At 46.1% G+C, this 144,179-nt stretch overlaps 1 protein-coding gene across 1 annotated transcript; it reads right to left on the bottom strand.

The window, feature by feature from the left end:
• Positions 1–36,425: 36,425 nt before the first annotated feature.
• On the bottom strand, positions 36,426–135,429 carry LOC137429873 (PEX5-related protein). The gene is made up of 14 exons (XM_068120211.2): positions 135,330–135,429; positions 134,282–134,380; positions 128,881–129,019; positions 118,212–118,371; positions 85,213–85,303; positions 82,309–82,390; positions 57,828–58,019; positions 57,294–57,407; positions 56,420–56,545; positions 56,061–56,131; positions 55,748–55,921; positions 41,492–41,666; positions 37,617–37,774; positions 36,426–37,246 (listed from the first exon to the last, which is right to left on the bottom strand). Exons 1-14 carry the CDS (start codon positions 135,338–135,340, stop codon positions 37,048–37,050), a joined length of 1,791 nt encoding a protein of 596 aa, XP_067976312.1. The 5' UTR covers positions 135,341–135,429; the 3' UTR covers positions 36,426–37,047.
• Between the last annotated feature and the right edge of the window lie 8,750 nt (positions 135,430–144,179).

The raw sequence follows: 144,179 nt of genomic DNA, 5'->3' as shown, positions 1-144,179 counted from the left end.
GGCTACCCGGGTCCATCCTCCGGATCCTCGGGCCCCATCCACAACAACTCTACCGGCTCCCAGAGCCCACCTGCAGCCTCACCTGGCCGACATCCTCACAGTGGTGGAGTGCCCATCCGACTACACGCACTAACAGGCTACACGCCCAGCCATTTCCACAACACTAATGCACCCATTCAACGATCATTCTTCCACCACGCACCACAGATGCCAATATCCAACCACAATTTACCTGTACCCTCTACCTAACTCTTACACTACCCTCCCCGGGTATTCATGATGGGGTCCATCCTCATTCCCCCCATCCACATCTTCGCACCATCCACTCCACTCCACAGTTTCCACGATACTCACTCCACGACCATCCATTCCATACTCCACATATTCCACACTCCATGTATTCCACACAACCATTCTCCATACACCTGCAGTTGCACACCTGTGCAATCTTACCTGGTGCCACCTGCACCCTCCTTCCTTCCTGGACCATTTGGGTCAACACAACACACATCACCATCACTCCCTCATACACTGCTCCATACACCTGTTCAGTTGCACACCTGTGCAATCTCAATACAACTCACAATCACAATCATTTACTCCTACCCTGCTCAATACACTTTCAATCCTCACACACAGCATCATCTCATCTAACTACTCCCCTCTGGAACTTGCGCTTCCCAGTCGCCCCTTTAAACTATTGCGCTCCCTCGTCATTATAATCCAACTACTCTACCTGCGTCCCCACTACAGGTAGCATTGTCACTACCTAACCTTAGCGTTACCTATGGTCAATCTCTAGGTCCCTACACACGATATCCTAACCCTCCCGGGCTAGTTTTCACTGCCAACCCCATAACTAGTGCTCCTTTGCCCCCGTTGTGAGGGATGGCAGAGTTGCCATCCCATCACATCGGGTATCTTCCACTATCAATTTTGCTCTCCAAATTCCAACCAATCAAAAATTTTCTATTCCAAAATTTCGAATCCAAAAACACTATTGCCATCATCACAGTCTGCTATATCCTAGCCTCGGTGCATCATGACATCATTAAACTCGGCTTCGTAAAGCCGAGCAATGAATGCGGGGATCTTGGTGCCGGCGGCTGGATCCGTCCGGCACTCGGTGCAGGGAAGGAGGTTTACCCGGGCCGAGATCCCACGCACCATCTTGGCACGGAGCCGTCCAATGGCCCAATCTCGCCCTGCCGGAACGCCGCAACAAAAAGGGGTCGCCATGACGACCCTTCCTACTGGGCCGCCCGCTCTGCTTAGTGGAGCACGCACGCGGCCGGTCAGAGCGCGGCCCGGCGTGGATCCCGCACGGCGGTTCTTTCGGAACCGCCACGGTCACGATCCCCGCAGATTCCCGCGGCACGCAAAGCTGCCCGGCACGCACCGAGGGCCCGCTTCGGCTAAACGTCGTTCTAACCGCTAACCCGGTTAGCGTCGATGCTCCACTTGCATGCTTACACCCCGCAAGCCCGTTCCTTGCTCACACATTCAGCTGTTCCCATGCTCTTCGTCATTGCACCTTCTCTTACACACCCAGGTACACTCATCCCGCTTACAGACTTGGTCACACACCTGACCACCGCACACCTTTGCACACACTCGTCGTTCGCACACCTCACCAACACACCTCTTCGCGCCCCCTCCTCGGTCACCTCCTCTGTGACAACCACGGGTGTGCACTCACTTGCACACCCAATCACGTGCCTCACTACCAACTCCAGTGTGCATTCCCATACGCGCTCTACCATTGCAGGTGTGCATCCTTCCATTCCAGGTGTACATTCTCTCTCACCTGCCACAACCAACTCACGCTCCGTGTCACTTACTACTTTCACCACCACTCTCGGTCGCGCATTCACCCTTACTCTCGACAGCGCACTCTTTCCTCATGCACCCGTCCTTTACACACCTTTCTCGCGCATCCTCTTGCGCACACTCCCGTTACACCCTTCGTAACACTCACCACAGGTGTGCATGCTTCCGTTACATCCCCTGTAACACTCCCCATCCCGCGCTTCCATGTGCCCCCTCGCACACGCGCTACAACCAACTCACTCTCGACAGCACACTCACTCCTCGGTGCGCACTTTTTCCTCACACACCCCATAGTCGGACATTCTCGCACACCTCCTCTGTCGCACTCCGTACCTGTCGCACACTTCACCAGCGGCCTCTCACGAACACCCGGGTCCAAACCAACCCCCAAGCCGACTGAAGCTCCCCTCACACCATAGACATTTCCGCGTATATCGCCGCTCACCTCGGCACCTCGTCTCCGCTCCTCCTTCGCCACCTGCAAACTCTTTATTTGGTTAGTGAGCACACCATCACGATTTGAGCACCGACCTTGAACATATTCCATCACCTCCTCCTTTATCTCCCTCTTAGTTTCCCTCTGTCTCTTCTTAATTTCACTCACCCCCTCTTCCACCTCCTCTAATTTCTGCTTCACCTCTTTTATTTCCCGGTGCGTCTCCTCTATCTCTTCCTCTAACGCCACCTTAACCGTTTCTATATGTGTCCTCACCTCCCGGTCCTTTGTCTCCATTGCCTCCGTCACCTCGTCCAACCTCGTTGTCAGTCCCTCACGTACTATCTGACATTCCCTCTTCGTCACTATCAAGTCATTTTTTAGTTCTTTTTGTGTCGCCTTTAACCCTCCTAGTACCGCAGTGTTCTTTTCCACTTGGTCCACGAGTTCCTTTTGTCCCACTGTCAGCTGTTCTACTCCCCTCGTCAGACCCTCTATTCCCCCCTGTAACCTAGCCGTATTATTCCTCACCTCCTTCTCCATACGCTTCTCACCTTGCTTTACCTCCTCGCATACCCCCGAGACCTCTTCGCTTACACCTCGTCTGATCTCCTCTCCCATTTCTCCCATCTCTTTGGTAGATGCCACCCTCATCTGTTCCAATTCATTCCTCTGAGCATCCAATTTAGCATCTAACCCGATTTTCACCTCCTCTATCTGCTCTCCCATTTGTTTAATTTCCCGGGCGGATTGCTCCCCTATTGCCCACAATTTGTCGTCCATCCTAGCTTCTAGCCCTGTTAACCCATTCTTTACCTCTTTTATCCCGTTGTCTAACCCCTCAAATTTATTGTCCAACCCCTTAAAATTATTGTCTAACCCCTTAAAATTATTGTCTAGCCCCTCAAATTTCTTGTCTAAACCCTCAAATTTATTTCCCATATTGTTTAACCCGTCTCTTAATTGCTCACTAGTACCCCTCGCTTCGTCCCTCATTTGGCCCCCCAATCGCCCACTATCAGCCCTCGCTTCGTCCCTCATTCGCTCACCCATTTTTTCCATAAGGGTCCTCATTTGTAGCAAAAAAAGGTTCGAATCCACCAGTGCTGCGGGCATGTCTGCCGCAACCTCGTGTGAGGCGCCATTTTGCGCCTCTCCAGCCACATGCGCGAGGGCGCCATTTTGCGCGCCTGAAACTCCCTCAACCACCTCACCATTGCTCTCCTCCATTTCCTCCCTCTGGTTCTGGGTTACCCCTAACCCCTCTTCTAGTTCCCCCACCTGCATCCGATCACCATGACCAGCCATGGCACGATTTCCAAATTCAAGATTTTTAAATCGAACAAAATTTTGGGCCACCCGTAATTTCGAGCACGCTATTCGCACTTCAGGTCCGAATCCCACTCCTGACACCAATTGTTACGGACCGTGGATAAGATGTTGATTTGCCGAGCGGATGGCGTCCGCGGCCCAAACTATTAACAATGACTAAGACCCGATTCCTTAAACGTGGGCCAAATCGTGCCACAGATATTCAATGGGGAAAAGACAAAGGCGACACGGATGTGAAGAAGAGGAAGACAGAAGTAGGAAATACGAATATAATTTATTTGCTATTTACAACCAAAAGAAACCAAGGAGAAGGAAGGATAATAAAATAATTTACAGAAGAAATCAAGGAGACACAGTGAAAATTCTAGCTTACCTATTCAGTCTTACTTAGAAACCCAAGGACAAGACAAACAAAGACGGACTCACACGAATGGGGAATTTGCAGGCAGGAATGATCGGAAGGAGGAATAGCTTGGCGGGGGAGGAAGGAAGGTTCAGCGGGGATCGGTCGGGCTGGAAGCGGACAGCCGCCGTCAATACTCGAGCTGGGATCGCCAAAACCGCCGCGGTTCCAAACTGCACGGCGAAGCTCCTCCGGTGCACCGTGCGCTCTCCAAAGCTGCTCCTTCGGACTCTTTCTTGGCACCTCTGTGCAACTCTCTCTTGGCGCTTCTCACTTGGCACTTGGCACTGCACACTTGGCACTTGTTCTACTTGGCACTTCGCACTTCTGCCGTATCTCTCACTCTTTTCGGAACCTTCTTGCACTTGTCAAAGGCTTCCGCGCGCGTTTTTTATAACGCCGCGGGCAATCAAGCCGCCGGCCTCTAGGACACGCCCATCGGTGAGCTTGCCTCGGCCCTGATTGGTCGGCACGGGCCCTCTGGCTCCACCCTTGATGACGATGGGCGGCACGCCCAGGATTCGGCAGCTCCCCCCCCTTCTTCTCCAAGCCTACCTCGTGGCTAATGGAATCGCGGTGAAAACCGCCCAATAGCTGCGGCGAATGCAGTTGGCAATTGAGGCTTTATTAAATGAAAATGAAAGGGGATCTATCTATTTGAATTCGGTGCATTGAAGTGTCAATTAATGGAAGACACGGCCTTAACCTACATAGAATAAGGAAATAAACTACCAACAAGGAGGAAATCTATGATTGGGTAAACGTGATTGTTTATGACCTAATTACGGGACGCACTTTGACCTTTATACACAACTGGAGGAAGGAGGGCGATATTTTTACAACAATTTACACAACAATAAAAAAAACACAATCCTCATTTCCACAACAATATGATGAAAAGAACATGTATATTTTAGAGCAATATCACAGTACATTGTCTACATGACGTTTTGTCAATTTTCAATTTCTCAAAACCTCTTGGTATACAACATTTCTGGTTAACTTTGGGGTTTCCTGGGAAAGGGATTCCTGCGACAGAGTTGTTATCGCTGTGACAGATAAAGCTGCGTGACAGGTTTTGCGGTTGATTCCGAAGAGAATCATTTGAGTGCCCTTACGTCTCGAGAACGGACCGTTGGCCGTTTTGTCTCGCGCCTGATTTCGCATCGCTCCAGGTTCTTCACCTCGCTTCAACCATTTTCACAACCATCCAGACGTTAATCTGGTGTGTGTGTGTAACGTGGATTTTGAGTGGGAATTTGCGGTTCGTCGATTGGGAGCCGTTGGACGTCCATACCCGAAGGTGTGATTTCCCAGCCGCCTCTTGAGGACACTTTTGCCTATCTTTGGCAGTGTGACTGTCAACCGAGTGGGATTCTGGTCTCGATACAACATCGTTCTGACGATCGCTTCAACATCACCCGTCCCACAGTACCCGACCCGTCCCACAACACCCGACCAGTCCCACAACACCCGACCAGTCCCACAACACCCGACCCGTCCCACAACACCCGACCCGTCCCACAACACCCGACCCGTCCCACAACACCCGACCCGTCCCACAACACCCGACCCGTCCCACAACACCCGGCCCGTCCCACAACACCCGACCCGTCCCACAACACCCGTCCCACAGTACCCGACCCGTCCCACAGTACCCGACCCATCCCACAACGATTGAAATGGCAGACTTTGCAGCACCGAGTCAGCTCTGACTGGAGCTAAAAAGCTTTGGACTCTCACAATCGGCAAAGCCAGAGGAGCCCAGGGCCTGGAAGCAGGATGAGGGGAGGTCGGAGGGTACGTTAGTCATTACCGTGTCTGGGAGAGAAGGACTTGCACGGATATGGGTTTGGGAGATTGTGGCTTGGGTCAGCTTCCCAGAAGGAATTCGTAGCAATGCCGTTAACCACGATGCCGTTAACCACGATGCCGTCCATGGGCATTTCCACTGTGAACACCAACGTGCATTTCCTGGGTTTCACCTGCGCTCCTGCAGCGCCGCACTCTTCCGCATTTGGGGAAGGTCGAGATTAAATCGACCGTCGTTGGTTAACCAAAAAAATATTTCCAACAGTTGAAATAATTATTGTTTCCAACAGTTGAAATTTAATGGAATTCGAATTCGAATAAAATCTCAACTAAAAAAAACAACCGTTTATTCGTTCTTGGCGCGAAAAAATGGCACGCATTTTGTCATTATGTGCGACTTTACGTCACTCCTACGGATGTGAAAACATTTGTTTTCCTTAAAAATATATTTAAAATAGTACATAAATTAACAATAAAAGAAGCTAAAAAACAATTTAAAATACAATAAAAAGCACACTAAAAATATATAAATATGTACGTACAGTATACTGTACGTATGCGCAACTGCCGATTCTCATTCAAAACAGAGGCGACGTACAGTATTCCTTTACTGTCTGTGTTAGCCATCGGTCCGAAGAAGGATAATGCGAGTGTTTCCAAGCGTGATGTGGTTACGATGGACGATAAGGTTAATCTGATTAAAAGATATGGAAAAGGTGGAAAAGTGTTGGTGATAGCGCATAGACCTTATCGCGAATCGGAACCGCAATGCGTCATGGGATCGGAAAGGGGCAATAGTGCCGCCACAAACTACACCATGGAATTGCAGCTGGCGCGGTTTTTTAAACCATTGATATTAAAATAAAAAGTAGCCCATAACCACCGGAATTTTATGCTGATTCCGAATCTGTGTCTAAACCTTTTCTCCGGTGTAGTTCTTGAGTTATAAGCGGACATCCAGACAGACAGACACACTCCTCCTTTATATATAGAGATATATATACATATATATAATTATATATACATATAATTATATATATATATACATATACATATATATATATATATATATATATATATATATATATATATATATATATATATATATATATATATATATATATATATATATAATATATATGTATTGTTGCGGATTCGGGGTCGGCGCTCCCCTGACCAAGGGGGGGGAGGAGGGGGTTAATCCCCTTGTCTTTTAAGCTGGCCGTCCCCCGATCCTGGTAATTATAACGCTCCTTTCCGGTCGAGATTGGCCAGGGTGATTGGTCAATGGAATCCCAAATACCTGAGTGCCAATCTGACCGCAAAGCAGGGAGATAACTCCCGCTCGGACCGCGGACAAGATGGAAATTGCCGAGCGGTTTATCAATCCGAAGCCCGAGCCATTAACAAAGGACTAAACCCGATCCTGAGCGGTTTCCCAAATTGTGCCACAGGTACTCAATCGAGAGAATGGACGAAGACGATCGAATGGAGAGGAAACCAAAAGGTAAGGAAGAACAAAGGATTTATTACAACAACCAAAGAAGAGGAAACGAAAGGGAAGAATGTACAAGAAGAAGAAGAAGCAGGACACAGAGCAAGCTTATCTATACAGTCTTACTTAACCCCAGGACAAACAAACAGACAGACTTACACGGGAGGGTATTGGTAGGAGGAGAAGGTCCAGGCAGATGGTCGGGGAGGAAGGTCCAGGTAGATGGCAGGGCGTTGTCCAGGCTGAAGAATGGGAGGCAGCTTGCGTGTTGCTGGCGCGCGATCGGACCTTACATATTGCGGGGGGGGGGGGGGGGGGGGTAGTCCTTCACAAGTCCGTATGCGCAGTTCTCTGCTCGTGACTTCCTTACTCAGCTTCTCAGGTGTTCAGCGCCGCTTAATGATTCCTCGCGCATCTGGTACAAACGAGCTCAACAACCGGCAACAATAGAGGTCTCGAGGGCCTCAGCCAATTGCAGCAATGCGAGCACCCCCACGTCTCTCTCTTCTCTCTCTGAGCACCTCCTCTCAGCACTTCTCCATGTAAAGGCGCCGCGCTTGCGCTTATATAGTGCGCTTTGAAATCAAGCCGCGTACTCTCGCACTCCGCCCACCGGTGAGCTCACCTCAGCCCTGGTTGGTTAGCGAGGGCTCACCGGCTCCGCCCCTAACAGGCCACGCCTCGTTCTGGGCTCTCCGCCCCCTTCTCCAAGCTTGACCGCGTGCGTAATGGCGGCGCTTGGGCGGAAGCTCAGCGAGGCAGCGAACGCTGCAAACAAAAGGCGCGTAATATAATTTTGAGAGAGTCAAGCCGCAAAATGAATTGAATTGAAAAGGACCTATCTTATTTAATTAACACCGCAGATTCAACTATTGGGAACACAGCCTTATCTGAAACACATATTAAGGAAATCACTAAAGTCCTATGGTGTCCTACGTGTTGCTTGTGGACTAACTATGGGTGCGACCTTATTAAATGAAGAGAATTATTTACAAGTATTTACAAGTGAGGGGTTCGAAAACCGCAACACTGCACCCTTAGTCAGGTTCACTATGTCAATAAATTATATTTCGTTCAAAATCATGGTAGATTAGCAAACCTATACATTTTTGGAAAGGTTATAGCATAAGGAAACTAAAAATCAATGTTTACATTTGGAGAGATACCTGTATGGCGGCCATTTTGGATTTTCAAAATGGCCACTAAAATACATATTTTGTTCTATTTCTGCCTCTAATTACCCCAAAAACTTTTTAAAATATACTAAACCTATATTTTCAGGGACAAGGAATCCAATGAAAGTATCAAATTAGTGCTATGGGGAATGGTAAGACACGAATCAAAGGTTTTGAATTGCAAAATACTGTCTTTATATTCACGATAAGTCGCATAATCAAATACATGTTATCATTTTGTACAGGCAGTTAATAACATCAAAATGTGTCACAATAATTCATATCACCAAACATACACAGGCAGTCAGCAAAATCATATATACACATGCAGTCAGTATAACTTCACATCTCCACAGGCAGTCAATGACAAAATATATACAGGCAGTCAATGGCATCAAACATACACGATTACAGAATATGCCATTTAGAGTTCGTCATCACTGTCCTGTGTGTCGTATCCGACAATATAGTCCGCATCGTTTTCACAGTCCGTTCCACACAAGCAAAGGTCGGTCAAATTGATTGGCAAATCGAATTGGGCGAATGGTCGATCGAATTGGTCGAATGGTCGATCGAAGCGATTGGTCGAATTGGTCGAATCGAATTGGTCGGAATTGGCAAATGTAAACATTGATTTTCAGATTTTCCATGTAATAACGTTTTCAAAAATGTATAGGTTTGCTAATCTACCATGATTTTGAACGAAAAAACATAGTGAACCTGACTACCTCCTTTCCTCCAGGCACACCCCGTGCCAACAAAATTTTAACTTAATGTGACACTCAGGTGTAGTAACCCTCTACTTTTAACCTCACCCTGAGTGCGACAGTTTTAACAATTAAGTATGTCCTGCCTGTTGCGTTGCATTCTCCCGAACAGACTCATGCCCACAGACTAACCGAATTGCGGAATTATTCTCAAAACTACACCAAGCTGGTGGGGAGCATTATTTACAAGACTACTATTTTGATTATTTACAACCTGAACCCAGGACCTGTCTTTTGGGAGACAAAAGCAGAACTTTTGAAAAGAGGAAACTCATTTCCACACTGCACTGCACTGATACACCATACCACAAGCACCCACATGCATCAATCATAAAAATGCACCAAAAGCACCATAAAGCACCATCACAAAAAAATGCACAAAACACATATTTTAAAATAATAAGCAATGATGATGGGATGTCTTCTCTGCTGGGCCGCTGGTTCTGGTTGATCTTGATCTTCATGCTTGCTGCCTATTTATAATAAGAGTGCACCGATCGTGTCCGCTCTTTATTTATGGCCAGCAGGCCCAACTCCGATGGTCCACCTGCATGGCATGGATGCCCCTTTGAGAACAGTGGTCCGCTGGCCACAGTGGCCAGTCTCCAGCAGAGGTGCCAGGCCCCAAAACGTGGGGTCCATATGTGATGCTATGCCACAGAACGTGTGGTCCATAAGTGGTGTACCAGTGCAGGCCGGAGGCAGCGGAGGTGCGGGCACACAACTGCAGTCACCTGCGCACTCCCCCCGGGCCCAAAAAAACAAGTCCATGAGTAGGGGAAGGCGGACAAGCAAGGCAGCGGGCAAGAGCGCAAGGGTACACATTAATACAAGATAATGCAACATGGAGAGCGCGGGAGAGCGAGCTGAGAAAGTTCATCCCTACCGTTCGTCACTCCCCATGTCACCTACACTACCCCTTGCTCCTCCCCGTATTTACACCATTTACAAATTCGTCTCTACTGTCTCGTCCCCCATATCTCCCTCTAGTTCCAAATTCATCATCAATCCCTCCTAAGGAGGAAGAGATGGAATCACAAACACAATGTCACCCCCACGTCATGATGCGTCTTACCATTCCCAAACATCTGCAAAAACATGGTGTGGAGTACTGTCACCTTGGGTGAGTGGATGCGGATGGTGCGAAGAGATGTTCTCCTAACTACCTTCTAAATGACATTAACACACTTTACACTACCCGGGGTCTTTCCCTTCCAAACCATTGGCCACTTTACACTATGCGGTTCTAAAAACCAATTCCCATTGAACATACTGTAGCGCTCACCAAATTTGGGGTCTCACTCCCCCGATTCTTTCCCCCTGTGCCCTCGCACAATTTCGGGGCTGGGTCGTGTGGCTCACCAGCAGGTCCGCTCACCTGTACACCTCCGCCACTGTACGTCGCCACCCGAGCTTACCTGCTCCTCACCCTAACCTGGGGAAGACCCTCTGGCTCCCTTAACCCACTACCGCCCTCTCTGGCGTCGGGCTACCTGGGTCCTCCTCTAGAACCTCAGGCCCCATTGAACAACTCACTAACTGGCTCCCAGAGCCTACCTGCGGCCTCACCTGGCCGACAGACTAACAGTGGCGGAGTGCCCATTTAACCATTCTCACTAACAGGCCACACGCCCAGCCATTCCACTTTACTCATGCACCAATCACAGCAGTACTCTGCTACTCTCGCACCACAGATGTCAATATCCAACCACAATTTACCTACTCCCTCTACCTACTTTTAAACTACCCTCCCCGGGTACTCGTGGGCCCCATCAACTCTTTCGCACCATATACTCCACTCCACATATTCCACACTACTCACTCCACACCATCCATTCCATACTATTTATTCCATACCATCTATTCCACACAACCATTCTCCATACACCTGTACTTCTCCACTTGCACACCTTCCAAGTCAGTCCTCTCAACGCAATGCCATTCATCATGCTCACCACAAATACTCTCGTTCAATTCCTCATTTCATCACTCTCACTACAAACACATAGCATCATCTAATCTAACTACTGCCCTTCTATTACTCACGCTTCCCAGTCATCCCTTGCACTATGCACATCCCACGTCGTTATTATCCATCTAATCTACCTATGGCCCCACTACAGGTATAATGTCGCTACTTAAATCTACAGTTACCTATGGTCATTTCCTAGATCCCTAATCATTATCCTAACCCTCCCAGGCTAGTTTGTACAGCCAAAACCCCATAAACTATAGCTCATGTGCCCAACAATACGATGTGAGGGATGGTAGATCTACCATCCCTCTACATCATATACCATTTGCCATCAATTTCCCTATCACTACCATCCGTCCACGACTCTGAGCCTCTCGGTACGTCATTACATTATCAAAGCCGAGTAATGAATTCGGGTGGTTTGTTTCCTACAGGTTGGGTCCGTCTGGCATTCGGAATCAGGGGAAGAGGTTTTGTCGGGCCAAGACTCCAGGCACCATCTCAGCGCGAGGCCTTGCGCTCCCAAGCACGATTGCCCGGCCGGAGCGCCGCCACCGCAAGGGGGCGCTGCTCCGACCCCTCCTACCTCCCCTCGAACTGGGCCGGTCGCCTTGCCTAGCAAAGCGCGGAATCGACCGTACAGGGTGGAGCCCGGCCCAAATCGTGCAGGAGCGACGCGGCCACGACCCCGACCGGCCCCCGCAGCACACAAAGCCCGTCACGGACCGAGAGCTCGCGTCGGCTAAACGTCGGCCTAACCGCTGTCCCGGTCAAAGTCGATGCTCCACTTGCATGCTCACACCACGCATTCCTTTTCTCTCTCGCAAAACCCGGCGCTCCAACGCCTCTCATACACCTCACACATTCTTTTACCGCACTCTCTCTCCGTGCACTCTCTTCTCTCGCACACCCCATTATCACACACTCCTCTCTTCCACACCTTTCTCGCGCACACCCGGGCGCACTCTCTCCCGGTACGTACTCCGTACCACTCGTGGGTGTGCACTCTTGCACATACCCACTCAGCGCACACCTACCCACGGGTGTGCAATCCCCTATCGCACACCCAACCACGTGCTCCACAACCAAGTCAGGTGTGCATCCTCGCACACACTCCTCAACCAACTCACTCTCTGTATCACAATCACTCCCACTATCACACTCTGTTGTGCATTCATTCTCACTCTCTACAACACACTCGCGCTCCAGCGCCATTCGCACACGCGCGCCATTTCTACTCACACAGCGCACCACGGACCTCCCACAAATGCCCGGGTTACGCTGGAATCCCAAGCGCGCGAAAATTCTTTTTGCACCATATACATTTCTGTTATATACACTCCTGCTCACCTTGGCGCTTCTTCTTCCTCGCTCCAACACCTGCAAACTTTCATTGGGGTTAAGCAAGGCATCACAATGCAAATATAGACTTTGCATGCATTCCATTTCTTCACCCCGCGAGTGCTCTTCTAAGTCTGTCTCTTCCGCCCCAATTTCCACTATTTCTTTTTCCATTATAATTAATTCTTTCTCTTTATTAAGCTCGACGACCGCTGGTGCCAATAAAATAAAATCTTTTAATTCGGCGGTCGTCGGCTTCTCTATACCCCGGGTCGCGATTTCTACCCCCGTCCACGTGACTTCGCTCTGCTCAACGTCGCTCAACCCACGCTCCTCTAGCCGCGTTACCTCATCGCGTACCCCTACGACCTCTTCGCTCAATCTGCGGTCCACCTCTTTCTCAAATTCCATTATTTCGTACCTGGCTTGCCCCCTCGCCAGCCACTCGTTAATTTATTGGGCTTGACCACCCATGTCCTCCAATTGGCCCCCTAATTTGCCCTCTAATCCTCCCAATATATATATATATTTTTTTGGGGGATAATGAATCGAGGCTCGTGAAAGAGCTAACATTTATTTCACAAACAAATCAACCAGACAAACAAAATATACAAAAAGAGGGAGCGGAAGACAAGATGGGGAGAGAAGGGGAAGCACACAACCACAACATTTGAGAGCAGGGAGAAGTGTGGGAGGGAGAGGGCTTGGGGGCAGGAAGCGTGGGAAGGGGAGGGGGGGGGGGGGGAGAGGTATAAAACACAAGGGGACCAAAATTAGCGGGGGTAGAAAAGATCAAGGTTTTGGATGGGGGAGGATAAGAGATGGTGGTGAACAGCTGTTTTAAAGACCTGGAGGGTGGAGTGGGATTGAAGAGAGTGAGGGAGTTTGTTCCAGAGGCGGGAGAAAAGAGGAATGAAGGAGTGAAGGTGAGCAGAAAGTCTTGATTTTGGCAGTTTAACCATAAGAGGGTTGCAGGCAGATCTTGTGCGACCTGTAGGAATATTTGGGGGACAGAGCCCAGAGAGGGCTGGGGGGGCAAGGCCAGAGAGGAGTCGTTAGAATACGGAAAGACCACCAACCTGCCTGCGGTGAGTGAGTGAAAGGCCCTTGGAGTTAGCTTCATCGTGGGAGATTCCAATGATTCTGAACGCTTTGGTTTCAACAGCGTGAAGACAGGCTAGGTGTGAGGCAGGAGCACCAGACCAGAGGGGAGAGCAGTATTCCATAGAGCTGCGGATGAAAGCCTTGTATGTGGTGAGGAGCTCAGGTGTGCCAAGGAAGGACTTCGCACGACGGAGGATGCCCAGTCAGCGACTGGCTTTGGAGGCCAGATTTGAAATGTGGTTTTCCCAGGAAAGATCATGGCAAATAGTGAGACCCAAAAGCTTGAGTGACAGAACTTCTTGGAGAGGATTATTCAGAAAGTGGATGGGAGGGTTTTCCAGTCGGTCTTTTCGGAGAGACATCGTAAGAGTGTGAGATTTATCAGGATTGAAAGACATGTTCCATTTGTTTGCCCAGTCTGTGATTTTGTCCAGGTCTGCAGAGAGTGAGGAGGCTGCAGACTGCCGATCTGAGGGATGAGGAATGGAGCGACAGAGAGTAGAGTCGTCAGCAAAGAGATAGAGAGGATTTTCAAGAGAGTCAGAGAGATCATTGATGAAGACCAGAAAAAGCACAGGGCCCAGAACACTGCCTTGGGGAACTCCAGCCTGAACAGGAAGAGGAGATGAGAGAAACCCATTCAGGGCCACACGTTGACTACGACCAGAGAGGAAGTCCGCCAGCCATGCGTGGAGATTTCCATGGATACCAAAGGAGGAGAGTTTGGTGAGCAGAGCTGGGTGCCAGACCGTATCGAAGGCACGTGAAATGTCAAGGGAGACAGCTCTAATTTCCTGTTTGGCGTTGAGGACCTCCATCCATTGTTGAGAAAGCAGAAGCAGCATGTCCAGAGTAGAGTGACCAGGTCTGAAACCAAATTGATGATCAGAGATCAAGCCATTGGAGAAGAGGAAAGATTTCATATCTGAAGCAATGATGGATTCCATGACTTTGCTGATAATTGGGAGAAGGCTGATTGGTCTGTAGTTGCTGGGATCTGTTTTTGCACCTTTTTTGTGCAAAGCGGTGATGTTGGCTGATTTCCAAGCAGATGGCAGATGACCTTGAGCAAAAGAGAGGGTGAAGAGAACAGAAAGAGGGAGTGAAAGAGCGGAAGAACATGATTTTAGGACCCGTGGGCTGATGCCGTCAGGACCAGTTGCAGAATCAGAGTCGAGGGTTGACAGAAACTTTTCCACCTTGTCAGGAGGAAAGGACACAGTCCAGGAGCAGCTGGGTACGACTGGGTACGGTGGGTACAGAGAGGGATGGGTTTGGGACACAAGATTTAGAGGCAAACACAGAGTTGAGGCATTCAGCTTTTTCACGTGCAGAGTCAGCCGTTAAGCCGTTTGAGGTGAGGGAGGGGATGGAGGGGGAACAAACACCAGAAACTGATTTGACCAGATGCCACCAGGATTTGGAAGAGGGAGACAGATAAGAGAGTTCGGTCTTGAGAACGGTGAGATATTGTTTCCTGGCTCTCCTGAGGGTGGACACACACTTGTTTCGGGCTTTGTGAAAGGAAATGAGATTTCCTTCCGTTGGATTTGCTTTCCAGGAGACGAAAGCAAGTTGTTTCAGGGCAACAGCCTCACCACAAGATTCCATGTACCATGGACGGGAGGAAGGGTATGACAACTGAAGACGAGATGGGATAAATCTGTGCATGAGAGAGCAATTTACTTTGAAAGAATTCCCAGGATGAGTTGATGTCAGAGGCGGTAGAGATGGGAGACCAGTCCAGATGATTGATGGCTGCTTGAAGACCGTGCCAGTTGGCCTGAGTGAAATGCCAGACTTGTCGACGCTGAGGAGGCTCTCTGAGAATGGTCAGAGAGATGTCCACTTTGACAAGCACATGATCAGATGAGCCGATTGGAGCAGAAGAAGAGCAGCAGACATTTTCAGGGAAGTTTGTCATAACCAAATCCAGAAGAGAAGATGCTCCGTTGACTGAGATCCGGGTCGGAAAATTGACAGATTGTGTCAGTCCCAGTGAGTCGCAAAAGTCCTTTGCTGAAGAGCCATGGCTGGTGAGAGAGGTACCCACACCCAGCCAACTGGAATGGTGACAATTGAAATCACCACATATGAGGAAGAGAGAGTTGGGATGGATAGATAGAAGTTGGTCCATATTATCAGACAGCAAGATGTAGATGGAGTCATCGCTGTTTGGTGGACGGTACAACACACATATGAACAAAAGGTGGGAGCGAAGGGGAAGCCGTAGCCAAAGGTATTCCTGGGGGTGAGGAGGAGAGAGGGCAGTGGAGGGCGAGTGAGGAAGATAGTTTTTTATAAAGATAGCAACCCCACCTCCAGGACGAGGCTCAGGTCTATCATACCAGAGGAGGGAGTAACCTGGGAGAGATACCAAGGCATCAGAGACATCATGAAGGAGGAAAGTTTCTGTTAAGCAGATCACATCTGGTTTGTCAGAAGCAACCTGTATGGAGAGATCAGTCAAGTTTGAGCGAAGGCTCCGGATGTTTGAGGTCCATACCGTTAATGAAGAGGAAGGGGGAGCATCGGGTCCAGAACAGGGGGGGGAGGGGTAGGGTAAGATGTGGAAGAGGAGGAAGAGGTAGGGAGAGCTGTTGAAGGTGTGTCAGAGATTTCAGAATAGCTTGGAGAAAGGGAAGAATGCGGCGGACAAAAGGTTTGATGGAGATTGGGTGAGGCACAGTGAGGTGTTATTTGAGGAGGGGGAAGAGCGAGGCAGAAGGTTGGGGGAGATGAAGGTGAAAGTTGGAAGGGGGAAGAAGCAGGGAGGATGCTTTGAGGAGGAGGGGTGAGAGGGGAGTCTAGGAGGGGAGGAGCGAGGGAGAGGGGAGGAGTGTGGGGGGAGTTTAGGAGGGAGGGGAGGGAAGGGGCAAGGGGGGAGATTTGAAAGGGATGGGTGATGGGGAGGATTTGGAGGGGAGGGGTGAGATTGGATTTTTAAAAGTGTACGATTCATGGGAAACGAACATTTTTTGCAAAATGAGTTTGAGACCTTCGAGTCAAAAATACGTTTGAGGACACTGAAGGAGGGGTGGAGTTCTGGATAGTTTAGGGAATGTAGAAAGGAGGAACTGTAAGAGATGGTATTATATATATTTTTTGGAATGAATAGATTTGGTGAGCAAGACGAAAGCATCCTTTTGTCGGAAAAGAAGAAAAGGGTGTTATAATATATGAGAGAAAATAGTTGTTCAGGGGAGAGATTATACATTTCTAACCACGTGATCGCGTGATCGCGAACGAAGAATGAATGAACGAACAAATAATAACAACAAATAAACGAATAAGACCTGGGAAGGAAAAAAAAATTTTGGGTTTTTTTTTTTTTGGAGTAGAGATATTAAACAAGGAGGTCGGGGTGAATGACTGGGACGAAACAGACAACGAAAATAATTGCAGCGCATTCGATGAATCGCTGAGAGAAAAACAAAACCACAAGGTCGGAGACGGTACGATAGCCTAAGCCCTAAGCCTACGAGTACTAGGCCTCAGAATACTCGATACGCATTAACCGACGATTGTGTATACATGTACGAAAAATTAGCACCGAAAATTTTCCAAAAGATACGCTATAGGTACATACACCGAAAGATAGATACAGTCTCGACAAAAACACAATTGAGAAAGATCACTTAGCTTCGAAAGCGTGAGCGCATGGAACAGCTTCGAAAAGATGTGACCTCGCCGTAATCTCGCGAGATTCAAGATTCAATTTTGAGATTTGCTGTCTTCAAGACAGCAATTCAAGAGCAATTCGAGATTCAATTCACTCACTTTGCTGTCTAACCCCTCAAATTTGCTGTCTAACCCCTCAATTTGACCTCCCAATTGCTCCCCCAGTCTATTTCCCATTTGTTAATTATCGGCCCTCATTTCTCCCATCTCTCTACTTAACCCCCCAATTTGGTTTCCCATTTCCATTTGTATGACTGCCTGTAGCTGCGCCATGAGGGCCTGCATATCTATCCCTCCCGCTTGCGCAGCGGGCGCGGCCCTCGTCGCCAAGTTGCGAGGCGCCGCCATTTTGTGTGCCTGCAACCCCCTCTACCGCACCTTCATTGTTATCCTCCTCCATCTCTCCCACTTCCTCCCTGGGGTCCTGGGTTGCCTCTAATCCCTCTTCATCTACCCCCACCGGCATTCGATCGCCTTGGGTATCGATGGCACGACTCAATTTGGATCTTAAATAAAAATTTTGGCCGCTCGTAATTTTGACCAAATTTTTTAGATGTATTAAAATTTGGTTCGGGTCCAATCACACTTCCAGACACCAATTGTTGCGGATTCGGGGTTGGCGCTCCCCTTACCAAGGGGGGGTTAATCCCCTTGTCTTTTAAGCTGGCCGTCCCCCGATCTTGGAAATTATAATGCTCCTTTCCGGTCGAGATTGGCCAACCTGATTGGTCGATAGAGTCCCAAATACCTGAGTGCCAATCCGACCGCAAAGCAGGGAGATAACTCCCGCTCGGACCGCGGACAAGATGGAAATTGCCGAGCGGTTTAGCAATCCGAAGCCCGAGCCATTAACAAAGGACTAAACCCGATCCTGAGTGGTTTCCCAAATCGTGCCACAGGTACTCAATGGAGAGAAAGGACGAAGACGATCGAATGGAGAGGAAACCAAAAGGTAAGGAAGAACAATGGATTTATCACAACCAAAGAAGAGGAAAGGGAAGAATGTACAAGAAGCAGGACACAGAGCAAGCTTATCTATACAGTCTTACTTAACCCCAGGACAAACAGACAGACTTACACGGGAGGGTATTGGTAGGAGAAGAAGGTCCAGGCAGATGTTAGGGGAGGAAGGTCCAGGCAGATGGTAGGGTGTTGAGGTCCGGCTCCAGTCCAGGCTGAAGAATGGGAGGCAGCTTGCGTGTTGCTGGTGCGAGATCGGACCTTACATATGGCGGGGGGTGGGGGGGGGGGGGGGTAGTCCTTCGCAAGTCCGTATGTGCAGTTCTCCGCTCGTGACCTCCTTACTCAGCTTCTCAGGTGTTCAGCGCCGCTTAATGATTCCTCGCGCATCTGGTACAAACGAGCTCAACAACCGGCAACAATTGGGGTCTAGAGGGCCTCAGCCTATTGCAGCAATGCAAGCACCCCCACTTCTCTCTCTTAGCACCTCCTCCTCTCAGCACTTCTCCATGTAAAGGCGCTGCGCTTGCGCTTATATAGTGCGCTTTGAAATCAAGCCGCATACTCTCGCACTCTGCCCACCGGTGAGCTCACCTCAGCCCTGGTTGGTTAGCGAGGGCTCACCGGCTCCGCCCCTAACAGGGCCACGCCTCGTTCTGGGCGCTCCGCCCCCTTCTTCTCCAAGCTTGACCACGTGCGTAATGGCGGTGCTTGGGCGGAAGCTCAGCGAGGCAGCGAACGCTGCTAACAAAAGGCGCGTAATCGAATTTGGGGAGAGTGAAGCCGCAAAATGAATGGAATTGAAAAGGACCTATCTTATTTAATGAATACAACGCAGATTCAACTATTGGGAACACAGCCTTATCTGAAACACATATTAAGGAAATAACTAAAAGTCCTATGGTGTCCTCCGTGTAGCTTGTGGATTAACTATGGGTGCGACCTTATTAAATGAAGAGAATTATTTACAAGTGAGGGGTTCTAAAACCGCAACACTATATATATATTTAAATGATGTTTGATGTTAAAAAAAAAAGAAAAAGAATATATATATATATATATATATATATATACACACACACAACACAACCTCCTTGAAGAGAGGACCCAGTACCCTGCTCCTCATTTTGCCGACCTCTGAAGGATGAACAGGCTGAGCTAACCCCACCTGGCATTAATTCAACGGGATTCAAACTCAGGACCTTTGGATCCAAAGCCCGCCACCCTAACCATTCAGCCAACACCGGGTATAATGGTCCACCAAAATATTGGTTCACGAGTTATCAAACAGAGTGACCACTATATTCGTCGTGTGTGTGTGTGTGTGTGTGTGTGTGTGTGTGTGTGTGTGTGTGTGTGTGTGTGTGTGTGTGTGTGTGTGTGTGTGTGTCTGTGTCCGTCCGCAGTATAACTACCCGATGATATCATCCGATCCTGATGAAACTTGGGTGGGAGGTTGATATCATGATCTCGTTGTGTCCTGCCTAGAGTGGGCGTATTGCGCCCATTGTGGGCGAAGCCACGCCCGAAAAAGATCTTTTTCAAAATATATAAATAGGAATGTATTATCTGTTATGAGACGAGTTTGCTGCACAAGCACAATACCGAAAATTCGGTTCGATTCCGACAACTTTGAAAATTTGACCTTGAAATGTCAAAACGAAAGATCTTTTTCGGGGGTAATCGAGTTCAAGCGACATCTTCTCCGAGGGAGTTGGTGGAAACTCACAGGGGTTTCAGTATTTGGTTAGGCTAATGTCATGTGTCTAGCCCCACGGAGCTCGATTTTTCATTTTCGCGTCAAGGTCACAAGGTCACGAAATTGAGAAAATTCGATTTTTAATGGTTTTATTACATTGTTCGCTTCCTGATAGGGTGAAATGTCGTACATGATCTAATATTATCACATACATCATGAAATACAAGTTTTCCAACAAATTTCAGTCTTTGACCTTTCAAGGTCACAAAGGTCAAATTTTCAAAGTTGTCGGAATCGAACCGAATTTTCGGTATTGTGTAGCAAACTAGTCTCATAACAGATAATACATTCCTATTTATATATTTTCAATGTCGGCTCATTTCGGTTGTAGCTCATTAATTTGCCCCCCTCCCCAAGGGGGTTTTCTCCCCCGAGCGGCTTTTCCCCGTCATTCCTGTCAATGGCGTTGCGTTTTGAGGTGTATATCAATGTTAAATTAGCTTTATCGTGGCGTTCTTCCAAAGACGCTTTTAATAACAAAATTAATGATAATCGCATATTGTTAATGTTATTACAAAACAATATTAATACTAATAATTTCCCCAAGGCGTTTTTCCTGCAGTGATAACGTGTATAAATAGCTTATAGTTATAATGCCGTTTCCGTGAGAGCAGCGGCTTCTACAGGAAGTAAAAATACAATAAACCACAAATACGTATGCTTAGCTTTTTTAACAGTCGCTAATGCTCTTTATAACACGAAATAAAGAAATTTGGAGGAATCCCGACATCCGTGAAGTAACGTTTATTACAGAACTGAGCGAAGTTCTACTGTACTCTATATAACCCAAATATGTTGGGTTAATAACATGGCCCTTTCTGCCGGTACCGTGGCATTTTTCGTAGCGAACTTTTCAAACTCGCTCCTGCTGTTTGATACGAAACTGAAAGGAAGAAGCTCGGGTCGTGCTCCTTTACCAGCAGCTAGCTAGCGCTTGCCAAGCCAGCCGTTCCTTAACGGTTTTGAATGGAGTGCTTGCTCAAATGCTTAAACCACATGGCGATCTCTCCACAAGAAACTTGGTAAATGAACACACCCAATGTTATTGAGTCCGACCATAGATCGACTGTAATCTACAAACCCCAAAGAGGAATGACCCTTTTTCCGCTCCCATAGTGAGCGGGTGTCCTCGTTGCTTAACCCTGCCTTCCACCATCGTTTTTCATTAGGGCATATGGTGAATAACTTCTGTTTGATAAAATGTTTGCATTTGGGTCGTTTTGATTTTCTGTATGTAGTAAAAGATTACTGTTGTTGGGCTAGTACTCTAGTGACACAAATTATTCCCCATCCGCCTCTTTCCCCCTCCTCGCCCCCTTCATAAAGCTTCTGCTTTTTCAGCTTTAATCACAGTACACCTACACCAATCTTTAACAAACTGTATCAATTTTTTTTATCCAACTCTTAGGAGCAGAACATATTGACCAGTTCGTCCGGATACCTGGTTCAAATCTGACGGTCCCAGGCCGGATTATTGTCCCCCATCGCACAGCGGAGCGAAAGGGGACTGAAGCGCGGTGCTACGCGCGCGACTTGCTACCAAGGAGGAAGCGGAAAACGCGGTTAAACAAAAGTGTCTTTATTGACAAGAGGTCACTGTAGCACTGGCGCGCTCCGGGCTGCGCGCCCAGTGTATATCCTGAGGCCACGCCTACCCCTCGGGCGTGGCCGCCGCCCACTTAGTGCGTGGAATGATGTCACCACGCCAGTGGGCTTTCGTATCCGCCACACACGCCCCCCCAGAATTCCCGCGCACTTGGAGGGCCAGTTTGCAGGGCAAACGGATGACCCGGCCGAAGCGCCCTCTGGCGACCGGCGGCGTCCGGGGTGCAGGGATGCCAGCTGGGATGCCCCCGGCTGTACCCGGGATGGGTGCCGGACCGGGGGGCGGCGTGCCGGCGGTGCTGGGCGGTGCCGGGGGTCCGCCCGCCGGGGTGCGGCCCCGACGCGGGGGCCGAGCCACCGGCGGTGGGTGGTCCACGTCGAAGTGGGCCGACTTGAGTCGATTCACCGAGACGCGGTCGGGAGTACCGCCGATGTCCAAGGTGAAGTATTTCACCCCGGTCTCCAGCACGCAGAAAGGCCCGTCGTACGGGGGCCGCAGTGGTGTCTGGTGGGCGTCGTGCCGGATGAAGACATACTCCGCGGTGCGAAGCTCCGGGGCGACGTGCGTGGGTGGGAGCCCGTGGTGCACCGTCGGCACCGGGGCGAACCTCCGGGCGGTCTCCTGCAGCACGGAGCGCTCCTGCGCCGCGGACCAAGGTGCCGTGGGGTCGAGGAGGAACTCGCCCGGCACCCGCAGCGGTTGTCCAAAGACCAACTCCGCCGCGGATGCGCGCAGGTCCTCCTTGGGCGCCGTCCGGAGGCCCAGCAGGACTCAGGGGAGCCTGTCGACCCAGCCGCCGTCGCGGAGGGTGGCCCGGAGCGCGGCCTTCAACGAGCGGTGGAACCGCTCGCACAGGCCGTTAGCCTGGGGGTGGTAGGCCGTGGTGCGGTGCAGCTGGACCCCGAGCCCCCGCGCGACCGCCCCCCAGAGCTCCGAGGTGAACTGGGGGCCGCGGTCGGACGAGATGTCTGAGGGGGGGCCGAACCGGGTGACCCAGGTGCCGATGAACGCCTGCGCGACGTCCGCCGCCGTCATTGACGCCAAAGGCACGGCCTCCGGCCACCGGGTGGTGCGGTCCATCATGGTCAGGACGTGCGTGAAACCCCGCGAGGGGGGCAGAGGTCCCACCAGGTCCACGTGAACGTGGTCAAACCGACGTTCCGGCACCGCAAACGGGGCCAATGGGGCCTGGGTGTGTCGGTGAACCTTCGCGCGCTGGCACGCGAGGCACGTCCTGGCCCAGCTGCGGACGGCCTTCCGGAGGCCATGCCAGACAAACTTGTCGGCGATCAACCTCTGGGAGGCCCTCGTGCCCGGGTGGGACAGGCCGTGGATGGAGTCGAAAATCCGGCGCTGCCAGCCCGCGGGCACGATGGGGCGAGGCCTCCCGAGGGAGACGTCACACCAGAGGGCCGTGCCCACGCCGTTGAACGGCACCTCGGTGACGCGGAGGCCCGTAACGGCGGTCCGCAAGGCCTGGACGTCGGGGTCGGCGGCCTGATCCGCCGCCATCCAGGCATAGTCGATGCCGAGGTGCACCACGTGGGCAACGGACCGGGAAAGGCAATCTGCCACCGGGTTGTCCTTCCCCGCGACGTGCCGGATGTCCGTCGTGTATTCGGACACGGCCGAGAGGTGACGCTGCTGCCGGGCCGACCATGGCTCGGCGACCTTGCCCATCGCGAACACCAGTGGCTTGTGGTCGACGAAGGCCGTGAACGCACGGCCCTCGAGCAGATGGCGGAAGTGCCTGACCGCCAGGTGGAGCCCGAGCAACTCGCGGTCGAAGGTACTGTACCGGCGTTCGGGCGGGCAAAGCTGCCGGCTGAAGAACGCCAGCGGTTGCCAAGCTCCACGCACCCATTGCTCGTGCACCGCGCCCACCGCGTAGTCCGAGGCGTCGGTGGTGAGGGCGATCGGTGCATCGGGCGCCGGGTGCGCGAGCATGTTGGCGTTAGCCAAGGCGAGCTTCGCGCCCACGAACGCCGCGTCCATCTGCTCGGTCCAGGTGACATTACCTTTGCCCGGCTTCCCCCGGGGGGCCTCGTGCAAGGGGCGCAGGAGCTGGGCGATGCGGGGCAGGAAACGGTGGTAAAAGTTTACCGTGCCCAGGAACTCCTGGAGCCCCCTGATCGTGCGGGGGCACGGAAACCCCTTCACCGCCTCCACCTTGGCCGGTAGGGGGGTGGCCCCGTGCCTGGTGATGCGGTGCCCCAAAAAGTCGATTTCGGCGACACCGAACCGGCACTTGGCGGGGTTCACGATCAGGCCGTGCTGGCCCAGACGTTCGAAGAGCGTGCGGAGATGGTGTAGGTGCTCTTCGCGGGACGCGCTTGCGACGAGGATGTCATCCAGATAGACGTAGACGAAATCCAAGTCGTGCAAGACGCTGTCCATGTGGCGCTGGAATGCCTGTGGCTCGCATGTGGCGAGCCGCATTCTTCAAACCGAAGGGCATCCGAAGAAATTCGAAAAGACCGAACGGCGTGATGACAGCCGTCTTCGGGATGTCCTCCGGCCTGACGGGGACCTGATGGTAACCGCGTATGAGGTCCACCTTCGAGAAGAAGGACATATTCGCCAAGCGGGCGGATAAGTCCTGAATATGGGGGATGGGGTAGCGGTCGGGGGTGGTGGCGTCGTTGAGACGGCGGTAGTCCCCGCACGGTCGCCATCCCCTGCCGGGCTTGGGCACGATGTGGAGCGGCGACGCCCAAGCACTCTCGGAGTGCCGCACGATGCCGAGCCGCTCCAGCATAGCAAACTCCGCTTTAGCTACCGCGAGCTTCGTCGGCTCGAGGCGGCGTGCCCGGGCGTAGACCGGTGGCCCGGCGGTGGGGATGTGATGTTCCACCCCGTGCTTGACGGTCCCCGCCGAGAAGGTGGGCCTCGTGAGGGCCGGGAAACAGGTGAGGAGGCGGGTGAATTCGTCCGCTGCCGGAAGCGTGCAGATGAACCTGGCCGGAACCGAGCCGCTCAGCAAGCCGTTCGGCGAGCCGCTCCGTGAGCTGCTCAACGAGGCGGGCAACGCGCAAGCGAGCGAGCTGAACGTCTCAGCCTGGACAAGCCTTCTGTGCTTGACGTCGACCAATAGGCCATTGGCACAGAAGAAGTCCGTGCCGAGCAGTGCCATAGGCACGTCGGCACTGACGAACGACCATCGGAAAACCTGCCCTCCGAACCGCAGAGAAAGGCAGCGTTTTCCGTACGTGCGAATGGGCGTACCGTTGGCAGCAAACAGCGCGGGGCCCCGGCCCGCGGACTGCTTGTCGGACATACCGGCGGGAACGACACTCACCTGCGCTCCCGTGTCGCATAGGTAACGGCACCCGGATAAGGTGTCCGTTATGTATAGGAGGCTGTTTAATCGGCCGGCGCTCAGTGCCACTACCGAGGGCCGGCCCGGGCGTTTCCCGACCTGCCGAATGAGCACGACGGGCGACATTGCCGAGCCTCGTGGCCGAACCTAGCGTGGAAATGGCACCAGGTTTGCAGCGAAGCCGGAGGCCGCGGTTTCTGCGGTGGTGGTGGACAGGGCGTGGCGGCCGCCACGAGGCACCCCTCGGAGCAGGGGTGGGCACCCTCAGGAGGTTCGGGCTCGGGAGCCGCTACGGCCGCACCGAAACTCGCCTGCGTGTCCAAAGCCGCGTAGAACTTGTCGGCCCCGGCCGCGAACGCACGGGGTTCCGTTGTCGCGGAACCGGCCAACGCGAGGCGGACTCGTGCCGGCAGCTGGCGTCGAAATAACGCCCGGAATAGAGCGTTCGGGGTTTCGTCGCCCATGGGCGACAGCATATGGTCCATTCGGACCGACGGTCGCGTGTCACCGAGCTCGGGGAGGTCCAAGAGGCGATCAGCCCGTGCGTCCACCATGAGGCCGAACGTGGCGAGGAGGAGACGCTTGATCGCCTCGTACCTGTCGTGGGCTGGTGGGTTCCTCAGGACCGACACGATGCGGGCGGCCGCGCCGGCCCCGAGGGAGGCGACCACGTGGCAGTAGCGTGTCTCGTCTGCCGTGATGCGTCGAAGCCTGAACTGGGCTTCGGCCTGTAGGAACCAGATCTCCGCCTGAGCTTCCCAGAACTCGGGGAGCTTTATCGCTACCGCGTTGGTTGCCATGGCTGTGGCGGGTTCGGGTGGTCAGTGACGGCTGACCAAAACGTCGGAGTCACCAATGAAGCGCGGTGCTACGCGCACGACTTGCTACCAAGGAGGAAGCTTACAACCCGGTTAAAAAAAAGTGTCTTTATTGACAAGAGGTCACTGTAGCACTGGCGCCCTCCGGGCTGCGCGCCCAGTGTATATCCTGAGGCCACGCCTACCCCTCGGGCGTGGCCACCGCCCACTTGGTGCGCGGAATGATGTCACCACGCCAGTGGGCTTTCGTGTCCGCCACAGGACTATGGTTTTCCCGTGTGTCTGTCCGTCCATCCGTCTGTGCATGCGTGAGAGCGTGCGTGCGGGCATGCGTGCGTGCGTAAGCGAAGGACCGCATTCGAATTTGGTGTGTGGGTGCAACCCACGTCAAAATCCAAGATGGCCGCCGCCATGTATGTCTGAACCATGTGAGATGAATATCTTGAAAAATAAGCGAAGTACCAACTTATAATCTGGTGTGTGGGTGCACCGAGGCATAAGGAAGAACGCTATTGAAAATTGGGTCGCCACGTCAAAATCCAAGATGGCCGCCACCACATATATGTCTGAACCTTGTGAGCGGAATACCTTGAAAAATAAGCAAAGTACCAACTTCTAATCTGGTGTGTGGGTGCATCTAGGCATAAGGAAGAACGCTATTGAAAAATGGGTCGCCACGTCAAAATCCAAGATGGCCGCCGCCATGTATGTCTGAACCTTGTGAGCGGAATATCTTGAAAAATAAGCGAAGTACCAACTTCTAATCTGGTGTGTGGGTGCATCTAGGCATAAGGAAGGACGCTGTTTAAAATTGCGTCGCCACGTCAAAATCCAAGATGGCCGCCTCCATGTATGTCTGAACCTTGTGAGTGAAATATCATATCATAGCATGTTTTCTGCATCCTCCACTTTGTCAACTCACATCACTTCACCGACGGGGGACCTAGGCGTAACGCTTGTTCATAATTATGACGTCATAGGTCACGTAGTACAGGCGCCATCTTGGAAAAATCTTTTTTTTTAAATTGTACCTCTATTACTCCGAAACCGCTCCATGGAAAAAAATTAAACATGGCTCATTGTGAAGTACTCCCTTTCGGGAATAAGATATGTTCATTATGTCAGTGGTACCTTAATTATGACGTCATAATTCGACAAGTACAACGCTTTATTCAATCAGTATGAGTTTTCCTCTGCAATTCTTGCTCCGATTGACACGAAATTTTCACCATAGGAGCGCCTCCTCCTTTAGAATATTTTAATGATATTTATGATGTCATAGGTCACGTGCTACAGGCGCCATCTTGGAAAAACTTCGCACCTCTATATCTCTGAAACCACTCCATGGAAAAAATGAGACCTGGCTCATTGTCAACTACTCCCCATGGGGAATAAGATGTTGATGTCATCGGTGCCTTCGTTATGACATCATAATTCGACAAGTACAACACTTATCCGATCATTATGAAAAAAAAATTCTCACTAACTTTGTCTGATGGACACAAAATTTTCACCATAGGAGCACCTCCTCCTGTAGAATATTTTAATGATAATCATGACGTTATAGGTCATGTGGTACAGTCGCCATCTTGGAAAAACCAAAAAACTTTGCACCTCTATCTTCAAAACCGCTCTTTGGAAAAAAAATTGAAACGTGGCTCATTGTAAATAACTCCATATGGGGAATAGGTGTTGTTAACGATGATTTCATTGGTGCCATAATCATGACGTCGTAATTCGACAGGGACAACGCTTAGTCTGATCAGTTACGTAACAACTAATGGCCCTTCATATTTTCTTCACTCAATATAATAATTGTTGGAACAGTAGAAAAGTTAAGTTGAATGCTTTAGCAATGTGGAGAAGGGGGAAGGACAGCCTTGCTGAAAGCTCAGTAAAAGATATGCACTTAGTTATAAGAATTGCTAATGTGTTAAATTTTCAGATATCACTGCAGATTTCTACTTATTTAGTGGACAGAATCCAATCCTCAAATCCGAATCCACATTTTGATTATATGTTTTAATTATTTCATGAAAGTAGATCGTGTTTGCAAGGCAAGGCAGGTTTCAATAGGACGAAACAAAATGGCGGCTTAAGAACCCAACGATGTGACAGTGGACTGACCAATATGGTGGACCACCGTTTTGGTAAGGCTTTTTGGGGTTTTTGGTTATGAGTTTTTTTTGTTTGTTTATGTTGGTTTTAACACACCCAAACACCTAGTTTTCAATCATGCAATCCATTGGAGGTCGATAAGTATGCATGCAAAGTTTGGGACTGTTAGGTTTCATGGTTTTGGAGTTATGAAGGAGAGAGACACACTGCCTTTTATTATTATTATTATTATTATTATTATTATTATTATAAGAAAAATATAAGGAAAGGTTGCAGCCAATAGTCATCACGGGCCTTGAGAGAAGGCCATAGCACGTATGGGCCTTCTGTGTTTGGCCTTCAGGCCTCAAAGCTTTTTTCTCCGAAGCGGTCGTGTTGTTGGTGTTGTTTTGAAGGTAATATTTATTTTTCCGAACTAATCATGTTATTGGTGTTGTTGTGAAGGTAATATCTATTTCTCCGAAGCGATTGTGTTGTTGGTCTGAAGGTAATATGTCTTTTTCAGAAGCGCTCGTGTTGTTGTTGTTGTTGTCGAGGTAATGTTGAGGTATTTTTTTTTCCCCCGAGGCAATCGGTTTGTTATTGTCACCTAACCAACTCGTCCCCCAAGTTTAGTCATAACTTGTCCATAACTTTTCAAATATCATGTATTTTTCGCTTTTCGCCCTATCTCTCAATTCGTTGGGTGGATATGTGAAAAAGATGTTCACCTCTGGCAGGAAGCATAAAATTGGTATATAAGGGTTTTAAGGTATGCTGAATTGAAATAGACTAGGGCATGCCCGTACTATATATATATCTAAAAGTATATATCCCCCCCCCCCCCCCCCTCTATTTACATGCAATGGTTTGGTCCAAAGCGAACGGCTTGCGAGTACGGTGACAATCCCCCCCCTCTATTTACATGAAATGGTTTGGTCCAAAGCGAACGGCTTGCGAGTACGGTGACAATCCCCCCCCCTCTATTTACATGAAATGGTTTGGTCCAAAGCGAACGGCTTGCGAGTACGGTGACAATCCCCCCCCCCCCCCCCCCCTCTATTTACATGAAATGGTTTGGTCCAAAGCTAACGGCTTGCGGAGTTTGGTAAAGAAATCGCCATCGCGTGCACAAATGCGCAGGAAAGCGAATGAATCGCAAATTAGTTTAAAAACATAGTTTAACGCCCGAGCGAGTTTAACGCAATCGCAAATCGCATCGCAAAGCGAAAGAATCGCAAATTAGTTTTAATTAGTTTTAAAACATAGTTTAACGCCAACATAGCGCCAACATAGTTTGCCGACGGGAAATAAATGAATACGCTCTCAAATGTGCCATCCGAGGCAGAGTCCGTTCGCCACGTTCGGCACACGTGATAGCTCGCTGCTCTCTGATTGGTTGAATCGTTTTTTGGACATAGCTCGGTAACTACTTCTGCGATTAATTTAAAACCTTGAAAAGGCACATCCTCGGGTCCCCAGCAATATACCTGGCAAGTTTCAAGTATATCGGACCGGTAGTTGTCGAGAAACAGCGGTCACAGACAAACATACATACAAACATACATACATACAAACATACATACATACAAACATACACACAGAGATTAGTGGAATTATAGATAGATTGAAATAGATGTGGAGACATTTGACTTTTGACATTTTTGACATTTGACATTTGACAGCCATTCAACGTGGTACTAATTTTTGATGATGTCAGATAATTGGTTGAGAATGTTCTTGTTAGAGGTTTACATCTTATTTACATGTCCATTGTGTTATATATACAATAATAGATATGTCCGTCTATTATAGAACACACAATCATAACATAACACAACATGTACATTTGTTATGAACAAATAATGTAATTTTTTATTTATTAATTAACATTGTCCTTGACATATAACTTATAGAGCTGCACTTGTGGACTATTTAACCATAGACTTTATTTTGTCTGGTTCTATGAAATTCAGCTGGTTGGCTTTATTTCTGGTGTATTTCTAAATATCGATAACTTGCGTAACAGAGTAATTGGTATCTTAAAATTCCCCTGTCATACATTATTGCCTATGTTTGAGCAGCCATGGGGTATATTCAAGCATTTAGAAAATTAACAAGAAACTGACATTGTGGGTAAATGTAAGCGATCAAGGGCTCTATGTTTGTTACCAAATTTCATGCTTATACTATGTTGCATATTACATCTTTTTGTGAATTAAAGAAGTCTTTCCATATCTGTCTGTTGTCAACTTTCTGAACAGAATACATACGTATATTACTGCCCACACATCTAACTTCCAAAAAGAGAAAAAAAAGTATATGTCTTTTTGCAATTTTCGACTACCAGTAGCATAGCACATAACACTACATGTTCCCAGAGAAACAGTCTATATTACTTATTTGGGACTGTTATTCCATTTAGCATGGATTGGAAGAAATATACATGAAGGTGTATTTTGAAATTTATTAAATTGTGGCACATTTCAAGAAATCGAAGATTTTCCCATTTCGCAGGGCAGTTGATGCCAGCAGTTATGGTTCAGAGTCCATGTAGAGTGAGATAACTAACACAATGTGATCAGTAATACACCATATTAGAGGTATTTATATAGCCATTCCAGTAACGTATGCTGCTAAATGATAATTGAAGCCACAATAAGATGGCAGGCCAAGAACCAACTGTACCCTCCTACCGCGAATAGCGCGAAATTGGCAAAAAATGCAAAAACACCCCGTCCCCCAAAACCTCATTTTTGAGAACGTTACGTTGATCCTATCAAATGTCTCCACATCTATTTCAATTCAGCATACCTTAAAACCCTTATATACCAATTTTTATGCTTCCTGCCAGAGGTGAACATCTTTCTGATATTTTGTCACATATCCACCCAACTAAATGGTGAAGAATCACTTAAGAATTAAATAATTATCGGATCCGAATCCACATTCAGAACTTCACCAAAATCGAATAGATTAGTCCTTGTCAGACACCCAACCGGTCCACCAAGTTTCGTCCAAATCTGTCTGTAACTTTTGAGATATCCTGATAAATATCGTTTTTGGCCCGATCTCCCAATGGTGAAGAATCACTTTAAAAAATTATTCTACCCGGATCCGGATCTTCACCCAAATCTAATCATTTCGTCCGTGTCACATACACTACCTCTGCCAACCAAATTTCGTCCCAATCTGTCCACAACCTTTTGAGATATCTTGTTCACAGAGAGACAGACAAACAAATGAAAAATCACTCATAGAGTGACACTTGGCAAAAGAGAACAAAGCAGAATGGCCCTCAGTAGAGCATCCTTTTGACCTCAAAAATAGTTGGTGGTTGAATTCAGTTAGTCGATATCTAAATCCTCGTCAAATTTCAAGTCAATCGGATGAAAATTGAGGCTTTTAGAAATTTGAAAATAGTGGTTGACCTTTGGCTTATGTTGACCTTTTGGCCGATGCTGATCTCAAAAATAGTTGGTGGTTGAATTCAGTTGGCTGACATGAAAATCCAATTCAAATTTCAAGTCAATCGGATGAAAATTGAGGCTTTTAGAAATTTGAAAATAGTGGTTGACCTTTGGCTTATGTTGACCTTTTGGCCGATGCTGATCTCAAAAATAGTTGGTGGTTGAATTCAGTAGGCCGATATGTAAATCCTCTTCAAATTTCAAGTCATTCAGATGAAAATTGAGGATTTTAGAAATTTGACAAAGTTGGTGACCTTTGGCCTATGTTGACATATTCACCTTTTGACCACAAAAACAATAGGCTTGCTTATGACCAACTCCACCATTTGGTGAAGTTTTGTGAAGATCAGTTGAAAATTGTGACCTGTAGGCGACTGACATACAGACAGACAGACAAACAGACAAAATAACGCACAACACCAACCAATATACTTGAAAAATCTTCAATTTTCGCAAGTAGCAAAGAGACAGACAAACAGGGGTGAAAACATAACCTCCATCCACCTTTGTTGGCGGAGGTAATAATAAGCATGATCACAGGAACCGCCATTAGAGGCCATTTTCCCCACAGAGCGGGTATTGGCCTTTTTTTGGGCACCGTGGTCTCCTTTTTGAAGCAATGTTTTACGGCCGGGAAGCATGATCACAGGGAAGGAAAATAAGGAAGGCATGAGTATGTAATAAATAAATGCAATGCAAACCCCTTATCCACTACTGGATATACGCAGCCACGGAACAATGAACGATTGGAGATTCCTTAAATAGCCTAACAGCAGCATGGCAGAAACACCATGATAGACAAATACATGATAGATAGATACATGATAGACAGTGGGCAAGACGAGGCAGAACTTGCACGATGGGTCACTGCACAATTCTGGCAGGAGACTGTGGTGAAGGGCATTCCTCTGGTGCTCGACAGATCCGTCTGGCACAGCCTTGCATGCATAGCTGGGGGAGGCCTCCTACGGCTTCCGCCCTTTATGCCCTCAGGTCACAGCTGACATGCCACGCCCCTCTCCTCTTGCTCACCACTTGTTTCATAGGTGGGGGCAAACCCTTCCCTGCCTTACGGACAGGGCTGCTGGTGGTTGGCGTTGTGGTTACAGCTTTTCCTGTCTTGCTAGTTTCTCAAGGCTGAGCAAAGGTCCAAAGTGTGGTGGTTTTTAGACAGACACTGGGATGGGGAGACGTTGTCTCTATCGACATAAAAGTGATGCATATCTAATATCACAATGAATTACTTCCCATCAACAAAGGGAGAAGACCCCTCCCCCCAGCTGTTTGTCAGTGTGCAGGAGGTGGGCCATGGACTGTTCATGTCATGATTGGCTGGATGCCTGAGTTGGTGATTGATCTGCTATGCCTTGGGTAGAGTGACCCCTGTGGCAAGACATTGGCTCGCCTCAGGGGAAGGGTGGATTGGCAGAGATGGTTTTGTGGGATAAGGCAATTAGTTGAGTGCCATTAGTCGGCAGGGAAGGAGAGCTCCTATCAAAGTTGTGCTTGCCCTTGGCTATTTTTGCCTATTGGGATACTGCACTCCCTTTCCATGTAGTCTAGTTGCCGCCCCTATATGTCCTGTATGAGACCCTGCAATGTTAACTACTGCGAACTTTTTTCACGGAAATGTGTTCTATATAGTTAGGAGAGTCAAATTAGCTTGGTTGCTACTTGTGCAACGTTGAGCATTTCTCAGAATTCAAGACGGCGGCCGCCGCTATCTTGGATGTTGGCCACTTTTCAACTTTTGATCTCAATGACCTAGAGGGTCGTGTAATACCTCTTTCTAGGGGGTTTAGAGTACGGGGAGTCCATTTCTGGAGTTATTTTTTGGATACGGGGTCAAGGTCAAAATGAAGGTCAAAGGTCAAACTAAGAAACTTCAATGTATTGTTATTGTTCATAAGACATGATGACGGAACCAGAGACATGTGACACACAGTACTATGACCTCTATAGAGACATTCAGCACAGTATTACCAGCCATCAGCGGTCACAATTCTCTACTACTCTTCATCATCATCATCATCTACACCTAGCTCGCCTTCGTCGTCTTCGATGTCCATCTGCTTGCTGGTGAAACGACTACAGCAGGCGACTCCTCCCTCGCACTTGCAGTAGTCCGTGCATGAAAGGCCTGCGCTGTTGCAACTGCAGCGTGCACCGCTGCATGCCTTGCCCTCTGCGGTGCAGCTGCAGCTCACTACATCCAGGAGCACTTGGGGAGCAACTGGCGCTGTTGAGACGGCAGGTGTGATGGTGGAGCCTTCGATGCTCCAGCCGAAGTTGGCAATATCTCGAGCTTCTTCGGGTGGGTCACGTTGGTCTGCTGTCTTCCACAGTAGCATCTGAAGGTGAGCTCGGAGCAAGTGCAGTTGCAGGTTGACATCAGTCGGTGGCAGTTTCTTCAGTGGTGGAGGCTTCTTACGGCCGCGGTAGAAGCGAGCACGCGCGTCATTCATTGTCATACAGTTATTCTGTCCATAGAGGGGTAAGAAGAAGCTGTCTGCTGTCGCCTTGAGCTGAGCGTGGGTAGCGCTAGGCTGTCCGAGCACTTGATCGAGACATAGGATGTCTATCTCCAGGAGCTTGAGCGCCGACTTATTTCCCTTTCCGCAGGGGTACGACACCGTATCGCAGCCCGACACCGCGTGGACACCGAGAAGCTGGCTGCACTTTCTGGGGCCTAACCGCTCGACAGTTTCGTTGACGTCCAGAACATTGCCATTTCACTTTTCCATTTGAATCTTGGCGACGACCCGCATCCTTGATGTCCAGTACACAAGGAGGATGAAGACGTCGGTGTCATCACTGAGGATGCGGATGGTCTGGGCGCAGTCCACCGCCACCTTCAGCATGTAGCTGCAGAGGGTGACGTCTGCCTCAGCATGGGTGATGACACAGTCCAGCTTGTTGACGAGCTGGATGTTGTGTGGAAGAGGGTAGCCGCATAGGATGTTGTTGAGCAGACTCTTGTTTGTGGCATTGTGAAGAATAGCTTCTCGGCATGGAAGGGGGGTGTTTGGGGTCAACCGGACTTCCTTGGCTCTTCCTCTTCTCGTCCGCTCGTGGTCCTTTGCGCTAGGGGCTTCTTGGTCGTACCTGTCGAACAGGACGGTTTTCTTGGAGCCAGGAGTGTAGTGGGCCAGTCGAACACCGAAGCTTGCAGCCAGGTCTCCTGCAGTCCCAGCGAATGGCCAGACGACGTGGTACAGCAGCTGGCCGGCATCAACCAGCACCACGTCTGGAGCAGGTGGAGTCGTGACAGAGACACAGAGACACCTGACGAGCACGGCCTTGTTTCCCTTCCTCATGCAGCCGTACTCGTCGATCAGGGCTGGAGGGACTGGACTCAGCTCGAACTGGAAGTCGTCAGCTACCTCCATGCTGCGCTGCTGCCCCACGACCAACAGCCGACTGAACAGCGTCTCGACGTCGTAGATGGCCTTCCCCTTGACAGTGACTGCCTTCTTGAGCGCCTCCATTGATTTTACCTCTCTTTATGTTTGTGTGGAAGTTACTGCTTAGCGAAGTGGAGAACTGCTTGCTCTGCTCACTCCCGATGGCCAGTGCATCCTGAACATTCACTGTGTCAGGCGCCACTTGGTCGTTGCAGATGTTATAGACACCTGGATGCTGCTCATTGAGGGGGTGAGTGTACTTCTCCAGCTCCGCCGCGATCTTCCTCTGATCGGCTTCATCCAGTCTCCTTCTTCCCTCTCCTTCCTCCTTGTGCTTGTTCTTCTCCTCCCCGTCCGCTCCACCATGTGGCTTCTCCTCGTTCCCAGCTTCACTGTACATACTTCACTGTACATCCATGGCGATGTCGAGGTGGGCACACACACTGAAACTGTTGACCCACACAGCCACTTGCTCGGCGCTCATCAAAATGCCCTTCATACCTCCAGAACCCTAACCTCGCTTGATGTACGTCTGCTCGCCGAACTGATCTCCTGGCACTGCGGTCCCGCCATCCGAGTGCCGACAGACGTGCGCGCCTGCCAGTAGGTCCTCCTTGGCACGCTGGGGAAGGTGTTCCATCTGTCGCACATACCAGCTCAGGTAGCCGGCATAATTGTGGTGACCTGCCATGAAGAAATACGGCAGCATAGCCTTGAGACAGTGCTGCTGGAGGAGGAAGTCACCATTCCGCTCTCTGCGCAGGAACATGAGCGCCAGCAGTGTAGGCTTGACGAGGCAGTACACCCATTTGACCTTGACATTGACCCCATATCCAAAAAGGAACTCCAGAAATGGACTCCCCATACTCTAAACCCCCTAGAAAGAGGTATTACACGACCCTCTAGGTCATCGAGATCAAAAGTTGAAAATTGGCCAACATCCAAGATAGCGGCGGCCGCCATCTTGAATTCTGAGAAATGCTCAACGTTGCACAAGTAGCAACCAAGCTAATTTGACTCTTCTAACTATATAGAACACATTTCCGTGAAAAAGGTTCGCAGTAGTTATCATTGCAGGGTCAACATTTTGGCAACTTGACTAATAAGGACAGGACCCTTGAACGCTGAAGTTTACTTGCCGATAGGACCGCTCTACGCTTCTGCTCTCCACATCCTTGCATTGGCGCTCATCTGCATTGGCTTACCCACTCGTTTACGACTCGTGCAATAACCTGGAGTTTTTTTTCTTGTGTGTGTGTGTATGTGTGTGTGTGTGTGTGTGTGTGTGTGTGTGTGTGTGTGTGTGTGTGTGTGTGTGTGTGTGTGTGTGTGTGTGTGTGTGCGCACGTGGGTGTGGATGTGGGTGTTCAAGTGTGTCAATCAGTCAGCATAGATGGTGTAGTTTGTTGGTAATACAAGCCCCTGTAAAGATTTGTTCTGTGTCTTTTATAAATAAGTTATTTGTTTCGTTCGAGACTGCTTATGACTCGTGATCATGTCATTTTGCCATGCTGACTGTTTGGGTTTGATTGATGCCCTCCTGGAGGATACATTAGTAAAGTAATGTATTTTTGAAATAGAAAGAACGATGCTTGTGCAGTTCTGTGTTTTCTGTTGTCAAGCTGCAGATGCAAATTTAAATGTATTTTCACACCAGGTTTATTAAAGGCATATGTACACATACACACACACACGCACACACACACGCGCACACAAATACACACCTACCCGTTGTACAAGAACCATCACTTAAAAGTAACAACCACTATTACGATTGCCATGCGCTATCGGACTGCAATACCCTGGTTTATCCGCTGATTTTCAGGATGGGAATATTCAAGTTTGCAAGTATTTTGGTAATGGATTGGGAATGTTTCACAGTTCATGATTTCATTTTTTTTTTTTCTCCAGTGAGCTTGTTTAATATTGCAATGTATTATTGCAGTTCTACAGTTTAAACTGTGGTGTATAGCGGTGATGCGAAAGTCCATTTCTTATTTCACTGACTGATTGGGTTAGGGCTCAGTTCATCAGACTGCTAAAAATTCAAAAGAAATAGCAACTACTGATTCTTCATTAGGAGAGAATACATAGCCATTGTCATAAACTGTGCCATGGACGAGGTATCTTGCTGTGAGATGATTGTGGAGTAACTAGTACTTTGTTGTGAAACTTGGATGTTACAAATTGCATCAGCACAGTGTGTAATTTGAAGTCGCGTGGTATAGTGTTGTGCCGTGCCCCGAAACGGGGTGGTGGCAATTCAGTGGTGTGTAAAGGCGCGGATAAGCGTGTCGACGTCCCGACGCTCAGCTGCCTGGCAAAGTGCAGGTCGTCCGAGCCCAATCAAAGCCAGTCCCAGCGCAGCCCAGATGTTATCGGATGCCGCATTCGGTTGCCAGCGCTGAAAGCAGTTTTTTCTTTGTTTCACTAATGCCTCCAGTAAATCTGCCACTGCCTCCCTGGGAATATGGGGAAGTGTAGAAGGCAAGGGATATGAAAAGATGTTTTCATTTCAGTTGGGCTGTAACTCTACTTTACCAACGTTCAAACACAGCAACTACTTCATAAACGCTTGCTTCAGAAATCTAGTATTGGCTGTGACCAGAGTTGCCGCTTATTACAATTTTGAGCATATCTTCGCATTCTCTTTAAAAACTCAATCCCAACATTGTTTCTAGCTTTCCAATTAATGGCTTTTTTATGTTGTCTGGTTCTAACAATGGAGTAGTAACAAAGCAATTGTTGATTTCTCACTTTGGAGGAGATGCATGCTGCATTGTGGGTTGGTTACCATTTGCAACAGCACGATATTTACTTTTAAATTGTTACCTGTGTGCTCCTTGGTTGAGCCAACTTATGCCCATGTTGTACCATGAACGTACATATCCTGGCCGCAGCTGGAGGGCACGTCGGTAGGCTTCCACGGCTTCGGAGCTCCGGTTGCCGTTTGCCAGGGAAGCACCAAGCTTATTCCACAGCAAATGGTCCTATGAGAGTAACAAAAAAAAAAAATGCAGTAATTGGGATGGAGTGAACAATTATATACATTTCGATGTTGAAATGCAGCGCTATTCAATAACACTAGGGTGAAGTTGATGGTGCGCCATCACAAATCACCATGCTTCCTACCAAAAGTAAAGTTGAAAGAGGGCAAAATGTTCGACCAGGAATGACCTTAAAATTTAGAGTTAAAAAATATTTTCCCATTTTGACCTCTGTGACCCTAAGTCCCCACCCCCTGGGGCATGAATCTGGGGTCAAATATAAAAAAAATCGTTACATATGTCATACGTTCCCCAATACAGTTTCATTAAAAATTTGACCGCAATTGCATATTTTCATATTTGACCTAATGACCCTGCCTGAGGGGCGGGGCTAAAAATTATACTGCTTTTTTAATCAAAATAAATACTATTAAATTTTACTATAAAAGTATATAAAAACTATAAAATAAATAAAGCTATAAAATATAAATATATAAAATATAAAAATAAAATATAAAATATAATATAAAATAAATAAAATATATGAAATATAAAAATATAAATATAATAAACTATAAAAACTATAAAAACTATAAAATTAAAATAAATAAATAATAAAAATAAATAAATACTAAAATAAAATTAATTAAAATACTTTTTAATTAAAATTCAAAAATTATACTAAAAATGATCGGTGACTCCCAAGATTGGTAAATTTCTGCCCAACTGTTAAGGAGGTGATAGAAGTTTTAAATTGCATTTTTTAATTGGTGTGGAGATAGAAAGGAGAAAAGATAGGAAGTTTAGGATTTTTTTCAAAAAGCGTGGGAATAACTAAGCATGCCTCCTGTGGCTTCGCTGATGGGTTTAATCAAAAGACAGCATGTTGTACTTCGCAAACATATTGCATGTCTGCATGTAAATGTCAATTTGTTCCTCATTACTTCTGTGTTAACGTGTCCACTCATTTGTTCCTCACTTTTCCTGCCTGTGGAAGCAGCTTCTGCATCTTCTTCAATCTCATTCTTCACTCCATGTCTTCAAGACAGCTGTTCATGACAATCTCAGATCATCCCCCATCCAAATTCATGATCTTTTCTACCTTTGTTCACCCTTCACCCCCTAGCCCACCTCCTTCCAAACTTCCAGTTTTTCCTTCCTGAGAGTTTGCTTCTGTATCCATCTTGTCCACCCTGAGCATCCTCCAATACCACTCATTCCTCCCCATACACATTATTTGCCCAAGGCCCTCTATTTTTTGTCCTTCGATCCTGCTGTTGATGTTTCCCTACCCCAGCTCTCCGCCCACCCTCCTTTTACTGTTCCTTTTGTTCTGTTGCATCCTCATCCATCCAGTGTTATAGCTGTTCCAGGAGCCTCGACTTTGTATGCAATAAAAAATACTGAATGGGTGATCAGTACTGGCTACCCCCCTAAAGTTGTCCATAAATGAGGAGTACTATGCTGATAAACTGCAATGGTTGTGACTTGTGAGAAGCCATCAAGAACAAGCGCTGTGTGAAGTTGAGTGCTGCTTCAGGTGTTCACCCCACAGCTCAGGTTGCAGTGACCAGCTGCGGCCTAACCCTGTCCAGTATGTTCACCACATTTGACTCCCTTAGACTTTTACCTGCTGAAGTTAAAGTAAGGACTTTGTATGAAGCTTTTTGACGTTTAGGATTTTCACGAGTTGATTGTGGGAGGGAAGGAGTTTCTGGAATGAGGATATCTACAAGATGGGCAAGGCCAAGCTGCAGTTGTGCATTGATCTCAAAGGGATTTATTTAAAAAAAATTAATAATTAAAGCAAATAATGTTTTTGTTGAACTAGAAACTCTCTAAATGCCTTTCATTTCACTTGTAAGATAAATTTCTCCTGTGCAGATAAATAGTTCATATTAGTTGCAGTGAATGACGTCTTTAAAATTACAGAACGTAACAACGTCTGCATTTGATATATTTAAATGAAAGATAAATGAAAATTTGATTGGGTGCAACATCCCATGTGGTCCACCAATGCGCATCCCACTGCGCAAGTAATGACAAAGGCTAAGGGCAATTTTCAAATCCTTAATGATTGCCGTCTTCAACAACTACCCACAACCTCTACGTCACAATATTTCCACCGAGTCGAATGAAAGTCTCCAATGTCAAAGCAGGGAATATTCGTACGTCGGCTTTGTTAACGAGAGGAAAAGATGGATATTTAAGTGGATAACTTCAATTTCCAAGAGAAACCTCCCACTTTTCCCTTCATGGCTTCAAGCTATCTGTGCACCATCATCTCATGTCATTCCACATTCTCCCCCCCCCCCCCCCACCACCCCACCCCCGGAATTCAACCAAAAACTCAAGCCTCTTACTTGTAGGTTACTGTTTCCTCCTGCCCTCTTCCTGTTTGTTCAATCCCTTGCTTATTGTATCCTACTATTCCCCTGCTGCCGGGTCATACCTTGCACCACCTCGCTCTGCATGAACCTCGATCTTGCAAACGAGAAACACAAAACATTTAACTAGAACGGCACTCGGTAGAGCGCACACCTCCACGAGGCTGAAATGTTTATGGTTTGTATCCCACTGATAGGCCGGATCTGGATTCGGACCTGAACCAATATCTAATCGGCTTGTTCTCGTCACCGAACCAACTCATCCACCAAGTTTCGTCATAACTCGTCCACAACTTTTTTAAATATCATGTTATTTATCGCTTTTCGCCCGATCTCTCAATGGTGAAGAATCACTTACAAATTAAATAATTATCGTATCCGAACCCATATTCAGATCTTCACCAAAATCGAATCAATTTGTCCTTGTCACACACACGACCTCCACACCAAGTTTTGTCCAAATCCATCCATAACCTTTTGAGATATCCCGCTATGTATCGTTTTTGGCCCTATCTCCCAATCGTGAAGAATCACTTTTAAAATTCTCGTAGCCGGATCCGAATTCGGATCTTCACCAAAATCGAATCATTTCGTCCGAATCCGTCCACAACTTTTTGAGATATTTTGTTGTACAAACAGACAGGAGTGAAAACATAACCTCCATCCACCTTCGATGGCGGAGGTAATAAATATATAAACACGTGGCCTGCTGGAGATTGGTCCCAAACAAAAATGCTTCCTCCACAGATATTTCTAGATGCAGTAACAATATGTGAGAATACAATGGAGCTCAGATCAAAGTTTGTGCTCAGCAGTATTTACATTAAAAAAACTTTTACGACTTCATTTTAAGACACCCTAACTTAATCCAACCCAAAAGTGTTTTCATCTTCTCGTTCCAAGTCACCTCCTGAGACCAAGTTATTGTCCCCCGTCGCACAGCGGAGCGAAAGGGGGACTATGGTTTTCCCCTCCGTCCGTCCGTCCGTGCGGGCGTGCGTGCATGCGTAAGCGAAGGACAGCATTCGAATTTGGTGTGTGGGTGCAACCCACGTCAAAATCCAAGATGGCCGCCGCCATGTATGTCTGAACGTTGTGAGCTGAATATCTTGAAAAATAAGCGAAGTACCAACTTCTAATCTGGTGTGTGGGTGTATCTAGGCATAAGGAAGAACGCTGTTTAAAATTGGGTCGCCACATCAAAATCCAAGATGGCCGCCTCCATGTATGTCTGAACCTTGTTTTCTTTATATTGCCCTGTGACTGTATCAGTGTATTCAAAACTTTCAATCGCACGAACATGCAATCATAAAGGTCTACCCATCGGCCTTGCCTCCAGCCGTGCTTGCACAGCGAGTGAGAAGGCCTCCACGGCCTGGTCGTATTCGCCGCTCAGGTTGTACAGCACTCCCAGTCCCGTCTGTAGCTCTGGATCTGTAGCTCCTTCCCCGTCCTTATGCTCCCGACAAGCTTGCAGGAACATGTCTCGTACTTCAGCTACAGAGGGCCTGCACGAAGCACATGCCCTCCGTTACGATATGTGTTTGTACAGTAGTCACAGTTTACATCTGATGGGACGTACATCTTACGATCATAAATCCAACTCCTCTCCCAACCACAGGAGTATTATTGTAAGAAATGTAGATATAAATGGCCGACTGGAAGAAAACTAAATGGAAATACTTGAGAGAAGTATGGGTCACAGTGATTATACGTGCTGTGCTGTTTTGCCGATAGGTGTTTGTGATTCACTTGTTTTGTCTTAATTAGTGGACGGTGGAATGAATGCAGCAATAACCGGATTGCCACCGAGTTGCTCGATGACAATATTGTACAACCTTGTGTTGGGGTCGATGGTGGTCGAAGGCTTTACCCAATCAATTTATACGAATTTAAACCTTCCTGTGATCGTGAAAGCCTGGCATTGTTGCCAATTTGAACCCTTTTCAGTTGTGAGGAGTATATTATGCAAAGCAATGCTAATGATGATGACAGAGATCATGAAGATGAGAAATACAACAATATTTTATACAAAAGGAATCAAGAGAGGGAAAGGTGAGGAAGGGAGTGGGTGGAGTGAAAGGGGGAGGTGAGGGAAGAGGAAGGGGAAATACATACTACATATACATCTTTTGGGGAGGGGAGGCTTTGACAGGCCCCTCTGTTTTGGGGGAGGGGGGCAAGGGAAGGAGGAAAAATTTCCCCGTGCAAAGAGTGCTTCATTACCTTAGTGTTGCCCAGGTATAAAAGGAAATTGTAATACCCTCTACCACCATCACCAGGTGGCGCTACACGGTACACATTTACATAGACAATTTACGCCCACCTTCCAGTCCCACACACCCCCCGAATGAGGCCGCGGCCTATGTTACCCCCCAGACAAAGTTGTATTTGTATTTGCACCCCGAGTAAAGTATAAAAGCATTCATAGATGGAGTACCCGTCATTGCTCAAGCGAAAAAGAAACATTAATATATTTCAAATGAGGGCAAATATAATGGAAAAGCAATTACATCCAAATCAAAATCCATTACAAATGTCAAATCATAATTTTACCTTTTAGTTGAATATATTCTGCTGAATGTGGCGTTCATCACGTTTCTGAGTTAAGTATGATGACGTTCAGGAAGAAGAAGAAGCCTTACCACCAACTTCGACCGCTTCTGGAATTGTTTTATTATTTGTGTTCAAATGTCTGGTGATTGTTTTGTATTTATTTATGCGAATGTGTACTTGTATATAACTGGCATTAATCAAAAAGGCTTCGGCACTATAGAGCGATTTAAAAAAAATCCAGAAAAAACGAACTTTCTTTAAATATATATATATATTTGCTTTTGCCTAAAACACTCCCAGGCACTCACTGATGAACCTCTGAAAGTTTGACGAAGATCCGTTCAGTCAACTCTGAGAAAAATGGCGACACAGACAGACACACAGACCAACGGCTCTCTTATATAGTAGGCTAGCTGAATGCACCCGGCGTTGCCGGGGTTCTTTTTGAATGAATTTAATCTTCTGTACATAGGTCTGACGCGAGCCCAGTATCAGTTAGTGCTCAACGATTCCTTGTTCTTTCTTCTGTCGGGCCCCACGAGAGAGAATTTTGAAAGCATGTGTGGCAATCAGTCAGATATTCCGATAAAGTGCATAAGAAGTACTTCCAGAGGATTTTGGAAGAAGAAGAAGAATATTTATTGGGAAATGGTACCAGCCCGGCCGAGGCGGCCTCGACCGGCCTTGCCACCTAGCCTATAACCTTCCCGGGGCCCATCCCCACATTTTTTGTTTTCGAGGTTTCCTCCTATCTTTCACCATTCAGGAGATTAGCGCGTGCAGACAAACAAACAAACAAAAACTTTCTTATATATATATATATATATATATAAGATAATACTACTGCATTGAACAGGGCAGCATCAATGTCAACCATCTCAGAGACATCAAGGAACTGATGGATTAGATATATCTGAACGAACTAACATCGACGATGACATGTTTGGGGATGTTTTAGCATCAGTTGTGAAATGGACTTAGAGGTGTATTGATGTTAATAGTGACGAATGGGAGCACCTGTTGTAATTTACTGTTTAAAGGTGAGATGAAAGCTTCAGTAGCCTACAAAAGTATTCATCCCCCTCCAAAGTTTTCACAATTTTGATGCCTCCTCAGCTTATTTCATGATATTTTAAAATCAAACTTAATATATAGAGTCTTCACAAACCCATTGAAAATGATGAAGCTGAAAAATGCAGATAAAATGTGAATAAGTTAGATTAACAGACAAAATCAGCTTTTTACTCAGTTGTATAATATACAGTCATGTGAAAAAGTAAGTACACCCCATGTAAAGTTTTGACTTTTTCAACATATTTCAACATACAGCTATTTGATCTTCATTTCAACAATATTGATAGATAAAGGTGATAAAATATAACAAATATCATGAAACATTTACAATTTGTAGTCCATTGTATAATTTTAATAAACATAAATGCAAATTTCGCATGTGGAAAAAGTAAGTACACCCTTGGCTCTAATAGGAGGTATTGCCCCCTTTGGCAGAAACAACCTCAAGGAGGCATTTCTTATAACTATAACTATCTACCAGTCTCTGACATCGACTGGGAGAAATTTTTGCCGACTCCTCCATGCAGAATTCTTTCAGCTGTGCGATGTTTGAGGGGTTTCTTGCATGCACAGCTCGTTTAAAGTCCCCCCACAACATCTCGATGGGATTTAGATCCGGGCTTTGACTTGGCCATTCCAGAACCCTCCATTTCTTTCTTTTCAGCCATTCCTTGGTGGATTTACTGGTATGTTTAGGGTCATTGTCATGTTGCAAGGTCCACCTTCGGTTGAGCTTCAACTTTCTGACAGATGGCCTCACATTATCCTCAAGCACCCTCTGGTACAATGAAGAATTCAGAGTGGATCTATGATGGTGAGCTGCCCAGGCCCTGATGCAGCAAAGCTGTCCCAACCATAATATTTCCACCACCATGCTTTACAGTTGGTATCAGGTTCTTGTGGTCAAATGCTGTCTTTGGTTTTCGCCAAACAAGTCTTCTGGTACTGTGGCCAAATATCTCTCTCTACCTTTGACTCATCTGTCCAGAGCACATTGTTCCAGAAGTGCTGGTCTTTGTCTAGGTGTTCATTGGCAAACTTTAGTCTTTCCCTGATGTTCTTTCTGGACAGCAAAGGTTTCCTCCTGGCACACCTCCCATGTAGATCAAATTTGTGCAGCCTCTTTCTAATGGTAGACTCGTGCACTTTGACATCAACAGTGGCAAGAGCTACGTGTGGGTCCCGTGATGACATTCTGGGGTTCTTAGAGACTTCTTTCAGCATCTTGCGGTCTGCTCTCGGGCTGAACTTGCTGGGGCAGCCTGGCCTGAACAAGTTGGCAGTTGTTTGGAATCTTCTCCACTTGTAGATGATCTTCTGGACAGTCGAATGATTGATTTCAAATTGTTTGGAGATCTTTTTAAATCCTTTCCCAGACTCGTAGACATCTATAACCTTCTTTCTGAAGGCCTCAGAGAGCTCTTTTGATCTAGGCATGGTGACGCCGCACACTTCAACAACAAGGAGCAAACCAAACGAAATGTCTGAGGTTCAAATAAGACAGGTTCCTCCAAGATCCTCTCTAACGATGGGTTTTTTTTTTTTGTTTGTTTTTTTTTTGTATACTGAATCGAGGCTCGTGAAAGAGCTGACATTTACTTAACAAACAAATCAACCAGACAAACAAAATATATAAAAAGAGGGAGCGGACGACAAGAGAATGGGAAGCACGCAAACACTTGAGAGCACACAACATTTAAGAGCAGGGAGATGTGTGGGAGGGAGAGGGCTTGGGGGGAGGAGGCATGGGAAGGGGGGGGGGGGATGGGAGAGGGGGGTTCTAATCATTTGCACCTGAGCTGGTGCACCTGATTCTAATTTTAGGTATTTGAAGTAGTGATAAATGTAGGGGTGTACTTGCTTTTTCCACATGTGAAATTTGCATTTATGTTTATTTAAATTATACAATGGACTACAAATGTAAATGCTTCATGATATTTGTTATATTATATCACCTTTATCTATCAATCTTGTTGAAATGAAGATCAAATAGCTGTATGTTGAAATATGTTGAAAAAGTCAAAACTTTACATGGGGTGTACTTACTTTTTCATGTGACTGTAAGTATTCAAGCCCTTTGCCTAATTAACACTAAATCGCATAAGGAGCAAATTATTTGTTTGAAAGGTTACAAAATAAGTGTAACAGGTTTCACCTGTATGTTAAATCAGTGGTTAACTTAAAAATTAAGCTCCTCCACTTATCTAAGGAGTTTAAAGGTGCAGTTGCACCACTTGGCTCAACCAATAAGGCAAACATGAAGACCAAGGAGATTTCCAAAGAAGTCAAACATAAAGTGGTGGAGAAGCACCGTTCAGGAGAGGGTTACAAGAAGATTTCAAAGTCACTCATTATCCCTTTGAGTACGGTGAAATCCATTATTTATAAGTGGAAGACGTATCATACCACCCAGACATTACCAAGATCAGGTCGCCCATCCAAACTCAACAGCCGAGCAAACATGAAACTGGTTCGGGATGTAACTGTAAATCCAACAATGACTGAAAGATCTGCAAGGCTCTAAAGGGGTCAATGTTCATCAATCTACAATACCCTGTTTCCTTCACAAAGGTGGCCTCTATGGACAGGTGGAAAGAAAGAAGCCATCACTGAAAGAGATGCATCTAAAGTTCGTATGGAGTTTGTGGGGAAAAAAACAACATCTCAATGATACTTCAGGCAGGTGAAGAAAGGTTTTGTGGTCAGACGAGACGTACATTTAACTTTATGGTCTAAATTCAAAGGGTTACATCTGTCGCAAGCTTAACACTGCACATTTTCAGTCAACACCATCCATACTGTCGAGAATGGTGGTGGCAGCATCATGTTATGGGGCTGGTTTTTTTTCATCAGCAGGGACTGCCAAGCTTGTCAGGATAGAAGGGACAATGGATGGTGAAAAGTACAGGAGAATCCTTGATGAAAACCTGTTTGAGTCAGCCATGAATCTGAAACTGGGTAGGAGATTTACATTTCAGCAGGACAATGTTCCGAAGCACAAAGCTAACGCCACACTGGAGTGGCTGAATGAGAAGAAAATAAATGTTATTGATGGGTGCAGTCAAAGTCCTGACTTGAACCCAATTGAACATTTATGGCGAGACTAGAAGTTTGCAGTCCATCGACGATCCCCATCTAACTTGGCAGAACTAGAGCAATTTTCACATGAAAAATGGGTAAAGATTTCACCATCTCACTGTGCAAAGCTGGTAGAGACCTACCCAAAAAGACTCATAGTCATTGCTACAAAAGGTGCTTCTACCAAGTACTAACCTTAAGGGGCTGAATACTTTTGCAACCAGTGAATTGTGATTTGTACATATTTTTTGCAGGTATTCCTGATATGTAACCTCCTTCAACTATAAGTGTTTAGTTTGATCTTTTCAGTTATGAATAAAAAAAGTTCATTTGGAAAAATTGTTTCAATGTAATTTATTATTCCCCTAAATGTGGCATTATTGGTTGGGGGTGAATACTTTTCCAGGCCACTATCAATGTTAAATTCCCTCTGGCATCTGATTTACAGCATACACGGCTGGTGGAGGGAAGCCAAGCTGTTAAAACTATTGCCCACACATCCTTCCTTTGACTCATCCATCCCTCGAACCATTGATCACACGGAAACAATCTGTGAATGTGTACAATCTCTGTATCTGAGCTAAGGTTCTCATATGTATGCGGCTTTGGGTAATGGATTGAAGTGATTAATGATGGTTATTGAAACATCGATCATGTTTTATGTTTGGCTGTTATACACAGTATAAAATTAATTAGTGGCTATCTATTTATCATGTATGCAGATCTGGTGACGTTTTGCCACTCCTTCAATACACTTATAGTTATTCTAAAGTTAACTTAAACTGCCAGGAAGTATATGAGAGTCAAGCTGCAGTTCTAATTTTACCATTTTTGCCTAATTCTTGCTTCAAGACCTTAAACGCACTTTTAAACATGCCCTCGCTGACGTGTAAACAACAACACAAACAACATGCATTTTAAAAGGCCATTTTCCCTGCTAGAGCAGGGGTTAGCCTTGCGGTCCCCATGACAATCTTCTCCATTTTGCCCTATTTTCTGCATCTCTCCTTGTCTGAAAGGAGTCTGTGAAATCTCCTGAAAATCTGAAATCTGAAAACAATCTCCCCATGACAATTTTGCCCTTTGCCCCTTGCCCGCATTTCTTCTTCCACCATCTTTAGCCAAGTCTTTCTCGGTCTTCCCCGTCTTCTACTTCCTTCTACATTCATTTCCATCACTCTTCTCAACCAGTCACTTTCATCCTTCCTCAACACATGACCAAACCATCTCAACCTGTTCCTCTTCACAGCATCAATCACAGGCTCTATTCCCATCATCTTTCGCAATTCATCATTTGTCTTCCTCTCTCTCAACGATACTCCACACATCCGTCGAACCATTCGCATTTCCACCCTTTCCAACCTTCGTTGCTGCTCTACGTTCATTACCCATGTCTCGCTCCCATAAATCATAACACTTCTCACACATGCAGCATACAGCTTTCCCTTCAGCTTCAATGACACTCCCCTCATCATCAGCACGCCACTCAATTCCCGAAACTTCTTCCATGCACATCTCACTCGAGCAACCGTTGCCAAGTCTGATCCACCTTCTCTATTCAGCATGTCTCCGAGGTAGCAAAATGTTTTCACACCTTCCAGCTTCACGCCGTCTCCAAGATCCAACTCAACATTTCCTCCATCTGCAGCTCCCTCTGTGCACACCTTACATTTGAATGTAGCTGCCACACTGGTTAATGACCCTCTCAGACCACTACATTTTTGATGAACCCACTCAGCGCACATTGTACACTGAATGGAGTTCACTCCGACACCCTTCCTACACACAGCACAGGGCCACTTCCCAGTTCTTTCCACCTCACCACATGCTTTACCACTTGCCATCACCTTCGTCTTTCCGATATTCACCTTCAGACCTTTTGTCTCCATACATTCCTTCCACGTGTTCATCTTTTCCTTCAGTCCATCCATACTTTCCGCAATCAACACCAGATCATCTGCATACAACAACTCCCACGGCAAACCCTCCTTTACGTTCTGAGCCAGCACCTCCATCACAGCTACAAATAGTAGTGGACGTAGTACCGACCCCTGATGCACTCCCACCTTCACCTCAAACTCACCACTGTTCCCGTCCTTCGTCCTTACAGCTGTGTGCGCTCTTTTGTACATTGCCATCACTACTCTGATCAACCATTCCTCCACTCCTAACTTCCTCAATGCCCATGTCAATACTTTGCGTGGAACCCGATCGAATGCTTTCTCCAGATCAACAAACCCAAGAAACAACTTCTTCCTCTTCTCCATGTACTTCTCCTGCAACTGCCTCACAATGAAAAGCACGTCTGTCGTTCCTCTTCCTGGCATGAATCCAAACTGCATTTCGTCAATCTTCACTTTCTTCCTTATCCTCCTCTCCAACACCCTTTCCAATACCTTCATTCCATGCTCCAATAACTTTATCGCTCGGTACGAGCCACACTCCAGAGGGTCACCTTTCCCCTTGTATAGAGGGACGAGGGTACTCAGTTCCCAATCCACTGGAATGCGGCCTTCTTTCACCACCAGATTACAGATCTCTGTCATTCTCTTCACACCCCAACTTCCTGCTGCCTTCAACATATCTCCCACAACTCCCATCGGCCCTCCCGCTTTTCTACCCTTCATTGCTTTTATCGCTTCCTCAACTTCCTTCTCAGTTATCTTCTCTGCCGGTCCTGAAACTGGGTTACTCTCTATGTTGCCATCCCATTCATTCTCTGTATTCAACAGCATTTCCATATATCTTTTCCATCTTCCTTTAATTCCATCTGGGTCGACAACGATTTGTCCCACTTCATCCTTCAAGCAACTCACCCCCATCACATCACACCTCTCTTTCGCTATCTGCTTTGCAATCCTGAATACTGCTTTCTGACCCTCTTCCGAATCGAAGCGTTCTCCGAACATTTTCCTACATGCCTCCTGCGCCTTTGCTACCTCTTTCTTTGCAGCCTTCCTGGCTGCCTTATAACTTTCATGCTCTGCTGTTTCTGCTCCCGTACCCTTCACCTTCTGCCACTCCTTGAACTTCTTCCTCTTCTCGTCAATCCTCTTTCCAACTTCATCATCCCACCACCATGTTTCCGAGTGGTCCTTTTGTCCATCCACATACCTCACCAACGGCTCCCAACAGACTAGCTTTCATTGACATCCAACCACTTTCAAGCTCAACCACATCATCCTCGACCCTACTCAGCCTCTCTTTTAATGCCTCCCTTACTGTCACCTCTTTCAACCTCCACACCTTCATTCTCGGTTGGTACTTCAACCGCCGAGCTCTCCTCGCACCTTTCACCCTTACGTCGCAGACAACCAAGTGGTGCTGTGAAACAGCCTCCTCCCCCGGGATCACCTTTGTGTCCCGGAGGTGCCCCCTATCTCGCCTACGCACCATCAGGTAGTCAACGGTTGTCGTCGACCCACCTGACGTGTATGTAACAAGCTTATTATCCTCTTTCTGGAACTGATTTGTAAAATTGACGTGTTAAAATTTACACTGACGTGTAAAATTATTTGTTATTTAAACGCGTGTGATTAGGCTTTTTTAAACAGCGCATTTGATATACACTTTTCGGGGATTGGCGATTAACTTTGAACAGATGTTCATCGCACGATTAGCGATTCTACATGCGTCTAACTCTTAAACGCCTTTTGTAAATTCGGCGCTACATGCTTAGAGGTCATCTGCAAATTAGGTACGTGAAACTGGCAAGTCAATTTTTTGCTTATATAATATGTAGATATCCCATTAAGTTTCCTTCATTTTCCCTAAATTTCCACCAGAGTAATACATCTGCAATTGTCCTCATCTCGTCATTTTAAACATCGTCCAATTTAATCCATCGATAGCCGATATGGTTGTGGTGTATTGACCCAAAATCTACTCTTTTGCAATGCATCAAAGGGCCATTTACAACTTTTTTTTCTTCTTTTTTTTTTGTATACTGAATCGAGGCTCGTGAAAGAGCTAACATTTATTTCACAAACAAATCAACCAGACAAACAAAATATACAAAAAGAGGGAGCGGAAGACAAGATGGGGAGAGAAGGGCAAGCACACAACCACAACATTTGAGAGCAGGGAGAAGTGTGGGAGGGAGAGGGCTTGGGGGCAGGAGGCGTGGGAAGGGAAGTGGGGGGGGGGGGGGGGGGGGGGGGAGAGGTATAAAACACAAGGGGACCGAAATTAGCGGGGGTAGAAAAGATCAAGGTTTTGGATGGGGGAGGATAAGAGATGGTGGTGAACAGCTGTTTTAAAGACCTGGAGGGTAGAGTGGGATTGAAGAGAGTGAGGGAGTTTGTTCCAGAGGCGGGAGAAAAGAGGAATGAAGGAGTGAAGGTGAGCAGAAAGTCTTGATTTTGGCAGTTTAACCATAAGAGGGTTGCAGGCAGATCTTGTGCGACCTGTAGGAATATTTGGGGGACAGAGCCCAGAGAGGGCTGGGGGGGGGGCAAGGCCAGAGAGGAGTCGGTAGAAGACGGAAAGACCACCAACCTGCCTGCGGTGAGTGAGTGAAAGGCCCTTGGAGTTAGCTTCATCGCGGGAGATTCCAATGATTCTGAACGCTTTGGTTTCAACAGCGTGAAGACGGGCTAGGTGTGAGGCAGGAGCACCAGACCAGAGGGGAGAGCAGTATTCCATAGAGCTGCGGATGAAAGCCTTGTATGTGGTGAGGAGCTCAGGTGTGCCAAGGAAGGACTTCGCACGACGGAGGATGCCCAGTCGGCGACTGGCTTTGGAGGCCAGATTTGAAATGTGGTTTTCCCAGGAAAGATCATGGCAAATAGTGAGACCAAAAGCTTGAGTGACAGAACTTCTTGGAGAGGATTATTCAGAAAGTGGATGGGAGGGTTTTCCAGTCGGTCTTTTCGGAGAGACATCGTAAGAGTGTGAGATTTATCAGGATTGAAAGACATGTTCCATTTGTTTGCCCAGTCTGTGATTTGGTCCAGGTCTGCAGAGAGTGAGGAGGCTGCAGACTGCCGATCTGAGGGATGAGGAATGGAGCGACAGAGAGTAGAGTCGTCAGCAAAGAGATAGAGAGGACTTTCAAGAGAGTCAGAGAGATCATTGATGAAGACCAGAAAAAGCACAGGGCCCAGAACACTACCTTGGGGAACTCCAGCCTGAACAGGAAGAGGAGATGAGAGAAACCCATTCAGGGCCACACGTTGACTATGACCAGAGAGGAAGTCCGCCAGCCATGCGTGGAGATTTCCATGGATACCAAAGGAGGAGAGTTTGGTGAGCAGAGCAGGGTGCCAGACCGTATCGAAGGCACGTGAAATGTCAAGGGAGACAGCTCTAATTTCCTGTTTGGCGTTGAGGACCTCCATCCATTGTTGAGAAAGCAGAAGCAGCATGTCCAGAGTAGAGTGACCAGGTCTGAAACCAAATTGATGATCTTAGATCAAGCCATTGGAGAAGAGGAAAGATTTCATATCTGAAGCAATGATGGATTCCATGAATTTGCTGATAATTGGGAGAAGGCTGATTGGTCTGTAGTTGCTGGGATCTGTTTTTGCACCTTTTTTGTGCAAAGCGGTGATGTTGGCTGATTTCCAAGCAGATGGCAGATGACCTTGAGCAAAAGAGAGGGTGAAGAGAACAGAAAGAGGGAGTGAAAGAGCGGAAGAACATGATTTTAGGACCCGTGGGCTGATGCCGTCAGGACCAGTTGCAGAATCAGAGTCGAGGGTTGACAGAAACTTTTCCACCTTGTCAGGAGGAAAGGACACAGAGTCCAGGAGCAGCTGGGTACGACTGGGTACGGTGGGTACAGAGAGGGATGGGTTTGGGACACAAGATTTAGAGGCAAACACAGAGTTGAGGCATTCAGCCTTTTCATGTGCGGAGTCAGCCATTAAGCCGTTTGAGGTGAGGGAGGGGATGGAGGGGGAACAAACACCAGAAACAGATTTGACCAGACGCCACCAGGATTTGGAAGAGGGAGACAGATAAGAGAGTTCGGTCTTGAGAACGGTGAGATATTGTTTCCTGGCTCTCCTGAGGGTGGACACACACTTGTTTCGGGCTTTGTGAAAGGAAATGAGATTTCCTTCCGTTGGATTTGCTTTCCAGGAGAAGAAAGCAAGTTGTTTCAGGGCAACAGCCTCACCACAAGATCCGTGTACCATGGACGGGAGGAAGGGTATGACAACTGAAGACGAGATGGGATAAATCTGTGCATGAGAGAGAGCAATTTACTTTGAAAGAATTCCCAGGATGAGTTGATGTCAGAGGCGGTAGAGATGGGAGACCAGTCCAGATGATTGATGGCTGCTTGAAGACCGTGCCAGTTGGCCTGAGTGAAATGCCAGACTCGTCGACGCTGGGGAGGCTCTCTGAGAATGGTCAGAGAGATGTCCACTTTGACAAGCACATGATCAGATGAGCCGATTGGAGCAGAAGAAGAGCAGCAGACATTTTCAGGGAAGTTTGTCAAAACCAAATCCAGAAGAGAAGATGCTCCGTTGACTGAGATCCGGGTTGGGAAATTGACAGATTGTGTCAGTCCCAGTGAGTCGCAGAAGTCCTATGCTGAAGAGCCATGGCTGGTGAGAGAGGTACCCACACCCAGCCAACTGGCATGGTGACAATTGAAATCACCACATATGAGGAAGAGAGAGTTGGGATGGGTAGATAGAAGTTGGTCTATATTATCAGACAGCGAGATGTAGATGGAGTCATCGCTGTTTGGTGGACGGTACAACACACATATGAACAAAAGGTGGGAGTGAAGGGGAAGCCGTAGCCAAAGGTATTCCTGGGGGTGAGGTGGAGAGAGGGCAGTGGAGGGCGAGTGAGGAAGAGAGTTTTTTATAAAGATAGCAACCCCACCTCCAGGACGAGGCTCAGGTCTATCATACCGGAGGAGGGAGTAACCTGGGAGAGATACCAAGGCATCAGAGACATTATGAAGAAGGAAAATTTCTGTTAAGCAGATCACATCTGGTTTGTCAGAAGCAACCTGTATGGAGAGATCAGTCAAGTTTGAGCGAAGGCCCTGGATGTTTGAGGTCCATACCGTTAATGAAGAGGAAGGGGGAGCATCGGGTCCAGAACAGGGGGGGGGGAGGGGTAGGGTAAGATGTGGAAGAGGAGGAAGAGGTAGGGAGAGCTGTTGAAGGTGTGTCAGAGATTTCAGAGATTTCAGAATAGCTTGGAGAAAGGGAAGAATGGGGCAGACAAAAGGTTTGATGGAGATTGGGTGAGGCACAGTGAGGTGTTATTTGAGGAGGGGGAAGAGCGAGGTAGAAGGTTGGGGGAGATGAAGGTGAAAGTTGGAAGGGGGAAGAAGCAGGGAGGATGCTTTGAGGAGGAGGGGTGAGAGGGGAGTCTAGGAGGGGAGGAGCGAGGGAGAGTCTCGGAGGGGAGGGGTGTGGGGGGAGTTTAGGAGGGAGGGGAGGGAAGGGGCAAGGGGGGAGATTTGAAAGGCATGGGTGATGGGGAGGATTTGGAAGGGAGGGGTGAGATTGGATTTTTAAAAGTGTACGATTCATGGGAAACGAACATTTTTTGCAAAATGAGTTTGAGACCTTCGAGTCAAAAATACGTTTGAGGACAATGAAGGAGGGGTGGAGTTCTGGATAGTTTAGGGAATGTAGAAAGGAGGAACTGTAAGAGATGGTATTATATATATTTTTTGGAATGAATAGATTTGGTGAGCAAGACGAAAGCATCCTTTTGTAGGAAAAGAAGAAAAGGGTGTTATAATATATGAGAGAAAATAGTTGTTCAGGGGAGAGATTATACATTTCTAACCACGTGATCGCGAACGAAGAACGAACGAACAAATAAGAACAACAAATAAACGAATAAGACCTGGGAAGGAAATATTTGTTGGGTTTTTTTTTTTTTTTTGAGTAGAGATATTAAACAAGGAGTATGGGGTGAACGACTGGGACGAAACAGAGAACGAAAATAATTGCAGCGCATTCGACGAATCGCTGAGAGAAAAACAAAACCACAAGGTCGGATATGGTACGGTAGCCTAAGCCTATGAGTACTAGGCTGCAGAATACTCGATACGCATTGACCGACGATTGTGTATACATGTACGAAAAATTAGCACCGAAAATTTTCCAAAAGATATGCTATAGGTACAAACACCGATAGATAGATACAGTCTCGACAAAAACACAATTGAGAAAGATCACTTAGCTTCGAAAGCGTGAGCGCATGTAACAGCTTCGAAAAGACGTGACCTCGCCGTGATCTCTTGCTTTTACATTGCTTTTACAATGCATCTATGAGCCCAGTTGTGACAGCAGACTTGATTCCCCATGCAAAATACAGTTCCTGACTACTGTACTAAAATGGAAGTTCATAGTCAGATTTAATTCCATTCGGAAATTATTTGTTACCACTAAGGTTCTATTGACTTTCCCAATGACCTTGGAGTGCTGAAACAATGAAAAGTGCTGTGTTAATGTACTGGTGACAACATGCATCACTATTGTTCTATCTAATTCTGGTACTCTGCCTGAAGGCAGATTCAGTGCAGCCAATGCAGCCTCATGGCAAGGACTACACTAGGTAGTTTGCCGTTGCCTTCCCAGTGGTTTTCAGGATAGGAATTTGTTCAGAGTGCCAGCGAAAACTCACCTATCTCTGCAAAGACACCACGGAATTGTTGACGTCCACCAACTAATGTTGGAAATTGGGACTGCCATCGGAGGGACGGTGCGCACATTGATGTCTCGCCCTGCCTATTTAACACCAGGATGAAAATTTATAGCTGAGTTGAAATTCTAACCCAAGCGAGACAGCTCAGAAGCCAAATGTTCCTTTCTCTGGGCTCTAGGCTATCCTGTGTTAAAACGTGTTCCCATCAACCATACAGCAATGGCTCATTAAGTGAGAGAGGATGGTGTACTCGGAGTTAGACGTAGACCCAATACAATAAGGTGGGAAGAGGGATGAGTATGATGGGTGGGCCAGCAGCCAAGCTCGCAGAGCACGGCAGGCTTGGCCTGGACAGCTTTCATTGGTCAGACTGACTGCCAGTGCTAGAAGGGCAGGTAGATGGTCAGGGCAAAGATCCAGGCACCTGGCGGATGGTGCGAAATGGAAAAGAAATATCAATCTATGGTCGAAGCACATTCCTCACTCTAGATGACATGAAGAAGTTTGACAAATCCCAACAAAGTTTACCATTGATAATAACGATTGCATGTTTGTGCACATACCTCTGCAGGGCACATATGGCAGCAGGATCCTCTTCGTTTTCTGCCAGGGCAGTGCCAAGGAGTTGCCAGGCCTATAGCACACAAATCAACAATGTGGAATTATCATAAAGCACCTACCATTTAATTAATGAACAATATCTAATTTCTTCTCTGCTATAAAGGCCTGTTGCTTTCATCAAATAAACATCTGCAGCAGACACAATTCTACTTAATCTACCGGCAGGGTGTATGCGTGCAGAACCTTATAGCGGAAGACGTGACCTTTATCCTCCACCTCAATATCACTTCTACAAAAATGGGTGCAAGACAAAGTATCCTGCCTGGTAGTAGCATATCCCTAACTCGTTGCTGGTACTGGCCTCCACATGTGATGGATCTTGAGTAACCGCTGCCTGCAGCAGAAGGATGGCCAAGGGAATGTCACCCTCATGCAGTCTCCGCCTGCCTTCCTGGAATGCATTTGGCTGCTCGAGGTAGGGGTTCTCCTGTTTGTTCATAAAAGAGGAAGTGGAATCAAATTTAAACTCGTTAAAGCAAAATAGTAAAGAAAATAGAAAAATCTTTCGAAGTTCTGCAATAGGGGACTTTTAAAATGACATAATCCACCCCAAAATGCTCAGCACACATGTGCAGAAGCCTCCAGCAATGGCGATCTTCAGGGCATGTGAATTGCTAATCAACATTGCTAATTGTTAATCAATTGTAATTTTATTAATTGTAATTGCATTGAAATCAATTGTAATTGTAAATAATTGCTAATCAATTGATAACTGTGCATGTGCGACAGGGATTGTTACCTAAAATGGCTCACCAAGCTACTAAAAGAAGCCGAAAATACTTGGAAAGTAACTGAGAGAAAACAGAGGTGTGCCTTCTCGTTATATTTCCGTGAGACCGATTTGCATCCAGGAACACAACAATTATGATCAGTCATTCTGAAATTGCCACTCTCGTTTAAATGCTGAAAATTATGTTTAGAAGACTATTTGAATAACATATATCTCACTAGCAACGGAAGGTTAAAAGTGCCCACGCTAGCAGAAGTGAGTCGCTGAAACGCACACACAGCGCATGTGCGGAAGGCCTCTGTTGGCATTCATACGTTATTTTGAAAGTCCCTTCTACTTTTTTAATTGATTCATAAACGTTTCATTTGATCAAATACAGTATAACCATTATCATTCTCTTTCCACACATTTACCACTATTAATTCATGAAATCAATTTGACTGACCCACTGTGGCAGAGGCGAGAAGGTCTCGGGGGCACGGTGCCAAGGCTGAGAGCTCTCGCGCATTGCCATTTCTTCCCACTCTGCCTGCAACTTGTCCCAGAATTCCGTGTCTGCCTGAAGGGCATGGCAGAAATGAACAAACCAAAGGGAAGGAAAGAATGTACATCCATCAAGATAAAGCTTAATTGTATGGTATTAAAATGGGAATGATGGGTAAACGGGATGAAAAAAATAATTGGGCTACCTTTTAACAATAATTGGTTCTTGTAAATTGTCTTTCCTCGTGGAGGAGTACACAAGACAAGGATATTGGGAGACTTCTTAAATTGCAACTTAAAGGACATAAGTGAATGAACAAATCAACACAGATTACGGGATTTGAACCTGCGATCACAGCATCATGAGCTGTGTGGAACAATAACACACAGAAAGCCGGATGGAAGACAAAGCAGAAAGTCAGAATACAAGAATGATAATATCTCGTGGAAGAAATGAGTTTCCTTCCTGGAAATATTTACACGATTTCTTTCCTACCTCAATAGCAGCCTTCGTTCTTTCAAATTCGTCATCACACCAGGCTGGTGCACAGTCATCCAGTACAAAATGTCGCCCCCCTGTCTTGCTGTCTGACCTCTGATTGAGAATGGGTCTGGTTCCTTCAGCCACCCATACTTGCTGGCCTGACTCCACATCACCAGTCCAGCAGTCTACTGGTGTATCCGGTCCCTGGAGGGTGAAGGAGGCTTCAGTTAAAAGTGAAAGATTTTGCCCAAAATATTTGAAGTCATAATTGGGTGGTGAGAGGGAAGGCATATATTAGTGTATACTTTAGAGTTTGGCTAACCCCCGCTCTAGCAGGGAAAATGGCCTTAAAATGCATGTTGTTGTTTGTTGTTGTTTAGAGTTTAGAGCTTTGGATAGTTGAGGTTGAACACCAGGATATCTCTCTATCACTATAATTTATTATTTTTATCATAGCTGCATGATGGAATAAATGGCCTTTTATATCTCTGGCAGACTCAGTCACAAAGCTCATAAAATCCACTCAAAGTGCTTTGAGTATAATGATACCCTTAAAGCGCGGCGTTACGCGCGCTGCTTGCGAGCAAGGAGGAAGCGGACAAGCGGTAACTTATAAGCGTCTTTATTTCAGGAGCTCACTGTAACACTGGCGCGCTCCGGGCTGCGCACCCGGTGTATATCATGAGGCCACGCCTACCCCTCGGGCGTGGCCACCGCCCACTTGGTGCGCGGAATGATGTCACCACGCCAGTGGGCTTTTGTGTCCGCCACACGCGCCCCCCCAGAATTCCCGCGCACCTGGAGGGCCAGTTTGCGGGGCAGACGAATGACCCGGCCGAAGCGCCCCCTGGCGATCGGCGGCGTCCGGGGTGCAGGGATGCCAGGTGGGATGCCCCTGGCTGCCCCTGGGATGGGTGCAGGACCGGGGGGCGGCGTGGCGGTGGGGCTGGGCGGTGCCGGGGGTCCGCCCGCAGGGGGGCGGCCCCGACGTGGGGGTCGGGCCACTGGCGGTGGATGGTCCACGTCGAGGTGGGCCGGCTTGAGGCGGTCCTACCGAAACGCGGTCAGGAGTACCGCCGATGTCCAGGGTGAAGTGCTTCGCCCCGGTCTCCAGCATGCGGAAAAGGCCCGTCGTACGGGGGCCGCAGTGGTGTCCGGTGGGCATCGTGGCGGACGAAGACGTACTCCGCCGTGCGAAGCTCCGGGGCGACGTGCGTCGGTGGGTGCCCGTGGCATGCCGTTGGCACCAGGGCGAACCTCTGGGCGGTCTCTTGCAGAGCGGAGCGCTGCTGTGCCACGGACCATGGTGCCGTGGAGTCGGGGAGGAACTCGCCCGGCACCCGCAGCGGTTGCCCGAAGACCAACTCCGCCGCGGATGCGCGCAGGTCCTCCTTGGGCGCCGTCCGGAGGCTCAGCAGGACCCAGGGGAGCCTGTCGACCCAGCCGCCGTCGCGGAGGGTGGCCCGGAGCGCGGCCTTCAATGAGCGGTGAAATCGCTCACACAGGCCGTTAGCCTAGGGGTGGTAGGCCGTGGTTCGGTGCAGCCGGACCCCGAGCCCCTGCGCGACCGCCCCCCAGAGCTCCGAGGTGAACTGGGGGCCGCGGTCTGACGAGATGTCTGAGGGGGCGCCGAACCGGGCGACCCAGGTGGCGATGAAAGCCTGCGCGACATCGGCCGCCGTTGTCGACGCCAAGGGCACGGCCTCCGGCCACCGGGTGGTGCGGTCCACCATGGTGAGGACGTAGGTGAAACCCCGCAAGGGGGGCAGAGGTCCCACCAGGTCCACGTGGACGTGGTCAAACCGGCGTTCCGGCACCGTGAACGGGGCCAACGGGGCCTGGGTGTGCCGGTGCACCTTGGCGCGCTGGCACGCGAGGCACGTCCTGGCCCAGCCGCGGACGGCCTTCCGGAGGCCATGCCAGACGAACTTGTCGGCGATCAGCCTTTGGGAGGCCCTCGCGCCCGGGTGGGACAGGCCGTGGATGGCGTCAAACAGCCCGCGGGCACGATGGGGCGAGGACGCCCGAGGGAGACGTCGCACAAGAGGGCCGTGCCCGCGCCGTCGAACGCCACCTCGGTGACGCGGAGGCCCGTGACGGCGGTCCGCAAGGCCTGGACGTCGGGGTCAGCGGCCTGGTCCGCTGCCATCTGGGCATAGTCGATGCCGAGGTGGACTGCGTGGGCGACGGCCCGGGAAAGGCAATCCGCCACCGGGTTGTCCTTCCCCGTGACGTGCTGGATGTCCGTCGTGTACTCGTGTCAAGTAGTAGATTTGTTATTGCCTAAAGTTCAGTTATAGACGTTGGTTGCTAATGTGTTATGATTTAAATGATGTTTAAAAATGCTATTTTCATAAAGTTAATAAAGGGTTTTTGCTTCGTTTTAGTTTTGGATGAGGAAAGGCTCGCTGAGGTCATGCTGGACAAATTGTATACGTGTGCTTTTTCGAGGCTAGTCGTAAAACCACGCCCACGTGCGCGTGATTTTGTGTAACGCAAGTAGAATGATTAGATTGCAGACATAAACCTATTGTTTTTACCATATATATTTTGTATTAATCACTGCAACGCATGACTCTGTATAAACATGCTTTGAATTACTCATGTAAACAAACCCATAAAATATATGGGTTTGTTTGGCCAAGCATACACTCTTCTCTTTGTGAGTTACATTTCTGTTTTCTCGGAGCCCAGAGAAACATTTGGTCCGAATGATAAGGAAGGGCTGACTCCCCCGAACAGCGGATAACGGTGGGAGGGACTCTCGCCAGTCGCTTTGTTCTCTCGGAGATTTTCTGATAATCGTATTCATATATAAGTGAATGAGAATCAATGTGTTTCCAGGAAGGCTTGACGTGGCATGAGACTGGCTCTTGCTGTAGATGTCTTGGCTTCTTCCGGATCTGTATAAGTTGGTTTTTAATAAAGCTGCGTCATTTCAGGCTATTGTGGACTTCTTTTGCAAACGAAGAGCTGCTCCTTCACAAATGGTACCAGGAGTGGGGTGTCAACAGACGCGGAGGACGGGAAGCGGAACCCGGGCGACAGAAGGAAGGTCCCGAGGCCGGGACGCTGGCACTCTAATTTGATTAAGGTGAGCAATTGTTTTATACCAGAGGGCTATCTTTCCAAATTTGTACCTTGCTTCTTCGAACGGGTTCAGTCCGCTTCCCTGTCATCCGCGCTGCCTGCACTCGAACAGAAATTGTAAGTAAAGGCTCATTTAGGCCTCAGAATGACGTGGTTTTGTTAAAGCCAGGATAAACAAGTAAGGATACCAGGAAGGACTTAACAGTAAGCTTAAAGTTACAGTTAGCACCAGGAGGGGAAAATGAGGTCGGACAGCCATATAGGCTGAAGCCAGGTGGCCAAGATTTTTCCAGGAAGGAACAGCCCAGAGACAAGATGGGGTATGCCATTGCATGCCAGGGAACGAAGGGCTGTGGCTAACTTAGATAGAAGGCCATAGGAACAAAGAGGGCCATAGGAACATGGCCAGTAAAAGGATTTGCGCAGGATATCGGTGAAGATAACGTTCGGTACAAGGGAAGGGGGAAAGTGAGGTCGGACAGCCGTAAAGGTTGAGCCAGGCCGAGAACTTTCCAGGAAGGATCAGCCCAGAGCAATAAGATGGGAAGCAAGCTAATGAAAGAAGGGGAACCCCTTAAGGGAACCCCGGCATCTTTCATGTTTAAGAGGCATCATTTTGCCGCGGTAAGACCATTAAAGGACTGGGCTGTGTTAACTAAAGATTTAAATAATCCCTGGCCAGAGGACAAGTAAGTAAGCAGTTAAACAAGTAAAACAGCGAGTGATGCCGCGGGACCAGATGCCAGACCAAGACCCCCCACCCCCCCAAGCCCTGAGCCCTGTCCCCGGGCTACAGGCGCCACCTCTCCCACCCCCGCCCCTGTTCCCCCAGGGGTTAGACCCCCAGAAAACTAGACCAGCCGCCCCTCAGGTTCACCTTAGCCCGGGCAATCCTTTTAGAGGACAAGAAATTAATGGGGCGGACAGCGGGTTCGCGGCCCCAGAAGGGCTAGGAGTATTGTATTGTACCCCTCAGTGGAAGGGCTCACGGAATCGGAGAACTCACAGCCTACAATCGAGATGTGTCCCTTTAAAAAACCATTTGAAAGAACCAGATTTGGCGGCTATGCAGGAGCGGGTGAGAACCTTGCTGGCTGAACAGCCCGGTCACGTACCGGAACTTATGCGTTTGTGGATACAAAATACAGGCGCAGATTGGCGGGACGTCTGCCACATGGGAGAGGCTGTATTGCCAGCGCGGGTGTGGGGCCAGGCCAAAGTACACGCACGCTGGCCGAATGTAGCACCAACCCCGGCCCAGACCCTCGACGATTGGGGGGCCCTGGTCGACCTGTTGTTGGCCGGGGTACACATCGCACTAAGGCTAACCGACCAATTAGATGAAGCGGCCGAGCAGTGGGACATGGGCGACGATAAGAAGGCCAATGTAAAGGACGACATGTTGCAAATGATTGCCCAGGAATCCATAAGGGCCCCCTCCCCAAAATTTGGAACCCACAAGGGCCCCCTCCCCAAAACTGGAACATACAAGGGCCCCCTCCACAGCCGCAGAATTGGGCCGTGCAAAAGGACCCCCCACCCCCCCCAAGACCTGAGCTCAGTCCCGGGGCTCTAGGCAACACCCCAACACCCCGCCCTGCCTTCCCTTTTTCACCTCAACCCACCCCCGTCCAACCCGTCCCAAAAAATCCTTTTCCTTGAATGAGAGACGTAACATGAATGAGCAAAGACTGTTTGGGAGTGGCTGGAGAAAGGCATGATTTGAGTCGATCTGAGTTTCGCGCGAAGAATGGGAGACTCACTCGTATATGAATGAGGAATGAATGTATATTGGGATGTTAATTGACGTGTGTATCTGGCCAATGCATTTGTCTGTCATCTGTTTGGGAGTTGTTTGGGAAGCGAATTGATATAAATCGGGTCAGGAAAGCACCCGGAGTGCCCTTGTCGATCTACTGTTGATATGAAGCGGTTTCTTGGAGATGGTTGCAGGATGGGCTGTTTTTTTCGCTAAATTCAGAATTCGAATCAATATGTGTGTTTTACTTGAATTGAAGAGTTCATTCAATGGCAGATATTGTGGATTGTATGTGTGGGATGTATCACTGAGGCAGCTCACCTTTGGAATTGGTGTCATATAGTGCATTTTGGGTCAGAGAGGTCAAGCGTCGGAGATCCTGTTTTTTTTTTTTGCGATGTTTACGAGCTAGGGATGAGTTCTGACAGCTCAATGTTCTGACAGCTCACTACATGCCAAGTCGTAGATTCTTTATTGACAATTCAATGTTATGGCAGCCGACTGCATGTCCCAACGTGAGGTAAACCCCGCCGTGAACGCGAATAGAGCGGCGTGCAGGGAGTGTTGAGATTCGTGCGGAGGCACGAGGGTGCGCGCCAAGACGGGGGGGGGGGGGGGGCGGCGTGGCGTCATCGCGTTGAGATGGTTGTGCCAGGTCGATCGGCGATCTCTGAATTTAAATCGGATTTTTGTCATGTGTGTTGTGAAATTAAACGTCTATCCGAGAATCCTGGCAATGTTCGTTTAATTAAAATGTGGTACAAACCTGCGTTTCCGCCGTGCGGCTCCGTGGAAGTTAGAGTAGAGTTATTGTGTGTTCAGGCAAGAGCCGAGCGAGCCGCGAGTCACGGGTGTGCTGTATGAGGTTGCTCGGAGGATGTGTGCCCAAATGCATTGTGGGTCATTGCGACTTTGCTGAATATCGGACGCTGGATGTCGGACGTTCATGTCAGACGAGCCATGTCGGAATAGTGGCCGGCTGCGACATATATGCCAGGCAATGTCACAGGACGAATACGTTATTTAAGATGGATTTATAAGATGGATAGATGGATGGATTTATTTAAGATGGCTAAAATAAACGATTTCAAGACAGAGAATATCGAGTTTTTTGTTGTTGTGGAAGCGTCAGGTACAGTACGCTTGGAATTTAATTTAACCGAGCCGAGTACAGTGACGTGTTCGATCGAGCTGTGGGGATTTGAGATGGATTTGAGTCACGTTAAATGGAGGACATTTGGGAGGATGAAGAGATGCAAGTAACGTGGATTAAATTGTGGTATCACGAGTTGGGTGCCAGAGATATTGTGGTTATTATAACTCACTGATTATAGGGGGCGCCGGGCGCACCGAGTACAGATCGGGTTGCATGATGGAGCACGCATGCATGGATTTTGGCTTTGCGAGGCTCCAGATAGAAATTGGCATTTCGATGCTGTGGATTATATTGTGCCTGCCCGGAAAGGTGATGTCCTGTGCTGGGGCTGGCGACATGCCTCTGTTATTTGTCTGTCTGTCGGTCTGATTGTAAGTCTTTGGTACTGGGAGGGCTAATTGAGTGCTCAGGCGTCATTGTTCCATGGAGGCAGGTACTGTGAGTCACAAAAGGTAAATGTAACACAGAGAGATGGACAGGACAACAATGGAGTTTATATGGACGGGTTTGGGGCAGTTTCAATCTGACGATTACAGAGTGCTTTGTTCCGTTCACGAAACATGTAAAATTCATGGAGTTGAAGTGGTTTGCAAAAAGGTAGCAGAGTCAGTACTGGGATGCAACCTCGTCCAGGGGTTTTGGTCCAGCCTGCAAGGAGTCCAGGGGCTTGTTTCAGGGCTGGGTCGCCAAAAATGGGATGCTGTGCCCATCTGGATGTAAAATTATCCATCAAGGACGGGGAATGATGTGCAGTGTGACTGATTGGAGGTAATAAGGATTTGTGTTGATTTCCTGATTTGAGTTCATCTGGAAACAAAGACAGATGGGATTAATGTGTATATCAGGAACATTTTGGAAAGAAATATGGATATATGACATTACTAAAATATAACCAAGCAATTGAGAGTTCTTGGGTTAATGGGATATAAATAAATGCATCTACAAGTTGATGGTTTATAAAAATTTAGTTCTGGATGATACTTAAACGATGAACAATGTTGGCAATATACAAAGAATGTGACTTGTTTTTTGGGGGGAAAACATGTGGTTTAAATTTGGTTGGCTAAGTTTTAAAGATGGAGATGTTTCGCAGAACTCTTATGATTATTTATATGAGTGGTGGACTATTCCATGGCAAAGCATTTTCCAGTTTATTGAAAGTTGGATTTTGTAAAATAATGGTTTAATATAACCACAGTAGAAAATAATATACAGATTTGGGACATTTTGTAAACTTTCGAATAATGAGAAGATTCAAAAAATTCATTTTATTTATTTCATGGAAAATATTTGGGTTGCAAGTGGAGAAGCATGGTATGGTATAAAAATAAAGAGGGAGTATCCAGGAAAAAGATGTTCAAGTGAACTTTGTGCTGTGAAAAGAATGTCGAGTTAATGGAAGTGTTTTGTTCGATTAATTTTGTTCAATTTGTGTTCAAATGACCATCGATGTTGGGGGCAAAGTTATGGGTGAATTTGGTGAGTGGTTGTGGGCAAACGAAGATTAATTTAGATTTATCATAGTTAAGTTCGAGGAAGTTGATTTGAAGCCAGAATTTCATTTGGATGCCAGAAAGGAGAAAGGAGATGCTGAAAGCCAGAAAGGAGATGCTGTTGTCTACTCTGAATGACAGGTGGCGGTATCCAGGGCGCTGAGGAGTTTGTTCACGTTGTAAAGTTTGTTTATTTAGTTTGTTTATTGTAGAGAAGAGTGCTTTTGGGATTCCGGAGCCAGAGTGGATAATTTGAGGGTAGTAGGTGGAGTAGAGGACATCTTTGCAGTGCTGTAGGTGGTCCTTGTGGGCTCGGGAGTGAACTGATTTGGGTTTAATAGGCACAAGCTGGTCTAAACAGGGTGAGGAGGATGGTGTGATTGATGATGTCAAAGGAGGCGTTGAGGTGAGGAGGATGAAAATGTTGAGGTTGCCGGCATCAGAGGAGAGAAAAGGTCGCTGGTGATTTTGAGGAGAGCAGTTTCAGTACTGTGGCTGGAGCAGAATCTGGATTGGGATGTTTCATACAGGTTATTGGCAGAGTGGTGATGTTTGAGTTGAGTGGCCACAGCACGTTCCAAAACTTTTGACAGAAAGGGTAGATTGGAGATGAGTCTGAAGTTATTTAGGGTGTCAGGGTTTAGTCCAGGGTTTTTCCAAAATGGGGGTGAAGTTTCACGAGTTTTTGGGGAAATCGGTATGTGAAGCTGGATTAAGTTGGAACTGCTTGATGAGCCATGGAGATGGATTGGGTTTTGTTGTTGGTTGTCTGGGAGTTCGGTTGTTGCATTGCCAAAGGTTTCTGTGTGGTGGACACACTCGTTGGCTGTTGTCTTGTGTGACGTGGATGGAGATGTATGTGGCTGCGTGTGGCTGCCTGGAGTCGGGAAGACGGCTACAGTGGTTGATATTGGTTGTGGATCGTCCGGGGTGCTTCGATTTGCATAGGGGGTGAAGATTGGGATATTACATTATTTTAAGTAAGTATTGGTATGAGTAATTACATAAGTAATTATGAGTTATTATGAGTATTAGTTATGAGTAAGTGATTATTTTAGTAAAGTTACATGTTTCGCTGTGTTGTGGATCTGCGGACAAGCTAGTTTGATGGGTACCCTGGGGTCTTCGGCGTGTCTATGTGTTTGGCTGTCTGTCACACCGGACTCTTGAATGGGTTTTCATGAGACGAATTTCAGACATAACAGTGAGAATCTATTTTGAGCGAATCACAGTGGGTGAGGAAAACATTGTGTGTGACCAGACACCAGAACTGACCAGAATTGAAATTGGAAGTAGACCAGGTTATTTCTATTATTTGTTTATTCGTGAAAATAAATAAATAATAGGGGGAGGTTAATGGAGGTTAATGGTGGTTTGTGTGTGTTAATGGAGGTTAATGGTGGTTTGTTTGTGTTAATGGAGGTTAATGGTGGTTTGTTTGTGTTAATTCTAGTTGAAACTCTCGCTGAAGTAATTTTCGTTTATTTTTATTTTTTGATTCGATTTGAGAGTTGAGATGATTGATTTTTTATTAATTTTATAATTTTATTTTTATTGATGTTGGAAACAGGTAATGGGATGCTGAGAGAAGGATTGAATTTAATTTGAATTGGACTGGATTAAATGGGATTGAATTTAAAAATTGAATATTGAATAAAATTGGATCCACTTGAAAAAAGTGGATTAGGAAATTGGAGAAAAGGTGTTCTATGAAACTATGAATTGAATGAATTGAATCTATGAATTAGAGACCTGTAGACCAGGCGTTCCCAGGAGACTTGTGGACCAGGTGTTCCACCAGAGGAAAAAGACCAGGTGTTCGTGGAGCACTTCACCTGCAAGAACGCCTTGGAACCAAGGTGGAAGGGACCAGTCCAGGTGTTGCTGACTACACCAACGGCAGTCTTTTGCGAGGGCAAGACCTCGTGGATCCACGCCACGCACTGTAAGTTGGCCATACAAGCACCAGACACTACACCACAGCAACCACAGTAAGGATGGGCCTAATCATAGGTACAATACTATTGATAGCGACAGCAGCTAGGGGAAACTCCGATTCCAATAGATGCGAAAACGAAACCCGACACCTCACCGTAACATGGGGACAAAGAGTATCACTACCATGTTTCGAACAGAAAGCCCTGCACACAAATTGGGTGAACATAAATTGGCTAGCACTGTCGGCAGGGCCTGGACGCGTTGGCATGGTACTACAAAAGCAACGAGAGTTCCGGGAAGACGGGCAAGCTAGCATTAAGACCTTGGCCCAACCAGGATACCAATGGGGAACCCCTGATTTTAAGCTACAAACACGCACACGCCTAGGGAAAGACATGACCATGCAGGTCCGGTGCAGCGTCTGGACCTCTGGCGCGGCCGGTGGCGAAAGGAACTACATACCATGCATCGAATACATACTCACGCCACAACCCCAGAATAAGGCCCCAAAGAAGGGTGAAAACACATATTGGAAAGTGGCCAGGGAGGTGGCAACAATTCAAAATAGGACACACTGCTGGTCGTGCATGCGCTTTCCCCAAGCAGGCACCACAGGAATACACATGATAGTGCTACCTCTGTCCCTCAATGACCTCTGCTCACAACCTATCGATTCCCCATGTTTAGTCACCACGCTGGAAAGAGAAGGGGTTGACAACGGCAAGAGTTGCAATCGACAATTTAATTATCGCCCGTCAATGATTGCCCATGTGGCCGAGAGGCCTGCCCCCGTCTGGGTCAAACCACAGAAAGGGAAGGTCTGCCTCCAGGGTTCCGGCCACTTGCGTATGGGAGAATCAGAATGCGCCTACACTCTCCCCGGGAAGCTGGGACAAGGGAGCTCGGGGATTACATTACGAATAGTACTGCAAGATAAACACAACCACAACATAACGGCTATAACATTCTCTAGGGGGGTTAGTAGGATTAATGGGGTGGTAAAGGGACTCCAGTGCTTATCCACCCACCTGGTCCCACCCCATGGGACAATGTTTATATGCGGCGACAAGGCTTACCCCTATTTACCAAATAATTGGGGGGGCACATGTTATCTGGGTTCAGTCCTTCCTGACGTTGAGATACTGGATGAGCTAGACCCAAAGTCCTTGGACAGGCGTTATAAGAGGTCAGTCATGAACGAAGATGGAACCACTAAACTACACGGGAGTCTATGGGAAAAGGTGTTTGGTTTCTTCTTCCCAGGAGCGGGCACAGTCATGGATAGTTTCCGAATAGACAAATTGGCTTTGACCCTAGAAAAGGTGGCAAACGACACCGCTACGGCTCATGACATACTATTGGACACGGTAATTCACATGCGTACAATGGTGATGCAGAATCGGGTGGCTTTGGACATGCTCCTGGCAGAGAAAGGAGGGGTATGCGGAATTATAGAGGGAAAATGTTGCACTTACATACCCGATCCATCTGAAGGAGTGTCAGCCGCAATAGTGAGACTAAGGGAAACTAGCCACGCCCTGACGATCGATCGGATCGCGCGTGAAAATTCTTATACATTTAGCTGGCTCACTGACTGGTTCCGGGGATGGACGGGCACCATAGTGAAGTGGTTATTGACCGCACTGGCTGTGATAATCGGGGTAGTAATTTGGGGGGCACTAATGAAATCTCTAGTCCTCCTCTGTATGAGAAAGTATTTTACAGGATGGAAAGTGAAAAAGCCGCCGACAACGACTATGGCTCTGACCACAGAGGCCGTCGACCTGAACGGGTCCTTCAACAAGGCAGTTGCGACCGGCGCTCCAGAAAATTGCATTGAATTTTGTAATGACTGTGATACTTGTGCGGATCCCATGTGGGAACTGGCTGCTGCCTGTAACGGTGTATGTGATGACTGTGATACTTGTGCTATAAACCCCTTGCGTGTACTGGCTAACGCTGCTTATGTATTACAAGCGGACAGCTGCACGCCCCCTTCCGACCCAACTATGGATCTGATTGCGACACTGGGTCTGGCGGTCGAGGGACCCGACGCGGATGTCCTAGACCCGCAAGCCGACCAGGCGCCCATGGGAGACTTTGACATAAAGGAAGTTCCTCTCTTTGCTTCATATGTATTAAGTTCAAATGCTTCAAGTGAATCGGATTTTTACGCTCTGTACCCTGACCAGGAAATTGAGACACAAGATACTGACAATACTATGTATTCCCCAGAACAGCAGCACGTGAGGGACCTCATGGGCATGATCGTTGATTAACTTCGAAGATCTGCAAGGACTGAGTCTGCAAAGGGTGGGGGGAGCAAGTTCCGCAGGGGAGGTGACGGGCCCTCTGGCGGAGCAGAACCTCATCTGGACCAGACACCTTCGTTGTGGATCCGAAACGTTAATGGACTTTCATGTTCTGAGCCCTCAGGCTCCGAGCACGCACCACACGACACGTTCGCCAAATGCACGGGCGAGGCGCTTTGGGCGCACGATATGCCCTTGGGAGATACCCGCATTACACAATTATTTTTTCAATACCCGCATTACACAATTATTTTTCAATAAAGCCCGATGTGGCACGTTGTCTCTTAAGATACTTTGTCTCGACGAGACAAGAGGAAGGAATGTCAAGTAGTAGATTTGTTATTGCCTAAAGTTCAGTTATAGACGTTGGTTGCTAATGTGTTATGATTTAAATGATGTTTAAAAATGCTATTTTCATAAAGTTAATAAAGGGTTTTTGCTTCGTTTTAGTTTTGGATGAGGAAAGGCTCGCTGAGGTCATGCTGGACAAATTGTATACGTGTGCTTTTTCGAGGCTAGTCGTAAAACCACGCCCACGTGCGCGTGATTTTGTGTAACGCAAGTAGAATGATTAGATTGCAGACATAAACCTATTGTTTTTACCATATATATTTTGTATTAATCACTGCAACGCATGACTCTGTATAAACATGCTTTGAATTACTCATGTAAACAAACCCATAAAATATATGGGTTTGTTTGGCCAAGCATACACTCTTCTCTTTGTGAGTTACATTTCTGTTTTCTCGGAGCCCAGAGAAACATTTGGTCCGAATGATAAGGAAGGGCTGACTCCCCCGAACAGCGGATAACGGTGGGAGGGACTCTCGCCAGTCGCTTTGTTCTCTCGGAGATTTTCTGATAATCGTATTCATATATAAGTGAATGAGAATCAATGTGTTTCCAGGAAGGCTTGACGTGGCATGAGACTGGCTCTTGCTGTAGATGTCTTGGCTTCTTCCGGATCTGTATAAGTTGGTTTTTAATAAAGCTGCGTCATTTCAGGCTATTGTGGACTTCTTTTGCAAACGAAGAGCTGCTCCTTCACACTCGGACACGGCCGAGAGGTGACGCTGCTGCCGGGCCGACCACGGCTCGGTGACCTTGCCCATCGCGAAGATCAGCGGCTTGTGGTCGACGAAGGCAGTGAACGCACGGCCCTCGAGCAGATGGCGGAAGTGCCTGACCGCCAAGTGAAGCCCGAGCAACTCGCGGTCGAAGGTACTGTAACGGCGTTCGGGCGGGCGAAGCTGCCGGCTAAAGAACGCCAGCGGTTGCCAAGCTCCACGCACCCATTGCTCGTGCACCGCGCCCACCGTGTAGTCCGAGGCATCGGTGGTGAGGGCGATCGGTGCATCGGGTGCCGGGTGCGCGAGCATGGTGGCGTTAGCCAAGGCGAGCTTCGCGCCCGTGAACGCCGTGTCCATCTGCTCGGTCCAGGTAACGTCGCCTTTGCCCGGCTTACCTCGGAGAGCTTCGTGCAGGGGGCGCAGGAGCTGGGCGATACGGGGCAGGAACCGATGGTAAAAGTTCACCATGCCCAGGAACTCCTGCAGCCCTCTGATCGTGCGGGGGTGCGGAAACCCCTTCACCACATCCACCTTGGCCGGCAGGGGGACGGCTCCGTGCCTGGTGACACGGTGCCCCAGAAAATCGATTATGGTGGCGCCGAACCGGCACTTTGCGGGGTTCACAATCAGGCCATGCTGGCCCAGGCGTTCGAAGAGCGTGCGGAGGTGGCATAGGTGCTCTTCGCGGGACGCGCTGGCGACGAGGATATCGTCCAGGTAGATGTAGACAAAATCCAAGTCACGCAGGACGCTGTCCATCAGTCGCTGGAACGCCTGAGCCACATTCTTCAGACCGAAGGGCATGCGCAGGAACTCGAAGAGTCCGTATGGCGTGATGACCGCCGTCTTCGGGACGTCCTCCGGCCTGACGGGGACCTGATGGGAGCCACGTATGAGGTCCACCTTCGAGAAGAAGGACATGCCCGCCAAACGGGTGGAAAAGTCCTGAATGTGGGGGACGGGGTAGCGGTCGGGAGTCGTGGCGTCATTGAGACGGCGATAGTCCCCGCACGGTCGCCATCCCCCGCCGGGCTTCGGCACGATGTGCAGCGGCGACGCCCAAGCGCTCTCTGAGCGCCGAACGATGCCGAGTCACTCCAGGGTAGCGAAAGCCGCTTTTGCCACCGCCAGCTTCGTCGGCTCGAGGCGGCGTGCCCGGGCGTAGACCGGTGGCCCGACGGTGGGGATGTGATGGGCCACCCCGTGCTTGACGGCCCCCGCTGAGAAGGTGGGCCGCATGAGGGCCGGGAAGCCGGCGAGGAGGCGGGTGAATGCGTCCGCTGCCGGAAGCGTACAGACCAACGTGGCCGGAACCGAACCGTTCGGCAAGCCGCTTGGCAAGCCGCTCGTTGAGCTGGGCAACGCACAAGCGAGCGAGCTGAACGCCTCGGCCTGGACAAGACGTCTGCGCTTGACGTCGACCAGGAGCCCATTAGCGCACAGGAAGTCCGCGCCAAGCAGTGCCATGGGCACGTCGGCGGTGACGAACGTCCATCGGAAAACCTGCCCTCCGAACCGCAGAGAGAGGCAGCGTTTTCCGTACGTACGGATGGGCGTCCCATTCGCGGCAAGCAGCGCGGGGCCCCCACCCGCGGCGTGCTTGTCTGACGTGCCGGCGGGAACGACACTCACCTGCGCTCCCGTGTCGCACAGGTAACGGCGCCCGGAGAAGGTGTCCGTTATGAACAGCAGGCTGCTCGAACGGCCGGCGCTCATCGCCACTATTGAGCGCCGGCCCAGGCGTTTCCCGACCTGTTGAAGGAGCATGGCGGATGACACTGCCGAGCTTCGTGGCCGAACTTGGCGTGGAACCAGCACCAGGTGGTGGAGCTGGAGGAGCGCGGCTGGCTCCGCCAGGCCGGTGGAGTTGGCGGGTTTCCCCGCGGTGGCGGTTTTCGCCGCGGCGGTGGGTGGGGCGTGGCGGCGGTCACGAGGTGCGTATCAGCATGCTGCGTATGCTGTATAAGCTGATGCTGTGGATCAGCAGCATCAGCAGCAGCAGCAGCAGCATCAGCCACGAGGGCCGTGATGGCCACGCCGACTCTCGCCCACGTGTCCGAAGCGGCGAAGTACTTGTCCGCCTCGGCTGCCAATGTTCGGGGTTCCGTTAGCCCGGTCCCGGCCAACGCGAGGCAAACCTGCGCTGGAAGTTGGCGACGGAAAAGCACCCGGAATAGAGAACCGGGGGCTTCGTCGCCCAACAGTGACAGCATATGGTCCATTCGGGCCGACGGGCGCGTGTCACCGAGCTCGGGGAGATCCAGGAGGCGGTCGGCCCGTGCGTCGTCCGTGAGGCCGAACGTGGCTAGGAGTAGCCGCTTGAGTGCCTCGTACTTGTGGCCGTCCGGTGGGTGGCGAAGGACGGACACAACTCGAGCGGCCGTGCCGGGCCCGAGGGAGGCGACGACGTGGCAATAGCGCGTGTCATCGCCGGTGAGGCGCCGAAGCTGAAATTGGGCTTCGGCCTGGACGAACCAGACTTCGGCCTGAGCCTCCCAAAATTCGGGAAGTGTGATGAAGTTGGCCATGGCAATGGCGTCGCGTGTGGAAGGATCGCTCCGGCAGATCCAACGTCAAGGGGGTCACCAGTAAAGCGCGGCGTTACGCGCGCTGCTTGCGAGCAAGGAGGAAGCGGACAAGCGGTAACTTATAAGCGTCTTTATTTCAGGAGCTCACTGTAACACTGGCGCGCTCCGGGCTGCGCGCCCGGTGTATATCATGAGGCCACGCCTACCCCTCGGGCGTGGCCACCGCCCACTTGGTGCGCGGAATGATGTCACCACGCCAGTGGGCTTTTGTGTCCGCCACACCCTCTGCTTTCAGAATCATAAAGAACAATGCAAACAATCACAATGCCCAAAATCGAAATTCAAATTTGTCCACCCCAAAATGTAGTCTTGTTCACCCCCCTTTGTGCTCCCCTAGCCCTCATTCATCACCCATGTCCCTTATCCCTCCGAGTCTTGCTCTATTTTGTCCCTCCACCCTGCTGTTCATGTGTTCTCCCCCTCTCCCTCCAACCTTCCCACTGTTGTTTTTGTTCTGTTACGTTATGATCCAATCTACGTTCGAGCTCCTCCATGAGCATCAACTCTATATACAAAAAAAAAAGAACATTCACTTTTTTGAGCTGTCTCGTCTGGGTTGGATTAAGTGTACCGTTACTTCGGAGGGGACGTTAAGCCTGCCTGCTATTCATTCGCTGGTGGATGCTTAGTAAAAATAAAAATATTGTGATGCCATTTGAAAAGAGTGATCCGCCATTGTGTGCTGCTACCCAGGCTAAATTCCAGATTCCTGCCCGAATCCACTTGGACACTGCAACATCGGTGTCAGTGTAAATCTTACAATGCAACTATCAGACCGTATTTATAATCAAACTGGAGTAAAAAAAAAACCCTTAAAAATGACTGGTTGGAACAGTTTATTCGACGGTGCTGCCTCATAAGCGTGCCAAAGTCTGAAGCCTCGGCCTGGTGTCACGTATGTTTACATCTTTATTTATTAGACATAATACAGACGTAAAGGAACACTTTTTTTACTCTGCACGCATTGCATATCACGTGCAGCGAATTTCACCTCCCTGCACCTTGTATTTATTGTTATTTTAAAAAAACGCTTCTGTACACCGCCCTTGAGGATAGGTTTGCAAGCCACCATCTACAATTCCAATAGAAGATACATAATCACTCTTTTATGTAGAATGTTTTTCGAGTTTGTTTTGCCTCAAAAATAGACTGTAGTCTGTAGTGAACACATATTCGTGTTAAAAGATTGGCCTTAAAAAACCTACCCTCATGAAGGGGGACAGACATCTGTACAAACACACAAACTGACATTGTGTTTTATATGGTAGACTAGCTGAATGCACCCGGCATTGCCCAGGTTCTTTTTGAATGAATTTAATCTTCTGTACTAAAAAAGGAATAAAACACGGCCTTGCGAAGCAGCGGAGTTTGACGATCCGGCCGCGGCCGCATTTCGTTCATTTACTACAATTCAGCTTTTACTCGTGGCCATAGAAGATTGACTACTATAATTCAGCTCAGCTTTTAATTGCGAAATGGGCCCAGCCCGGCAGAGGTGGGTGGGCCTCGACCGGCCTCACCACCGAGCCTAAAACCTTCCCGGGGCCTGTCCCGACATTTTTTTTATTGGAGGTTTCTTCCTATCTTTCACGTTTAAAGAGATTCTGCGCATGTGCAAGATTGGTCGTCACGTCTCTTCAAAGCTGTCCCCGCGCGCTCGCTTTCGAAGTTAAGTAATTTTTCACAACTGTGTTTTTGTCGAATCTGTATCTTTCTTTCGGTGTATGTACCTATTGGGGTGACTTTAATAGGTTTCTCGGTGTTGGTTTTTCATACCTGTGTACAGAATCGTCGGTTTTTTTGTATCGTGTATTTTGAGGCCTAGTGTAGTACTAGTAGGCTACCGTGTCAGCCCTTGGCTTGAGGCTTTTGTTTTTGTCTCAGCGGTTCTTCGATCGCGCTGCAATTACTTTCGGTCTCTGTTTTTCACGCTCTTTTCACCCCATACTTCCTTGTTTTAAAATCTCAAAAACAAAACCAAAAAAAATATTTTCCTTCACTGTTCTTATCCGTTTGTTCGTTCTTATTTGTTCGTTCGTTCTTCGACCACGTTGTTCGTGATCACGTGATCACGTTGTTAAAAAATGTTTCATCTGTCCCCTGAAGAACTTTATTTTGTCATATTCTATAACACCTTTTTCTTCTTCTTCTATAAAAGAATGTTTTCGTCTTGCTCACCAAATCTATTCATTCCAAAAAAAAATTCCATCTCTTACAGTGCATCTTTAATTCATTCCCTAAACTCTCCAGAACTCCACCCATCCTTCAGCGTCCTCAAATGTATTTTTGACTCGAATGTCTCAAGAAACACATTTTGCAATAAATGTTCGTTTCCCATTAATCGGACACTTTTCAAAATCCAATCTCACCCCTTCCCTCCAAATCTTCCCCATCACCCATCTCTTTCAAATCTTCCCCCTTGCCCCTCCCCCCCAAATCTTCCCCATCACCCATCCCTTTCAAATCTCCCCCCCTGCCCCTTCCCTCCGAAACTCCCCCCACACCCCTCCCCTCCGAGACTCTCCCTCACTCCTCCCCTCCTAGACTCCCCTCTCACCCCTCCTCCTCAAAGCGTCCTCCCCGCTTCTTCCCCCTTCCAACTTTCACATTCTTCTCCCTCAACCTTCCGCCTCACTCTTCCCCCTCCTCAAATAACACCTCACTGCGTCTCACCCAATCACCATCAAACCTTTTGTCTGCCCCATTCTTCCCTTTCTCCAAGCTATTCTGTAATCTCTGACACACTATCAACAGCTCTCCCTACCTCCTCCTCCTTTTCCTCATCTTACACGACCCCTCCACTCCCGTCCTGTATCTGATGCTCCCCCTTCCTCTTCCTTTACGGTATGGACCTCAAACATCCAGGGCCTTCGCTCAAACCTGATTGACCTCTCCATACAGGTTGCTTCTGACAAACCAGACTTGATCTGCTAAACAGAAACTTTCCTCCTTCAAGATGTCTCTGATTCCTTGGTATCTTTCCCAGGTTACTCCCTCCTCCGGTATGATAGACCTGAGCCTCGTCCTGGAGGTGGGGTTGCTATCTTTATAAAAAAAACTCTCTTCCTCACTCGCCCTGCACTGCCCTCTCTCCACCTCACCCCCAGGAATACCTTTGGCTACGGCTTCCCCTTCGCTCCCACCTTTTGTTCATATGTGTGTTGTACCGTCCACCAAAAAGTGATGACTCCATCTACCTCTCGCTGTCTGATAATATGGACCAACTTCTATCTACCCATCCCAACTCTCTCTTCCTCATATGTGGTGATTTCAACTGTCACCATGCCAGTTGGCTGGGGGTGGGTACCTCTCTCACCAGCCATGGCTCTTCAGCAAAGGACTTCTGTGACTCACTGGGACTGACACAATCTGTCAATTTCCCAACCCGGATCTCAGTCAACGGAGCATCTTCTCTTCTGGACTTGGTTATGACTAACTTCCCTGAAAATGTCTGCTGCTCTTCTTCTGCTCCAATCGGCTCTTCTGATCATGTGCTTGTTAAAGTGGACATCTATCTGACCATTCTCAGAGAGCCTCCTCAGCGTCGACGGGTCTGGCATTTCACTCAGGCCAACTGGCACGGTCTTCAAGCAGCCATCAATCATCTGGACTGGTCTCCCATCTCTACTGCCTCTGACATCAACTCATCCTGGGAATTCTTCCAAAGTAAATTGCTCTCTCATGCACAGATTTATCCCATCTCGTCTTTAGTTGTCATACCCTTCCTCCCATCCATGGTACACGGAATCTTGTGGTGAGGCTATTGCCCAGAAACAACTTGCTTTCGTCTCCTGGAAAGCAAATCCAACGGAAGGAAATCTCATTTCCTTTCACAAAGCCCGAAACAAGTGTGTGTCCACCCTCAAGAGAGCCAGGAAACAATATCTCTCCGTTCTCAGGACCGAACTCTCTTATCTGTCTCCCTCTTCCAAATCCTGGTGGCGTCTGGTCAAATCTGTTTCTGGTGTTTGTTCCCCCTCCATCCCCTCCCTCACCTCAAATGGCTACACGGCTGACTCCGCACGTGAAAAAGCTGAATGCCTCAACTCTGTGTTTGCCTCTAAATCTTGTGTCCCAAACCCATCCCTCTCCGTACCCACCATACCCAGTCGTACCCAGCTGCTCCTGGACTCTGTGTCCTTTCCTCCTGACAAGGTGGAAAAGTTTCTGTCAACCCTCGACTCTGATTCTGCAACTGGACCTGACGGCATCAGCCCACGGGTCCTAAAATCATGTTCTTCCGCTTTTTCACTCCCTCTCTCTGTTCTCTTCACCCTCTCTTTTGCTCAAGGTCATCTTCCATCTGCTAGTAAATCTGCCAACATCACCGCTTTGCACAAAAAAGGTGCAAAAACAGATCCCAACAACTACAGACCAATCAGCCTTCTCCCAATCATCAGCAAAGTCATGGAATCCATCATTGCTTCAGATATGAAATCTTTCCTCTTCTCCAATGGCTTGATCTCTGATCATCAATTTGGTTTCAGACCTGGACACTCCACTCTGGACATGCTGCTTCTGCTTTCTCAACAATGGATGGAGGTCCTCAATGCCAAACAGGAAATTAGAGCAGTCTCCCTTGACATATCACGTGCCTTCGATACGGTCTGGCACCCCGCTCTGCTCACCAAACTCTCCTCTTTTGGTATCCATGGAAATCTCCACGCATGGCTGGCGGACTTCATCTCTGGTCGTAGTCAACGTGTGTCCCTGAATGGGTTTCTCTCATCTCCTGTTCCTGTTCAGGCTGGAGTTCCCCAAGGCAGTGTTCTGGGCCCTGTGCTTTTTCTGGTCTTCATCAATGATCTCTCTAACTCTCTTGAAAATCCTCTCTATCTTTTTGCTGACGACTCTACTGTCTGTCGCTCCATTCTTCATCCCTCAGATCGGCATTCTGCAGCCTCCTCACTCTCTGCAGACCTTGACAAAATCACAGACTGGGCAAACAAGTGGAACATGTCTTTCAATCCCGACAAATCTCACACTCTCACGATGTCTCTCTGAAAAGACCGACTGGACAACCCTCCAATCCACTTTCTGAATAATCCTCTCCAAGAAGTTCTGTCACTCAAGCTTTTGGGTCTCACTATCTGCCATGATCTTTCCTGGGAAAACCACATTTCAAATCTGGCCTCCAAAGCCAGTCACCGACTGGGCATCCTCCGTCGTGTGAAGTCCTTCCTTGGCACACCTGAGCTCCTCACCACATACAAGGCTTTCATCCGCAGCTCAATGGAATACTGCTCTCCCCTCTGGGCTGGTGCTCCTGCCTCACACCTAGCTCGCCTTCACGCTGTTGAAACCAAAGCATTCAGAATCATTGGAATCTCGCGCGATGAAGCTAACTCCAAGGGCTTCTCACTCACTCACCGCAGGCAGGTTGGTGGTCTTTCCGTCTTCTACCGACTCCTCTCTGGCCTTGCCCCCCCAGCTCTCTCTGGGCTCTATCCCGCAAATATTCCTACAGGTCGCACAAGATCTGCCTGCAACCCTCTTATGGTTAAACTGCCAAAATCAAGACTCTCTGCTCACCTTCACTCCTTCATTTCTCTTTTCTCCCACCTCTGGAACAAACTCCCTCACTCTCTTCAATCCCACTCCACCCTCCAAGTCTTTAAAACAGCTGTTCACCACCATCTCTTATCTTCCCCCATCCAAAACCTTGATCTTTTCTACCCCCACTAATTTCACCCCAATTCCACTTTTTTGAAATACCAACTTCTGTCCAGGAAGTCCTTGGTGTCCTTGTATTTTATACTTCTCCCTCCCCCCCCCCCCCCCTTCCCATGCCTCCTCCCCCCGGGCCCTCTCCCTTCCACACATCTCCCTGCTCTCGGATGTTGTGTTGTGTGCTTCCCCTTCTCTCCCCATCTTGTCTTCTGCTCCCTCTTTTTGGGTATTTTGTTTGTCTGGTTGATTTGTTTGTGAAGTAAATGTTAGCTCTTTCACGAGCCTCAATTGAGTATACAAAAAAAAAAAAAAAAAAAAAAATGTTTTTTTAGCTTGCGCAGACAAACAAACAAACAAAACCTTTCTTTTATATATATAACTAGCCGAAAGCACCCGGCATTGCCCCGGTTCTTTTTGAATGAATTTACTACTATAATTCAGCTTTTACTTGCTGCCGTAGAAGATTGACTACTATAATTCAGCTCAGCTTTTAATTGCGAAATGGGCCCAGCCCAGCCGATGCGGCCTCGACCGGCCTCGCCACCTAGCCTTTCGCCTTCAAAAAAGAACCCGGGCAATGCCGGGTGCATTCGGCTAGTCTATATATACTTTATATAAATGAAAGTTTTTGTTTGTTTGTCTGCACGCGCTAATCTCGACATTAGCGACATGTCTGCATGCCCGTCCCGACATTTTTTGCTCCAGAGGTTTCCTCCTATCTTTCACCATTCAGGAGATTAGTGCAGACAAACAAACAAACAAAACTTTCATTTATATAAAGTATATATAGACTAGCCGAATGCACCCGGCATTGCCCGGGTTCTTTTTTGAATGAATTTACGACTATAATTCAGCTTTTACTCGCGGCCGTAGAAGATTGACTACTATAATTCAGCTCAGCTTTTAATTGCGAAATGGCCCCAGCCCAGCCGAGGCGGCCTCGACCGACCTCGCCACCTAGCCTATAACCTTCCCGGGGCCCGTCCCGACATTTTTTGTTTCAGAGGTTTCCTCCTATCTTTCACCATAAGGGGCTTAGCACGTGCAGACAAACAAACAAACAAACAAAAACGTTCTTTTATATATATAGAAGAAGAAGATAGAAGACTAGCTGAATGCACCTGGCATTGCTCGGGTTCTTTTTGAATGAATTTAATCTTCTGTACATAGGTCTGGCGCGAGCGCAGTATCAGTTAGTGCTCAACGATTCCTTGTACGTTCTTCTGTCTGGCCCCGCGAGGGAGAATTTTGAAAGCCGTGTTTCAATCAGTCAGATATCCCTATTAAGTGCATAAGTTGTACTTCAAGAGAATTTTGAAAGAAAAAGAAGATTTATTGCGAAATGGGCCCAGCCCGGCTGAGGCGGCCTCGACCGGCCTCGCCGCCTAGCCTATAACCTTCCCGGGGCCCGTCCCGACATTTTTTTGTTCTAGAGGTTTCCTCCTATCTTTCACCGTTCAGGAGATTAGCGTGTGCAGACAAACAAACAAAAAATTTATTTTATATACATAATAAGACTAGCCGAAAGCACCTGGCGTTGCCCGGATTCTTTTTGAATGAATTTACTCCTATAATTCAGCTTTTACTCGCAGCCGTAGAAGATTGACTACGATAATTCAGCTCAGCTTTTAATTGCGAAATGGGCCCAGCCCGGCCGATGCAGTCTCGACCGGCCTCGCCACCTAGCCTATAACCTTCCCGGGGCCCGTCCCGACATTTTTGGTTCTTTTTGAATGCATTTACTACTATAATTAAGCTTTTACTCGCGGCCGTAGACGATTGACTACTATAATTTAGCTAAGCTTTTAATTGCGAAATGGGCCCAGCCCGGCTGATGTGGTCTCGACCGGCCTCGCCACCCAGCCTATAACCTCCCTGGGGCCCATCCCGACATTTTTAGTTCTTTTTGAATGAATTTACTACTATAATTCAGCTTTTACTCACGGCCGTAGACGATTGACGACTATAATTTAGCTCAGCTTTTAATTGCGAAATGGGCCCAGCCCGGCCGTGGTGGGCCTCGATCGGCCTCGACACCTAGTCTAAAACCTTCCCGGGGCCCGTCCCGACATTTTTGGTTCTTTTTGAATGCATTTACTACTATAATTAAGCTTTTACTCGCGGCCGTAGAAGATTGACTACTATAATTTAGCTAAGCTTTTAATTGCGAAATGGGCCCAGCCCGGCTGATGTGGTCTCGACCGGCCTCGCCACCCAGCCTATAACCTCCCTGGGGCCCATCCCGACATTTTTAGTTCTTTTTGAATGAATTTACTACTATAATTCAGCTTTTACTCACGGCCGTAGACGATTGACGACTATAATTTAGCTCAGCTTTTAATTGCGAAATGGGCCCAGCCCGGCCGTGGTGGGCCTCGATCGGCCTCGACACCTAGTCTAAAACCTTCCCGGGGCCCGTCCCGACATTTTTGGTTCTTTTTGAATGCATTTACTACTATAATTAAGCTTTTACTCGCGGCCGTAGAAGATTGACTACTATAATTTAGCTCAGCTTTTAATTGCGAAATGGGCCCAGCCCGGCTGAAGCGGCCTCAACCAGCCTCGCCACCTAGCCTATAAACTTCCCGGGGCCCGTCCCGACATTTTTGGTTCTTTTTGAATGCATTTACTACTATAATTAAGCTTTTACTCGCGGCCGTAGAAGATTGACTACTATAATTTAGCTCAGCTTTTAATTGCGAAATGGGCCCAGCCCGGGCGAAGCGGCCTCGACCGGCCTAGCCACCTAGCCTATAACCTTCCCGGGGCCCGTCCCGACATTTTTGGTTCTTTTTGAATGCATTTACTACTACAATTCAGCTTTTACTTGTGGCCGTAGAAGATTGACTACTATAATTTAGCTCAGCTTTTAATTGCGAAATGGGCCCAGCCCGGCCGAAGCGGCCTCGACTGGCCTCGCCACCTAGCCTATAACCTTCCCGGGGCCCGTCCCGACATTTTTTGTATTAGAGGTTTCCTCCTATCTTTCACCGTTCAGGAGATTAGCTTGTGCAGACAAACAAACAAACAAAAACTCTCTTTTATAGCCGGCGAAGCCGGTGTTGTGAATGAACGCGTATTATGTGAGAAGCCAGATTTTGCTGGATCCTTTGAGAATTTCGAAGCTTTGACGCACCAAATCGCTCAATGAAGGCCGCCATCTTGCGGATGAGGAAATACGCATAAACAATTGCAAAAAAGTTCAATCGAGGCTTTGGCTTCGCCGGCTCATTGCGGCTTTGCAGTAGGGTCATATTATATATAGATAGAAGATAGAAGATAGAAGACGATAGATATAGAAGATATAGATCATAGAAGAAGAAGAAGAAGAAGAGGAAGAAGAAGAAGAAGAAAAAGAGGGAGGGGAGGAAGAAGAGGATAACATTCAAAGGTGCATTGAAAATAAATGTATCATACCCCTTGTGTGCCAGGTGAGGGCATGGCTGAGCTGACTCCAGAGCCCAGTCGGCCATTTCCTGCCACATCACTCTCTGCCTGCCTGAACACAAACGCACTGTCATTACTAGGCCTGTCATCATTATCAATCAAAAAAGTGTCATTGTCATTTGTGCCAAATGATGTAGTTCCAGTTTGTGTATATCTTATTATATCTTATTATAATAGAGCAAACGTATGTGGTTCGCTATGTATGTTTGTAAGTTTGTATGTTTATATGCGACGAAAACGTCTTCTTCTTCTTCTTCAAATAAAATTACCACCCTCTCAATTAACCCTCTAAATTGCGTTAATACTGCTGAGACCCCTCAGACCTTTGATGACCCTTTAATTCCCCCAAGACCCTTCAGACCACCAAGACCCCTGAAGACCCAAAATACCCTTCAAGGCCCTGAGGCTCAAAAAGACACTGAATACCCAAAGACCCTGAATACCCAAAGACCCAAAACACCCCGAAGACCCAAAACACCCCGAAGACCCAAAACACCACGCAGACCCAAAACACCCCGAAGACCCAAAACACCCCTGAACACCCAAAAGATCCCAAAGACCCAAAACACCCCGAAGACCCAAAACACCCCGAAGACCCACAAGACCCCAAGTACCCAAAAGACCCCGAAGACCCAAAACACCCCGAAGACCCAAAACACCCCGAAGACCCAAAACACCCCGAAGACCCAAAACACCCCGAAGACCCAAAACACCCCGAAGACCCAAAACACCCCGAAGACCCAAAACACCCCGAAGACCCAAAACACACCGAAGCCCCAAAACACCTTGAAGACCCAAAACACCCCGAACACCCAAAACACCCCGAACACCCAAAACACCCCGAACACCCAAAACACCCCGAAGACCCAAAACACCCGGAAGACCCAAAACACCCGGAAGACCCAAAACACCCAGAAGACCCAAAACACCCCGAAGACCCAAAACACAACGAAGACCCAAAACACAACGAAGACCCAAAACACACCGAAGACCCAAAACACCCCGAAGACCCAAAACACCCCAAAGACCCAAAACAACCCAAAGACCCAAAACACCCTGAAGACCCAAAACACCCCGAAGAGCCAAAACACCCCGAAGACCCAAAACACCCTGAGGGCCCAAAAAGACCCAAAGACCCTTAAAGACCAAGAAGAACCAAAAGAACCTTAAGACCCAAAAGCCCCTGAAGACCCCAAAGACCCAAAAGACAACGAAGACCCAAAACACCTCAAAGACCCAAAATACCCTTAAAGGCCCAGAGGATCCAAAAGACCCTGAAGACCCAAATGGCCCTGAAGACACAAAACACCATGAAACCCAAAAGACACCGAAATGGTCAAAGATGCCTACCCCTCTGAAACAACGGGTGGTGAGGCGCGCGGAGCGCGCCGAGTCACGCTAGTCCATTACTGGTACAGGATTACCTGCGTTCCTAATTCCAGCCAAAACATACTGTATCTCCACGGATCTCTGACATTTCAATCACGTGATGAACACTATGTTGTGCACGAATGGAGAATGTTTTAATTTGACCATGTCAAAATGGTAGCACAATTATATTACTACACTTCCACCGTCTGACTCTGCCACAGTTTCTCTGGATTTGATTGTCAATCTGATACATGATGGAGGAGAATGTATATGGTGTGTGGAGGGAAATAGTAAGATATAATGGAACCCAGCCAGTAGTTCAGCAAGGTGAAAAATATGAGTTCACTGCATCAAAGATCTCACAACCCTCCTCAGAGGTTGCTGCCACTCCTGTGGGTTTGCCCAGTTAACTGCCAACGAACAGTTACAATATCAAAAGATTTCAGCCATGACAGGTTTCACCATCAATCGGTGAAGCAATTTCAGAGAAGGGTATTTTTAAAACATCGGCCTTCAAGCTAATATGGCTGCCAAACCACCTGACATATGATATCAAAAATATGGACTCTGCATATGTATGGGTAGGGGATCATGTTTGTGAAGTTTCGTGTTGAACGGATAAGTTTCGTTTTTCTATCCAAGATGGCTGCCAAACCACATGACCTATGACGTCATAATTTTCAAACTATATGCAGCAATTGTGTTAGATGACATTTGTAAAGTTTTGCATCAATAGGGTAAGTCGTTCCTGAGATATAATTATTTAATATTTTCCTTCAATCCAATATGGCTGCCACATTATGTGACCGATGATGTCTTTGTGATCAACTTTTAATCACCATGCCTTGTCAATGACACATGTAAATTTTGAATCGATCGCTTTGGTGGTTTGCGTGAAGACGTTTTGTTAGAGGTTTTAGGTTAAATCCAATATGGCTGCCAAACCATGTGACCGATGATGTCATAAATTTCATATTGTGCCAAATGTGACCGATGTGACCGATGATGTCAAAAATTTCATCTTTCAATACAAATGGGTCATAGATCATATGCATGCAATTTCTGATTTTTCGGATAAGGCATTCGATTAAAACATTTATGGCTGGTATACAATCACCGATTATGTCATCATTATCATGCTTTTGTTCCCCATTGGGAGTACTTGACAATGTGCCAAGTTTCTAATTTTTCCATTCAGTGGTTTCCGAGAAATTTTTTAAATTTGCATTTAATCCAAGATGGCTGCCATAGCACGTGACCTATGATATGACGTCACGATTATCATACAAACATTCTGCATGGGTGTCGCTCCTACCCTGAAAGTTTCGTCTCAATCGGACATGCAGTTGCTGAGAAAAACGAGGTTTAGCCCACACGGACAGAGGTATAGACAACCCGAAAACATAATTCTTCCAGCCACCTTCAAGGGTGGAGGCAGAAAAATTAAACATGGTGCCAGAGTATGCAATAAAAATGAAATGTAATTATTATTCAATACTTTACCAGCCCTGCTCACTCATTCTCTGTCCTTCCTCCCAGCACGAAGCAAACTCAGGACTGCTCTGTTGCTGTGACCAAGGTGCAGAAACTCGCCCTAGGAGACAGGAAGCAAAGTACCGCAAAAATGGAACAGACGTGTGAGCATTGAATACACCCATAATACAAAATGATTCATAAAGCAACGGAAGAACTTTAAGATTTGTTATAAAGCATTGGCTGCAGAATTGTGTACACATGTGAGGAGGTCATAATTGGTGCTTTGTGTAAAATTCTGGGACTGCCATTTAGATCTGTTTGAAAGGTGAAAATAAGGGGACCTGTGAAAGGTATTGTCATGTCCCCGGGGTTAAGACTCCTGGGTGACGGATGACCGAAACGAGCTTTAACTCCGAGGCATACTTCGAACCTTTGCGTGATTGTCTTTGGTGCACGCGGGAAAGGCCCGACGCCTTATGTGATCGGACGGCCGACACTGTGTTAATCTGAACCCACAAACACAAATATGGGACAAGCAAAATCCACAATACAAGAATGAAATGCAAAAATAAAGGATTTAATGAAAATAAATGCAAGAGACAAAAATGAAAGGGGAGGTAAAAACTATAATTCCTAAATGAGACAGCTCCACTCAGACTCGTATATAAACAAGGGGAAAGATTAAATAAAAATAAATGATGTTCCTGCTGGCCGGCACTTAACTCTGGTCTCAACGAGGGGGGTTGACGTTCATTGCCTCCAAACCACTGCACGGGAAGTGCACCAACAAATGGCACCGAAAACGCCCAGGCATGAACAAGCAGCCAACCGGCCCTTCCTCGCTTCCACCGCCAAGCGAGACGCGGCTCTCTCCTCCCTCGAAAAGCACCACAGTCAACAACACCCCCTCCTCTGACGTTGCAAAACTTCCAAAGCTTTGACACGTCTCCTCACCAACGTACCCAAAGCAACAGCGCCCACTGGAGCCGAGAACCAGAACGAGAGGAAATGTGACCGCCTCCAACAAACGCCAGGACCAGAAGAGAGAGAACAAGATTGTGAGACGGCTTCTTTTTGCTCTCCTAGCTCTCAAATCTTCCACCACTGACGTCACACTCTGTCCAGCCACCGACGTCCCAATACATCAGTCCATCAACATGACCAATCATTGTCTTCGGGGCAGGGCCTCATGGCCTTGCTTGACGCCCAATGACGACGGTCGTGGCGTGGCCTCCCCATCACGAGTCGTCAGGGCGGAGTCTAATCTCTACTCCGGAATGTTCGGATGACGTCGAGGTTCATTTTTGTTGATCGTAATGTCCGGTTATACTGTCAGGTGATTATGGCTGTTGTAATGGCGGCCCTTTTTGATGAAATAAAAACGAAGGGAAACATCACAGGGGCAATTACACACTGGGGTTTATTAATATTATGCCCTAGAACCTGTTAACACAAAAGCCACGCCCCTGATGGCGACATGCAAACACTCTTGTCCTGAACATTTACCCTGCTTATGTACATTGAGATGGTTTCTTCTTCTTCGCGTCACACGGTCCACACTAAAAGTCTAAAACCTACACATTCTGAACTTTCCTAAGGTATTCCATGTCTACCCCCACAAACGTAATAGTATCAAGGGCGGTTAAAAAAAGGTTGTGTGGAGACTGTATTGAAACAATAACTATATTGTTGTAAAATATTGTTGTGGTTTGGCTTATACAGGGTAAAAGAGTTGATATATAGTATAACAATAGTTATTTCCAAGTATCTGTTCAGTTAAGTGTGATGTAATACGTGTGGATAAATATGCGCTGTGAGTGTATCAGATAGATGATTGTGTGTGTTCATTTATCTCTGTCTCTCTTCCACGCTTATTTTGTCAGGACACTGTCACCTGTTTCAACATCTCTTGCTTCCTTAATCTCCCGAACCAGCTTAAACCAGGGTGAGCTTACCTGTGCTGCCCGCATTGTGGGGTGAGTCACCTTTTCTAGAACTGTGCCCGTTCTTGCAAGTCCTTTAAAACCAGGTTAAACCAGCCAAAACTCACCAAGCCACGATTGGGACAGAAACGGATCAAGAAATGTACACGCCCTGTCACAGCCAGACCAATCCGCGAGAGAGATCAGATGCAGTCGATGTGCATGACCAATCGCGGGAGGGACCTGATTAAGGGGCACACTGGGGGCATCCGCCAATGGGGCTAGGGGGTCGTGCTGGTGGCGGTGATAAAAGTGTGGGACACACAAACATTCGGTGTCGCTGTCGCAATGAGTCATATTGTCTGGTCTCTGAAAGAGAAAGAAAGAAAGAGAAAGAGAAAGAGAGAGAGAGACTGGGTCAGTAAGTTACTCTGCCTGCCTGCCGGAGTCGGGCTCATCATCTCTCTTCATATGTATGGGTATCCTATTCCTGATCTTCATAAACGATGTCTCTCTGAACTGTGGAAAATCCTCCTCATCTACTTGCTAATGACTCCGCCTGCACACTGATCTGGGTCATCTTTTTCTGTGGGGGCATACAGGACGAAATTAGTTTTGGACGTGCGAAGTGTGCGGGCGAAACACATCGGTGCTGAGACATGCTGTGTGTGACCAGCGCTGCCTGCTGGGAGAAGGGAGTTGTTACGGATTCGTCACTTCTGTTGTTGTGGTTTTCATCCACTGTAAACATTTTTGATTCCATGTACTATTGTCAAGTAGTAGATTTGTTATTGCCTAAAGTTCAGTTATAGACGTTGGTTGCTAATGTGTTATGATTTAAATGTTGTCTAAAAATGCTATTTTCATAAAGTAAATAAAGGGTTTTTGCTTCGTTTTAGTTTTGGATGAGGAAAGGCTTAAAATGAGGTCATGCTGAACAAATTGTATACGTGTGCTTTTTTCGAGGCTGGTCGTAAAACCACGCCCACATGCGCGTGATTTTGTGTAACGCGAGTAGAATGTTTAGAGTGCAGACATAAACCTATCGTTAACCATATATATTTTGTTTTAATCACAGCAACGCCTGACTCTGTATAAACATGCTTTGAATTACTCATGTGAACCCATATATTTGCTCTGGGCTTATCTGGCCAAGCATGCACTCTTTGTGAGTTACATTTCTGTTTTCTCGGAGCCCAGAGAAACATTTGGTCCAAATGATAAGGAAGGGCTGACTCCCCCGAATGATAACGGTGGGAGGGACTCTCGCCAGTCGCTTCGTTCTCTCGGAGATTTTCTGATAATCGTATTCGTATATAAGTGAATGAGAATCAATGCGTTTTCAGGAAGGCTTGACGTGGCATGAGACTGGCTCTTGCTATAGATGTCTTGGCCTCCTCCGGATCTGTATAAGTTGGTTTTTAATAAAGCTGCGCCATTCCAGGCTATTGTGGACTTCTTTTGCAAACGAAGAGCTGATTCTTCACAGATGGTACCAGGAGTGGGGTGTCAACAGACGCGGAGGACGGGAAACGGAGCCCGAGGGACAGGAGGAAGGCTGACCTGAGGCCGGCGCCGGCACGTTGATTTGATTAAAGGTGGGAGTTGTTTTATATCAGAGGGCTATTATTCCAAATTCGTACCTTCCTCCTTCGAGCGGGTTCAGTCTCCTTGTCTTCCGCGCTGTCTGCACTCGAACAGAAATTGTAAGTAAAGGCTCATTTAGGCCTCAGAATGACGTAGCTTTGTTAAAGCCAGGATAAACAAGTAAGGATACAAGTAAGGACTTAACAGTAAGCTTAAAGTTACAGTTAGCACCAGGAGGGGAAAATGAGGTCGGACAGCCATATAGGTTGAAACCAGGTGGCCAAGATTTTTCCAGGAAGGAACAGCCCAGAGACAAGATGGGGTATGCCATTGCATGCCAGGGAACGAAGGGCTGTGGCTAAACTTAGATAGAAGGCCATAGGAACATAGAAGGCCATAGGAACATGGCCAGTAAAAGGATTTGCGCAGGATATCGGTGAAGATAACGTTCGGTACAAGGGAAGGGGGGAAAGTGAGGTCGGACAGCCATATAGGTCGAGCCAGGCCGAGAACTTTCCAGGAAGGAACAGCCCAGAGACAAGATGGGGTATGCCATTGCATGCCAGGGAAGGAGGGCTGTGGTTAACTTAGACGGCCAAAGGGACATGGCCAGGAAGGGTGAAATGCGTAGGTACCAGGTAGGTTTGACAAGAAGGTAGTGACAACTACGAGGTCAAGCCAGGAAGCTCTAGACTAAGTTCTAGACAAGAGGTCCAGATAAAGCAGGCCAGGATCTGGTGGACAAGAGAAAATAAATAAGCTCACAGGAAATGGGCCAGGTGGCCACAGGGTGAGAAGGACAGGAATGGTTTTTGAAATATTGAAATTTTAAGCATTGTAGCTATAGTTATTGAAGCTACAGGACAGAGGACAATTAAGTAAGCAGTTAAACAAGTAAAACAGCGAGTGATGCCGCTGGACCAGATACCAGACCAAGACCCCCCAACCCCCCAAGACCTGAGCTCAGTCCCGGGGCTCTAGGCAACACCCCCCACCCCCCCCCAAGACCTGAGCTCAGTCCCAGGGCTCTAGGCAACACCCCAACACCCCGCCCTGCCTTCCCTTTTTTTCACCTCAACCAACCCCCGTCCAACCCGTCCCAAAAATCCTTTTCCTTGAATGAGAGACGTAACATGAATGAGCAAAGATTGTTTGGGAGTGGCTGGAGAAAGGCATGATTTGAGTCGATCTGAGTTTCGCGCGAAGAATGGGAGACTCACTCGTATATGAATGAGGAATGAATGTATATTGGGATGTTAATTGACGTGTGTGTCTGGCCAATGTGTTTGTCGGTGTGTCATGTGCAAAGCAGAGGGTTTCGGTGTGAAACTTTGTAAGCGATCTGCTCGACTTGGGGGAAATTCAGGCCGGGAATGTCCATTTTAGCGTCTATCCGAGAGAACAGGCGAGGTCCTGAACTGAGTCCGGATTTTCATCTGTTTGGGAGTTGTTTGGGAAGCGAATTGATATAAATCGGGTCAGGAAAGCACCCGGAGTGCCCTTGTCGATCTACTGTTGATATGAAGCGGTTTCTTGGAGATGGTTGCAGAATTCGAATCAATATGTGTGTTTTACTTGAATCGAAGAGTTCATTCAATGGCAGATATTGTGGATTGTATGTGTGGGATGTATCGCTGAGGCAGCTCACCTTTGGAATTGGTGTCATATAGTGCATTTTGGATCAGAGAGGTCAAGCGTCGGAGATCCTGTTTTTTTGCGATGTTTACAAGCTAGGGATGAGTTCTGACAGCTCAATGTTCTGACAACTCACTACATGTCAGGTCGCAGATTTGTTATGACAGCTTTTCGCACTTTGTTATGACAGCCGACTGCATGTCCCAACGTAAGGTAAACCCCGCCGCGAACGCGAATAGAGCGGCGTGCAGGGAGTGTTGGGATTCGTGTGGAGGCACGAGGGTGCGCGCCAAGACGGGGGGCGGCGTGGCGTCGTCGCGTTGAGATGGTTGTGCCAGGTCGATCAGCGATCTCTGAATTTAAATCGGATTTTTGTCATGTGTGTTGTGAAATTTACGTCTATCCGAGAATCCTGGCAATGTTCGTTTAATTATCTGCTCAGAGTGCCGGCGATAACTCGCCCACTCTCAGAGGAGGATGTGTGCCCAAATGCATTGTGGGTCATTTCGACTTTGCTGGATGTCGGACGTTCATGTCAGACGAGCCATGTCGGAATAGTGGCCGGCTGCGACATATATGCCAGGCAATGTCACAGGACGAATACGTTACTTATAAGATGGATTTTTATTTAAGACGGATTTATAAGATGGATAGATGGATGGATTTATTTAAGATGGCTAAAATAAACGATTTCAAGACAGAGTAATTAATTTCCGGAGCCAAGTTCCAACAGGAAGTCTTGTTCATACAGTAAGGTACAGTGCGGAGTGGCGGCTGGAAGATGCATCGAGGCATTTGTGTTGATCGATGCGGACACAGATTTAGTATGCTGGTAAGGTTAAGTTATTAAAATTGGAAATTCAATAATTTGAGCAGAAATGTCACGTTTCAACAGAACGCTGATCCGAGGAAGGAGGACGGTTGAGGTTTCAACTGTCGGTATGTGGTGTGGCTTGTGCCAAGGTGTGGGCGCGAGGAGGTGTGTTGATGAAGCGTTGTGCGAACGAGGAGGGATGTGCGAAAGGTGCACCAGGTAGAGAGGTGCTGCATTGTGAAGCACGCCTCATACGGAAGTTCCTGGACGGATTGTGACGGTTGTTGGATTCGTAGGAGCTAGCATTTTGCGATGTAGAGCCTCAATAAGGGTCATTTGTCTGTCTGGATGTGGTTCTTGCAGGGAATGACGCCGGACTTGTATTATTTGCGGAAAAATAAAGCGCTGGTTACCCCAATTCGAAGTTTGACCTTTTAAAGTTTAGTTGACCTTTGTTCGAGATATGCAAGGGAAAGGTCAGAGGTAATTCACTAACCTTGGAAGAACGACAGGCGGAGTCAGTCTACAGGGTGTTGCATTGGCATTTCGATGCTGTGGATTATATTGTGCCTGCCCGGAAAGGTGATGTCCTGTGCTGGGGCTGGCGACATGCCTCTGTTATTTGTCTGTCTGTCGGTCTGATTGTAAGTCTTTGGTACTGGGAGGGCTAATTGAGTGCTCAGGCGTCATTGTTCCATGGAGGCAGGAGCTGTGAGTCACAAAATGTAAATGTAACACAGAGAGATGGACAGGACAACAATGGAGTTTATATGGACGGGTTTGGGGCAGTTTCAATCTGACGATTACAGAGTGCTTTGTTCCGTTCACGAAACATGTAAAATTCATGGAGTTGAAGTCGTTTGCAAGAAGGCAGCAGAGTCAGTACTGGGATGCAACTTCGTCCGGGGGTTTTGGTCCAGCCTGCAAGGAGTCCAGGGGCTTGTTTTAGGGCTGGGTCGCCAAAAATGGGATGCTGTGCCCATCTGGATGTAAAATTATCCATCAAGGACGGGGAATAATGTGCAGTGTGATTGGGTAAGAGGTAAAGGCCATAAAACACCAACCCCATGAGGAACGAAATAAATGGAGAGATGTTGGGATCACATGATGGTTGGGATTGAAGAACAACCTACTGGGATTTCAAACCTGTGTTTGGGTCTGGGGCAACTGGGTGATGGGCAACAGTGTATGAGTGAGTAATTATGATCTGTTTAAGTGTAAGAGGCGGTGGAGAAGAAAGGGGTGATGAAAAGTTATTTGTTTTAGTGTGAAGTAGGTTGGTTGCTTATTTGTCACAGTAAGATGAGAGTTGTGTTTTTAAGCTTGGTCTTTGAATGAATTGTTGCTTGGAATGTGTTGATTGGAAAAGTGATTTCTGATCGCTGATCCGATCTGGTTTTGAATTGTTTGATTTAATTTTGAATTGATTGGAGGTAATAAGGATTTGTGTTGATTTCCTGATTTGAGTTCATCTGGAAACAAAGACAGATGGGATTAATGTGTATATCAGGAACATTTTGGAAAAGAAATATGGATATATGACATTACTAAAATATAACCAAGCAATTGAGAGTTCTTGGGTTAATGGGATATAAATAAATGCATCTACAAGTTGATGGTTTATAAAAAATTTAGTTCTGGATGATACTTAAACGATGAACAATGTTGGCAATATACAAAGAATGTGACTTGTTTTTTGGGGGGAAAACATGTGGTTTAAAATTGGTTGGCTAAGTTTTAAAGATGGAGATGTTTCGCAGAACTCTTATGATTATTTATATGAGTGGTGGACTATTCCATGGAGAAGCATGGTATGGTATAAAAATAAAGAGGGAGTATCCAGGAAAAGGATGTTCAAGTGAACTTTGTGCTGTGAAAAGAATGTCGAGTTAATGGAAGTGTTTTGTTCGATTAAATTTGTTCAATTTGTGTTCAAATGACCATCGATGTTGGGGGCAAAGTTATGGGTGGATTTCGTGAGTGGTTGTGGGCAAACGAAGATTAATTTAGATTTATCATAGTTAAGTTCGAGGAAGTTGATTTGAAGCCAGAATTTCATTTGGATGCCAGAAAGGAGAAAGGAGATGCTGAAAGCCAGAAAGGAGATGCTGTTGTCTACTCTGAATGACAGGTGGCGGTATCCAGGGCGCTGAGGAGTTTGTTCACGTTGTAAAGTTTGTTTATTTAGTTTGTTTATTGTAGAGAAGAGTGCTTTTGGGATTCCGGAGCCAGAGTGGATAATTTGAGAGTAGTAGGTGGTCCATGTGAAGCTTGGGAGTGAACTGATTTGGGTTTAATAGGCACAAGCTGGTCTAAACAGGGTGAGGAGGATGGCGTGATTGATGATGTCAAAGGAGGCGTTGAGGTGAGGAGGATGAAAATGTTGAGGTTGCCGGCATCGGAGGAGAGAAAAGGTCGCTGGTGATTTTGAGGAGAGCAGTTTCAGTACGGTGGCTGGAGCAGAATCCGGATTGGGATGTTTCATACAGGTTATTGGCAGAGTGGTGATGTTTGAGTTGAGTGGCCACAGCACGTTCCAAAACTTTTGACAGAAAGGGTAGATTGGAGATGGGTCTGAAGTTATTTAGGGTGTCAGGGTTTAGTCCAGGGTTTTTTCCAGAATGGGGGTGAAGTTTCACGAGTTTTTGGGGAAATCGGTATGTGAAGCTGGATTAAGTTGGAACTGCTTGATGAGCCATGGAGATGGATTGGGTTTTGTTGTTGGTTGTCTGGGAGTTCGGTTGTTGCATTGCCAAAGGTTTCTGTGTGGTGGACACACTCGTTGGCTGTTGTCTTGTGTGACGTGGATGGAGATGTATGTGGCTGCGTGTGGCTGCCTGGAGTCGGGAAAACGGCTACAGTGGTTGATATTGGCTGTGGATCGTCCGGGGTGCTTCGATTTGCATAGGGGGTGAAGATTGGGATATTACATTATTTTAAGTAAGTATTGGTATGAGTAATTACATAAGTAATTATGAGTTATTATGAGTAATTAGTGGTATGAGTATTAGTTATGAGTAAGTGATTATTTTAGTAAACTTACATGTTTCGCTGTGTTGTGGATCTGCGGACAAGCTAGTTTGATGGGTACCCTGGGGTCTTCGGCGTGTCTATGTGTTTGGCTGTCTGTCACACCGGACTCTTGAATGGGTTTTCATGAGACGAATTTCAGACATAACAGTGAGAATCTATTTTGAGCGAATCACAGTGGGTGAGGAAAACATTGTGTGTGACCAGACACCAGAACTGACCAGAATTGAAATTGGAAGTAGACCAGGTTATTTCTATTATTTGTTTATTCGTGAAAATAAATAAATAATAGGGGGAGGTTAATGGAGGTTAATGGTGGTTTGTTTGTGTTAATGGAGGTTAATGGTGGTTTGTTTGTGTTAATTCTAGTTGAAACTCTCGCTGAAGTAATTTTCGTTTATTTTTATTTTTTGATTCGATTTGAGAGTTGAGATGATTGATTTTTTATTAATTTTATAATTTTATTTTTATTGATGTTGGAAACAGGTAATGGGATGCTGAGAGAAGGATTGAATTTAATTTGAATTGGACTGGATTAAATGGGATTGAATTTAAAAATTGAATATTGGATAAAATTGGATCCACTTGAAAAAAAGTGGATTAGGAAATTGGAGAAAAGGTGTTCTATGAAACTATGAATTGAATGAATTGAATCTATGAATTGGAGACCTGTAGACCAGGCGCTCCCAGGAGACTTGTGGACCAGGTGTTCCACCAGAGGAAAAAGACCAGGTGTTCGTGGAGCACTTCACCTGCAAGAACGCCTTGGAACCAAGGTGGAAGGGACCAGTCCAGGTGTTGCTGACTACACCAACGGCAGTCTTTTGCGAGGGCAAGACTTCGTGGATCCACGCCACGCACTGTAAGTTGGCCATACAAGCACCAGACACTACACCACAGCAACCACAGTAAGGATGGGCCTAATCATAGGTACAATACTATTGATAGCGACAGCAGCTAGGGGAAACTCCGATTCCAATAGATGCGAAAACGAAACCCGACACCTCACCGTAACATGGGGACAAAGAGTATCACCACCATGTTTCGAACAGAAAGCCCTGCACACAAATTGGGTGAACATAAATTGGCTAGCACTGTCGGCAGGGCCTGGACGCGTTGGCATGATACTACAAAAGCAACGAGAGTTCCGGGAAGACGGGCAAGCTAGCATTAAGACCTTGGCCCAACCAGGATACCAATGGGGAACCCCTGATTTTAAGCTACAAACACGCACACGCCTAGGGAAAGACATGACCATGCAGGTCCGGTGCAGCGTCTGGACCCCTGGCGCGGCCGGTGGCGAAAAGAACTACATACCATGCATCGAATACATACTCACGCCACAACCCCAGGATAAGGCCCCAAAGAGGGGGGAAAACACATATTGGAAAGTGGCCAGGGAGGTGGCAACAATTCAAAATAGGACACACTGCTGGTCGTGCATGCACTTTCCCCAAGCAGGCACCACAGGAATACACATGATAGTGCTACCTCTGTCCCTCAATGACCTCTGCTCACAACCTATCGATTCCCCATGTTTAGTCACCACGCTGGAAAGAGAAGGGGTTGACAACGGCAAGAGTTGCAATCGACAATTTAATTATCGCCCGTCAATGATTGCCCATGTGGCCGAGAGGCCTGCCCCCGTCTGGGTCAAACCACAGAAAGGGAGGGTCTGCCTCCAGGGTTCCGGCCACTTGCGTATGGGAGAATCAGAATGCGCCTACACTCTCCCCGGGAAGCTGGGACAAGGGAGCTCGGGGATTACATTACGAATAGTACTGCAAGATAAACACAACCACAACATAACGGCTATAACATTCTCTAGGGGGGTTAGTAGGATTAATGGGGTGGTAAAGGGACTCCAGTGCTTATCCACCCACCTGGTCCCACCCCATGGGACAATGTTTATATGCGGCGACAAGGCTTACCCCTATTTACCAAATAATTGGGGGGGCACATGTTATCTGGGTTCAGTCCTTCCTGACGTTGAGATACTGGATGAGCTAGACCCAAAGTCCTTGGACAGGCGTTATAAGAGGTCAGTCATGAACGAAGATGGAACCACTAAACTACACGGGAGCCTCGGGGAAAAGGTGTTTGGTTTCTTCTTCCCAGGAGCGGGCACAGTCATGGATAGTTTCCGGATAGATAAATTGGCTTTGGCCCTAGAAAAGGTGGCAAACGACACCGCTACGGCTCATGACATACTATTGGACACGGTAATTCACATGCGTACAATGGTGATGCAGAATCGGGTGGCTTTGGACATGCTCCTGGCAGAGAAAGGAGGGGTATGCGGAATTATAGAGGGAAAATGTTGCACTTACATACCCGATCCATCTGAAGGAGTGTCAGCCGCAATAGTGAGACTAAGGGAAACTAGCCACGCCCTGACGATCGATCGGATCGCGCGTGAAAATTCTTATACATTTAGCTGGCTCACTGACTGGTTCCAGGGATGGACGGGCACCATAGTGAAGTGGTTATTGACCGCACTGGCTGTGATAATCGGGGTAGTAATTTGGGGGGCACTAATGAAATCTCTAGTCCTCCTCTGTATGAGAAAGTATTTTACAGGATGGAAAGTGAAGAAGCCGCCGACAACGACTATGGCTCTGACCACAGAGGCCGTCGACCTGAACGGGTCCTTCAACAAGGCAGTTGCGACCGGCGCTCCAGAAAATTGCATTGAATTTTGTAATGACTGTGATACTTGTGTGGATCCCATGTGGGAACTGGCTGCTGCCTGTAACGGTGTATGTGATGACTGTGATACTTGTGCTATAAACCCCTTGCGTGTACTGGCTAACGCTGCTTATGTATTACAAGCTGACAGCTGCACGCCCCCTTCTGACCCAACTATGGATCTGATTGCGACACTGGGTCTGGCGGTCGAGGGACCCGACGTGGATATCCTAGACCCGCAAGCCGACCAGGCGCCCAAGGGAGACTTTGACATAAAGGAAGTCCCTCTCTTTTCTCCAAATGTTTTAAGTTCAAATGCTTCAAGTGAATCGGATTTTTACGCTCTGTACCCTGACCAGGAAATTGAGACACAAGATACTGACAATATTATGTATTCCCCAGAACAGCAGCACGTGAGGGACCTCATGGGCATGATCGTTGATTAACTTCGAAGATCTGCAAGGACTGGGTCTGCAAAGGGTGGGGGGAGCAAGTTCCGCAGGGGAGGTGGTGGCCCTCTGGCGGAGCAGAACCTCATCTGGACCAGACCTCTTCGTTGTGGATCCGAAACGTTAATGGACTTTCATGTTCTGAGCCCTCAGGCTCCGAGCACGCACCACACGACACGTTCGCCAAATGCACGGGCGAGGCGCTTTGGGCGCACGATATGCCCTTGGGAGATACCCGCATTACACAATTATTTTTTCAATACCCGCATTACACAATTATTTTTCAATAAAGCCCGATGTGGCACGTTGTCTCTTAAGATACTTTGTCTCGACGAGACAAGAGGAAGGAATGTCAAGTAGTAGATTTGTTATTGCCTAAAGTTCAGTTATAGACGTTGGTTGCTAATGTGTTATGATTTAAATGTTGTCTAAAAATGCTATTTTCATAAAGTAAATAAAGGGTTTTTGCTTCGTTTTAGTTTTGGATGAGGAAAGGCTTAAAATGAGGTCATGCTGAACAAATTGTATACGTGTGCTTTTTTCGAGGCTGGTCGTAAAACCACGCCCACATGCGCGTGATTTTGTGTAACGCGAGTAGAATGTTTAGAGTGCAGACATAAACCTATCGTTAACCATATATATTTTGTTTTAATCACAGCAACGCCTGACTCTGTATAAACATGCTTTGAATTACTCATGTGAACCCATATATTTGCTCTGGGCTTATCTGGCCAAGCATGCACTCTTTGTGAGTTACATTTCTGTTTTCTCGGAGCCCAGAGAAACATTTGGTCCAAATGATAAGGAAGGGCTGACTCCCCCGAATGATAACGGTGGGAGGGACTCTCGCCAGTCGCTTCGTTCTCTCGGAGATTTTCTGATAATCGTATTCGTATATAAGTGCATGAGAATCAATGCGTTTTCAGGAAGGCTTGACGTGGCATGAGACTGGCTCTTGCTATAGATGTCTTGGCCTCCTCCGGATCTGTATAAGTTGGTTTTTAATAAAGCTGCGCCATTCCAGGCTATTGTGGACTTCTTTTGCAAACGAAGAGCTGATTCTTCACACTATTATTGTTGTCGTTTAAGGGAGATAGAGGTTACTATTTTCAAAAGGTAAAAAGTCAATGTTTTAAATGAAACCAGAACCGGATGACGATGAAGAGGAAGAGGAGGAGGAGAAGGCGGAGCGAGTGAGTCAGAGAAGAAGCCTAGCTGCTTCGAGGTCTGGAGCAAACATTGACGAACGGAGGTCACTAGCGAACGAAGGGAAACAAGTTTCCCGGGTTTCCCGGGAAAGGGATTCTTGTGACAGAGTTGTTATCGCTGTGACAGATCAACCTGCGTGTCAGGTTTTGGCGGTTGATTCCGAGGAGAATCATCGTCGTGCCGTTACGCCTCGAGAACGGGCCGTCGGCCATCTTGACTCACGCGCTTTGCGCATCACGCAAGGTTTTTCGCTTCGCTTCAACCATTTTCACGGCATCCAGACGTTTATCTGGTGTGTGTGTGTGTAACGTGAATATTGAAGGTAAATCTGCGGTTCGCCGGTTTGGAGCCGTGAACGTCCATACCCGAGGGTGTGATTTCCCAGTCGCCTGGAGGGCGCCTTGGGATTTCCCCATCGCCTTGAGGGCACCTTTGCGCAGCTTTGGCCACGTGACTGTGACTGTCATCCGAACGGGATTCTGGTCTCGATTCGACATCGTTCTGACGATTACTGGAGCGGAAACAACTTTGGCTTGAAGCCAGGAAAGAGACATTGGGGAATGTTCTTCTTTTCGCTCACTTGGAGCACAGTGAGTTATATTGTACGAACCTGATGGTACCATCATAGGAAATATATATTGGTTGTACAATTGATTACTATTGCTGTTGTGCTGTTATTCTTGTGTGATCTTAATACAATATTTGTTTGTTGGTAACAATTGGTGTGGCTTCACCATTGATCTTTGACAAACAGAATAACACATTTTTCTGCCGTGACTTCTCTCGGGGCTTGGAGGTACACCGTGACCAGGGGGTTTGGGGAGGAGCATGTAACAGAAATTGGGGGCTCGTCCGAGATATAATTCCCTAACATCCTCGTCCAGAATTAAATTCCCTAACTCTCGTCCGGGATTAAATTCCCTAACATTCGTCCAGGAAAAAATTCCCTAACATTCCCAAAATTCCCAAATTTTGAATTTTTCTAACATTCCCAAATTTTTCCAAAATATTGGAAAATTTTTGTGTGAAGGTTAACAGGTGCTAACTAATAGTCACCATGGTGTTTGTGGCGTCCCCTATTGAGGCACAGTTCCAAGCGTTAAAAAGATCGGAACTCTTGATATTGGCCAAATATTTTAACTTGGAGGTCCGAGCTCATATGAAGAAAGCAGAGATGCAGACATTGGTGGTAGAATCTCTGGTGGGACAAGGAACATGGAAAGAGGTAGCCTTGGATTGGTTACCCGAGGAAAAAGAAAATGTGGAGCTCCGGAAAATGGAGATGCAACTGCAGAGCCAGGAAAGGTTAAAAGCAGAGGAAAGGAAAGCAGAAAAGGAAAGAGCAGAACAGGAACGAGACCTCGAGGAGAGAAGAGCCGAGGAAAGGAGAGCTGAAAGGGAACTCGAGGAAAGAAGAGTAGAACAGGAACGCGAACTCGAGGAGAGAAGAGCAGAGGAAAGGAGAGCTGAAAGGGAACTCGAGGAAAGAAGAGTAGAACAGGAACGAGAACTCGAGGAGAGAAGAGCAGAGGAAAGGAGAGCTGAAGAAAAAAGAAGAGCAGAGGAAAGAGCAGAGGAAAGGAGAGCCAAAAGGGAGTTAAAGGAACGTGACATGGTGTATCAGAAGGAACTTAAACTCAAGGAGCTGGAATTAATGGGAGAACGGAGAGAAGTAGTATCCATGCCGGCTAGTTCGACAACTAGTCAGAACACTTGGGATGTTGGTAGGCATGTGAGGCTGGTTCCACCCTTCAATGAAAAGGAGGTAGCCAAGTTTTTTTTACACTTTGAGAAAGTGGCTCGAATGCTAAAATGGCCTGTGGGGTCCTGGACTATGTTAGTGCAAAGTGTTTTGGTGGGTAAAGCTCAAGATATATATTCGGCTTTACCGAATGACCAATGTGCAGATTATGAGTGTTTTTTTTTTTGTTTTGTTTTTTGTATACTGAATCGAGGCTCGTGAAAGAGCTAAAAGTTAGTGAAGCTAGTGAAGCTAGAAAAGAGCTAGTGAAGAAAACCATTCTCAAAGCCTATGAATTGGTCCCTGAAGCTTACCGTCAAAAATTCAGGAATGCCAGGAAGAGGGAGAGTGAGACCCATGTGGAGTTTGCCAGATTGAAGGAAACCATGTTTGATCGGTGGTGTGACTCGAAGGGGATTGGGAAAGACTTCAACCTGTTGCGACAATTGATCTTGGTGAAGGAATTCAAACAGTGTGTCCACGCGGACATTAAAGTACATCTGGATGAAAAGAAAGTACCAGAGTTGTATGAGGCAGCAACGGTGGCAGATGACTATGCCTTGACACACAGGATGGGGTTCCACAAACCTAACTTCCCACCTAGAGTTAGCCAGGGGAGTTATGGTAAATCAGGTGCAGAGAACAAATATTCATGGAGGCGGCCTAGAGATGACTATGAGGACAAATCTGATACCGCGATTTTTAGGGATCAGAAGACTACAGTTCCAAGACAGACTTATCTTCCGGGGGGCCCGAGGCAGACCACGAGTTTTTCCTCCGGGCCTACTTGCGCTTTTTGCAAGAAACATGGGCATTTGATGTCCCAATGTTACGCCCTGAAAAGGAAAAATCAGGAGCGGAGTCAGACTAGTACAACTCCGAATGCATTGGCCAATGTGAGGAATCGTCCTTGGAGGACAGTGCCTTGTGAAGGCTCCCATGCCAAAGTTACGGCATCACAGAACGACCTTGTTCAAGAGGGTTACAAACCTTTTATTTCAGAGGGGTTTGTGTCACTGGATGGAGACTTAACGAACCAGAGACCTGTTCGGGTATTGAGGGACACAGGAGCACATCAATCTTTGATGCTTGAAGGCATTTTGCCATTGTCAGAGAAGACAGCAACTGGTGTTAGTGTTCTTTTACAAGGCGTTGGTGGCTATGTTAAAGCTCCACTTCATGTCATCCATTTGAAGTCTGATTTGGTGTCAGGACCGGTCACCGTAGGTTTACAAGCCACTCTTCCTGTAGAGGGAATATCTTTTTTTATCGGGAATGATTTGGCCGGTGGTCGAGTTTCTGGTAATCCGATGTTTGTTGAAAAGCCTAGTATGGAAAATAACACCGCACAGTTAGAGCAGGAGATTCCGGGTATCTTTCCATCCTGTGCCGCGACTCATGCTATCGGTAGGAAGTGCTCTGAATAGAAGGAGAAGGTACTGACGTCACGCTTTGCACAGGCATTTCTTGTCGAGTACCCTGAAACTAAGTGTCAGCACACACAAGTGATGGATGGAGGCAATGTTGGCAAGCTCTTTGTAGGTGGACTGAACTTTGACATAAGTGAAGATGTTCTGGACTCTATCTTTGGCAAATATGGACCACTCTTGGAAGTGCTGCTGATAAAAGACAGGGAGACGCAAAAGTCGAGAGGGTTTGGATTTGTCACGTTTGAAAACACAAAGGACGCCAAAGATGCAGAAAAGGATTTGAATGGCAAGGATTTGGATGGTCGGACCATAACAGTCGAGAAGGCAGGCCATGGGCGTCGAGGGGGCTACAGAGGAGGAAAACGTGGAGGTAGTTTCAGGGGTGGCTATGGATCCCGGGGTTGGAGTCGTAGTTTTGGTGGCGGCCGCAGTGGTGATTACTATGGAGGCTCCCAGCAGCAGCAGCGCAATTTTGGCAACTCTCGACGGGATGACTATTACGGTGTTAGCCGAGATGGGGACCACCACTAACGTGACTACAGCACCCGACTCTACAACCGTGATTATGACTTTTATGATCAAGAGAAGAGTTGGAAGCACTGAGTGCTCAGGAGCAGCCGAGCCAAGATTCCTACACAGATTAACCCGTGAACTCCACATTCCTAAATGTGTCCATGCAGTGAATACTTCCAGGCCTCACCACCCAACCACCATGAAACCTGGATCTCAGCTCAGCCTCCTTCAAAAAGTGCTATAGATTTGCTTTGCTTTGAATCACTGATCATAACCCCTTAACCTTCATTCAAAAAATGAAAAATAAAAACCAGAGGTTGATGAGATGGAGTTTGGCTTTGCAGGAGTTCAACTTGGAAATTTAACATATAAAGGGCAGGGACAATGTTGTCGCTGATGCTTTGTCCAGAGTGAACTAACTTTGGAAATTTCTGTCGGTTGTTTGGAAGTTTTGTTGCTTTACTTTGGGAAATATTAATTGTCGTTGCTCACGGGAATTGATGATTTGGGTGTGAGTTTTACTTTTGTTTGTTAAAAGAGTTTTTGCCTGCAAAGAAAGTTTTCACTATGTTCAAACTTTCTTTCTTGAGGGGGGGAATTGTTATGGATTCGTCACTTCCATTGTTGTGGTTTTCATCCACTGTAAACATTTTTGATTCCATGTACTATTATTGTTGTCATTTAAGGGAAATAGATATTACTATTTTCAAAAGGTAAAAAAATAATGTTTTAAATGAAACCGGAACCGAACGACGAGGAGGAGGGAGAGGAGAAAAAGAAGGAGGAGCGAGTGAGTTCGACAAGAAAGCCGAGCTGCTTCGAGTTCTGGAGCAAACGTTGACGAACGGAGGTCACTAGCGAACGTCGGGTTTCCCGGGAAAGGGATTCTTGCGACAGAGTTGTTATCGCTGTGACAGATCAACCTGCGTGTCAGGTTTTGGCGATTGATTCCGAGGAGAATCATCGTCGTGCTGTTACGCCTCGAGAACGGGCCATCGGCCATCTTGACTCGCGCGCTTTGCGCATCGCGCAAGGTTTTTCGCTTCGCTTCAACCATTTTCACGGCATCCAGACGTTTATCTGGTGTGTGTGTGTGTGTGTGTGTAACGTGGATTTTGAAGGTAAATCTGCGGTTCGCCGGTTTGGAGCCGTGAAACGTCCATACCCGAGGGTGTGATTTCCCAGTCGCCTGGAGGGCGTCTTGGGATTTCCCCGTTGCCTTGAGGGCACCTTTGCGCAGCTTTGGCCGCGTGACTGTGACTGTCATCCGAACGGGATTCTGGTCTCGATTCGACATCGTTCTGATGATTACTGGAGCGGAAACAACTTTGGCTTGAATCCGGGAAAGAGACATTGGGGAATGTTCTTCTTTTCGCTCACTTGGAGCACAGTGGGTTATATTGTACGAACCTGATGGTACCATCATAGGAAATATATATTGGTTGTACAATTGATTACTATTGTTGTTGTACTGTTATTCTTGTGTGATCTTAATACAATATTTGTTTGTTGGTAACAATTGGTGTGGCTTCACCATTGATCTTTGACATGCAGAATAACACATTTTTCTGCCGTGACTTCTCTCGGGGCTCGGAGGTACACCGTGACCAGGGGGTTTCGGTAGGAGCACATAACAGAGTGAGGTAGCAGGGACCTTTCACACAGCCAGGATCAATCGGGTTCGGCCAGCTCATCCAGGCTGTCGCAAGGTGCAATGCAGTTTGAATATAACACTCCATCTCTCCATTTCTCTCTCGCTTTCTCTCCTTTCCTGAGATGGATGAATGCTGGGTACATAAAGTAAAGTGATAAGCTGACTGTAAGTTTCCGACATCCGAGGATGGTCATGCATCGGGGTAATGGAAATGTGCATTGCCTTGTAAATATGTGCTGGTAATGATTTGTAAATACTGTACATGCTTTGATCAATACATTTATAAAACACGTTTGTGTCCTCCTGCGCATCATGAAGGTGGCATATAGCAGCTGATTGATCTGTTGATCGAGAAAGATTGGGCTGATATACAAGATCGCAGCACGTAACTTGGTTCCGCTCGGCCAATCAATAAGATCTGTCGTGTGACTACCGACAGTCAGTACCCGGTTGGACTAGAAATTTCGCCTGCAACGGCAACACGGCTCTGGACGTGGAAGCTGGTAAGAAGTGTCTGGGCCGATTGGCAATCGTGGTTAGCAACTCGCCTTACTCATCTGGAGTTATCCAGGGCGGCGACTGTAACAATCTATATTATACAAAAAAGAGCAACGTCTGTCTGTATTAAACACGAGGTAATAAAGGGGATCAGTGGAATCATCAAGCTTGACCAAGTGGTTAATAAGTAACAGTAGAATATTGTTACGGTCTGAGGGGTGGATCCAGGGGGGGGGGGGGTGCAGGGGGTGCGCACCCCCCCCTTCGATCCAGGATGAGGGTGCAGGCGGTGCAAATCTGATGAACTGTTGGACCAGGGAAGAACACAAGGGAACTGCAGAAACTTCGAAGAACGCACGAAATGCCGTTTCTGACGATCTTTTTAAAAAAAATTCCTGGGGGAGGACCCCCAGACCCACCCATTACCCCCCCCCCCAGCGCTATAGTTTCATGCACCCCGCCATCTTGAAATTCCTGGATCCGCCCCTGGGTCTGTGACCTTTCTTTTCTTCTTCCCTCCCCCCCCCCCCCCCCTTTGAGTTAGACCAAGTGGTTTGGTCCACAGGTATAAAGCTTATGATTGGCTGTGGGGCAGGGGAGGGGCTAGGAAGGTGATTCAGAGGAGAGAGTGGCCATTTTGGAAGAGGCCTCATGGCAGAGTGCCTTTTTGTGTGCTTGTAGCATTGTCAGCGGAAATCTCTCCACCTGAAGGTTGTGCCATATCAACCTCTGTACCTGAAGTTCGACTTGTGCTAGATCCACCCCTGCGGCCACCTCGGTACCTGATGGCTGACTTGTGCCGGATCAACCCCTGCGGACACCTCGATACCTGAAGGTTGACTTGTGCCAGATCAACATTGGAGCCAACTGCTGGGCCTGCCCTGGGGCCTACTGCTGGGCCTGCCCTGGGGCCTACTGCTGGGCCTGCCCTGGGGCCTACTGCTGGGCCTGTCCTGGGGCCTACTGCTGGGCCTGCATTGGGGCCTACTGCTGGGCCTGCATTGGGGCCTTCTGCTGGGCCTGCCTTGGGGCCTACTCTTGGACCTGCCTACTCCTACCCTCTCGTGCTGGCCTACTCTGGTTTTTCCCTCTCTTCTCCCTTCTTTGTTTTATGTGTAGGAATAGATTTCCTATTTTGAGTGTGATAAGGAATATATTTTGTGTCTGATGACCCATAAATAAAGCCGGTGTGATGGAAGGCTTGGCTTGGTGTGCTTCAGGCCGTAACAAATATAAAGTCTGGCAGTATGAAATGATGACAATGATGGGATGAGGGCCGTCCCTCTGGACATATCTTGTGCTTTCAAGTTTTGATACAGTCTGGCATTCCGCCCTGCTCTCCAAACTCTCTATCCATGGCTAATTTCACCCTTCGGTTACTGACTTCCTCTACTCTCATAGCCAACATGTGGCTCTCAATGGAATCCTTTCATATCCTCTTCATGTCAAGGCTGGAGTACTTCAAGGCAGTCTTCTGGACCTAGTCCTATTCCTGATCTTCATAAACGATGTCTCTCTAAACTGTGGAAAATCCTCCTCATCTATTTGCTAATGACTTCACCCTCTGCCGTGACATCCCTCATCCTTCAGATAGGCAGACAGCAGACTCTTACCTCTTTTCAGCCCTTGACTGGTCAAATACTTGGAATATGTCTTTCAATCCTAAGAAATCTCACACTCTCACTCCGAAAGCACTGTCTGGCAAACACTCCCAACTATGTTCTTAACAATCAACTTGTGGAAGTTGTCACTCAAGCTCCTGGATCTCACTATCAGCCATGATCTTTCTTGGGCAAATCATATTTCTATGTTGGTCGGTAAAGCCAGTCGCCGACTGGGCATCCTCCATCATACAAAGTCCTTCCTTGGAACACCTGAAGTCCTATCCACCTACAAGGCCTTCATCCACAGCTTGATGTAGTCGTGCTCACCACTCTGGGCTGGCACCCCTAACTCACCTTGGACCCTTTGACGCCATCGAAATCAAGGCTTTTAAGAGTATTGGAATCTGCCGCGATGAAGCTGAATCTATGGGCCTATGACTTTCCCATCGCAGACAGGTCGGTGGTCTCTGTCTTCTACTACCTCCTTTCTGGTCTTGCACCCCACCTGCGCTCTCTATGCTATGTCCCCCCTCCCTCCCCCCCCCCCCCCAGGTTTCTGCAGGACGCACCCGTTTCACCATCAACCGCCTTCTGGCAGAACCACTGCTCACCTCCACTCATTTGTTCCTTTTCTCGCACCTGTGGAACCAACTTCCACATCTTCAATCTCATTATTTCCTCCAGGTCTTCAAGGCAGCTGTTCACCATCATCTCGGATCATTCCCCATCCAAAGCCATGATCTTTTCTACCTTCGTTAACCTCCCCAACCTCACCACAAAGCACATAATCCTTCCAAATTTCTAGTTTTTCTCCTAAGAGTTTACTTCTGCATCCATATTTTCCACCCTATGTAGTAGTGCTCTCCACTCTGTCATTTCCCTTCATTCCAATAATCTTACGCACAGATGTAGCCTCCCTTCCCATCATTCCTTCCCACAGCGTTTGTTTCTCCAAGTCTCCCTCTATTTTGTCCTTCAACCCTATTGTGGGTGTCGCCCACTCCTCTCTCCCTCTCTCTCTTTTTTTGAAAACATTTTTGAAAAAAAATAACTTTTTGGAAAGACCGTCTCACAGACAACACAATCATGCATCCATATCTAAGCTACCTACCATGTTTAAATATTCATACTTTAAATTTATTTTATGGAATACATGAATATAAGCATGGCTGATGGAGGTAGTGGATCTCACTGGGAGTCCATTAAAAAGCTTAAAAGTGTTATCAAGTTGATATACAAACATGAAAATATCTCTGGGATGTGTCGCCAGTTCTCTCAACGATGGAATTCTCGACCTCTGAGGTCAAGGGATGATGAAATCCATAAAAAGAGAAGTTTGAAGCAATTGGGTCAGGGCATCAGTCACCGGTAGACACAGGATACCCGAAACACAGGACAGAAACAACCGAAGAAAGCAAAGTTATAGAAACAGCCATGGCACAGAGTCGCAGGAAATTCCTCTAATATAACTTTCAGTAGAACATGACTTTTGCTATTTTTCGGCTTTTCGTCTCATGGTCTCATGAAGGTCTCATGAAGTGTAAAATGGAAACTGTACAAACTACGACTGTTACAGCAACCGACAGAGGATGACTTAGATCTGTAGTTGCAGTTCCGCAAGATATTCCTAAACCAGGTTCAAGAGAAGCCAGACTTCCCAGATCACATTTTATGGCCAGAAGAAACAAAATTTCTGTGAAATAGCCATGTTAATCGAATAAGAGCGCAATTTAGTTCCATTAACGAAGACCTTTGTACTCGTGTTTGGAGATCTGTCATGGACAATCCATACCAGAATCAATGTGTCAATGTTGAAGGGAAACATTTTGAGCACAAGTTTAATCACTTTATTTCAATTTAGTAATGCACTTGTCTACTACTTTAATCTACCTCTTTGCCTGAAGCTCAAAATGTGAAAAGGATAGAGCACGGCCAAATAGCCATAGGTTGGTAATAATAGTGCAGGCTTCGATGGACCTAATGGCCTCCTCTTGTGTTGAACTTCCTTGTAAGTGAACACATATTATTAGTAATAGGCGTCCACAGCCATCCTTGACCATGTTGTTGAACATCGGCCGAGGCCCTCACGTTTTTCCAGCCTCACTTTTTCACCTTTATTCGCTTGTAAATTCGTATTCTATGCAATTGCTTGACCGATTGACCCAAAACTTTCAACATAGGAGTGCCTACCCATGGACAATTTTTAAACCAAGTTACCTGATGATTAAATGGGAAATGAGGCCGGCGTTCCAAAAAGACTTTTCTGTGGGTGTGGGTTGTAGGGTGTTTCGCGTATCAGGAATTATGTACCTTTGGACTATTGTGGGTATCTCATTCGAATAACTGTTTTGGAATACCCTTCGTGTTTACAGTTTTCTGTTGTAATTTACATTTCTGACGATTTTCATTAACCCCATGCTTGAAAATAGGAATTTAGGAAAATAATATAGGAAAATAGGAAACTGGACCTGTAGCTTATCTGGGCCCTGGCCTAATGTTGTAACCCAAATTTGGTAGTGTTTTGACTGGTGGATCTAGAGAAGAAGATTTTTGAAGGAATGTACGTGATTTTCCCAAAAATTGACAGTCACACAAAGTCACACACATGACCTCTGCAATTGATGTGAACAGCATGACCCCCGCAATTTGACATCCCTACCCCGGCCTAATGTTGTAACCCAAATTTGGTAGCATTCTGACTGGGACTGGAGAAAAAGATTTTTGAAGGAATTTACTCGTGTTTTGAATGGAAAATGTTTTGAAATTAAGTGAATGGAATTTTTTTTGTTCACCCTCTTGGGATCTCATGTGGCAAGTTTGAAAATACATTTTGTTCTTTATGCATTTGCGTCTCCGTGGTGCAGTGGTTAAGAGATATTTCACAGATAGTCTAGTGCTTGGTGGAATGGAAGATTAAACCTGTCATACAATTAATGTCACTATATCCGTGCCGTGTCGTTATCACATACAGCGAGTGTTAATGGAAACAATCATCCAGTCTTCACCGTTTCTCCCTGATGTAGAGATTGCAAGTCTTGCAATATATAATGTTAGTGGAAGTGTACACCAACACTACCCTTCACACAAACATGGTGCTTGCGACTTGTTGAGGTTGGGTAGGGGAAGGTTGCTTGAGAGGACAAAGACGCAACATTGCAGTTGGAAGTTGTATGATATTGAACCTGGTAACCTACCTGCAGAGGGAAAGGGACATGCCTTTGTTATGTTTGTGAGGGGGTAGTCAATGGATTACCTTAGGGCCAGGTAGGATTGTATAGGATAGTGTGCTTCGAATGTCACAATGAAGAAGAAGAACCCCTTGTACCTAAGTAGGGACCCGTTAGACCGGATGGCGTGTAAGAGTGTATCTTTTCCCCCATGACGAGGGGTGGGGTTATGTTAATTAGGTAGGGGTTAAGGGTAAATCCCCTGTATGTAAATGGCCTCTGTGTTTTCTCCTTTGTTCGTTATGATACACACCACACCAGCCATGCACGCTACACCTAAAATAAACATTAAATAAGTAACCAGAACTAAGACATTGAAAACTACCGTGGGTTCCGCCAGCTGAGCCATCACCAGGGCACAATAGGGGCATGAGGCCACGCCCCGAAGAACGATTGGTCAGGACGGCCATAGAGCAATGAGATGGGACTCGCTGATAGGAGCAAGCACGGACATCGTCGGATGATGTAAGAGCCTTGGGAACAAAAGACTTGAGGCCCGGCATTTTGTTCTCTTGCGCCAAGGACATTGAAAGGGAACAGTCAGAGGTTTCGTGGTCACTGGCTTTCATCCTTTCACGGTCGCAGATATTCTCTTCTTGCGCTTGGTTCCTATTGAAGGCACAGTCGCATTTTTCTGCTCTTACGTTGGGGCCGTAATCACGAGCAGTTGAAGTTATACCTTTTGCGCAGGATTTGATTGTGAAAGGTCACACTTCCTTGTCACCCTTGGAGTTCGGGCTCGCTCTTGGCGGTGGCATTCGCACACCACACTCTGTTCCTGACTTCGTGGATGTGATTGCGAGCGGACGCATCCTGTCCTTGGTTTGTTGGTGCTGACTCCGTGATGGCTGTGTGCCCTGCCATGTGAGCTTGGAGAGACCACGTGCGTTGTGGATCGAGGGATTCGGGGACCCGTGCTGCGGCTGGTGGGTTGAACGAACTGCATGCCAAGGCGTGTTTTCCCATGCAGGAACGCGGGGCCTGTGACGATCTACGACGGGGTTCAAGAGCCACTCAAAGCTGAGCACACTACATTTTACTTTTGTTAATTTTATCATCCCCTTGTGTTGTATACGAGTCTGTATGGGGGCGCTCCATTTAGATATCTTGGTTTTATTGTGCATTTCTTTGTCCTTGACATTTTTTTTATTAAACCTGTTTTATTGTTGCATTCAAAATCCGTGTCGGTTTGAGTTGATTACCAGGGTCGAAGACATCCAGTGGGATCCGTACAGGTAAGAGCTTCGCTACCCTTCACTGCCCCCATCACATATTCACACCGCCATTGGATTGAACACCTTGGAGTGTAAAGCTCGATTGGCTACCTTTACCTTGGAGGATCTTAATCACCGGGAACAGACACCTTGTACCTCAGCCTCTTTGATACCAGGAACTTTAACCTCCACCACATACAGGAGTACAAGGTAGAATGCAGGAGCCCTGAGCCAAAGTGGGAAGCACTGCTCATCTGAACTGTGTACAGATGCTTTGTCTTCTGTGAGAAATTGATTTGTGCCAAGTGTTACATATTTATGTGAATGTATGTGAATTACTATTCAGGTCCTTGCTTATCAATGTGTAGTCGATTAAGGGTTGTTGTGATTAAAGGGTCAGGAGCCCTTCTGGGAAAAAGGAGACCGGAAACGGAAGAAAAAAGACACAAGGTCCGGGAGAAGCGACGATTCTTCTTCTTCCTCGCCCAGCTCCGAGGAGAGTGGGGATCGAGATTGAGCAGCGTGGAAAAGCTGCGTTCCAAAGCCCGTCTGGCGAGAGGAGTTACCGGGACGTGTAACTACCCTTTTGACATGTCAAGTTGCCGTGGGTCCGTGCACGGACCCAGCGTCCGGCACAGTTCGCCGCACCGTCTACAAGGATGCGTACGGGTCGCACTTTGGGGCCTCGCGCGCGTTGCAAGCGGCGCTTGCTTTGCCCGCTTCGCTTGGCCAGGAGGGGTGTGCTGCAGCCGTGGTTCCCGGTACGGTACGTGCCCGGTGGAAGCACGTCCGCCCGGGGTTCGTTCAACCGCCCGTGTGCGGCGAAGCCGACCATAATCTTGGTCAGGAGGGGCCCAGAGACATTGTGAGGGACAGAGACCAAAGGGGTCGTGAGTACCCAAGGGGTCGGGAGTGGGGAAAGGGGACACACGTATGTAAGATGGCCATCTTAATCATCTCGGGGATTGATTGTTGATTGTGGATTGTTGATGGTTGATTGCTCGGGGAATATATCATTGATTATTCCGGATCCTTGGTGTGGGGTTTTTTCTTGGTTGGAATTCATATTGATTGCGTTACGAAAGCGCATACATAATAAATCTTTCTGGCGGAGTTCCTCTCACGGTCCGGGGGTCACTGAGACCAGGTAGTCACCGGGAGGACCACGTAACAGAATTGGGGGCTCGTCCAAATTACGATTTGCGGATTCGCAATTGGGTCTACGTCCGGGATCTAAAATTGTAGAAAATAATAAAATAATATTTTTATTAATTAAAATTTATTAATTAAGTATTAATTGGTAAATTTTTGGGGAAATTGGGGTAAAGTCTTGGGTGAAGGTTAACAGGTGTTAACGATAGTCACCATGGCGTTTGTGGCACAGAACTTTGCGGTAACACCGAGTGAGGCACAGTTCCGAGCGTTACTAAAGTCGGACCTCTTGAAATTGGCCAAACATTTTAACTTGGAGGTCCGAACTAATGTGAGGAAGGCAGAGTTGCAGACCACGGTGATACAATCTATGGTGGGATTAGGGACATGGGACGAGTTAGCCTGGCAGTGGCTACCCGAAGAACCAGAAGACGTTGAGCTCCGGAAACTGGAGTTGCAATTACGGAGCCAGGAACGGATCAAAGAAGAAGAAAGGAAAGCAGAAAAGGAAAGAGCAGAAGAAGAAGAAAGCAGAAAAGGAAAGAGCAGAAGAAGAAAGGAAAGCAGAAGAGAGGAGAGAAGAGAAACAAGCAGAGGAAAGGAGAGTGGAACGAGAACTCCAGGAAAGGTTAACAGAAGAAGAAAGGAAAGCAGAAGAGAGGAGAGAAGAGAAACAAGCAGAGGAAAGGAGAGTGGAACGAGAACTCCAGGAAAGGTTAAAAGAAGAAGAAAGGAAAGCAGAAGAGAGGAGAGAAGAGAAACAAGCAGAGGAAAGGAGAGTGGAATGAGAACTCCAGGAAAGGTTAGCAGAAGAAGAAAGGAAAGCAGAAAAGGAAAGAGCAGAAGAAGAAAGGAGAGTGGAACGAGAACTCCAGGAAAGGTTAGAAAGGATGAAAACAGAGGAAAGGAAAGCAGAAGCAGAGGAGAGGAGAGCTGCAAGGGAACTCGAAGCAGAGGAGAGAAAAGCGGAAAGGGAATTGAAGGAACGTGACATGGCGCTTCAGCAAGAAATTAAATTCAAGGAGCTGGAGTTAATGAGAGAACGGGGAGAGGTACCACCCTTGCTGACGGCGTCGACACCTAGCCAGAACACCTGGGATGTGGGCAGACATGTGAGGCTGGTTCCACCCTTCAGTGAAAAGGAAGTCGCTAATTTTTTCCGCACTTTGAGAAAGTGGCTCGACAGTTAAACTGGCCGGAGGAGGCCTGGACCATACTAGTACAAAGTGTGCTGGTGGGAAAAGCTCAAGAGATTTATTCGGCGCTACCAATGGACCAATGTGCAGATTATGAGGTATTGAAGAAGCACATCCTCAAAGCCTATGAGTTGGTTCCGGAAGCTTACCGGCAAAAATTCAGGAATGCCAGGAAGAGGGAGAGTGAGACCCATGTGGAGTTTGCCAGAGTGAAAGAAAACATGTTTGATCGGTGGTGTGAGTCAAAAGGAGTCGGGAAAGACTTCGAAACATTGCGTGACTTGATCCTGGTGGAGGAATTTCAACAGTGTGTCCACGAGGACATCAAAGTGTACCTGCAGGAAAAGAAAGTACCGAAGTTGTGGGACGCAGCCACCATGGCAGATGATTATGCCTTAACACACCGGATAGGGGTCCACGAACCTAACTCCTCGCCTAGATCTCCGCAGAGGAGGTGGGGAACAGCAGGTGCGGAGAACGACAATACATGGCGGCGGCCTCGAGAGGATTATGGGGACAACGCGGATACCCCACCTGTTCGAAATCAGAGGGCTGCGGGCCCAAGACAAACTTATATTTTGGGGGGCCCGAGGCAGACCACGAGTTTTTCCTCTGGGCCTACTTGCGCTTTTTGCAAGAAACCTGGACACTTGATGTCCAGTTGTTACCGCATGAAAAGGGAAGACCCAGAGCAGAGTCCGACTATTACCACTCCGAATGCGATGGCAAGCGTAAGAAATCGCCCACAGAAGAGTTACCGACCATTTATTTATGAGGGGTTGGTTTCACTCAAGGGAGACTTGACTAATCCAAGACCGGTTAGGGTTTTGAGGGACACAGGAGCCCATCAATCCTTAATGCTTGAAGGCATTTTGCCATTGTCAAAGAGTACCGCAACGGGTGATAGTGTTCGGTTACAAGGGATCGGTGGCTGTGTTAGTGCCCCACTTCATGTCATCCATTTGGAATCCGATTTGGTGTCAGGACCGGTCACCATCGGTTTACAAGCCACGCTTCCTGTAGAGGGAGTATCTGTGATTATTGGGAATGATTTGGCCGGGGGGCAAATTTATGGTAACCCGAGGGTTGGTAAAGAGCACAGCAGGGAAAATAACACCCCACCAGCTCGGGATGGCGACAAAAGTTCCAAGTTATTTGTAGGGGGACTGAACTTCAACACAGAGGAAGAAGTTCTGACCTCTGTCTTCAACAGATATGGGCCGCTGGTGGAAGTGCGGGTGGTAAAAGACAGGGAAACGCAACGGTCAAGAGGGTTTGGCTTTGTCACGTTTGCAAGCACAAGAGACGCCAGGGAGGCAGAGAAGAATTGGAATGGTAAGGATTTGGAGGGTCGGACCATAACAGTAGGGAAGGCATTTCGTAGGCGTCGAGAGGTCTACAGAAGAGGACAACTTGGCAGTAGTTTTGGGGTTGGCAGCAGCCGATATTACTATGGAGGCTCCCAGAGTTACGGCACCTCCCGAAAAAATGAATGTCAGAGCACTGGCCGAGAAGGAGACCGCCAGTCAGGTAACGGCTGGGACATGTGGTCCCACCGTAACTGTTAGGAGTCTGGAGAAGTTGAAGCACTATATATACGGGGGAGCCGCCGAGCCGGGGCTCCTACACGGACTAACCGTGAACGCCACGTTCTTAAAGGCGTCCAGGTAGTGAACTTTCCTGCACGGACTAACCGTGAACTCCCCGTTCTTAAAGGCGTCCATGTAATGAACTTTCCTCCCCGGACTAACCGTGAACTCCACATTCCTTAAGGCATCCATGTAGGGAATACTCCGCTGGGCCTCCCGAAAAAGTGCTATAGAGAGGTTTAAATTTGGAGGCTTTGGTCACCACCTCTTAACCGTCAGTCAAGAGAAACTAGAAGTGGTTGACGCTTGGTCCAGAGGGAATTAATCTCGGGGATGGTGTGAAATTTTGTTGCTTTATTTTTAAGTGATGACTGTGCCCGGGGGGAACTGATGAGTTGGGGGGGGGGGGGGGGGGTGAGTTATCTGGTTTGTTTATCCAAGTTGGCCGGCAAAGAAAGTTTTCGCTGGGTTCAAACTTTCTTTCTTGAAGGGGGGGAGTGTTACATATTTATGTGAATGTATGTGAATTACTATTCAGGTCCTTGCTTATCAATGTGTAGTCGATTAAGGGTTGTTGTGATTAAAGGGTCAGGAGCCCTTCTGGGAAAAAGGAGACCGGAAACGGAAGAAAAAAGACACGAGGTCCGGGAGAAGCGACGATTCTTCTTCTTCCTCGCCCAGCTCCGAGGAGAGTGGGGATCGAGATTGAGCAGCGTGGAAAAGCTGCGTTCCCAAGCCCGTCTGGCGAGAGGAGTTACCGGGACATGTAACTACCCTTTTGACACGTCAAGTTGCCGTGGGTCCGTGCACGGACCCAGCGTCCGGCACAGTTCACCGCACCGTCTACAAGGACGCGTACGGGTCGCACTTTGGGGCCTCGCGCGCGTTGCAAGCGGCGCTTGCTTTGCCCGCTTCGCTTGGCCAGGAGGGGTGTGCTGCAGCCGTGGTTCCCGGTACGGTACGTGCCCGGTGGAAGCACGTCCGCCCGGGGTTCGTTCAACCGCCCGTGTGCGGCGAAGCCGACCATCATCTTGGTCAGGAGGGGCCCAGAGACATTGTGAGGGACAGAGACCAAAGGGGTCGTGAGTACCCAAGGGGTCAGGAGTGGGGAAAGGGGACACACGTATGTAAGATGGCCATCTTAATCATCTCGGGGATTGATTGTTGATTGTGGATTGTTGATGGTTGATTGCTCGGGGAATATATCATTGATTATTCCGGATCCTTGGTGTGGGGTTTTTTCTTGGTTGGAATTCATATTGATTGCGTTACGAAAGCGCATACATAATAAATCTTTCTGGCGGAGTTCCTCTCACGGTCCGGGGGTCACCGAGACCAGGTAGTCACCGGGAGGACCATGTAACACAAGGAAGGACTTGACCAAGCAGAGTCCACCCAGTCAGTGTCGAGCTTTGCCTATAAGCTATATATAAGGCGTGTAATGCAAAATGGTGGCAATGTCTGATAAATTAGTCCCAGAAGGTGGTGCTTATTCCAATTTTAAAGGTTGTTTACAGAAGGTGACAGCAGATTAACATATGCTGCAAGGCATTTATTCAGGATCAGTATACTTCCACTATGTAACTTATTTGGGTTGAATGTCATGCATGTATCAAGGATGAGACCAACATTTGATGTTGTCTAGATCAGCTAAAAATAATATCTCGATGATACCCATCTGCCATTGAGGTAGATAGCTGTTGACAGTCATACATTTTTTTTTTTCAGCATCATTGGTATCTCCTGCTATGAAGCTGATTCTGAGGGCCTTTCACTCTCTCACTGCAGGCAGGTTGGTGGTCTTTCTGTCTTCTACCGACTCCTCTCCAGCCTTGCTCCCCCAGCTCTGTCTGTGCTCTGTCCCCAAAATTTTCCTTTAGGACACCAGCAAACCTCTTCTGGTGAAACTGCCAAAATCAAGACTCTCTGCTTACCTTCACTCTTTCATTCCTCTTTTTCCCCACCTCAAGAACAAACTCTCACTCTCTTCAATCCCACTCCTCCATCCAGGTCAGCTGGTGAACAGCTGTTCACCACCATCTCTTATCTTCCCCCATCCAAAACCTTGATCTTTTCTACCCCCGTTAATCCACCCCAAATCCACCTTTTTCAAATTCCTTTTTCTCTCCTCTAATTCCTTGTAGTATCCATCTTGTTTATCCCATGTACCCCGCCCCAGCTCCCTCCCTTCCACAGATCTCCCGATGTCCCTGTACAGATGTTAACTGTTGTTGTGCTTCCTTCTCTCTCTCCCCTTCGTGTCTCCCGCTCCCTTTATTATTTGTTCCATTTGTTAGCTCTTATACGAGCCTCGACTTTGTGTACAAAAAAGGGAGTTTTGGTGTATGTGGAGAGGTAAGTTGCGTTTGCAAATATACCAACAACTTTGTGTAAAGGAAATAAATTTGTACATTTTGGGGCAAATAACTTAGACCTCGGTGATAGGGTTCATGATTGATTGCACATATATTCATTTGGATTTTATTTGAAAGGAGCATAGCTGGCAGGATATCTCAGAGATTGCGTACTTGTGTTTCAGCTGTCTAATTTGGGTTTGATTCCCATCCAGATAAACTGTCATCCTGGTCCTCCATTGCCTCAATGAGTACACACTCCTTGGAGGGACATGATGCCATGCTAGGCGTTAAGGAAGGATGACACATTTTTGGAAGGGATGTTGAGCCAGCTGTCCTGTCTGTTAGAATTTACTTGTGGATGTTAAATATTTGCATATTTTTGTGAATGAGTGCAAGATGCCTGCAAACTTATCATTGGGGTTAGGCTCTGCTAGGTTATCATGCATCTGTAAAAACTGGCTGGCCAAAAGAGTCTTGGCACGGCCTCTGAGGGGCAATCCCAACCTCATCATATCGCTCACAAAGACTTCCCTGCCACGCTGCTCATACAAATGAGAATTTGATTTATTGGCCATTTTTTGGCAACATGCTTGTGGTTATGCTATTCTTTTGATTAAATTAGAATTAATTGCCTGAACATCTGGCATCTGAAGTCAAATATCATACTTCTGTTATTCCCGCACTGGAACAACGTTGGAAAAGTGCTAAATGATTTTGAAAAGTCAATATACGGACCAAGCGTCCTCGACCATGAAAGCGTAGGTATTGATGTTTATTCTCGGTTTATATGCAGCAGCTCTGGGACATCCATGCTGAATTTCCCTGGTGATCCAATAATAGCTGAATGGCTGTCTGCTGATTGGGAAAGCATGTTTGCCATTTTGAGGCACCTTGGGTGTGGAAATGAGAAACATGATGCATCTCAATGACTGTACTGCTTCAAAGATGCAAGCAGCTTAGAAAAGGAAGGCGCTCCGCAAACCGACAAAACCCCATAAAGCTGGAAATCCTCACTAATGCATCCTTCCTTTTCTTTCAGGCTGATTTTATGTCTAACATGCAAATTTTTGTTTGCACCAATTTGCTTGATTTGATTGAAATGCAATTGAAATGCTTGATTTGCATATCGAGAGTATGACTTGAAGATGGCAACAAAAAACGTACTGGTCACATCACACAACAGCTTACAAGGAGGAAACCCACAAACAGCTAACACGCAAATGGAGATTACAATCAAGGAAAGTCTTGATGAAAATAATTGATCATCAAGTGTAATTCATTATATCAGCAAAAGTAGGCATTGCCATGAAAAACAACAGGTAACTGTACAAGAACGGAAAGTAAGGAAAGGAAAAGAGTGGAATACAAGACAATGAGGCCATTAAAACTCGTACTGCCCAAAATGCCTTACAATACCATAACAAAAGTCTATCATATCTAATCAGCAAGAAAATTAAGAAAAAATTAATTTAAGCATTCCATCAGCAATATGCAATATTTTAAGCATGGTTATTTACCTGTTATCTGTGTCCCAAGGCCTGGCCAGTCTGTTGCCATTGATGAACCAAGGCTGGATGGGTCTTGTGATTTCAAACTTGATTTCTTTGTCACTGGTGGTTGGTCCTTAGACTCGGAGTTTGACTTCATTTTGCACAGTTCTTGTGGCTCTCTGATTGGCTGAAAGGGTAAGAGGATTTGGGGATTATTTATTCAAGCCATGTTATGGAAAACGGGTTTAAAACATTGGTATTGAAGCGAGTTTTTTTAAATCAGGGTTTTCCACTTCCAAGCAATTATGTTCTCTCGATGCAGCCTTTTATACAAGGAGGTCTGACACAAGGAGGCGATCTGGCCCATCATGCCCATGTAATTCCGCCAACTTGTGTTTAATCAATGTGGTTTTCCTGTCCTTTAATAGTAAGATGGCTTAATTAAAAATTTTGGGAATACCGTTACTGGGTGGACGGAAGTGCCAAATTTCTCATGAATGTTCTTCACGTCTTATTGATTATTTCAGAAGGGTAGCCACCCAGAAATAGTACAGAGACCTCAGTAGGAGATACTGAAATTCAACATAGGATATTACCCACAGATATGACGTCATATGTTCTCAGGAGGTCTTTTTATAACAAAAGTTATTGGGAAAAAGTCAACACCAAACAGTCAAAATTGCATAGAATTAAACTGATATAGATGTCACCTGTACATTTATTCCCTTCAAATAAAGAATACAGTGCATAATGCTTCATATGTGATGGCTGTAAATAGGGGGCAATGGCGGACAATATCTCTTATAGTCTTAATGTTTTGCACAGTTTTATTCATACTTGTGCTTCAATATTTCAATTATCTTGGGCAAATTTTGGACCTTTAGTAATAACTGTGATTTATAATATTGTCGCGTCCCCGGGGTTAAGACCGGATGACGTCGGGGTTTACTTGCCGATTGGCAAATGTGCTGGGTCTGTCGGACCTGGCGGCATGGTGAGCGAATTAGTCCATTGCCTGGCCGGTCGAGTTTTATACGAACATTAAGGAAAAATCACAGGGAGGCAAGCCCGTACAGGGGAATTTTTAACCATACGCCCTATAATTAATTAGCACAAAACCTCCCTCCTTATGGCGACATGCAATCACTCTTAACCTGAACATTTACCCTGCTTATGTACATCGAGATGGGTTTCTTCTTCTTCGTGTCACATGGTCCATACTGAACCAACGCGATTCTAACCTTTCCTAAAGTATTTCATTGTTTAACCCCAAAATGTAACAATATGTATGAAATAATCATATTTAAACAATAAATCATGTATAATTAAACTGGATTCAATTGAGATTTATTTTTTTTTATCACTGATCTTCAAATAATACCAAATAATGTCAAAGTTGAATTTTCTTTTTTTAAATAAATTTTTACAAATTAATTAAAAATGAAATACAGAAATATCTAATTTACATAAGTATGTAACCCCTGCGTCAATACTATGTGGAAGTGCCTTTGGCAGCGATTACAGCTTTGAGTCTTCATATCAGTCATTTTGGGTATGTCTGTATCAGCTTTGCACATCTGGATTTGGGGAGTTTCTCTCATTCTTCCTTTCAGATTTGCTCAAATTCTGTCAAGTTCGATGGGGAGCATTAGTGAACAGCAATCTTCAAGTCTTTCCATAGCTTTTCCATAGGATTCAAGTCTGGCTTTGGCTGGGCCACTCAAGGACTCACGTTCTTGTCCTGAAGCCATTCCAGTGTTGATTTGGCTGTATGCTTGGGGTCATTGTCCTGTTGGAACATCAATCTTCACCGCAGTTTAAGGTCTTTTGCACTCTGAAGCAGGTTCTCCTCAAGGATTTGCCTGTATTTGGTTCCATTCATTGCTCCCTCTATCCTTACAAGTCTCCCATTCCCTGCTGCTAAAATCATCCCCATAGCATGATGCTGCCACCACCATGCTTCATTGCTTCACGGTGGGTATGGTGTTAGATGGGTGATGAGCTCTGCTTAGTTTCCACCAGACATAGCACTTTGCATTCAGGCCAAAGAGTTCAATTTTCATCTTGTCAGACCAGATAATCTTTTGCCTCATGCACTTAGTCTTTCACATGACTTTTTGCAACTCCAGGTGTGCTGTCATGTGCATTTTTCTCAGGAGTGGCTTCTGCCTGGCCACTCTCACATAAAGCATAGGTTTGTGAATGACTGTATAGACTGTTGCCCTTCGGGTAAAAACTCTGTAGTTCTGTCAGAGTAGTCATTGGGTTTTTCGTCATCTCCCTGACCAAGTTCCTTCTTGCCCGGTTGCTCAGTTTGGTCGGACGGCAGCTCCAGGACAAGCCTGAATAATTGTACACCGCACCTTTCCTATGCCATCCCCAGGTGCTGCATAACGTCATTGCCGGGCACCGAAGGGGGCTCGGCAATGACGCACGCTGAAAGGGAGTACTCAGTTTTCACTCTGGTTGTTTGTTTTCTTGCTTTCTTGTTTTCTTGTTTGTTTGTTTGTCCAGGTGATATCTCAGCCATCCTTTGAGCTAGGAAGCTGAAATTTCGGCACAATAGTGAGCAAGTCCTTTGTCAAAAACGGTATTTTTTGTTTTTTGATTAATCAATTATTTGATGAATCAAATTGAGGTGTTATTTAATTATTAGCGATTAATTAAGTACTTATTCAATTAATTAAATTTCCTTTATCTTCTGACCATTAACTCAGGCACCTTTTGAGTTAGGAAGCTGATATTTGGACATGCCAATGACCAGGTGATTTGGCTGCAAAGGCTATTTTTGATTTACTAATTAATCAATTAATCGATTAATTATTTAATTATTCGATTAATGACTCTTTTTTTTTTTTTAAGTTACAGATTCTGATGAAATGGTGGTGGTTTATGTGTTCTATGACAGAATTGGTTAATAATTTAATTTTTTCATGATTATTATTTATTTATTTTCATTATTCATCATTTCTTTCTTTTCTTTCTCATTTGGCCAATATCTCAGGCACCTTTTGAGCTAGGAAGCTAATATTTGGATATGACAGTGACCAAGTGATGTGGCTATCAAGGATATTTTTGATTTATTGATTAATCAATTAATTATTTAAAAAATGTATTAATGACTTATTTAATTAAATTTCTAAAAGATACATCTTCGGATGAAGCACTAGTGGTTTCGTTATGCTATTAGCCAATTGATTAAGAATATAATTTGTGATAATCTTTTATTGATTTTAATTACACAATTAATCAATCAATTAGTGTACACCTCTCCCTCCCAATGCAGCCTCTATGAGCTGCACTGCGGTATTGCCGGGCGCCGAAGGCACCCCGGCAATGACGCGCTGTAGGATATTTAATTATTTGGCATGGGGGTGGTGTACTTTGAATGTATCTGTACTTGTTCCATATTCTTTCCATTTCCTAATGATGGAGCTCACTGTGCTCTTGGAAACTTTCAACACTCTAGAAATTGTTTTTTACCCTTCCTCAGATCTATGCCTCCTCACAATTCTATCTCGGAGTTCTGCGGACAGTTCCTTGGACTTCATGGTAGAGTTTTGGCTCTGACATGCCCTCTCAACTGTGGGACCTTGTACAGAAAGGTGTTTTTCTTTCTAAATCAGGTCCAATCAATTGAATTGACCATAGGTGGCTACTCCAATCAAGTCGTAGAGACATCTGCCGGATGATCAAAGGAAATTGGATGTGACCTGAGCTCAATTTGGTGTCATAGCAAAGGGGTTGATACTTATTGACTCAAGACATCTCAGATTTTCATTTTTAATTATTTTGTCAAAACTTCTAAAAAATAAAGTTCCACTTTGATATTATGGGGTTTTATGTGTAGATCAATGACAAAAAAAATCTCAATTTAATCCATTTTAAATTCAGGCTGGAACAAAACAAAATGTGAAAACGTCAAGGGGTGTGAATACTTTCTGAAGGCCTTTTCTGAAGGGTTTGAAAGCTTTTTGAAGGCCACAAAAAAACAAACCGCATTTAGTTCTCAAACTATGACGATGAAATTGTTCACATATCACTTTGTAACAGCAAATCTCGACTCCCTGGTGCTATGCTTCAAATGTGAGACAGTTCTTTAATGATGTCTTCCCAGACAAGTGGATTGGTCACCTAGTTTGTCTGACCTGTACCCATTGGACTACATTTCATGGGGCTAAGGAAAACTGTTGTTCAAAAACTTCTCATCAAACCTCCATCCTTTGGATGAACTTACGGCTACTATCACAAATGAAATTCATGGAATTACTCAGCAACAACGAGATAATATTTTCAACAAGTGGGAAAATCGGGTTGCACAATGTGTTTCGAAAGATAACGGTTCTGTTGAAGCCTAAAATTTCGAACTGTATTGAGTAAAAGCCTCATGAATTATGCTTTCATGCACCATTTACAGTTTGTTTTTATCTTGTGTACATCAAAAGTTAGAAAAGTACAAAGTTGCACAGGGATTTAAGGACAACCTGTATATTACTAAAAGGAGAAGTGTCTGTGTGTGTGTGTGTGTGTGTGTGTGTGTGTGTGTGTGTGTGTGTGTGTGTATGTGTGTGTGTGTGTGTGTGTGTGTGTGTGTGTGTGTCATGCTTATTACCCTGCGCTCGCGAAGCGAAAAGCGGGGTTAAGCATTCAGTTACGTACGTGTGCCGTACGTCGTACGTGTCTGCATTTAAAAAAATTCATTTTCTCGGCAACCGTTGGTCCGATTGACATGAAATGTTACCATAGAAGCGCCTCCGCCTGTATAATTATTTTATTCATAATTATGATGTCATAGGTCACATGGTACAGATGCCATCTTGGAAAAACGTTACACCTCTATATCTCCCAAACCACTCAATGGAAAAATTTTGAAACGTGGCTCATTGTCAAGTACTCACCATGGGGAATAAGATATGTTAATGATGATGTCATCGATGCCTTCGTTATGACATCATAATTCGACAAGTACAACGATTGATCTGATCAGTATGAATAAAACAAAAATTCCTCTGCAACTGTTAGACCGATGGACACGAAATTTTCGGAATATGAGCGACTCCTGTAGAATTTTTTAAAGATAATTATAACGTCACAGGTCACGTGGTACAGACGCCATCTTGGAAAAAATATATAAAAGTTGCACCTCTATATCTCTGAAACCGTTCCATGGAAAAAATTTAAACATGGCTCATTGTCAAGTACACCCCTTGGGGAATAAGATATGTTAATGATGATGTCATCGGTGCCTTTATTATGACATCATAATTCGACAAGTACAACACTTATCCGATCATTGTGAATTTTTTTCCTCAGCAACTGTTGGTCTGATGGGCACGAAATTTTCACCATAGGTGAGCCTCCTGTAGAATATGTTCATGATAATCATGACGTCATAGGTCATGTGGTTCAGGCGCCATCTTGGAAAAACCCAAAAATGTTGCGCCACTATATCTCCAAAACCGGTGCATGGAAAAAATTGAAACATGGCTCATTGTAAATAACTCCATATGGGGAATAGGTGTTGTTAACGATGACGTCATTGGTGCCATAATTATGACGTCATAATTCGTCAGGGACAACCCTTCGTCTGATCGGTTTGAAATGTATTGAGCGTGATCTATGCAACAATTATATTAGAGAATATAAATGTATGATGTCATCGCTCACGTGGTCTGGCAGCCACATTGGATCAAAGACAAAAAAATGTTCGAAAACAGAAGAGTTGGCTCGCAACAATTTGACTGCGCAGGGTAAGTATTCTATGAATACCATCTAGTTACTCTAAAGGGTTCCTGCCGTTGTATTAAAAAAATGGTACCACTGGAAAACTAATAATCGATTCACTTGGTACAAACATTGGTGTCTGTTTAATCATAAGGTTGCCTATTTTAAAAGCCAGCTTTACTGGAATTAAAGAAGAGGAAGAATAATTGGAGCTCAATCCAGTGGTTCCAACGGTAACATTTATTATTCTATGACAGCAGGAACCCTTTAGAAGGACATGGAAGAATGAATGAATGAATGATCGTTTTTTTAAGGCCATTTTCCCCCGCTAGAGCGGGGGTTAGCCTTACGAGCCCCATGACAATCATGGTTCCCTGTTTGAGGCAATGTTTTTATGGCCGGATGCCCTTCCTGACGCCAACCCTTAGTCACCTCTTACGATGCACAGGGATACGGTGTACCTATTCTAAGCCGGGGTACACACCGGGATCATTCATCCCAGCAAGCTGGTACTCAATTTGCCAACCTCAGAAGGATGAACAGGCTGAGTCAATCCCCCTGGTGTTAATTTAGCAATCGACCGGGATTCGAACCCAGGATCCTAGGATCCCAAGCCGGCACCCTAACCGCTAAGCCAACATGGAAGGAGCACACAAAATTAATTATATGTAGTAATAATATTTCTTCAAAACCATGGAAAAATATGTAAAAGTACATGGAAAGAGCACACAAACAACTAGAACCACCACGACAGCAGCAACAACAACAACTAGAACGAAACTCGGGAGTACTCGGTACAGTGCATATCTCCGCCAGGCTGAACAGTTTACACTTTGTATCCCACAGATAGGTTGGATCGGCATTCGTACCTAAATCAAAATCGAATCGGCTTGTTCTTGTCATCTACCTAACTTATCCACCAAGTTTCCTCCGAATCCGTCCACAACTTCTTGAGATATCATGCTATACTGTATATCGCAATACTATCCTATACATGGGCATTGAGGAAGTTAGGAGTGGAGGAATGGTTGATCAGAGTCGTGATGGCAATGTACAAAAGAGCACGCACAGCTGTAAGGACGAAGGACGGGAACAGTGGTGAGTTTGAGGTGAAGGTGGGAGTGCATCAGGGGTCGGTACTAAGTCCACTACTATTTGTAGCTGTGATGGAGGTGCTGGCTCAGAACGTAAAGGAGGGTTTACCGTGGGAGTTGTTGTATGCAGATGATCTGGTGTTGATTGCGGAAAGTATGGATGGACTGAAGGAAAAGATGAAGGAAGGAATGTATGGAGACAAAAGGTCTGAAGGTGAATATCGGAAAGACGAAGGTGATGGCAAGTGGTAAAGCATGTGGTGAGGTGGAAAGAACTGGGAAGTGGCCCTGTGCTGTGTGTAGGAAGGGTGTCGGAGTGAACTCCATTCAGTGTACAATGTGCGCTGAGTGGGTTCATCAAAAATGTAGTGGTCTGAGAGGGTCATTAACCAGTGTGGCAGCTACATTCAAATGTAAGGTGTGCACAGAGGGAGCTGCAGATGGAGGAAATGTTGAGTTGGATCTTGGAGACGGCATGAAGCTGGAAGGTGTGAAAACATTTTGCTACCTCGGAGACATGCTGAATGGAGAAGGTGGATCAGACTCGGCAACGGTTGCTCGAGTGAGATGTGCATGGAAGAAGTTTCGGGAATTGAGTGGCGTGCTGATGATGAGGGGAGTGTCGCTGGAGCTGAAGGGAAAGGTGTATGCTGCATGTGTGAGAAGTGTTATGATTTATGGGAGCGAGACATGGGTAATGAGCGTAGAGCAGCAACGAAGGTTGGAAAGGGTGGAAATGCGAATGGTTCGACGGATGTGCGGAGTATCGTTGAGAGAGAGGAAGACAAATGATGAATTGCGAAAGATGATGGGAATAGAGCCTGTGATTGATGCTGTGAAGAGGAACAGGTTGAGATGGTTTGGTCATGTGTTGAGGAAGGATGAAAGTGACTGGTTGAGAAGAGTGATGGAAATGAATGTAGAAGGAAGTCGAGGATGGGGAAGACCAAGAAAGACTTGGCTAAAGATGGTGGAAGAAGAAATGCGGGCAAGGGGGTTAACAAGGAGAGATGCAGAAAATAGGGCAAAATGGAGAAGATTGTCATGGGGACCGCAAGGCTAACCCCCACTCTCGCAGGGAAAATGGCGTTTAAAATGCATGTTGTATGTTGTTTGTTGTATATCGCTTTTGGCCCTATTTCTCAATTGTGAAGAATGACCTAAAAAAAATTAATGACACTTGTATCCGGATACGATCTTCACCAAAATCGAATCAATTCTTCCTGGTCACCCAACCAACTTGTCCACCAAGTTGCGTCCGAATCTGTCCACAACTTTTTGAGATATCATGTTATAAATAGTTTTTGGCCCTATCTCTCAAGGGTAAAGAATCACTTAAAAAATTATAGTATCCGGACCTTCACCAAAATCGAATCATTTCGTCCTTATCACACACACAACCTGTTCACCAAATTTCGGTCAAATCAGTCCACAACTTTTTGAGATATCCTGTTCACAGACAGACAAACAAACAGACGTGAAAACATAACCTCCACCAACCTTCTGTGGTGGAGGTGACAACGTGTTATAAAAGATCCTTTTTCACACGTTTCACTGCATTTTAATACTCATTGATGTTCACAAATAGACATGCAATATGTTTGTGAAGTACAACATGCTTTCTTTTGATTAAAGCCATTGTCGAAGCGACGGGTAGCAGGCGCGGATCCATGATTTTCGGTTAGGAGCTTGGGGGGGGGGGGGGGGAATAAATTCCAAATACTATTCTAAATATAGACAAAGAGTGCTCTAATACACTTGATAAGAAGTACTCTAATGAAATAACTTTTTCTCAAAACTCAACATTTATTTTAATTATTGTCTCATCATAGAAATGAAAGGGTGAAAGGGTGGAAATGCGAATGGTTCGATGGATGTGCGGAGTATCGTTGAGAGAGAGGAAGACAAATGATGAATTGCGAAAGATGATGGGAATATTGCCTGTGATTGATGCTGTGAAGAGGAACAGGTTGAGATGGTTTGGTCATGTATTGAGGAAGGATGAAAGTGACTGGTTGAGAAGAGTGATGGAAGTTAATGTAGAAGGAAGTAGAGGACGGGGAAGACCGAGAAAGACTTGGCTAAAGATGGTGGAAGAAGAAATGCGGGCAAGGGGGTTAACAAGGAGAGATGCAGAAAATAGGGCAAAATGGAGAAGATTGTCATGGGGACCGCAAGGCTAACCCCCGCTCTAGCAGGGAACATGGCCTTAAAATGCATGTTGTTGTTGTTGTTGTCTCATCATAGAAATCCAATTGAATGAAAAGCAGCATTGGATATAATGAAACAAATGACAAAATGATCGAAACCAATCACTGCCTCTGATCTATTGAACAAGGTTTGACATGGAAGTGACCTTCGATCAGAATTACGGTTTTCCCATCAGCTGAACATTTGTCTTCATCATATCGACAATGTGAATCAATTTTGACAAAGTTTTCTTCTCCAACACATTTGATGCCCATTGTATACATTGTATAATTTCCCAGGCAAAAAGCATGTTCTTGAGTCTTGAAAACACAGACCGAGTGCACAATTCAAAACAGAATGAATGATGGGATTCTGGATTATCTGATATTTGGGATACCATATTCCACATCTTGGTTCGTGAATGGTAATGAGAAAAGAAGCATTCCTGATGCCAAATCAATGATTCCGGTAAGTCGTTAATCCTCATGTATCCACCATGGGAACAAACTGAATGGTACAAATCAGTTCCATGTTGAATGCTGCGGTCAACATCAGCTATGATCTCAGGAATATCAGGTGATCCCACATTCCGAGACCACATCTTCAGTTATATACACCTCAATACATATAAAAACAACGATCGCTTTTGATGGGAGGGGGAGTTTAGGTGGAGGGGTGTCGGGTGTGCCCCCCTCTGGATCGGGTGTGTCCCGGGTGCCCCCCCCCTTCCCACGCCTCCTGCCCCCAAGCCCTCTCCCTCCCACACTTCTCCCTGCTCTCAAATGTTGTGGTTGTGTGCTTCCCCTTCTCTCCCCATCTTGTCTTCCGCTCCCTCTTTTTGCATATTTTGTTTGTCTGGTTGATTTGTTTGTGAAATAAATGTTAGCTCTTTCACGAGCCTCGATTCAGTATACAAAAAAACAAACAAACAAACAAAAAAACAAACATCTGCCTCTGGGTAGGCAAGTCCGATATGTGCATACAATTTTTCAAGTTTTTTTTCATTTCAAGATTCAACTATTTTCAATGATTCAGATGCAGTGCATTGTGGGAAGCATTTGTGTTTGGAATTTTATTCCATTTTTTTCCCCTCAACAGTCCTGAATGTATCGATTGACAATTTGTTTGAGTTCAATGAAAATGGTGGTTCTTGTTTCTTTAGTTATCTTATGTCCTGATGAGCCTGCGAAAAGGAAATTGCAAGTTTTAAGCAAGGCATCAGACAGGAACCAGGGTGATGTCAGACAAGGGTGATGTCCACCTCACTGAACATGCACTGACACAGAGATGGCGTCGACTTCTTCTTCTTCTTACATCGACACATGGAACCTAAATGAAGTACTCAACCCAATCCCTGCATGACGTAGTATCATCTGTTCTTTGACACTTGCTTACAGAGAGGTAACAAAGCCAAAGGCAGGGCTGACATTTAACATAAGGTAGTTGTAATTTTAAGATGGTCGAAGCATTTCGCTCAAAGCCTTATTTTATTTATTTATTATTATTTTATTTTTTTATTTATTTATTTGTATACAAGGTCGAGGCTCGTGTAAGAGCTAACATTGATCACAAAAAAGACAAACTGACACATAAAACATAACACATATGATAAAGGGAACTTGAAGAACCTCTTGGTTGTTTTGACCTTCGAAAACATAAAGCTGACGTCACCAGTATGCGATATTCACCAGGGAGAGGCACTGCTGCTGTTGCCACAGCGACGTTACGCTGCCTCCATCACAGCACCCGAGGTCCCCAGAGCTGCCACCCGACTCTCGCAGCTCTGCCATCGCCATGACGACGGGTGCCTGCTGGCCCTCCCGTTCCCTGACGGCGAAGGAGGTGAAAAGAGATTGTTAACGAGGGACGGCGTCAGAATAAGGATGATTTTGAAGACTGCTAAAAACCCACGTGTAATGATGTGTTTTCCAAAGTACTTCGGAAGACGAATGAATGAATAATTCTCAGATTTTCATCGACGTATTTGTGTAATTATAACGTAGTAAATATTATTGGTGGGAAGATGATGCTGAAGAATATTTGCCTCTGAGAAGGGAAAGAACAATCACCTGATTATATCATTTAGAATGATTTGCTCTTAACCTCATCTTAAAAAATCGTTCTCAGGTTGTTATAATGAATTGAATGACTAACAGAACGAGAGCATTGATATTTAGAGCAATTTGTAGTAAGGTAGAATATACGTCTATCTCCTTGGAGATGTATTTCCTTAATCATCTCTATGTACCAACGTGAATTTGTTTTATATTTCACCTTTGAGTTGTTTGCTCCAGAGTTGGATTCCCTGAGTATGAGATCCAGGTGAGACTTCAGAAGTGACGTTGCATTGGTCCATTATGAATTATGCATCAGTTGGATAATTTATGAATCATTTGGACCATTTTGAATCATTTGGACCTTTCGAGTTCTATAAGCGCCATGGCGGTTCCATGCGACGCTTCATGAAGAAAACCTTCAATGGCAGATTATTTATTTATTTATTTTGTATACAAGATCGAGGCTCGTGTAAGAGCTAACATTAATGACAAAAAAAACAAACGGACACATAAGACAAAATAAAGCGAGCGGGAGAGACCACATGGGGAGAGAGGGGGAAGCACACAAGTACAACATTTGAGAGCAGGGACATTGGGAGATCTGTGGAAGGGAGAGGGCTTGGGCGGAGATCAGATCAGAAGGCTTTGATTTTTACAACTTCACAACTTAATCCCATGCTCAGAGGTGAGATCAAACAAAGTCTAGCTCTCAATAGACCCTTCGAAGAGAAAGAAGTGCCTCTCCATTGAATTGGGAGGAAATGTTTCTGTGATTTGGATCATGGCGGAATGCGTAAACTTGTCTGTTGCATCCATCTCGATCCCACTGCAAGCTGAGCTTCCTGATGGAGGAGATCAACGCGTGTTGCTATTCTAGGCAGACCCAAGATTGAAGGATTACATGAACACGATGATCAATGTAGCTGCTGCAGTGAAAGATGACGGTTCCTCTGGATACCCACTTGGGAGCGATTGAGTTCAGTTATTCGCCATCGTTCTTTCATGGCTCGAGTTTTGATCTGTGCAACATTTTCTCAATTGAACTCTTCTTGAACCTGGCCAGGTGGTGTGCCGCACGTTGGAGAGCACTATTCTCCACGGTTTGTACCACCAATACATTTCTGATCGATTAGGTGGTTTTTTTCCTTTTTGGATGAAAACACATTTTTAACCCATTGACAGTTTCTCCATAATGACTACGGAATGAAATTGAATGAAATTTAATTATATATTAATATAGGGTGAGCTGCTTACGTCCATTAAACATCCATTCCTCTGCCCTTTCCATTGACCCTCTCACACAAGCACATCTTTGCTTTCTCACCCACACCCTCACCCCATTGTCATTATCTCCACATTCCATTTCACTCTTAGCTATTACCTCCTCTCTTCACTCTCCATTGTATAGCATATGTACTCCTTTTCCCTTCTCCAATCACGGTTCAATCCGGCAAGTCCTTTTGATTTATTTTGGCCTTTTCAAGTCAAAGTAAGATGGTGTAAATTTAAAAAGGAAACCGAGCAACTCACCTCGACCACAACTCCACTAAACTTCGATCACAAACCTCACACCACCACTGCTGCAAAAACTTGGGTTCACAAAATGTTTCATGACTTAAACATTCATGAAAATTATTCTTTCACTCAAAGAGCCGATACCCATCGCTTCACTGATGGACCAATTAGTCATTACGTCTCTTGTTGCTAGAAAAGGAAGGGAAGGGGTAGGGGGGAATGGGAGGGGAGGGGGAGAGATATATTGCATTTTTTTTTTTTTTTGGCAGTGGGGGGAGGCTTTGACAGGCGCCTCCATTTTGTGGTTGGGGGAAGGGTGGGGGGGGGGGGGGGGTGAAGGGAAGGAGGACAAATTTACCCGTGTGAAGAATGCTTTAACCTTAGTGTTGCTCAGGTAAAAAAAGGAGATTGGAATTCCTCTGCCACCACCACCAGGTGGCGCTACATGTTACACATTTACATAGAGAATTTGCGCCCCTCTCCCCGGCCCCCCACATCCCGGTGTGAGGCCGCGGCCACATAACCTATGCTACTCACACACAAAGTTGTATTTGTATCCCGTGTTTGGAGTTTGTAACTTAAAATATGTGGCCGTGCATAAAGAACAAAGGCAGGCAGACAGCAACAGTGAAAATGGCGTGTGTGTATGTATGTATGTGTATATATATATATCCATATAGATGATGGTACATAAGATTATCTATAATTGGTTGGTTGGCAATCCAATGGCACAGTAGAAGAAATACATACCATTCTGTCTGAGTTGTAGGAAACAAAAAAAGGGTGAACTAGAACGGCACTCAGTAGAGAGCATACCTCCACCAGGTGGACAGTTTACGTTTTGTATCCCAGAGTAGACCAGAAAATCACAATACAGAATCACATTTAATGAAAATCATCCGTCCACAACTTTTTGAGATATCCTGCTGTACATCGTTTTTGCCCAAATCTCTCAATGGTGAAGATTTTAAAAATTTATTTACTTTAAACTTAAAAATTTACTTAAAACAACTTAAAAATTTCTACTAGCCGGATCCAGATCTGGATCTTCACCAAAATTGAATCGATGCTTCCTTGTCACACACACAACCTGTCCAACAAGTTTCGTCCAAATCCATCGATAACTTTGAGATATCCTGCTATGTATCGTTTTTGGCCCTATCACTCAATGGTGAATAATCAATTAAAAAATTATACTCGCTGGATCCGAATCCGGATCTTCACCAAAATCGAATCATTTCGTCCTATTCACATACACTACCTCTCTGCCAAATTTCGTCTGAATCTGTCCACAACTTTTTGAGATATCTTGTTCACAAACAGACAGACAGGGGTGAAAACATAACCTCCATCCACCTTTGGTGGAGGAGGTAACCAGCAAAAATCATGGTTCAGAAAAGTTTCAGTCTCAAACTCTCCATTAAGCACTTTGAGACTGCATGCTGGAGTACCAGTTCAAAATGAAGAGCAATAATCCATGGCCATGCAATGGTGGAACTGAAAAATGCTGAGAAACGGCTTTCCATGTAAGAGAACATCTAGATGTTTCCATATTGCTTTTCAAATCATCAAAACGACTTCATTCATACTATACGTTTTCTATTAATTCAGATGAAAATTTGATCTTTTCATTTTTCAGGATTTATTTTCTCCAATAAAACCTTTCGGAGAAGCTTACACATGAAGATAAAAGATAACGTGTTAAATCAAAATGTGTAAATAAAAAATGACATGAACTAAACCTGAGCCCTTTCCACCACACGCCAAACTTTGCTTACATGTTTTTAGACATTAGGTTGGACCGTTTATCAAAACATGATTCTGTTGGAAACATATCAAAACTGTTGGATTTAGCATCAGGTGCTGCACAGGAAAAACTGGCAGCATATTGGCATTGTGCATTGTGAACAGTGGGGTATGAGTGGTACAGAGGGAATTCGAAGCATGAAAAAAGGACATTTAATTGGCGCAGATATCACTGCATCATATTTCAACCCAATCTGTTATTTCACCCACTTATGAGCTCACCCATCTGCCAGCATGCTCACTCACATGGCAAACATCCTCACTCACCTATCTAATGCCAACATGGAAAGATGTCTCAGGAGTTCATCACCTTCCTTATCTTCTGATAAATTTTCATCTCACCAGCAATTATTTTCTCAAACGCACACCATCTCAACTGATGTGTCAACCTCACCGATGCACCATCTCAACTGATGTGTCAACCTCACCGATGCACCATCTTAACTGATGTGTCAACCTCACTGATGCACCATCTCAACTGATGTGTCAACCTCACCGATGCACCATCTCAACTGACGTGTCAACCTCACCAACGCACCATCTCAACTGATGTGTCAACCTCACCAACTCACCATCTTATATCACCTGTCAACCTCACCAGCGCACCATCTCAACTGACGTGTCAACCTCACCGACGCACCATCTCAACTCACGTGTCACCTCACCGACTCACCATCTCAACTGACGTGTCAACCTCACTGACACACCACCTCAACTGACGTGTCAACCTCACCAACTCACCATCTCATATCAAGTGTCAACCTCACCGACGCACCATCTCAACTGATGTGTCAACCTCACCGATGCACCATCTCAACTCACGTGTCACCTCACCGATGCACCATCTCAACTGACGTGTCAACCTCACCGACGCAACATCTCATATCACGTGCCAACCTCACCGACGCACCATCTCAACTGACGTGTCAACCTCACCGACGCACCATCTCAACTGACGTGTCAACCTCACTGACACACCATCTCAACTGACGTGTCAACCTCACCAACTCACCATCTTATATCACCTGTCAACCTCACCAGCGCACCATCTCAACTGACGTATCAACCTCACCTACGCACCATTTCAACTGACGTGTCAACCTCACCGGCTCACCATCTCAACTGACGTGTCAACCTCACCCATGCACCATCTCAACTGATGTGTCAACCTCACCGATGCACCATCTCAACGGACGTGTCAACCTCACCAACTCACCATCTCATATTAAGTGTCAACCTCACCGACGCACCATCTCATGCCACGTGTCAACCTCACCGACGCACCATCTCAACTTTACGTGTCAACCTCACCAATGCACCATCTCAACTGACATGTCAACCTCACCGACGCACCATCTCAACTGACGTGTCAACCTCACCAACTCACCATCTCATATCACGTGTCAGCCTCACCGACTCACCATCTCAACTGACATGTCAACCTCACCGATGCACCATCTCAACTGACGTGTCAACCTCACCGACGCACCATCTCAACTGACGTGTCAAGCTCACCAACTCACCATCTCATATAACGTGTCAACCTCACTGACTCACCATCTCAACTCACGTGTCAACCTCACCGACGCACCATCTCAACTCATGTGTCAACCTCACCAACTCACCATCCCATCTCACATCTCAACCTTACCAACTCACCAATTCAACTGCACACCGTACCAAAACAGTATATACCACCCATACATCTCACCTGCTTCCTGGTGGTCCTTTTGTCTCCTCTTTTTTCTGTCGTTCCTGATCCCGTTTCAATGTACCTCCTCGGAAGAGTTGAAGGGGATTCAGATGTTTACTGAGTTTCAAAAAAAGGAGTGAGGTGAGGTGAGGAAAAAAGTGAGGAGTGGACGGAGGAAAAAAATATTTATTAAACTATCCAAACGATGATGATGATGAAAATAACAAGGTAGATTCAACTTATCACCTTTTAATGATTTTTCACAAAGTGTTTTTCAGTGTCGAGGAAGATTTTGAAGCTTCTAAAAATAAGATTGTGAAGCAAGGATAAATCTTTACATATTTAATGTGATATCGCTCCATTGATGTTCAAACTACATCCATGGTTCACAGACTGGGTGTGGGTGTTTAAAACTGATCGTTATAATATATAAATAGTATAGCGTACGTTGGAGCGCAGAGGCAACATAATCACATTATAAGATGTCTAGTCTAGGTGTAATTCCAGATCCGACTACGAACTGCCCTCCTGGAGTTTCGCAGGTAGAGTGTGTGTGTGCACCAATGAGCGACGGTCCGTCATATGGGACATGGGACGATAACCTGGGGACCCCTCCATATCTGCCAGCATTTTCTGCTGGTGGACGTTTTAAACAGGTCGCACAAAGAGCAGGTCATTGTGGGCCGATCAAATCCCAAAAACCTGACTATCGCGGTGAAGGCAATGGCAAACCATCCAATGCCATCCTTGACGTCCACCAGGCAAAACCCTACGCAGGTGCGATCCTGCCTTCGGGCAGAGATCCAATTAACAGATGTATCGTAAAATAATACACGTTTAAATAATTACGTACATAATATTAAATATTTGTGAAATAATAATAATACCTTGGCCCGGGAAACAAAGGTCCAACCTCATGAGCTAATTCCCAACTCCATAACTGCGCAATCCGTTACAATCTCGAACTCCTGCCCTGATTTACCATGCAAGCTGTACCTAGCAAGGTAGATAATATCGTGACGTCATACCGGCTCCCACGGCCAGCGTCAAACCGCGCGAATCTGACCTGCGGAGCATTAAAAGCAACACGTCGCTCCTGGAACGTGTCCCGGATCCTCATACCGCTCCGAACTCCGACTAGTCCTTGCCAACGTCTCTTCGCCGGAAGCTGCCGCTCAGTTGTCCCATGGCGGGGGTTGGGGGAAGGGTGAGGGGAGGGCGGGGTGGGGTGAGGGGGGGGGGAGGGGTGGGGGGAGGAACAGAAGGGGGCGCAACGGAGCTCGAAACGGACTGTTTGGTGCGTGTGTCACATTTGTTTTCAGCACCTGTCTGTGTCTGACGCGCCATGAATACATGGACATGAAATCTTCGGCGATGGACATGAAATCTTCGGCGATGTCTATAATCGCAAAGTACGAGGTAAACTCGTCATACAAGATGTTTTCAGCATTATCATTATAAACGTCAAAAACATCTACATCAGCTAAATTCCCACGTCTGCTGAATAAGTGATGTTAAGAGATCATGTTATCATGATCATCGTTAGGATCATGGTCATGATGATGGTGATGATTATCATGTCATGTTTAACGTTATGATAATGTCATGATGATGATGATGATGTCATGATTATCATGTCAATGTCATGTTATCGTAATGATCATGTTGTCATGCTTATCATGATGATGATGTCATGATTATCATGTCATGTTATTGTTATGATCATGTTGTCATGCTTATCATGATGATGATGATGTCATGCTATCCTCATGATCATGTTATCATTCTGATGATGATGTCATGATTATCATGTCATGATTAACGCTATGATAGTCATGCTGATGATGATGATATCATGATTATCATGTCATGTTTAACGTTATGATAATGTAATGATGATGATGATGATGTCATGATTATCATGTCATGTTTAACGTTATGAAAATGTAATGATGATGATGATGATGTCATGATTATCATGTCATGTTTAACGCTATGATAATGTCATCATGATGATGATGATGATATCATGATTATCATGTCATGTTTAACGTTATGATAACGTAATGATGATGATGATGATGTCATGATTATCATGTCATGTTTAACGTTATAATCATGTCATCATGATGATTATGATGTCATGATTATCATGTCATGTTTAACGTTATGATCATGTTGTCATGCTTATCATGATGATGATGATGATGATGCCATGCTATCGTTATGATCATGTTATCATGATGATGATAATGTCATGATTATCATGTCATGTTATCGTTATGAACATGTTGTCATGCTTATCATGATGATGATGATGTCATGATTATCATGTCATGTTATCGTTATGAACATGTTGTCATGCTTATCATGATGATGATGATGATGTCCTGCTATCGTTATGATCATGTTATCATGATGATTATGATGTCATTATTATCATGTCATATTATCATGTCATAATTGTCATATTATCATGATCATCTTTATGATCATGTTATGAGTCGATCATCGCTTGACATTGCATTTCACACTTTGATTCTGCGCAGGATTTCCCAGGTCCGTGGCAAGGCAAACAAATCCTCGTTTGGATGAGTTTTGATTTTTAATAAATGTCCACAACAATCAAGTCCAGGCATTGGCAGCTTTTCAAAACCACGTTTTCTGGGTTTTCATCCTCCACGAAAATTGGTTTTAAAAGGCTGTGGTTTAATTCTGATACCCCTCATGGTTGGAAAAGCTAAGGATATCAGGAATGAGGTTATCATGAAGTTGGTAGGTGTAAGGAATGTCAGCGGGAAGGCACTCAGGGCACGTGCTCAGTTGTTGGGATGCGTGATCAGGAGGGAGGAACGAGTAGCAGCAGCAGTAACAACAGTTGCAGTAGTAGTCATAGTAGCAGTAGTAGTAGCAGTAGTATTCGTAGCAGTAGTAGTAGCGGTAGTAGCAGTAATAGCAGCAGTAGTAGTATCAGTAGTAGCAACAGTATCAGTAGTAGTAATAGTACCAGCAGTACTAATAGCAGCAGCAGTAGTAGTAGTAGTAGTAGCAGCAGTAGTAGTAGCAGTAATAGCTACAGTTTCAGTAGTAGTAATAGTACCAGCAGTACTAATAGCAGCAGCAGTACTAGTAGTAGCAGTAGTAGTAGCAGCAGTAATAGCAGCAGTAGTGTATATATGTTGCTTCTGGGACACTCTCATTTTCCCATTGACTTACATGTTAATTTTTCCCCTCCCTCATTGCCCCTAAACACCTCTATTTCTCTCACCCTGTTCTTTACGAACCTTCTAACCTTTTGACATGTTATCCTTATTCATTAGACCACTTAAACAATGGTCCTTCTGTGTGAACCTGTGATCCTTCTGACCTTATGGACCTTTTAACCGTTTACTCTTAATATCATCTGGTGAATCATCTTTGACCCACTCAAACAACGACCCTACAAATATTTGTTTATGTGTGGGAAATAATTTAATTCTCCTACAACTCTCCTCACCGTCTAATACATTAACAAAAAATATGTTTGAGTTTGGTTCTTTCTCAAGATATTTTAACTGAGCTAAAATAAAATGATAAACCTCCCTCAATGTTATTGTCTGAGCGCCTCCAGTGCCGCCCACTTTTTGGTAAGCGCCGCCCACTTTTTGGTAAGATCCGCCCACATTTTTACTAGACCCGCCCACTTTTGCTAAGCCCCGCCCACTTCTGCTAAGCCCCACCCACTTTGTTAAGTCCCACCCACTTTATAAACTCTTCAGCATTGTATCATTTCCAGGTAATACATTACATCATTTTCAGGGAATTTCCATCACATCATTTCCAGTTAAGACACGCCCAGGTTTGCCCAGGGAATTTCCACAGGAAATGACACACACCCAGCCCTTCTTATAAAAGGCACCGACCACACAGGCTTTTTCAAACACGCTTTCTGCTTCACTTGAGAATGGACTACTATGCCGAAATGGAATGGGATAACTTTGCTATTCCTTGGAGTCCTACTACCTGTGTAGAACTCAACCTTCAGATTGATGAACTGGATTCGAACCTCTTATCAATGGAGGTAAGTTTGTTTATTTATTTATTTATTTATTTATTTATTTAATTATTAATTTAATTTTTTTTTTTTTTTTTTTTTTTTTTTTTAAATTTTTTTTTAGATGAGACTCGTGTAAGAGTTAACAAAGTTTATTTTAATATTCATAGAGCTTGATTTATACAAATAAAAATATTGTATTAAATTAATACATTGTTATTTTCTTTCACAGGAAATTGTATCTGAGATACGAAATGAAAATTCTGCTTTTAACACAACTTGGGATGAAGTTATTTTTTTGTTTGAAGACATTTTGAACAACCAAGACCCCCAGAACGAGTTCTACCTTGATGACCCAGCCAAAGAGTTATACCTTGGAGATCCACAAAATCCTGAAAAAGAGTTTTACCATGATGATACTTGTGAGTTATCAAAACAAAACCCACTGAACAAGTTCTACCTTGATGAGCCAGAATACAAGTCATACATTGGAGACCCACAAATTTCTGAAAATTGGGAAAGGGGAGTTCTCCCTGATGGTCCGCAGTTATACTATGTGAGACACATCATAGAAACCCAAAAAATTGTGAAATGGGAATTCTCCCTGATGGTCCGCAGTTATACTATGTGAGACACATCATAGAAACCCTAAAAAATTGGGCAAGGAGAGTTCTCCCTGATGGTCCGCAGTTATACTATGTGAGACACATCATAGAAACCCTAAAAAATTTGGCAAGGAGAGTTCTCCCTGATGGTCCGCAGTTATACTATGTGAGACACATCATAGAAACCCTAAAAAATTGGGAAAGGGAAGTTTTCCCTGATGGTCCGCAGTTATACTATGTGAGACTTATCACGGAAACCCCCAATATTTCTGAAAATTGTGGTTCTACCTCGGGGACTTGGAAAGATGGTTATATTTTTGGAGACTCGGAATGGGGGTTTTGTTTTGATGACTCGGAATGTGATACCTATCTTGGAGGCTCAACAGGCATGTGGTTATACCTTGGGAACTTGGAAAGTTGGTTTTATTTTGGAGACTCTACCTGTGGGGTTCCTCTTGGAGACTCTTTGGATTCTAAAGCAATGAACAATGTTCTTTATTTAATGACGCTTGATTTAAGCAATATCAAGAAAGTTCGAGGAAGAAAATGCTGGAAAATTCTTTCTTCCCATTTCTACTTCTTCAAACTTGAAAGCCTTGAAAGACAGAATTGGAGGAAGAGGAAAAAAAAGAAAAAGAAATACGTATTTAAAAAAAGAAGAAAAGAAAGATTATGTTAGGGTTTGGGTGGGATTTTGAATGTGAGGGTTAGGGATGGGGTTGGGTTAGGGATGGGGTTGGGTTAGGGTTGGGATTTTGAATGTGAGGGTTAGGGTTGGGGTTGGGTTAGGGATGGGATTGGGTTAGGGTTGGGATTTTGAATGTGAGGGTTAGGGATGGGTTGGGTTAGGGATGGGGTTGGGTTAGGGTTGGGTTAGGGATGGGGTTGGGTTAGGGATGGGATTGGGTTAGGGTGGGATTTTGAATGTGAGGGTTAGGGATGGGGTTGGGTTAGGGATGGGGTTGGGTTAGGGTTGGGATTTTGAATGTGAGGGTTAGGGTTGGGGTTGGGTTAGGGATGGGATTGGGTTAGGGTTGGGATTTTGAATGTGAGGGTTAGGGATGGGTTGGGTTAGGGATGGGGTTGGGTTAGGGTTGGGTTAGGGATGGGGTTGGGTTAGGGATGGGATTGGGTTAGGGATGGGGTTGGGTTAGGGTTTGTATATTATTATGACTCACTCACACATACACACACACACAAAAGTTAAGCCCCAACTGGAAAGTTGAGGGATTCTGTGTTTGGGGTTCACAGATTTAAAAACGTATCCCCATTATACACACACAAAAGTTAAGCCCCAACTGAAACGTTGTGGGATTCTGTGTTTGGGGTTCACAGATTTAAAAACGTATCCCCATTATACATACACAAAAGTTAAGCCCCAACTAAAAAGTTGTGGGATTCTGTGTTTGGGGTTCACAGATTTAAAAACGTATCCCCATTATACACACACAAAAGTTAAGCCCCAACTAAAAAGTTGTGGGATTCTGTGTTTGGGGTTCACATATTTAAAAACGTATCCCCATTACATTTTATTTATTTATTTATTATTTTCAAGGGTATTAGCTGCTTACTTGTGTTTTTTGTAATTCGTGTGAGTAAAATGAACCCAAGATTTCTTCTCCATTTAAATCATATAATTTGTAGGTCCAAGGGTTTGTAGCCATTACATCAACGATTTTAAATAATTCATTAGTCCATCTCTTTGTATAACCTTTCTCAAAATGGCTTTTCCATTTGTATATTCTTACAATATCACCAACTTTGAACTTGGGCTTTCTCAAATTAATCTCCTTTTCATATTCTAATTTTGTAAATGTTTCTGATGGTTTTGATTTTGTTGATGAATGAACTGTATTATTGTAATTATCTACAATATCCTGAATTAAATACACCCATTTTTGAGAACCGAGTTGTGTGAATTTTTTATATAATTTCTCTTTTAAAGTACGATTAAAACGCTCAATAACAACTGCCTTTCCTTCATTAAAGGTGCTGTATAATTTAATACCCTTCCCCTTAAGAAATTTCATGAATATTTTGTTGTAGAACTCTGTTCCCTCATCAGTCCATAACTTCTTTGGTTTCCTTTTATCCCGATCAAATATTAGCTTAAAGGCTAACATTAAAGTATCACCCCTTTTATTTTTTAAAGGGACAACCCAGGCAAATCTACTCCTCAAATCAATAACGGTTAAAGCATACCTGTATCCCCTGTCATTATTCAATTCAATTAAATCAGCAGACCATATGTGGTCGGTGTATTTAGAATAAACCTTCCTTCTTTTAAACTTTGTGATTATAGGTTTGTGTAATTCTTCAGCCAAAAGCTCCTCAGTCTTGATGACATCATTAGAGCCTAATAGTTTTTTGAGGAATAACCAAGACCAAGTTTCAATTTAGCATTTATCAAATTTCTCACAATAAACCTATCAACTTTCTCTCTCAACGTTGGATTTTGTATCAAAGACAAATTATACAACATTTCGCTGTCGGCTTTATGTTTTTCAGTCAACGTAGTGGTTTTCCCATAAGCAATATCATGCTTCATACACACTTCGTCAACCCTATTTGTAGGTTTAGACCAAGGTTTAGGATTGTCAGCCTCATCTAATCTTTTATCCAAGTTTGTTCCTGGACCACAGAAAGAATACCCTGGAAGGTGTAATTCCCCTGGAATTCCAGTTGTTGTAAATTTACTTCCTGACAGAAACTTTTGTCTCCTCCTCTTTTAGGAGAGATGAATTGGCACTTTTTAGAGCCACATACTTGACATATTCCTTTTTGATAAACTCTATTATTTTTAGCTTTAACATAAGAGATATTTTTAGATTTAGTTTTCTTTTTACATTTGAGACAATAACTCATATTTATTTATCAGAAAAATTCCGACAGAGTATCAAAACCTTTTTGGTTTTCAACATATACATTTCAATCTTTATTTTTAAAACATAAAGAATCCTAAGGAATGCCTTCACTCTCTCCTCCATTTATTTACAAATAAAAACTAACTAAAGTCAATGACACCAACATCATCAATCACATAATCTTGTCCTTCTTCTTCTTCTTCTTCACCACTTTCTCGTTTAAATCTCCTCCCTGAAATTGAAGACATTGACGTTGTTATTTTTGAAACCATTATCTTCATAAGAGTTGTTAATTCTTTAATTTCCTCTTCGGTGCGTTGAGATTGATTTATTTGCTGTAATACACTCAATCTTTTACGAATCTCACTGATTTCCATCTTTTTATATTTTTCCTCCCTCTCTCTTTGCTCCCTTTCCTCCCTCTCCTCCTTCTCCTTTTTCTCCCTCTCCTCCTCCTTTTTCTCCCTTTCCTCCTTCTCTTCTTTAACTCCTTCCTCATTTATCTTAGCAATTTTTGATATCAATATTTTCACAGCATTCATTCTTTCTTTATTTTCCTCTTCGGTGAGTTGAGATTGATCTTCTTGCTGTAATACATCCACTCTTTTTTGAATCGCTCTGATTTCCATCTCCCTCTCCTCCCTCTCTCTTTGTTCCCTCTCCTCCTTCTCTCTTTTCTCTCTTTTCTCCTTCTCTTCTTCAACTCCTTCCTCATCCCTTGCTACCCTTGAGTTTAAACCCCAAAGAATATTATACATATACTCATCTGGATTTTGAGATATTATTGTATCTATAATTATTTTTCTCATAATAGGATACCAATAAGATTTGTTGACGATTTCTAAAAGAGTTTTATATTTCATAACTTTGAGAAGTTCATTTTTATTTAATACTTTAAACAAGTCTCTATTTGTGGGTTTAACAATATCAGTATAAGGCCAGTTTTTAATGACAAAATTTAATGACAATGACAAAGTTATTTGTTTAACAAAACGTGCTGTTTTCTTTAAAAATATATATTGTGATAAATCACTAAATCTAATTAAGTCATTTGCATCTGTAGGGTTTGGATAATTGATTAATTTATAAGTATTCTTCATATTAATATTTTTACTTACACTATATTTTTGTCGTTCAGCCTGTGCCTTTGTATAATAATTTGATAAATCAATATCCTGAGAGGATTTTCCAAAGATAGAACCATCTTTTCCAACATAAGTCATTTATATTAGATTAAAAATGATATCATAAAAATTTTCATTATTGTTGAGTTGAAATAATACATATAAACATAATTGACCACAACATTTAGAATTAATTTCTTGAACTTGAAATGTTTGATAAACACCATTCTGTAAGAATTGTATTACTTCAACAGGTGGTGGCATACCATAACTATCTAAATAATATTTATCCTGACTATTATGAATACAAACCCAATGAGAACCATTCTGTGTGTCTAAATTCATAATAATATTCTTTGTATTCTTATTTATATGTATTAATTCATCTCTCATACAAATAACCACATTATCAATTTTTAGTGTTTTACAATACTTAGTAAGTTCTATATTTGACGTTGTATTCTTTCCAAATTGTTTAAACCATTTATCCATTTATTTATGAGAAAGATACAATCCATTACCCCGTTTAGTTAGTTTAACACCCGCTTGAGCGATAGAGGAAAGCATATCTCTAACCAACAATCTAGCTTTATCAGGTAGACTTTCAAGTTTTTGAGCAAAATCTACAATTACACCACTTCCACTAATTTGTTTCTCCAACTCCTTGTTATGTCTTTCCAATTCTTTTTGAGCTTTTAGTTGTGCCTTCCTTTCGTTAGCAGTTTTTACCGCTGCTGAAATACCACCAGTCAATGCTCCCGCCACACTTAAACCAGCAAATAAAGGAATTAGAAACGGGAGAAATCCTCCTCTTGACTCGTCTATTGAATATTTCTTTAACATAGGTTTCGTTATTTTAATTTTAAGAGATCCAACATCATTTAGTGTTTTTACTTGTGTGTGTGTGTGAGTAAAACATCAATTCTTACAGCTCCTTTTCTTTGAATTGTATTAACATTAATAAATACAAGGCTTTTGATTTTGAATACAAGATGTTAATTTATTAAGATTGATTTGATTAACATATACCCCAACCATTTATTTATGAGAAAAAACCTATGTGATATTAATCATAACACCATTATCTGTATTAATCTGTAATTCTGTTTCCTCCAAAAGCAAACAATATGCATTAACCTCTTCACTCTCCCCTCTTTCAATGTATAGAGAAGTATCCACTCGATTAGACTTTATAGTTTCCTTTTGAGAACTCAGGTCAATTGCATAGATTGTATAAAGTTTTTGAAACGCAACCATATCCAAAATAGGATCATTATTACCATTACTTTC

This window comes from Myxine glutinosa, chromosome 6 (genome assembly GCF_964187855.1).
Source record: "Myxine glutinosa chromosome 6, kmMyxGlut1.1, whole genome shotgun sequence".
Classification (NCBI taxonomy): domain Eukaryota; kingdom Metazoa; phylum Chordata; class Myxini; order Myxiniformes; family Myxinidae; genus Myxine; species Myxine glutinosa.
This window is presented reverse-complemented; position numbering and strand designations above follow the sequence as displayed.

Coding starts and splice junctions, on each gene's coding strand:
- LOC137429873 (XM_068120211.2), bottom strand. Junction 118,372..128,880: donor AGCAGCAGTGCCTCTCCCTG/GTGAATATCGCA, acceptor TTACCCTTTCAG/CCAATCAGAGAGCCACAAGA. Junction 41,667..55,747: donor GGGTCTACGTCTAACTCCGA/GTACACCATCCT, acceptor TGCTTCGTGCAG/GCCCTCTGTAGCTGAAGTAC.